General features: G+C 40.5%; 2 protein-coding genes, 3 long non-coding RNA genes and 1 pseudogene across 23 annotated transcripts in view; all 6 read left to right on the top strand.

Annotated features, from left to right (window-relative positions):
- LOC134210832 (protein alan shepard) overlaps positions 1 to 18,059 on the top strand; it is an 879,934-nt gene extending 861,875 nt beyond the window's left edge. For 12 of the 14 annotated variants that reach the window (XM_062687153.1, XM_062687151.1, XM_062687149.1 and 9 more), the window contains 4 exons: positions 3,656 to 3,797; positions 14,988 to 15,358; positions 15,451 to 15,624; positions 15,687 to 18,059. In XM_062687153.1, coding sequence (XP_062543137.1) covers positions 3,656 to 3,797; positions 14,988 to 15,358; positions 15,451 to 15,624; positions 15,687 to 15,827 — 828 coding nt within the window. In that variant the 3' untranslated portion in view covers positions 15,828 to 18,059. The remainder of the gene's footprint in view (positions 1 to 3,655; positions 3,798 to 14,987; positions 15,359 to 15,450; positions 15,625 to 15,686) is intronic. The other 2 variants (XM_062687157.1, XM_062687155.1) reach the window with 1 other exon arrangement.
- A 38,823-nt stretch (positions 18,060 to 56,882) lies between these two features.
- Positions 56,883 to 83,996, top strand: LOC134210830 (large proline-rich protein BAG6). Of its 6 annotated transcripts, none has more exons than XM_062687143.1 (11): positions 56,883 to 57,239; positions 57,444 to 57,515; positions 61,695 to 62,039; positions 62,107 to 62,748; positions 77,608 to 77,775; positions 77,873 to 78,299; positions 78,365 to 78,547; positions 81,218 to 81,602; positions 81,660 to 81,822; positions 81,886 to 82,257; positions 83,251 to 83,996. In XM_062687143.1, the coding sequence occupies exons 2-11, from the start codon at positions 57,453 to 57,455 to the stop codon at positions 83,599 to 83,601; spliced, it is 3,099 nt and encodes a 1,032-aa protein (XP_062543127.1). In that variant the 5' UTR covers positions 56,883 to 57,239; positions 57,444 to 57,452; the 3' UTR covers positions 83,602 to 83,996. The 6 variants fall into 6 exon arrangements, with proteins under 6 accessions (XP_062543127.1, XP_062543128.1, XP_062543126.1 ...); XM_062687144.1 differs by having other exon boundaries at positions 77,608 to 77,802; positions 78,365 to 78,496; XM_062687142.1 differs by having other exon boundaries at positions 77,608 to 77,802.
- Positions 83,997 to 97,436: 13,440 nt separating this feature from the next.
- LOC134215086 (uncharacterized) lies at positions 97,437 to 98,185 on the top strand. Its single transcript, XR_009980023.1, has 3 exons — positions 97,437 to 97,527; positions 97,596 to 97,665; positions 97,716 to 98,185. It is a non-coding gene; the product is annotated as an uncharacterized LOC134215086 (long non-coding RNA).
- An 8,550-nt stretch (positions 98,186 to 106,735) lies between these two features.
- On the top strand, positions 106,736 to 107,492 carry LOC134215087 (uncharacterized). Its single transcript, XR_009980024.1, has 3 exons — positions 106,736 to 106,972; positions 107,041 to 107,110; positions 107,161 to 107,492. It is a non-coding gene; the product is annotated as an uncharacterized LOC134215087 (long non-coding RNA).
- Positions 107,493 to 112,087: 4,595 nt separating this feature from the next.
- Positions 112,088 to 113,905, top strand: LOC134209234 (dihydrolipoyl dehydrogenase, mitochondrial-like; annotated as a pseudogene).
- Positions 113,906 to 123,042: 9,137 nt separating this feature from the next.
- LOC134215085 (uncharacterized) lies at positions 123,043 to 123,827 on the top strand. The gene is made up of 3 exons (XR_009980022.1): positions 123,043 to 123,231; positions 123,291 to 123,363; positions 123,439 to 123,827. It is a non-coding gene; the product is annotated as an uncharacterized LOC134215085 (long non-coding RNA).
- The last annotated feature ends 20,352 nt before the right edge of the window (positions 123,828 to 144,179 follow it).

Raw genomic sequence — 144,179 nt, 5'->3', positions numbered from 1 at the left:
ATGACCTGTTCGGCCAAACGACATTTTCGGCAGTATGATTCGCACGACCAAACGGCTTTTTCTGCCAAATGATCTGTCGGTTAAACTACATTGTCGGCCGTAGGTCCAATTCGGCCAAATGACCCTTTCTGCCGTATGACCATTTCGGCCAAATGACCCGCCTGATCAAACGACACTTTTGGCCCTTTGGCCCTTTCTGCCAAACAAGCATTCCGGTTAAACAGCATTTTCGACCGTATGACCCATCTCACCAAATAACATTTTCTATCAAACGATCATTTCGGCCAAAGTTTTCGATCAAATGACTTGTTTTGGCCAAACGGCGTTTTCGGCCAAATGACTTGTTCCACCGAACAACAGTGCAACTTTCGGCTAAATGACTTTTTATAAGATGGGTTTCGATCAAATGACATATTCGGCCAAACGACTCTTCCCCGAAAAGAATTGGATTTTATAATAAATTCTTATCGAATTATGTTTTAGAAATTCATTAACAGAATAAGAAATATTCAGAAGTTGCACAAAAACAAGAATTGCCTTTCATTAGGGAACAATACATGCAAAAAAAAGCGTTCATGAATTCGCGAACTAACAAGTTCACGGTGTATTTTTTCGTGAACAACAGCCACGGATTCGGGAACACAGTCACGTTTTCGGGAACGTTCTGGAAAACGTGACTGGTGTTTCCGAATCCATGAATTAAATCACGGTGTATTTTTGCTGGTTCACGAATTCGGGAACGCTTTTTTTGCGTGTAATCCATCTTTTTTATTATTTAGGAGTTTATCTAAAATACTATAAGTTACATTCTTTTTAATTTATTTAAAAAACAAGCTTCAAGTTTTTTCTATGATTTTCTCCAAAACACTTTTTCTAACGAAAATATTTAAAAGCAACTTCTGACTACTGTTAAGTTCATTCACAGTAGAAGTCATCTAATAAATCCTTCTGAATCAAAGTTTCTCTGTTATTCCTCCTTGAATAAGCCTCCATAAAATCATACGAATGCATAGACGATATGGAATGCTTTTTCAGGTTTCAGCATTCTAAAAGTTGACTAAATAATCTTTAATATACAAAGATTCGTAATACCAAATAGGGCCAAGGTTGTGGACAAAATACAAGAGGGTGCCCATAATCGAAACTCTTCCCGTCCTGTTTTCAACCTATTTGAAATTTCAATATTTCTCTGGAAATCTCAACATAAAGGGAAACTACTCATAATATGGATAGGGTGAAACGTCCTATCGTTGTGGTATGCCCTAATGTTGCGGTAGTGTTAAAGTAGTCCATTCTGGATATAATACCAATGAAAACAATTGTGGGTACGCTAAAACTCTTCGGATTAACGACTAGAACAGCTTTTGTTTGACAAAATTCCGTTCAAAATGATGAAAAATCAACATTTCTCGTTAAAAATTTTAATCCTTTGAGCCTATTATTGCGGTAGTGCTAATGTCCTATTGTTGCGGTATCGCTCACCATAAGAATTACATGCAATACCGCAACAATAGGACTGACCTTCAAAAAATATCGCAACGATAGGCAACTGCGTCCTATTATTGCGGTAGTTTGTTTTTATTGTGATAAAAACAAAAAAACATAAGTACAGCACAATTGACGTAATATTTACGAAACTATAGTTAACGAGCATCCTATTCAACTACTACAATGTTGAAATTTACCAACAGGTAATTTTTGAAGAATTTTTGTAATCATGTCTGTTTTGACACGGTGCTTAACCCCTCCATAATAGGTCGTTTTACCCTATATCGGTATTCATATGCAATAGCAGTGCAGTGTAGCACAGTTCCCCTTTTCTTCAGCATCTCCCACATCGCCAACTTGTATCCACCTTTCGTCAGGGCGAGAATTCCTCCGTTTCCTTCAACTTGTTCCCTCCGCTAACAACTCTGTACATATGTAAAGCATTCACAAGTTGTCAAATGCGCAAATCACTTGCAAGCTCGTTGTACGTCACCAAATCTTCTAACGCCGACGATCGGTTTTCCGCGCAGGAAAATTTGATCGTGCTGTACAAATCGCGGCCAACACTAATCCCTTGCATCAGTCTACTAACCTCCTGTGTACTACATCTAGACGTTTGAGGAAAGACCAACCCAGTGACATTTATTTCAATTTTCGAGAAACAGAATAGGAATATCCCAAACCCAACTCAATCAGTAGTGTATAGATGACTTTGTTTATGTTGTGTTCTTAAAATCTGTTACTTTCGAATTAAAAAATAATAATCCATCGTAGTTTAGGTAGTAAGGGTTATGTTTCCAATAAAAGTTCATCGCTCTGTATTAGCTTATGTGTATAAAATTATTGGAATACAATTATCCGAGTATTGCATTGGAGGGAGTTCAGGTAGTCTCTATAGAGTTTTCTTTTTCAAACTGTGTGTATATAAATTAGAACCGACGAATAGTGGTAGGCAGTTTGAAGTTTTTTTATTCAGTCTGTTCTGGACGGTTTAGGTTCACATCGCTAACGAATAGTTTCGAAATGTATTAACCAACCAAAATCAATATCTAACTTCTGCTAAATTAGCCAGTTTCTAATTACCTACATAGTGTTAACCCCTCAGTTGAGCGCTAAGCAAGTAATGTATACAGTAAATACTTTGTAAAAGTGTGTTCTACTACCATATCACTATTATTGTAACTACCGCTAGCAGTTACTACCATTATAATAATAAAAAAATACAATAGTGCGCCGGCCGAATCCAATTTATACATAATTATACTCAGTAAGATAAGTACAGGGCTAGCTCAGTTTTTCTGTCTCTTCCTCTTAGGTCACGCGTAAACTCAAGTTAGGGATCATGAGGCATGCAAGGCGTGAATCCAGTCGACTTGGTAGCGCTGCAACAATAATTTATGATTACGAATGAATGTTAATTTAAATTCATTGTTTTTTGTCCTTAATGGCACTGCGCTACCACATCCACTGCGTTCTCATCATTATCGTTTTATTATATGCTAGGAGATCCTTCAGGTAGACCAACATGTCATGTGCTATTTGATTTATGATCCAAACTAATTGCGTTGCTCCCTAGCCAGGACCAGAATAAGGAACAACAATCGTATTCCATAACACTTCTCATCATGTACTCTGCGTTCCATGTCTCGCTTCATGTTTCTCTATGTCCGTAAATATCTGTTTTACTCGAAACCGCAAGAAGATTAAACGTCACCATCGAATGACACACGGCACGTACCCTGTGGAAGTATATTTACCTAATGGTCGTTGCCGCTTTGAAGTTTTGCCTTCCAAAGGATTCTTCCATTGTTTCAATTTTTATAATCCCGAAAAATTCGAACCACCCCTCTTGCAACCACATTTCACGCTAGGCTCTTTTAACCGTTCGTCATACTTCTAAAAAGCCCCCCCAGTCCGTATAAACTTTTAAACAAGTTCTTTCGGAAAATACTGCTCGGTCAGGACCAATCCCCCCAACCACCATAGAAAAGCGCTAGCCATCGAAAGCTCGCAGAAGGTGTACTAACTTATTTTTATCGTTCTTCTCTTTCGCAAATTATTGTTTCTCACCCATTTTAAAATACAACCGACATATGAAAAACACATTGCAATGAAACAATCCGAAACCATGATGATGATGATAATGATGATAACGGCCGTTCTGCAGCAACAAGAACAGGATCCAACCAATTTGTACATTGCGAATCTACCACTTACCTATAAGGAAACGGATGTAGAAAACTTACTTTCCAAATACGGCCAGGTGATCTCGACAAGAATCCTACGGGACCAGAATGCACAGTCCAAGGGTAAGTAGATTATTGATTTTTATTTTATTTTATTTTATTTTATGATCTTATCAAATCAGTCGATTATCAGGGTATATAGTTAGAGTATATGTTATAGACAATCATTCTTACAAGGTTAGGATTTATCAAAATTAAATTATCCGACGAGCCGGCGCTCAATTTTCAAAACAATTTCTACAAAAATTGCGTGAGAATCCTATTGAAATTTTTGAACGAGTACTGAAGAATGAATGAATTCCTGAGGCAAATATCGAAGGAACGCTGGAATGGAAGAATTTCCAAAGAAATTACTGCAACAATTTCCGGATAACTTTTTGATGAAATCCTTGAAGAAATGTCCAATAGAATTCCAATAGAATTCAAAAATTTGTGATTCCTAGAAGTTTCTTTAAAGTTTCTCCAATTATAGTTCTGACTGATGACGCCAGTTTATCAATGCAATAAAAACATCTGGATCCGCCCATATTATTTTGTATTTCATCACAAACTGAAAATCGACTCCGACAACACGAACTATGGGCGTGTTATGGGATATCATGGTTTCCAAAACAGTGCGTTTATCGATAAATCATCGTCGTTAATTTAACGCCAATCTCTAAAAGGATAGTGCTTCGTTTACAATAAAGTGAGCATTGATTCATGGTTACCAAGCGTTTGTTGATTCAATGCATATTATGGAGTTAAGGTAAATTAAGAAAGGGTCCAAAATTGTCTGCCCTCACCTCACATTTTTGCTCGCACAAATGTAAATTTATGGGAGATTAGCAAGCCTGGAAACATTTTTTTCGTATATGCTGCAAGTGAGTAAAGGTGGAAAACTGCTTTTCATTTTTGCCTGTCGTTTGCTATTGGAGTTATGTGCCTCTGAAAGCGCTATGTAGTCCAACGCGGTTCACCTTAACTGTAACACGCACTGCAGACAATTGATCTGCCCGTGTTAATATTGAAAACCACAAGGCTTAACCTTGCAACGCCTATGCATGATCACTCCTAGAATGTTGTCAATTCCTAAAATGAAGGATGTGGTTACTGGATTGATCCAGAGCATTCAATTTATTAGGTTGGACATTATTTAGAATATCACCTTGGCAGATTCGGAACACCCGTAAACGTGATACTTGAAAAAACGTGAAGTAAGTTAATTCAAAATCTTTCTTACTTGCCGAGTAGTGTTAAATGGGCTTCAATCAAATACAGTATTTTTTACTCTATGCTCAGCTCGCAACACCACAATTCGCTGTATTGAAATACTTTTTTTAAATAGGGTAATTGTACCAGTTTTGGCCATGTTGCAAATTTTACCAGTTTCTAGCATAACTTCGAAAATAAAGCAGCTTTCGATGATTTTATTAGGGTAACGGTACCAATAGCGGAGGTATTAGTAGCAGAGCTTAAAATATTCATCTTCATGAAGCAACTTCAGTCCGAATATTGACAAACATCGCATGAATATTCAAAACATAGAATGACATAGTCAGACGACTACTCCACGAACTCATTCATTCGACTGTCACTGAGTGTGTTTACTATGTGCAGAAAAAAACATAATTAGCATTGTTTATGTTGATGTTTACCGTCGAAAGTGCCTCGCGGATGAAAATCGGATTCAGTTCTATGTGATACATTACTTTACTCATTTGAAACATGCTCAGATTTCAGATAATTTATCAATTTGTAAAATGTGCATAAATATTCAATGACTAATATTCAACTGAATATTGACTGTCCAGAGCCGACTATGAATGTGTCGGAAGTGAACTGACAAATGAAGAAAAATGGACTTCACCAAAATTTTCGATTATTTTACACTCTGATTAGTAGATCCACAAAAGAAAATTATTTTTTTAAATTGATAAGGCCGATACAAATATTAAATTTATTTTATGTCCGACAGCTCTTGGAAAACACGAGGGGGGGGGGGAATAAAAAAATAACAAGGAAACGAAAATAAAGTCCAAATTTTTAATGAGAAATGATAGCAAAGAATGTTTAGAGAAAGCAAAGAATTTGAACATTTGTAATATATTTATGCAGTAATGAACTTAGCAGAAGCTTTAAATAATTTAGAAAAATACTGGAACTTATTTCCGCAGAAATTTTAGTTTTTCTTTTTGAGAAGTTTTGTTGATAGACTCTAAACTGTTGAATCCATAACACCAACATTTTTAAAGTACGGCTAAAATTATAGGCTTATGTTTAAGTTAAGTATGAAGCTCAAATTGGTTGTACTGGGGCAATGGTCAGCTGTACTTTTGAAATCAGAGATGTGTTGTCTGAGCATGGATGTTTTATGAAGGTTCGTAATTGAAGACTTTTCGGACTATACGGAATAGATAGGTGAAGTGCTACTTGTTAGCGGCATAGATACGGCTCTACGGATAAACCCGTAGAGAGAATGCAATGGACGTTGAACTTACTCATGCAAGAAATATGCGTGGATCAGCTGCGGGGGTTTCTGTATAGTCGTAAGGAGGCCATTTCGGCTCATGCACGGCGATTGCTGCCTGGGCGCTTCCCAATCCTTACACGATCTGAGACGTCTTTTTTTTCGATTTTGTTTATTTGGTAGGCTCAGATCTGAGATGTCTTATCAGGTGTCTGGTTGCAGATTTTGGTTTATCTTACTCCAAGGTATGATACACTGAAAACATCCTTGCTTTTTAAGAGATACAGCTCCACTTGTTTTATGAAAAATTAAAAAAAAAATCCAAACAAGTTAAAAAATAAATCTCTATTACTTGACTAATCAAAGTTACACAATTCATAGGCTAAACGACACTAGAATTGGTTTTTTTATCAGCACCCATGTACATGTGGCATTCATTAGGTGGGATCCAATTCACACACCCACTCTTGTGTTCCTAGCACCTGTTAGGGTACATGGGGACAACGTTAAGGATCTCCATCCTTGGCTTGAGCCCAAGTCTGATTCCCATCGACTTTGTTTATTTCTCTGTTAGGGTTTTACCGCCAGGCGATTCTGGTTTGCCCGGCTACCGTGGAGTTGGAGTTTGTTGAGTGAGAACATAGTACCAGGTCATTCAGTTTACTCTACTTGGTAGAGCGCTGTGGCGTTGTAGAGCAGTACCATCATCTCGTTCGATTGCTCTATGGAGGTAGACTGGTAGAGAGGTCCACGATTTGGTCGACTACGATGTGAAATATCACAAGACGTATAATACATGCACCCTTGTCTTGCTCTTGTGCTCACTCACGATTCCGTGGTCAATCAGTACCAAATGGAGGGACTCTTGGAATTAAATGACCTGCTCCAGCATGATGCAAAGCGTGACAGAATAGTTCTCACATGGTCGTCCGAAGCGAAATCCTACCTACTGCCGTCGGAGAATTGCCAACCTTTCCCTATATCTGAATTAGGAGAGGCTGTCAGAACTTGAAGAAGTTGTTGTAAGTTGTCGAGCCAACGTTCCAGCTGATCAACTGGATCGATGAGTGACTGACATGTCGCGTCTTTATCTATCATCTACGGATTTGTCCTTGCTCCATTCAGGCGTCGTGAAATATCGAAGAGGAAATGAATATCGCCGGTTGTTGCGGGTTTCCTACCATCGTCGGCCGGGAAGTCCTCCTGCACACGCTTCTCATGTCTGCAGGCAGCAGCATTTGACTTACTTACCAGACCCGCTTTTAGTTGGCAGTACTAGTAGTATTTAGCTCATCTGGAAATGGATCAGCTGAAAACGGAGACGATGCCTTCTTAAGTCCGTAATAAACGCAACGCTGACATCGCTTTTGACTATCATCTTCTAATTGGCGACAACGCATTGCTTGGATTCAGCGGTGTCAGGGGAAGCTCGGGCGACGAATCAAAATAGACCGTCCAGAAGATCCAGCTGTGAAGAAATCGTTCGTTGAAGATCTTAGAACTCGGGTAGTGGATGTTCTGGAAGGTGGCAGCGTAGAAGATAAGTGGGCAGTGAAGAATGCTTTTATCGAAATCGGCGAGAAAAACTTGGGTGAGCTGCTCACTCAGCGAAAAGAATGGATTACAGATGTAACCTGACGGAAGATTGAGGAGCGTAGAGAAGCAAACGGTGAGGAAAGTGAAGAATCAGAGAAGTAAAGTAGAGTCCGTCAACGGTATGTATTCCTGTAAGTGGGAGTCGGGCGCTACTGCAGACAGGACAGGCGGGCATGGGTGGACTTCCTGACCGTGACCGATGAAGAAAGGATGAGTGCAGCAACCGGAGGTTATTGCCTCAATTGCTCTTTGACTTGGACAGCTGAAGTGTTGGTTCGAGAACTTCGAATAGCGTCTTCAAGTCTCAGCCAGTGTTCTTCGAAAACCACCCAGTATTGGGTAGTTTTTGTATTGGCTAATGATCACAAAACGCTATATTAAAGCTTGTCCACGTTAAATTTCAGACACTTAGGTACTGTCCAATTGATTTGTCGCCATTTTTATCAATTTGGGCGTGTTTAAAACATCTGAAAGCAGCACATAAAGCAGAAAGATTCAGCTGTCATGTAAATTGATCGTCTCAGTGGTTCGTGAATATTTTCAAAAATTGCCTGATGAGATTAGTGTTTCAAATTTAACGTGGATAGGCTTTAGTACTGCGACGCTCATTTATGCTGAGTGGGTTCAAAGGGCTGACCGTTTGCTTTTTTGCGGCGTCTAACCATCAAAGTCAGCAGGTCCAGGTGGTTGAGTGTCAACGGGAACAGCCCTCCAAACTTTGCAGTAGCCGGACGATCGAAGGATTTAAATATCTTGACAATCTGATATCAGAATATAGCGAAATTGGGGTCGACATGGAACCACGAGCTGGGGATAACTTTGCGAGTTATCGAAATATTTGGAAACCCAACCGGATTGATCCACGCACCAAAGTTCAAGTGTACCACTCGATCTTGAATCGTGTTGAGTATATAGACAAAGATAATGCAGATGATGTTTATAATTTACAATTCGAACGACCATTCAGTTGGATAGCGTGTGCCGAGCAACATAAAGGCCATCAAATACCTATAACAATATGTAGATGTTTGAGAGCATTGGTGGAAATGGGTAGAACACATATTGCAAGGGAGCTTAGACGGAATTTGTAAGCAAGAGTCCCCTGAATATGCGTGACCTGATAGGATATATAATATTTATGCCGATAGATATATACGCTGTTATTTTCATTTGAAATACTCTTGGTGACAAAAGTATGGTCTATAAATGACATATTTCATACCAAGATAAAAACAGTTATGCACATGTTCAAAATAAAAATAAAAAAATCGCCGAAGAAAATTTTTTTCGCCCCCTCAATATTTTTGGAAAGTTGAAGGGGGGAGGGGGAAATAAAATAAATTTAATATTTGTATCGGCCTAATTATGGGAAATCTATAGCTTTAATATCTTAGTCAATAGATACACTAATAAATTTGCTAACAAAAATGAGATAGATGTCATTTAAGGTCACTCCTGACGGAATCCAAGTTTCAAAGTGCTCGCGATTTCGGGGGCACAACACTCGATATGGAAGCAACGCACAACTGTCATTTTTATCATTTCACGCATGCTGCGACGCAGCAAAGCTAAATCAACAATAATGACAGTTGTGTGCCGCCTCCGTATCGAGTGGTGTGCCCCCGAAAACGCGAGCACTTTGAAACTTGGATTCCGTCAGGAGTGACCTTAACATCAACAATTACCAAATATTGCTTGCACCACTATAGGTACACTGTTCCTTTAGCGGCGGTAAAATTTAATTTTGGTTCCCATAGTGGTGCTATCCATTGGTTTCTTATGAGGCTCGCCACTATTGGTACAGTTGCACCACTATAGGTGCAAGGGAGTCAATTTTGTTAAGGAAAATCATTGTTTTCAATAGTTTTTCAAGCGAAATCTTAAGATAAGTTGCATTTAACAGGATTTTTAAAGCACGACGCATCAACTGAAACCATCGTAAAATGTATAAATATGATAAATCTTATCAAAACCCCACTACCTCCACTATTGGTGCTACCTCCACTAAGGGTACGGTTACCCTAGCTATAACAGGAGATATCTAAACCAACATTTGAAACGGGCGTAACAGCCAAAATCAGAAGGAATTAATTTTGGCTGTTACGCCCTTTGTTTGTCTAGATATATCCCAGCTTCTCCGCTGTTGAAACCGATCGATAGTTTTTTTTTGGAAAATATGCATTGTTCATGGTTGGCCAAAATAGGCACTTAGGAGGCCAAAACAGGTACACTTACCCTACCTATTTTTCCGAGGTTGAGTTTCCAATGACATTGCCTTCAGTTGCATATTCTTACTAACCTACTCAGATAAATATTTTCAAAGAAGGAAACTGGCACCAACACTTGTGGAGACGCATGGTGATTGTTCCCTTGGACATTAATTTGGGAAAAGTTAGAATACCGCTTATATAGGGCCGTATAATTCTAATTTCTAATCAGGACATATTGGCTAAAAAATGAACCAATATATCAATGCAAAACACAGATTAGATACAGATAGATTCGTACTACAATCTGTTAGGAAATTATTTTGAAAGTCTAGTGTAACGCATAGTTTGACGTTAAGAAATATTTTTCTGGAAACCTGCAAAAAATTGTGAAACTTGAGAGTCTTATTTTTACCTATAATGAACGTACGCTTCAATTTGTTCGTAACACAACCGAATGCAACCACATATTCCAGGTCGTTCGTTCCTGTGCTGCCAATCTTCTGTCTCCCTGCATATCGGCCCACAGTGGGACCAATTCCAAAAAAGCCGGTCAAATAAAGTGGTCTGACAGGTCACATAATGGGATATTTTATTGAATAGATGGTTCATCTTCTCGGCATCACCAACCCGTAAGCTGTAGAGTTCGACTACCGGAGCGAGAGGTGGAGCACCAGTCGTTGCAAGCATGCTATAGTTCCAAAGACAACGTGCTGGCACCAGGTGGTGCCCCATCAAGTATCAATGGCTGGCTGGAAAATTAGAAGGGATAAAATAAAATCTCTCCCGAAATTATCCATTGCAACTAGACATGACATACACCCTTATTCTTGTTTACGTACAAACGCGCTTTCAAACGGAAGTTGATGCGCATTCTCGTTTACGCCAGCAAAATCAAATGGGAAATCGATTCGAACGAACTGCATTCGTTCGGAAGTTTCGTTCGTCCGTAAACAAGAATAGGGGTGATAACAGTTTATCCTACTTTCTATATCAATATTTTCAAAATCTCAGAGCGCAGGAGCCTGTAAGAACTCATGATCACGTAAAATTTGCTTACCATAAGTATGCGTGAGATAATAACAAATGGTGCTTGAGGGCCGTACACGTATTACGAAAGCACTTACGAGGGGGGGGGGTCTGTCGTTGTCTTACGCATCATATAAATAAAAAAATCATTTGTATGAAAGAAATCTTGATTGAGGGGTTGAAAAATCCAGAAAAAAATGCTTATGTAATAAGTGTGCATTGTGGCAAATGAGAAGTAGAACGAGTAGTGAAAACATATTGTGCGTTGCTGTACTTATCAGAATGGATTGGAGAACGAAAGGACCACCGTCAATAAAACCGAAAAAAAAAACTGAACGGGCGGAGGGTGTCGAGGGTGAGACAGAGAATTCGCACCACTACTGGATACATGTGATACATACTGGACGTTGTGTACAGAGCTAGTTTTATCCGTGGCTGTAAGCCTGGAGACTTTAGCTGGCTAAGCAAACCGTAGGAAGTCTTACTTGCAGCCTCAACATGTTCAAAAGGCACGAAAGTCTCTTCCACTGCTCTGCGATCTACATCAATGATGTCGATGTCTATTGTTCATGGTTCTGGGTTTTCGCACACCAGATCTACGTTTTGGATGTTGAATAGCAGATTAGAGAGCGCATCGTCCTGCTTCAATCCATCTAACGTCACGAACGAATCGGATGTCTCACCAGATATTCTGACGCTCGGTTGGAATCCATCCAGCGCCGCACTAATAAGCCTAAAAAGCTTTACCGGAAAGCCATGTCCTTGCAATATATGTCACAGTTCGTTTCATTTCACTGAGTCGTACGCTACCTTTGTTGATCGTTCTTCTCGAAAACCGCTTTGATATTCGCCGACAAACGAACGCAGCCAGCTAACAGAATACGTGAGATTACCTTGTAGGCGGTATTGAGCCGGTAAGTCCTCTGGGAAAGGCGGAATCCTGACGGAGCTACAAAAAGTTGACTGACCGGCTGAACGAAAAAATCCACCAAGTGATTGAAATGATTTGGGAGGGAGAAGAAATTAGGGCACAGACTCGATTATGCTAACTATCGAGGTATGTACAACACTTTTTTAGCTTTCGAACAGCCTTTCTCACTTCGTCTAGCGTTGGTGTCCATCAACCTCAATACTGTTTCTGTTTGTGCTCTCTGCCCTATTGTCCATTCAAACATAACTCGAAGTGCTTCTTCCACCTAGCAGCCACTAACAGATTTCCAGAGCGGTCATTAATCACGACGGTGCGCTTTTCTTGCGCATGTTGTTGATCGTTTTGTAGAATTTTCGCGCGTCGTTTCTGGCAAAGCGTTGACACTCCACATAAAACCAGCCTTTCAGTTGACTCGTGTGGTACCAAGTACCTCTGTGGCTGTTGTATTGACCGTCTCGTGAACTTGTTGCCACAATGCGTTCAAATGTTATCCAGTTGGGTGTCCTTCGATTCCTTCGTCATGCTCTGCATCGCCCCCGCCTGCCAATCGCTGAATATTTAGCTGCCTGGTTCTCTCATGCCTAAAACCGGTTATGCTGGACAGCCTTAGGTGAAGCTTAAATACCATCAGATTGTGGTCGAGTAAATATTTGGAGCTCGGATCCTCACATCTATGACATCTGATTTGAGAAAACGTATTGCGGTATCTCCAGGTGTGCCATTCCTCTGGGTGCGGCAAAATTGACTAGCCTCAGGCCGTTATCGGTAGTTGCGTGGAGGCTCTCCTTTCCAATGACTGGGCGGAAAAACACTTACCTTCCGACCTGTGCATTGGGGTCGCCGACGATGAATTTCAAGTCGTGTTTTGGGCATTCGCCGTAGGTCTTTTCTTTACGCTCATAGAACTCATCTTTCACATCATCGAGTTTGTCGTTAGGTGGTGCGTATGCAATGATCAAGCTGTAGTTGAAGAACTTGCTCAACGGAAACGCACAGTATTTCCACATGTGGTATTACGGTTGGCAATCGGCCAAATTGAAACCTGTCACGCTCTTCCCACTCTAAAAAGTGGAATTTCTCCTAACCACGAATCATCTCAGTACTATTCCTATTCGCCGATTTTTTGAAAAATCGTTACTTTTGGGGTTAATTTCTTGATCAACCACTCGTTTAGGGCCCTCTTCGTTAATAATGCATCCCAGATGCAGAGTTGATCATTTCTCACACTTCCCCTTCAAATGTGTGTAGAGCTCTTACCAGTAAAAAGAAGTGTATTTATTCATACTCGAGAACGTGTATATACGTGCGTGTAAATCAAGCTGGAAGAAACATGATCTTGGGAGCGTGTGTTTCACTCTTTGAACAAGTCTGAATGTATGCCAATCCACATTTTCCTATTAAGAAACAATTGAATTGAAGTAAGTTTGGTGTAAAGAATGGCTATTTGGTCACCTGAAAAATCTCACTGTCCGGTCCTGGGGGACAGCTACCGGATATAGAAATTGATGCTACCCCACAGTTACATTATACATCTGAAAAATCATGAATGTTATTTAAAATATGGCTAATATTGACCATCTCCACATGATCAGAATGCGTCAACCTATTTTAGCATTTTTGTACAAACCGTCTAAAGTTGACAACATGAGAATCTGATATTCCATGCAGGTAAAGGACTTTTCAACAGTTTCTTTTTGTACTACATAAGATGGTAGAGGGTCCTCTGCAAGTGTCGTTTTGAGAAGTGTCCGGTTTTAGGAGGCGTCCGGCGCTGAGGGATCTCCCCATACTCAGCAATGTGACCAGATCTATAACAGCCCGCGCTCATCTATCAAGCTGAAGCTTTTCTAATCCCTGATCATATCGGATTTCATGTTCGGCGATATATGGCATGTCGATCAGAATGTAAACTCTTTAGCAGGGTTCGGATTTCTCACTCACTCACGCGACAACTGATCACTCCACAATGCATTTTATCCGGATAAATTACAGTGCGATAAACTCCGGCACAAGCGATGGTGCGAAAAATTGTTATTATCCTTCTTCCATGTTTCGCGAAAATCAAATGCTGCTTACTTTGCCTCTCCAAGCAGATTGAATCTGACGATGCGCCACGATAAGCAAAAGGTTCAATACAGCAGTTTTTCCCTTTGCTTTCAATCAATTCATGTGGTGGCGTGGTTTTAGTGGGCGCTCTGAACATTTTAAAATTGTTTTGGGTACGAATCCCGTTGCGATCCATGAAAAATCACACTCCGCTAAATGGATTAATCGCAGGTTTTCATTCATATGAGTGAGAATTCCGAAGCCTGCTCTTTAAATAGATTGACTGTCGCTAAACTGCTCTGTATGCTACGTCTATGGATTAAACCGGTACGATCAAGTGAGTCACCTAAAGTCACCTTATTAGATGTCCTTTACAATACTTCTATACGTATCGCTCCTGTATTTTTCCGAAAAACCTGATGATAGCTTAGTCTCCTACGATACTTTACGAGAGGCTTATTCGGTCCCGAAGTCGACGTTTGCGGAATGTTACGTTATGCTACGCTAGTTAGCTGTTCGTTCGAAGTGTGGCAAACTGGAATTCGTTACCACCCGTTGTAAAACGTTCTTCATCGGAAGCAAGTTTATAGAGCGGCTACATTAATTTTTGGAACCGCCCTAACTACATTTTTTCAATAAGCAGTACACTGGTTAATGACAATAATTTTAGACAGGTTTTGTATATTGTCCATCGCCATGTGGATTCCTATGCTGATTTGGAGATGGATATTCCCTATGCTGACGAAGTGTCGTCCTTTCTCTATAGACTTCAGCAGAAATCTTTAGCAACTTCCAGAATGGCTTAACATGCTCTGGGAGAGCTCTGATCTCTTCGAAAAAATCTTTATTTCTGATGTTTATCATTCTGGAGTGGATGATTTTTGTTATACGATCTAACTAGTTCAGATAATTATCAAAATACAGAACTTTTTTTTTAAATTATTAAACCTTCTAACAAAATCATTTAATGTCTGTTATTTTAATTTTACCCACAGGAGTCGGCTTTGCCCGGATGGAATCGCGGGAAAAGTGCGAACAGATCATTCAGATCTTCAACGGTACCCAGCTGCAAGGTGCCAAGGAACCTTTGCTGGTCAAATTCGCCGACGGTGGTTCCAAAAAGAAGAATCCTTTCAAGAGTCCGGATCCGAACGCCCGGACCTGGCGTGACGGAGCTGAGGGCATCCCTGTAACGTACGACCCGAACCTACAGCAGAACGGCATCGGAGTGAACGTTGGAGCCCATATCAGTGTGCCGTACGGGCGGTTCAGTGCTCCCCAGGTGGGCAGCTACGCCGTGCCCGGCTCCCAGTGGGTACCGAGCGGGTACATGATGACCCAACCGATTGCGCCAGTTGACGATCAGGTTAGTTCCGGCAGGATATGCAATGATTGCACGCGATGTTTTATTTTCAACATGCATTAATACCTTTTATGATGTTTCGTTTTTGTTCACAGCAGTACGTACAGATGCAGGCCCCACATCTTAGCGTTGGCACACCCTACAAGACCGATGCTGTAACGAATGTACAGCCGAGGGGCGTGTCGATGATCATGTCCAGTGATAATCCAGCGGCTGGTGTTCCTTATGGCATGATGCCACAGCTCACCACACTACAGATCGGTTCATCGGTAAGTAGCTCAGAAATGTGATTTCGGGTAACACAATTCCTAATTCCCATCAACGATAACAGTACATCAGCCCAACGTACCCGTATTACGCGCCCACGCCGTCGATCATCCACACGATGCAGATGGGCGATTCGGAGCAGGTCAGCACGGCGGCTTCACCAGACGAAGCGTACACCACACAGTATCAGCATGGTCCTAAGTAGAGTCCCGCCGGATCGGGTGCTATTCGCCAGATCTAGAACGGCAATAATCATCACAAAAACAACAGCCGCCAGTTGAAGAAGCAGGAGAAGAGAAGGAGGAGTAGTTTCCATTTATCATGATCATCGTCGGCGTCTCAAAATTTGCCGCCTCAGTCGAACGAAGAAAAACATAGAAAAATCATAGAAGCAAGCTCAGCTGGTTACAACAACCAAACCAACGGTTATGGTTCTAAGTCAGGGTAGTAGGAAAGTTGAGGGATTTATGAAGCGAAAAATCATCGGAACAATTGATAGCAATGCCAAACAGATACAGTTCGAAAGTGAACCTTGAACAGAAAGGTTCCGCTGCAGCAATTGACACATGTAATGGGATTATGGGACATTCGGGGATTCAAACTCCCAAAGCAGCGTTAACGTGGGAGTTAACAAAGACACAATCACACACTCACAGACATGCGTACACACAGAAGCGTAACCGATACCTCATCTGAGACGAGATAAACATAACGCCGTTTTTACATAAGACTTGAAGAGAACAATTCAGAGAATTCCACGATAACGAAAAAAGGCACACACACTTCGATGCATGAGAAGAACGATAGAAGACGTGTGTTTTAGGGACACAGATGCGACGGAATTCGACCTGCCCTGCAGGATTGCGTGTGTGTGTGTTGAAAGTTCCATGTTTATGTATTTGTTTTTGTTCGAAATCATGAGCGAACAGTTTAGACTACCAAACAACTAACATTACCACCACCATCGAGGTTTTTGCCGAGAGCGAAAATCTACTCGTTACTATGACTGTTTGTTATTTTTTATTATTATTTTCTCACATTTTCCCGAAACGTTAGGAAATAAATTTGGTTCAATGAAAACATCGCTAAAATGATGAAGATTCTTTGAAACAATTCAAAGAAATCGCTCAAGAAGGGAATATCCGATTCAGCATCCTGAGTATGTGCGTTCCGCTGTGCACAAACTGAAAAGGAGTCTGCTGCGTAGAATTTTCCCAACGTATTGTGTTTAACATACAATCAACAAATCCTTTATTTTGTTTTGTTAAGTTTTTACAGTTGTTTTTTACCACTTCCTATTTTCTTCGAAATAAAAAGTACTTTATTTATTACACCTTCTCTCTGCCGCAGTAGAGAGTAACGTCTGTTCTGAGAAGTAGGAGAACGCTCGAAATTAGAAAGTGAGAATAGTACTGACACGATCAACATTATTACCGAAACCGACGATGAGAGCGAGAAACCAAATAGAAAGTCGAAATAGGAAATTTTCTCGAACATGGCCTGCGCCATTGTCGTGATTAATAGGCGAAAAACAAAGATGATTCCAAGCTTTGTTCAGATTGATTAGGAAAAGAAGACTAATGAAATGAAGAGGATGCTAGTGAAGGTAAAACAGAGAGAGAAAGAGTCGCTTTTTTCCTTAGGGTAAATTTTAATTTATTTTTGTTGGTTAAGACAGAGAACAGCTTTGGGGATAGGAAGACGAATGTCTAAACGTTATAAGAAAATGTGCAAGGGAATGTCGAGCCACTGTGCTAGAAAAATGGAACGAAAGCGAAATGCAAAAGAATGCTAGCTCATAGTTTTAGTTTTTAGTTCTTAGATAGACCGATTTAAAAATTTACAATTTTGAAGAAAACTGAGAACACCCAGACACGATACATTTGTTGATCGACAAGTGCATTGCCGAGTGCACCGGAAATCACTAGGAGGATGATTAAGCTACATAGGTGATGTGGAACGGAAGTGAAAGTAGTGATGAGATAGGAAGTTTTATAAAATTGATGATTCTTTTCTATGATTTTTTTGTTTTGACTTAGTTATAATTTTTCGTAACTTTAAGTAACCAGATACTGGACTATTTGCATGAGAAGTGAGAATCAAGCCAACGTGCTGATGGTTAGAGGTCGAAGATGAGGAACTGAATGACAGAAGTATGAAAGGGTGAGTCAGCGAGAGAGAAAGAGGTAGAATATCTATTTTTGCAATGAAACCTAAATGCAAAATGGCAATGAAAGTAAGTAGAAAGGTCGAAAAGGGAGGAGAATTTGATTTTTTTTTGTTTTGTAGTAGAATCTTATCGGTAAGAACGAAGGAAATTTGCTGAAAACGATTGAATAAAGGGTGAGGCTCGCACATTGTTTCGAGGGTGTTGTAAGAGAAATCAACATCTCGGGCACTGGCGAAGCAAAGCAATTCAAGCAAAAAAAAGTCAAAATTGCAGTTAATTTATTTTCAATTAGATATAGATAGGTTTGGTCTCTTTGCTTTTTGTTTCCTTCCTTACTTCTTCACTGTAACTGGGGCATACTGAAAACGATTAATGGTGATAACAGCGAGATCAAACCACAGAAAGAAAGTGTCCCCAAGAATCAATTAGATGCGATGAGAAAAGCGGTCAGTGAATTTTCTTTTGTATTTGTATTCCTTTTTTCGGTGATTCGGTGAAGACTGTAGATGCTGATAAAATTGTGATTTGATGAGCGAAACCATTAGTGAAATGCAAGCACCGGAAATATTTTCGTCGATCATCATCATCATCGCTGATACGTAAGTAGATAATGGCATTATTTTTTATTGCTTTTCATCTGGGTGGATTGTATGTAATTTAGCAAAAGATTACTAAATGATGGGACTATGGTGATTCTATTTCTAATACCTCTTGTTTTCGACATGACACAAAAAAGCCTAATTAATGCCCGAGCAAAGCCTGATATCATAAATAGAGCAAATTCAACTAATTTCGACATCAAATTGAAATCATGATTTGTTTTCAAATTCTAATTCTCGTGATTGATTACATCTTTTGATTTGTTTTATTTCTTTCATAAACGGTTAAAACAACAAAACGTATACCGTGATCTGCCCTAATTCCAGGCATCGCCTAATACCGTGGTTTTCATCAAAAATCAGAGCCTGGCTATCATGGACATTGTATTATTTGGTGAAATGTGAAATCCAAGAGAGGTCCATTTGTTGGTTTGCCGTTGGTCAGGTTTCATTGTCCGAGTCTTTGGAGATACACCTCCGAGAGGTACAATAGCCGTGATGAGCAGACTTTCCGCAATGTGCTGTTCACCATGTGGCTATCCACCAGTGGCATGACGAAGAATGTTTGGGGAGTTGGGATTCAAATCCATGTCCATCTGCTTGAGAAGCGAACGTGTAGCTAGAACAAAGATAAGAAATGGTAAAATTGAAATTCCAAATTCATTCCAATCAGCGCCGTAGCATGGCCAGGTTGGTCCCCGCCAACGACGCCAGCATTGAGCAGGCGCCAAAATCACGGATTACTCTATAACAAATAGCACATTTTAAATATGTAGATATTATTTAATAACTAAACCACCTATGGGTCGGCCCAAAGGGATATGATAGAGAAATGTTGAGTAATCTTGAGCAAACAAAGAAAATTAAATTAAATTAAATTTCCTTTTTTTTTCCACATGAACTTCCACAATACGGATTTGTCTTAGTTTTGATTATTCCTACTCTGATTCGAAATCGGGTTCAAGGAACCATTTGAATAAAATAAAAAAGTGTAATATTAAAAATGTTACTTGGAAATCTTCAAATTTGATACTTATTGTATCGATCGGATAAATTAATTTATTTTGGTCACTACATGGCCCCGATAACTTCCGGAACCAGTGAGGATTAAATAGCGATGGAAAGATTCAGCTTTTCCATGTAGATTCCTTCAATAACTACACCCGTAATCAACCAATTGATCAAGGACCGAAGGACTTAACATTCACATTTTTGTTTGGATATTTGTTCAATTTATAATTTCAGCTTTGCTGCGTCGCAGCATGCGTGAAATAATGAAAATGACAGTTGTGCGTTACTTCCGTATCGATTGGCGTGCCCTTGAAAACGTGAGTATTTTAAAATTTGGATTCCGTGAGGGCTTAAGCAAGTAAACCCCACATTTGGCTGAAGATGGATCGAAGTGTGCCGTGCTGACGAGCAAGCATGTTTTTCCGGTTTTTCCGCTCTGTTTTTGCTTCCGTCAATTTTGCACAAATTTGATTTCAATGTGATTGTAATGAATCTAAACAGTGTAGAAATGTGTCGGGTCCTGTTCGGTGCATCTGTTGCAGACGTGGAGTCTCAGTCCCTTGGATAAGGATGGATTTGGTGAGATTGCTTCAATTTGGCTGTATACTGAATTCATGTCAAATACTCATGATACGCTGGACAGGAAAATCCGGAAGTTTGTTCATGGATCCATAATCCAATTGATAATGGAAGCATTGACAGACAGGGCTTTGATTCTACTTAACTCTTTCTTTCACACGGCAGCTTAAGAACTCTATCAAATTGTTGATTCAACAATAAAAGCTATATTTTGCATACATTTATGGTTACATTAGACTGCTTATATAATCCATTTTGGGTAAAAATAGTCAAACTATTGAAAACAATTGATTTACAATTACAGTCAAACCTCCATGAGTCGATATTGAAGGGACCATCGACTCATGGAAATATCGAGATGTGGAAGAGAATTTCTTTGGAAAGCTGTTTCAAGGGACCATCACAGTAACCCGGAAAATATTTTTTAATATGGCATAATTTGCTTCCATGAGTCGATATCGAGTCATAGAACATCGACTCATGGAGGTTTGACTGTAAAAACTTTTTTTTCGTTTTCGCCAATTTTGGCTTTTTCAAATAACTTTTGTTCTAGTGTTTTTTTCAAATGTGACCGAAATTCTGACATAACTTTTACTGCTCCTCCAGCAATTTTTATTTTCTACCTATTTTGCTGTATAACCAGTACAGCAAATTAATATTTGTTTGTTTTTTTCCTATTTAATGTTTGAATTAAACCAAAATCATTCAGATGTATGTTATTATATTCGCGCACTTCGTTTTTTGCTAAAAATTTATGAATGGAGCATTAGACATGAAAAAGATTCGATTTTCTAAAAAAAAACAAATCGGATGTGCGTGGAACGATGAAAGCCTGACTTATCCCCAGTAACATTTTGGTATTATGCAGGTCTTATATCACTCTTGTAGAGTAAATTATGGTCTTCAATAGACGAATCCAAGTAAAAATAAGAAGAAGACACACGACGGTGTTAACTTCGACAAATCCTACAGGGCAGCATATAGAGATCATTTTAAAATACTTATAATAAATTCTAGACAAAATGTAATTAAAATCTGATTGATGTACGGTACGGAAAAAGTTCTGAATTACATATCTGGAAGCTTATCTCAATTTTTTGAATATTTTCCAAAAATGTATCTATCATACAGTTCGGAACTTTTTCCGTACCATACATCAATCAGATTTTAATTAAATTTTGTCTAGAATTTATTATAAGCATTTTAAAATGATCTCCCTATGCTGTCCTGTAGGATCTGTCAAAGTTAACACCGTCGTTTGTCTTCTTCTTATTTTTACTTGGATTCGTCTATAGCATTATAAGTCTTAAAATGCTACTTGGGATGTTCCGTTAATGTAGAAATTTCGGCTTCTCAAGTCCGAGTGCGCGTCCGACTTTGCTGTGCCAAGGGACGAAGCAAAAGCAACATCTTTGAGTACGAAATTTTTCACCTGCATCACATAAAATACTCAATTAAATGTTTTTAGGATTCATTTTTAATTTATTTACCTTGTAGGGTAGGACGGGGCAAGATGAGCACAGTAAGGATGCTGCTCAATACCATCTCAGCAAGCATGCTTTTCTACGACAGTTCTTTGTAGTTGCAACTCGTCTACCATCTAGACTAGAACGCAAAGTTAAAAAAGAACGATAATTCCAATAAATGTGACAACTAAAACTCTGTTTTTGACTGGTTTAAATATACCACGGGGCAAGATGAGCATCGCTACGGGGCAAGAAGGGCACCCTTCTAAAAATCATTTTTTCCAACTAATTAGAGCACCACATTTGAAAAAAAATAATAATAGCTTTTATTGCGCATTGGTTATATTAAAACATTAAACCTTTTTTTTTGGGATCGATAAATAACTTATTTTTCATTCTTACAATCAACATCAATCAAGTTCAAAATTTCAGTAGTTTTGATAATCTACGTTATTCATCAGATTCAGCGCATAGTAAATCATACATGAAGGTTGTGCAGAAGAGTTTTAGTATTTTGTGGTGGCATGGTCAAACATTTGACTGTCAATATTTTAAATGGATCTAAAATATTCTTAAATTTTTAAATATGTGTACTAGGTCAAGATTTTCACTAAAAAATATGTATGCTTTTAATAACTTTATTTTCTAATGCTGATTATAAGAAACTCCAAGTTTTCACCAACTTTTGTTAAATTATCTGTATTTTGGATTCATTTTATTTTTATAATATTTTTTAGTGCCAAACCGTTTGTTGTACTATAGTTTAACAGTGTGCTGGATTATTTAGAGGAAAAAGGGTAGAATAGCGGTAAAATTAAGGGGTGCGAATCTTGCCCCGGGTGGTGATTTTGCCCCGTCCTCCCCTAATTACAATAGAAGCGCGCTTTTTAAAAAAAAAATCACAGAGGGATTGCTTTTCACCTTGTCCTCCTCCATTTGCAAAGAACAAATGTGTTTTTGCTAGATTTTCGTATACAAGATTTACAATATCTTTAATTCTAGCAATGTTTATTTTACTGAATATTTACTTCCCTTTATTTTGCTGGATCACAAAATCAAATTTTGGTGTGTGCGTATACTGTAAAAATAGATTTAAAATACATTGTACCTTACCAGATTTGCTGCACCCTTAATTTATTCGACGCCTAATTAGGTCCCTTTGGCGGGTCAGTACTTGAAATATCAAAAAGTATGCCCAATCAATAAATTTAAACAAAAATTATGCATCCCAAGATAAACACCCATATCGTGATCGTCTTCATCTATATCAGCCTCCGTTGAATTGCGCCGGAGCGCGCCCATTTATTTTGTACTGTCCAACAGTCGTACAACTTGCCCACAGACGGTCCGACTTTTCTCCAACCGAACCAATTTTCCTAGAGGAGGAGTCAAAGTTGGATACCTTCGCTGGCCCCAGGGGGTACCTCGGACAAAAATTCGTAGTGGCGGATGTATTACAATTCCAATTAAAAAATTTTGATAAAGTTTTGATACCTGTGTAATTTTGTATTCCAAAACATTGTCTTGCACATAATATTCATGGCGAGCAGTAAATCAAACCCAATTAAATCCTGCCCTGCCCGAATGTTCATTTTAAAAATCTTCAATGCAATCAAACTGATCGAAACAAAATGTTGAATAATATGTTAAGAATATGCTTATGCTCAAATCTAAAGTCTAAAGGTTCGGAAGCCTCCATTTTAGAGGCATGGAGATTTTTTTTCCGACAAGCTTAGTTGCATCGTTGCAGGGGGGTTGGCATCCTTCTACGCTTCTTGGAAGCCTCAGTTCAAAAGGCTCATAGCACTCCTTTAAAAAGTTTTGAATTCTCTTTTCAAGAGGCCCAGAAGCATTCTTCCATGAGATTCGAAAGCCTCATTTAAAGTGGCTCGGAAGCTTAATTTCAAAAGGCTCGGAAGCCTCCGTTCAAAAGGCCTGGAAGCTTTTTTTTGAAGAGGCCCGAAAGCATCCTTTCAAGAGTCCTGGATACCTCCTTTTAAGAGGATTGATAACCTTCTTTCAAGAGACTCGGACATGTTCTCTGAATTCTTCTTTCCAGATACTCAAAACCATCCTTTCAAGATACTCAGAAGTCTCCATATGGCCCGTTTACATATTCGCTAGTTCTAGCGGACAATGCACTATCCGACAATACTAGTGCGATATTAGCATAATGTAAACAGGAATTGTCTTGGCTAATAAGCGTTACCATTATGCTGATTTCGCGCTAGTATTATCGGATAGTGCATTGTCCGCTAGAACTAGCTCATATGTAAACGGGCCGTTATGGTTCGTTTACATATTCACTAATTCTAGCGGACAATGCACTATCCGACAATACTAGCGCGATATTAGCATAATGTAAACACTATTAGCAGATGACAATTCCTCTTTATGGCCCGTTTACATATGAGCTAGTTCTAGCGGACAATGCACTATCCGGCAATACTAGCACGAAATTAGCATAATGTAAACGCTTATTAGCTAGGACAATTCCTGTTTACATGATGCTGATATCGTGCTAGTATTGTCGGACAGTGCATTGTCCGCTAGAACTAGCTCATATGTAAACGGGCCATTACATTGTGCCAATATCGCGCTAGTATTGTCCGATAGTGCATTGTCCGCTAGAACTAGCTAATATGTAAACGGGTCATTAAAGAGGCTCGGGAGGCTCCTTCAAAGAAGCTTGGAAGCCTCCCTTGAAGAGGCTCGAAATTCTTTCGAGAGCGTCAGAAGCATCCTTTGATGTTGAGGAGCCTTTTTTAGGTGGTTTGGAAGGTGCTATTCAAGAGACTTAGAAGCCTCCTTTCAAGAGGCAGAGAAGCCACCTCTCAAGAGGCTTGAAAGACTCGTCAAAAGGCGTCCTTTTAGAAGCCTCCTTTTAAGTGACTCGGAAGCCTCCCTTCAAGAGGCTTGGAAGCCTCTAAATGTCATAAAAGTCCTGTAGAAATCTTGATGTATAAAGTTAAAGTTTCACAAAACAATGGAAATATCTAAAAAAAAACACCTAGGGGGAAAGACGGCTTTGGCAGGTTTTGTTCTATTATTGGCAGGGGGTTTTTTGTCGACCAAATTTTATGAAATTTGGCCACAATATTCTTCGATATGCAAAGAATGTTTAGGCCAAATTTGAGCCTAGTCAGTCATAAAAAACCCCCCTGCCAATAATAGAACAAAACCTGCCAAAGCCGTCATTCCCCCTAAATAAACATTGAAAAATTGTTGTGTGCGTGACGGAGCGTGTATGGAACCCCTTAGGGCCCTTAGTCACAGAACCGACGCCAAAAAATTATCCGTACCCTGCAAGCTGTGAAAAAATTGTCCAGGAAATAAAGATCTGTCAGTTTATCAAAATCTATAGCCCATGCAGAGGTTTGCAGAAAAGCTAGATAAGATTACAAGTACTATAATGTGGAAATAAAATTTTCTGATGAGTTTGAATTATTTTTAGTATCAAACGGTCGCGATTCGCGGAAGAAACAGTTCATATCTGCCAGGAATATGGAGAAACGACTGGAATAAGTTCTGGCAGAATGTCATATTCATGGACGAGAAAAAAATTTAACTTTTTCGGACCCCAACGGACTATTTAAGGTAACTATGGAGCAAACCAAACTATACTGTGAAGCATAGTGGTAATCATGTTATGGTTTGGAGGGCTTTTAGTGCAAACGGCATCAAAAACCTAACGTTTATTAATACTTCTAAAGATCCATTCATTTATTTGGCCTTTTTGAAGGATAACTTGAAAGCAATCGCCATTAAATTGAGTTATAGATTTTTAATTTGTCCAAAACATTTTTTCAATCTCGTCAAAGAGTGGCTGCTGTACAATGTCAAATCAACGCTCCCGCATACTCCCCAATCTCCAGACATCAACCCTTTGAACATAAAGCTCGAGATCACAAAATACAGAACTTAAGCCCATTGAAGTAGGTTCTCGACATTTCCAAATTATCTCCCCAGAACAGGGATTGAATCCTAAAGAGTGTGTGTGTGTCATCCTCTATCCCTCACCCAGCTGGGGGTGTTGGTCAAGTAGTACTACGAATAATTTGATCATATCTCATGCTCCGTAATGGTGCCCTTTTAGTTATGAAGACTAGTGCTGTAAAAAGGAATCACTGCTGAAGCAAGAAGGGTGTCTTCAGAGAGTGTAGGGGATGGGGATGCACTAGCTAGCCATAACAGGTACAGCAAAACTTCACAAGGACGCCCTTATTCGTACTGACTACTCAGGGAGTAGAAGGTCGAGAAGAGCCACCGCTGCCAACTAAAGCTTGAACCGGATACCTGGGACTCCCACAATATCCGCAGCAATAGTAGCAAACGATGCCCTGTACGTATTTAGTTGGCAATATATGAGGTAACAAAAATATAATAGATACAAATGAAGTATCAAAAATATAATACAATTAACTCTTTAATTCCCAAGATCGCCTTTAGATGGATGTTTTTAGTTTTTAAATAATTAAAAATCATAATTCATTTTGTTGACATTGAAGTCAATCAAAGTGTATTTCAAAGTAACTTTAAGAAGCTTTATTAAAAATAACATAGTAGTTTTTATCTAATGTGTTTCATAAGTTGGTTTTATTTTTATATTTTAGTATTTAAATTTGTATTATTTTGATGAGTGAAATATTTGTGGTTAGTTCTCTACCACAATAAATCCGTTATCATAAAGAGCTTAAAAGATACATAATTTTTTTAATATGATAGAAATTATGTCCAAGTCTGAAAAACTATAGCAACACAATTCTAAAAGTTTAAAATCTGAATTTGACAAAATGGAAGTAAAAATGGTTTTGAGCGAATACGGACATTTGGGACTTAGAGGGTTAAAGGAAACAATTGGAACTTTCTCACCAGATTCAAGTGCTTTTTTCTTCTCCATCAACCAGCTCTGCAATTCAGCAGGATACGCGAACAACGACGACCACAGAAACGATTTTTCCGGCGATTTTCAGTGGATGGTACAAGTTAAGGAGTTCGTTTGAGGGGTTTTTCCTTTTTGTCATTTATTGGATAGAGGTCACATTGTAGGCGGTGTGGAATCAGCATGTCAGTTTGAAAATTGTTTCTTCTTCCGGACGCGAAATATTATTCTCATGTATCACTTAGAGCGACAAAAAACCACAGAACAAAAAGCGAGCGAGAAATAAAAACCGTATCAGTTAAATCTCTCTACATAATACTTTTTCACTTAAATTTAAATTAGCAAGTTGAATAAAACGCAAAAAAAATGACGGGAGCAAAAATTTTCCGATACACTCCCGACCGCGGCACACTACGATTCATACAGGGATTGAATCCTAAAGAGAAAGAATAAGTCTCTCACTTATCATCTCTGTATACAAAAGATATTTTAGTTACTAGATAAAGATTGTCGCTTCGGTTCCCTTTGTTCTGCTGTCCGAAACATGTGTGGTACATACCTGTCAAATCGTATGGATTTTCCTTCTTTGACATTTAGCTCCCCTATCCTCGCCAGCAAAAGATGTTCCGGACAGCGACGACAGCGACAATCTTTATCTAGTAACTAAAATATCTTTTCTGTATACATATACGATATGTAGCATACCGCGAGAAACTTTTTTCGCCAGCTGTCATGATAGAGAACTGATTCGGGAGGCTATACCCCATGATAAATTTCTTTTAGAAAGCTCCACATGTGGAGAGCATTGGCTCTGATGATGCATTTCAACTTATTCTACACAGCTGTGCAGTAACGAAAGGAGCAAAAACAAAGCGAGAATCACCATTTTTCTGTAGGTGCTGCCTATCCGAATCTGTTTTTTCGCACTTGTGTACAGGTTTGATAAATTTGTTATCATGCCTTGTTATGATTCGGAACAGTTTTTGCCTTTCTTTTATCGTTGTTCGTTATCTATTGAGAGCGATTTCTGCAAACCCTGCCCCGGAATTATCCAAAAAAACTGGCAAAATCAATGGAAAGGCGTCTTCAGAGCGTAATTGTGGTGAAGAATAAGAATACGAAAGGTTAATAAAAAGTTTTGGTCACTTTAAACTGTGTTTTAAACATTGGACTGGCAATTTTTTGGCGTTGATTATGTATCTTTTCTTTGTTAATGAACCTAATGAAAATATTGGACTGTTTGTTTGTTGAATTCAATACTGAAAAGACATAAGCGCGTGTCGTTCTTCTTCTTCTTCTTCTTCTTATTGGCATTACATCCCCACACTGGGACAGAGCCGCCTCGCAGCTTAGTGTTCATTAAGCACTTCCACAGTTATTAACTGCGAGGTTTCTAAGCCAAGTTACCATTTTTGCATTCGTATATCATGAGGCTAGCACGATGATACTTTCATGCCCAGGGAAGTCGAGACAATTTCCAATCCGAAAATTGCCTAGACTGGCACCGGGAATCGAACCCAGTCACCCTCAGCATGGTCTTGCTTTGTAGCCGTGCGTCTTACCGCAAGGCTAAGGAGGGCGTGTGTCGTATTTTCTCCTAAAATGAATGTGGCGTATGTTTTAATTAATTGAAAATGTTTTATGAATGGTTTCAAATCCGAGCCATTATTGTACGGACATTTTTTCACACAGTGTAGTCGTTATGGCTCGTTATGGTTTCGAACCAATAATCACAAATGCCAAACATGTCAGCTTTTACGAACATTCGGTCTTACTTATAGTCGATTGTTCAGCATAAGTGGGTAGGTAGATGATCTACCATTGTTTCACCCCATGTGCGCGTTATGATTCTCTCAATTCGTGCTCTTGAAAAATTGCTAGAAAAAACACGTGGTTTCCAAAATGGCCAATTTGTGGCTTTGTTGTACAGTATCCGTTCGATAATTGCAACATGCTTACTTTTCAGTTAACGAACGTCGTTCGATAACTGCAACGCATTCTAGATATCAAACGATTGTCAATCGATGTCAGATCTATGGTCAGATGCAATACAAGCGCATCTAAATGATGAAGCTCGTTGTTTGAGATCCAGTTGTGAGCCCACCAGGCCCGAATTGTATACCGCAGCCGTTGAATGTTCTCCACTGATACACACCATGTTTCGCTAGCATGTAACAGCACAGGTTCCACGTTATAGTTGAAAATTCTTATACTGGTACGTTCACCTATCTGCCTTCTTCTTCTTCTTCTTATTGGCATTACATCCCCACACTGGGACAGAGCCGCCTCGCAGCTTAGTGTTCATTAAGCATTTCCACAGTTATTAAACTGCGAGGTTTCTAAGCCAGGTTACCATTTTTGCATTCGTATATCATGAGGCTAGCACGATGATACTTTTATGCCCAGGGAAGTCTAGACAATTTCCAATCCGAAAATTGCCTAGACCGCACCGGGAATCGAACCCAGCCACCCTCAGCATGGTCTTGCTTTGTAGCCGCGCGTTTTATCGCACGGCTAAGGAGGGCCCCTATCTGCCTGTTTTCCAGATATTTCTTAAGTTCTCAAAGACAGCCCTTGCTTTCTTGATCCATGCGCCTATGCCGATCTTGGTATCACCGTCTGACACCATTTAGCTATCAAGATATTGAAACCTTTCAACATTCTCCACTGGTTGCCCAGCTACTGTAAAACTGGAAGGGGTCGCCGTGTTAACACCCAACGATTTGCTTTTGTTGACGTTGATGACTAAGCATGCCGCAGACTAGCACTCGGCAAGGTGGTTGAGCTTACTCTGCATATCAGAACGCCGTTGAGCGAGAAGTGCAACGTCATCAGCCAATTCGGAGTTGTTTAGGTGCTCCATGGTTATTGGCTGCCATAGCAGTCCGCGGTTTGGTTCACGGTCAATCGTACCTACCAAAATCTCGTCGAGACTTTTTAAGACATGTTTAGGGCTGAGCAACGTCTGTTGCTGAAAACGCAATATATCCGAACGAATGAACCATCTGCCCAAAACGTCAGGCCCATATAAGGGTTGCTGACGTTTAATCATCTTTCTCTTTCAAGCGCGTAGGCAGAATAGAATTTGTTTTCATCGAGAAACGTTTCCCGATGAAAACAAATCCTATCCTGCATTTGCGCTTGAAAGAGAAAGATGATTAAACGTCAGCAAGCTCTATTATCAACTTCAAAGGTTGAGTCAAGTGCCCTGTTCCATCCGACATTCAATATCCAATTGATAAAATTCCATCCGACATCCAATATCCAATTGCTCAGATTTCTGTCAAAGTGACGTTCCATTGCGTTTTAGCCGGAAAATAAATATTTAAGGAGGAAGTAAAACAGGCAACCAACCACCACGTGTTTCAAGTGAGTGTTTGTACTGCCGCTCGGTGTTGCACTACCACAGTTATAATTTTGCGGCAGACAAAAAGAGACAAGCGACACACTGCCGATGGTGGTTCGATCGAAAACCTCTTTTCATTGTCCAATTGTTTCTTGAGCCTTAACTGAGCTCATGACTGTGCGGATTTTGTAAAAAATGCAGAAAAACTGAGGAACATGTCATCTAAACCAGTCAAAATTTCACGGAGAAAACATTTTAATCTTTTATATTCGTATCATCATAATTGGTATTGTCCCAAACTACAAGGTAATTATCTTTTTATTTATTGTAATATTATTTTAATGATTTAATCATGTTTCATTTTTGTTTAAATTTATTTGCTTTTAGCCAAATTTTCAACCCGCATCTAAGAACACGCACCATTCGCTCTCAAACCCTTGCAAAGATCTACCACGACAACAAACACAGTCGAACAGTTGAGTAGCCGCAGCAGGAGCTGCCACTAACACAAGTGAAACTTCTGATAAATGAACAGCAAAATTGTGCCTTTCACAATTTGTTTCTCTCTCATTTTTATTCTCTCTTTCTCTCTAAAGCACGTCTGAAACGATTCGTTTTGTTTTTTCGCACGCACGCAATTTGAGGAGAAAAAAAATGCAATGTCATCAAATATAAATCGCGAAAAATTCTAAATGTCACAAACAATGAGAAATGTGAAATAATAAAGCTACAAGCTGATGGAGAAAAATAAATTCAAGTATAATAAAAGATACAACATTCAACAACTCAAACATTTTTCTACACAAATATTTTTGAAAGTCCCCTTTTGTCGAATTGTTACAATGCGAGCACGAGCATGAAGCGAATGCAAGCTAAAAGTTAAGAAGCAAACATTGCGAAGAGGAAACCAGAAACTGAGACAAATATCATTGTAAATGAGGACAGTCGTTATTTTCATCTGGTCGAAGAGAAAAAAAAACTATGAACAAAGAGAAATCTATATAGGGAATATTGAACAAAAGAAAAGAAATCACTCATAAAACACAAATCTAAAAATGGAAACAAATAAGTCAACAGCAGCAGCAACAACAACAAAAACAACAGTAACAAAACAAACAAATCAAGATGCTATATTTTCAAGAAATCGATGTCAACAAATTCGCGACGATCGGGACCCGAGAATAAAATCGCCTTCAAAGAGTCTACGATAAGCGTACTAAAACCAAACACACTAGCGTTCAAAACGAAACACAGCCTTATCGCATACTCTTTGGCCACCGGGTCTCGAAACTGCGAATTTGAGCTGTTCATTAGGTTTTATACGTAATAAGGAAAACCATTGGGGGAAGGCACTCGGCAAACGTGTGCAACTATGAGGAAAAAACGCGAATAAAATGCGCAACCATATGGATGCGAGACTTTGAAAACCAAGGTTCCCAGTTTAGTACACTGGGGGTGTATATTTTCCTCCCTGTCCCACCCGAAGCGCGAGCTCTGTTTTTTTTATTTCCAGTTTATCCTATACAGCATTGTAGAAGGTCATCCCGCTGAGCGATTGAATCGGTTTTAGTACAATAGTAACATGGGATTATACTGAAGGGGGAAGCAAATGGTACCTTCTCTGTCTCTCGATACTTCGCGGTGTTTGTTTTCAGATGGACTGCCAGTGTGTACTAATAGTAATAATCAAGCGATTTATCGATTATTTATTGCATATATACACAATATAGGACGATTATAATTTTAGAACATAATGAATTAAAAGAAAACGGAAAAGAGGAAAACCGCTATGTGATAGTATTTCCAAACTGTGATACGAATATTATTTTTTGTTTGTTTATTCGACGGAAAAGAGAAAGTCATCAATATTGTATTGTATAGCTTATTTATCAACAAGGAAAACGGAAGAGAAATATTCATAAGGTGTACTAAACCACTTAACCAACGCTCTAGTCCACGAATCACACTCACATACACACTTATCTCGTTTTTTGCTAGCTACTCTTGGATACTTGTTTGAGAATGATTGTAATATATCTACTTATTGGATGCAAAGCGGGCGAAAAGATTTTTTCATAGGTGTGTCGTATCGCTCACTGTTCTCTCGATTTTCAGGGACAATTTTTAAACGTAAGTAACGTAATATTCAAATTATATATCAAACTAAAGGAATTTTAGTGCACACTGGTTGTCAAGACGAAGAATGTTATTCGCTTCATTCATTAGTACATGTCTCTGCTATGCGTATTGAAATCGATTCAATGTTCGAATAAAATCTCACCTCTCACTTTTTAGGGAGCAACCATCTTCGTACCCAATCCTTCAGTAATGAAAAGATCGCCAAACGTTAAACTGACAAACTTATACTTTTGTCTAAATGTCATTGATTTATAAACTGTACTAAAATCACTGCTGAATCTATTCGAGAAGAAAAATGAAAGAAACCATTTCACACAAACTATAAACTAGCGAAAAATGAAAAGACAACTTGAGAATCTTCCATCTTCGAAAACACTTAACGAGAACACTATTAAGAAAAGTATACAATAAATAACTTTATTAAAAATAAATGTAAAATGAGAAAGTTATGAGGAAAAGAACAAAACTGACTGAACATATATTAAAATGAAAAAAAAAACTGCAAGTAAAGACGCGAAACGTGGGTAACCTTACAGAATAAATACACGAAAAACACACACATACAGACAAATACGTACACACATACACAAACACGCGCACACAGACTAATTGTTGATGTTGTATAAAATGAAAAATGTCTGACGGTGCAGCAAACCCCTCTGGTCATCACTAATATTTTAAGCTATATTTTCTTATTTATTGAAAAAAGCAAAGAGGTAAATTTAAAAACAAAACCCAATCAGATTAGTGATGGAAAGCGCAGAGAGACAACAAATCAGACTATTTTTACTTATACATTTAGTACGGAGGAATCGATCATCCGAAAAAATACAAAGGAAAAATATGCAAATAAAAAAATACAAAGAAACGACTGTACTCTTATACACTCACACAAACAACTGCATACATTCACAACCATGCGAAAGAGGAGAAGATTATTCTTTAAACCAAACCGAGAAGAAATGGTTCATCCCATTAAATTTACAACTACCGCTGATGAAGTTTTTAGTTGACGATGCAGTGAAACAGTTAGAAACCAAAACGGTTGAACGAATCGAATTCCATGTGAGTGGAAACGGAGACAAAGCAAACTTGAACCTACTCACGAACAAATAAAAAGATGTAAATCAAAAAAAAAAACAACCATTATAGAGAGCGGCACGGTTTCGCACGTGACTTTTTTTGGAACCATTTACCTTTTATCCCAGTAAAGGAAAGTTACGAATATGAACGAAACAAAGATAAACTAAGGACAAAAAAAAACAAAACACAAAAAGGAAAACAAAACTTGCGCAATAATCCTAATCTTTTGATGAGTCACGTTTCGCGATGCACGTGATCGCAATTTTCTGGCTCAATTCTTAGATTCTTTTTGCGATTACATATAGATTATTGAGTAGAAACTCCTTTGAACGCAAAACATGAACTAGGAAGCCACTGTTTATTCTAGGTCTTGGAAAAAATGGGGAAGAAAAAGTGTTGCGCTATTTTTGCAAGCAAAATTAAATTGTTTTTGTCTGACACAGCTTCTTCATGTTTAAATTGATCAAAAACAAAAAAAAATGTTTTTGCAAGTTGATAAGTTTAAGCGAAAAAAAAAACTGTAGGTGAAATGAAAAAAAGTAGAAAAAGAAAGTAGCAGTAGAATAGGATGAGAAATGAAAAGAAAAATGCAGAGGATTAAGTAGCTGAAATAAAACAGTAGCTTTAGGCTTAAGGAAAAACAACTAGTTATTAAGGGAAACCCAAAAAAGCAGACACTAAAAACACAATGGAAAACGTAAGTGCGGTGCGAGAAGGAAATAGGAATAAAAAATGAAATGATTTTTGATAGTTTGTAAGGAGATATTTAGGATAAAAAATTGTTTAGACTAGGGAAGCTGAAAGAAAACAAAAACCCAACTGAATTGTGTTCCGTTGTTGAGACTTTTATTTCCTATAAACTTCTAAGCAAACTAAACGACAAACAACAGTTGATTCCTGAGCTAACCTTACCTAGAGAACGCATTGAATGGGTGGAAAAGAAAAATCCATCTAGCGATCATCTTCCATTAATTAATGTCTTTTGATCGCAACATATAAAACGGTATTTCTCATAGGTTTTCCTACGTTTCAAAATCGCAAGCGGGGCTTCCACCTTCGTTTTGATCGTTATATTGTTATAAGTTTTCCTCATTGTGAGCACAAATAAATATACCACGACACACGTTTGGAACTAAGAAACTATTTACATTTTCTTTTGTTTATTCCCTCTTTCTGGTTTTGTTCGATAAAAGAAGAAATAGTTTAAATTGAACGCGATTAAACGAAACTAAAAAAAATGAAAACAATGCCCACGATTGATCGCCTAGTGAACACAAAAAGTAAAAAAAAAATAATACAAAAAAATGGAGAATCAGTTGGGACGGATTGAATTTTAGGGTTAATGATGTTAAATGAAACCATAGCATTAAAAATGATGAAAAAACTAGATGAAAAAAAGATTTTTTAGGGTTAAGTGATGAGAGAAAAAAGAGAAAAAATTGAAAAAAAAACGAAGAAGCTAAGAAGAAAAAAAAATGACGAAGAAGAATGTGTAGCGGAGAGTAGAAATAAAAAAGTGTAGTAAAATATGATGCGCAAAAAAATGGTCGAAAATGAACAAGCAGAGAAAGAAACGCAAGAAAACTACTTTTAAGAAGAATCACACGGAAAAGAGAAAAATGAAAAAAAACTCTTTAGTTTCTAAGTGACATGAAAAAATGAAAGAAGAAAACACCTAGCTTTTAAGTGAAACAGAAAAACTGGAAGAAAAATGCAAGAAAATAAAATCCGATGAAAAAACTTACGAAATTGATATCTTTGGTGTATATCACAGTGTCCCATGCAGTAAGTTATGGAAAAAGCTATCCACAATGAAAATAGAATTTGTTTTATTAACAGTAAATGATAGCATATTACGCTTAGAGCATCAGTGAATTGGTTGTAAATCTTTTCGTAAATCAGTGTCGTAAAATGTAAAATGGCATGTCATTTGACTAACTCGCCTAAAAAATTTTTAAAAGCCTGATTCACTTCATTTGATATGGGTTTACGAGGGTTTACGCTAGAGTAGTTCTATGTTTTTGTCCAAGGGTTACCTGTTACCTTGAATGAAAATTTTCAATTTCGAGTCTGTTTTTCCCATTAAAAAAACTGGAGTTGTCGTTCGATGATAATGAAGATTGAAAAACGTTCACGTAAATAGTGATCCATATTATGTTTTAGAAAAGTGTTGCCTATGCTCACTACATTCCAATAATATTGGTAAAATTTTCAGATTTTATTAGATGGATTCAGTGATACAAATTGACGCTAGTTAGTTTTATTTTCAAATGTAATAAATGAAAATATGACCAATTATTTTGCACATATTTCAGTAGTCTTATGTTCAATTTGCTATTATCAGGCCTCATAGCCTATTTAGATTACGCCATTTACTTACTTGATTCTTGATGGGCTACAGCTCTTCGATGAACCTAATCCTTCTCCAATGGACTCGATCCTGGGCCAATCGCTTCCAGTCGCCTTGAACGTTGAGCGCCCTCAGGTTCTCTTCAACTGCAAAAAGCCGTCGTGTACACGGCCTTCCACGAATCCTAACGGACTCTTCCAGGTTCTCTACTAAATATTATCTCCGCCTGACGTTCTTCCGGCACAAAAAAAAACATTATGTCCAGCCTCCGTAGTCTGCCGTTTTGTATAAACTTAACAATATCCAGCCCTTTATACACCTGGTACAACTCGTGATTCATGCGACATCGCCAGATACCGTTCTCCTGTTTACCGCCGAGTATTGTCCGCAGCACCTTACGCTCAAACCATCCGAAAGCTCTCCGATCAGCTTCCTTTAACGTCCATGTCTCATGGCCGGAAGAATCAGAGTAGTATACAGCGCGAATTTTGTCTTCGTTTGCAGACTACCCTATAGCCCTATTTGCAGCTTTTTCACCATCCAGCACCATTTCGCTACAACCACCACTAATGAACCCACGTTCATTGCCAGCGACCATGTACTTCGTTTTGCTGGTATTGATCGTGAGTCCAATCCTCGATTTCTCCCTCTTAACAGGCACAAAACCCACGGCACGGCGATCAATCCCGATAATATCGATATTTTCCGCAGAGCCCAGAAGTATATGCGACCTAGTGATACCGCTTATATGGTACCGCTTCTTTGCACACCAGCTCTCCTAATCGCTCCCACGAGTGAAATATTGAATAGTAGATTCGACAGTGCATCACCCTGCTTCAATCCATCTACACTCAGAAATAAAATAAATCCGCAAAGGGTTTAAAATTAACCTTTTTAATTATTTTTTGATTTTATACCTTGCATAGTATAAAAAGTATACTATGCAACATTATGGTTTATACTGAACCGGAATAGTGCAAAAATATTTTTGTTTGCATACTGCGTTTTGGAAAATTTTGTTCTTTTCCATTTACTTGGATTTTTCAGTCAAGAAATCACACGCGGCATCGATATTTTATTTTCAATTCATCTAATAGTGAAAATCCTCTGAACAAAATAAATAAATTGAGGTAAGGGCTTGCTGTACGGTTTGATGTGAAACAAAAGGGTATTTATTACGATTTATTATTCTTTATTAAAAATCCAGGACGACGACTACATCCATCGGTCACTCGCGGAATGCAGATCATCCGTTCGAAAATATTAGTCATCATTAGGTTTATGTCGACAGCCATCTCTCAAGCGTATGGGAGGCAGAGTAGCACCGGCTCAAGACAAGATGCACTATTCACTTGCAGCTCAAATACGAACCCGGTTCCGTACCTCCAGCTAGTCCCCCGGCGGAACAGTGCCAACATCAACGACAACGCCTTTCCCGAAAAAAAAGGAATATCAAGGCGCAGGCCATAATCGAGTTCGACACCTTCTTTGCGACTCATGGTGGTACCAAATCGCATTCTTCAATCTGCATAGCAGAGTCCTGTTCTTGATTATCGATCAGCATTAATTTCTGGTTTTCAATAAAAATAATGCATGAGTATTTTTTTATTTTGATTTGTATTTCAGTTTTACATAAAGAAAAGTAAAACCTCTAGTAAACCAATAAAAACAAACAAACATAACCTAGAAACTTCAACCAAAACTAAAATAACCTAAGCAATCATAAAGCTGACTTATACTAAAGAACGATTTTCTTAAATTTATACTATCCTGGTATTGTTGGACCGAATACGAGTTCGGGGTCAACCAGGCGAATAGCCGTTTAGAATGACTTTTAAGCTATTTAGTATAAATTTATTTCTGAGTGTAAGGTAACAAATGATGTCGATATTTCATCCGCTTGATTTCGATCCGTCCAACGTTATACGAAATAGCCGTATCATTCTCGCCGGAAAACCATAATTTGCATAATTTGCCATAACTCATTCCGTGACACTGATGATGTGTCTGCAAGTTATACTTCCGGAATATATCAAGGATTTACCTCAGGGTATACATTTGATCCGTCGTTGATCGGCCCTCGCGAAAACCTGCCTGGTATTCACCGACGAAGGACTCTTCAAGCGGTCTCAATCTGATTTTGCACGCCGAATTAATTCCTCGGTAATTGGCGCACTCCAGTCTGTGCCCTTTCTTAAAGAGAAGGCAAATGAGGCCGTTCAACCGGCTAGCAGGCAATTCCTCGTCTTGCCATATTTTCGATATTATAGAACTTCATAAAACTGCTCACTGCCATGTTTGTCAGCTCTTTAATTAGTTTTTTTTAACCTTATCTAGTTTAAGCGACTCCACGTCTTGTCCATCGTCGCTAATATTTTTTCTCTTCACCAATGCACCGTCACTTCCACTATTCAACAAAGTTTCAAAGTGTTGTTCTCATAAAACTTCCGCATATCATTCTGCTCCATTCTTACCTGCGCCTCACAAATTACTTGTTCTTCGTCCTCTTTTTATCTTCCTGCGGTGGGTTCGGTTTTCGCCAGATCTCCATTCTGAGCGATGCCCGGCTATCGCTTTAACCTGTTGCCAGGTTAGATTTCGGTCGACTTCTTTTATTTCTTTATTGAGGCTTCGCCGCCATGAGCCTCTGGGTCTGCCTCTGCTGCGATGTCCCGCTGGGTTCCAGTCTAATGCTTGCTTACAGATTTCGTTTCCGCCCCTACGTAGAGTGTGGCCGACAAAGCCCCACTTCCGATCCCAAATTTCTGTTGCTATCGGCCTCTGGTGACAACGACGATGGATCGTTGTTTGAGATCCAGTTGTGAGGCCACCAGGCCCGAGTTATATACCGCAGGCATCTGTTAATGAACACCTGCAGCCGTTGAGTGTTCTCCACTGATACACACCATGTTTCGCTAGCGTATAACAGCACAGATTTCACATTAGAGTTGAAAATTCGTATTTTGGTGCGTTCACTTATCTGCCTGTTTTTCCAGATATTTCTTAAACTCGCAAAGGCAGCCCTTGCTTTCTTGATCCGTGCGCCTATGTCGATCTTGGTACCGCCGTCTGACGCCATTTGGCTACCAAGATATTGGAAGCTTTCAACATTCTCCACTGGTTGCTCGGCTACTGTGAAACTGGAAGGAGTCACCGTGTTTACATCCAACGATTTGGTTTTGTTGACGATGATGACTAAACCTGCCGAGGAGGAGCGATCGGCAAGGTCGTTGAGCTTACTCTGCATATCAGAGCGCCGTTGCGCGAGTAGTGCAACGTCATCCGCCAATTCGAAGTCGTTTAGGTGCTCTATGGTTATAGGCTGCCATAACAGCTCACGGTTTGGTTCACGGTCAATCGCATCTACCAGAATCTCATCGATTACGATGAGGAACAATAACAGTGATAGAATACATCCTTGCCTCACATCAGCTACGACCCGGATAGGGTCGGACAAGACCTCATTGTGCAGCACTCTACACGAAAAGGCCTCGTACTGTGCTTCGATGAGGCCGATGATTTTCTCAGGAACCCCCCTTGCGTCTCAGGGCGCCCCACATATTTTCGTGATTGAGACGGTCGAAAGCTTTTTCGTAGTCAATGAATACCAAGTAAAGGGACTCTTGGAATTCGTTGACCTGCTCCAGAATGATGCGGAGCGTGACAATATGGTCCACACAGGATCTTCCGGCACGGAATCCGGCCTGCTGCCGCCGGAGAGTCGCATCGATCTTCTCCTGAATCCGGCTTGGATAATTTTGCATAGAACTTTGAGAACGGTACACAGCAACATAATGCCTCGCCAGTTAACGCCTACAGCCAGGTCACCCTTTTGGGCACCTTCACTAAGATACCTTGCATCCAGTCGACCGGGAAAGTTGCGGTGTCCCAGATATTACGAAATAAACGATGCAGTAGTTGAGCGGATGTCATGGGGTCAGCTTTGAGCATCTCGGCTGATATGCGGTCGACCCCTGGGGCTTTATTCGATTTCATGCTTTGGATGGCTGTTTGAATCTCTAGCAGTGATGGAGCTTCGGTATTGACACGTGTTATACGTCGGATCCTAGGCAGATCATGCCGAGGTGGTGATGGCCTGGTTGGCACTCGAAAAGTTGTTCGAAGTGCTCGAACCAGCGTTTCAGCTGGTCAGTTGGGTCGGTCAATAACTGATCATTCGCGTCTTTCACAGGCATCGTTGCATTCATCTTCGCCCCGCTTAAGCGTCGTGAGATATCGTAGAGGAGGCGAATGTCCCCGGTTGCGGCGGCTCTCTCTTCTTCGTCGGCCAGAGAGTCTGCCCACGCTCGCTTGTCCCGTCGACATGAGCGTTTTACTTCCTTCTCAAGAGCCGTGTATCGTTGACGGGCTAAGACTTTGGCTCCTCTGGGTTTTGATCGCTCTATCGCGGCTTTGGCTTCTCTTCGCTCCTCTATCTTCCTCCAGGTCTCATCGGTGATCCATTGTTTTCTCTGGGTGCGTAGTTCGCCCAGATTGTTCTCGCTGGTGGCGATGAAGGCATTCTTGATGGCGATCCATTGGTCTTCCACGCTGCCACCTTCCGGAATATCTGCAGCACGCGTCTCCAGTTCTTCAACGAAGGACCGTTTCACCGTGGCATCTTCCAGTCGGCGTGTGTTGAATCGTCGTCCAACTCTTTCCTCCTGCCGACGAATCCGCGCAATGCGCAGGCGTATTTCGCCGATGAGGAGGTGATGATCAGACGCGATATCGGCACTACGTTTATTCCGTACATCAAGAAGGCTCCGTTTCCATTTTCGGCTGATGCAGATGTGGTCGATTTGATTTTCTGTAAAGCCGTCACGGGAGACCCACGTGACCTTGTGAAACGGTCGATGAGGGAAGAGCGATCCCCCGATCACCATGTCGTTATTACCACAAAATTCTGCGAACAGCTCTCCGTTTTCGCTCATTTCTGCCATGGCGTCCCATAATGCCCTCATGGTTCGAGTTGTCGAATCCGATCTTCGCATTGAAGTCGCCCAAACAGATCTTGATATAACCCTTCGAAATTCTATCTACGACGGCATTGAGTTGACTGTAGAAGTTCTCTTTGTCTTGCAGATCGGCAGCGTCGGTTGGGGCATAACATTGAATTATAGTAAAGTTTCGGACCCGTGTTTTAAATCTAGCAACGATTATCCTTTCACTTATGGGTTCCCACTTCATAAGCGCAGAGTGTGCCTGAGCGCTTAGTAGGAAGCCAACTCCGCGATGCCGGGAGCGTGTTCACCTCGTAAACCAGAGTATAGCAGAACTTGTCCCGATGGCGTTCTGTGTTCTCCAAAGGGCCAACGGACTTCACTCAGTCCCAGGATCTCAAGCTTCATGCGGCGTGCCTCATTGGCAAGTTGTGCCAATTTACCCTGCTGGGCTAGGGTTAAAACGTTCCATGTTCCTATTCGTGTCCGTTGTTTCGCGCTAAGAGTCGTCGCCGTAAAATCAGTCCGTATTCTTTCATTATCGGATTCTCGAACAAATTGATGTTTCGGGAACAGTAGGTTGTTGGCCCAAGGTTCCCTATCCACCGGGATGGGGCTGCCATCTTAGGGATAGCTTCCGGGAATAGCATTTCATACTCAGCCGCTGGATGCCAGAACAGACGCTGTTGGAGCCGCACCTCCTTGGTGGACAGACGCTCGACCAGTCGGGTCAAATCCGTTTAAAGTCCCACCCAACACCAGGACTAGGCTAGTGCGCTTTGTGCGGCACACGGTCGCTTTGATAGGGCCTGCTTGGGGACACATGCAGCTTTTTATAGAAGTTCAACAGAGCCCACTGTCGAACCCCACCACATCCTAGGCAGACCCCACAGTACGCACCCTCTCACTCTAGCTGATGTCAGAAGGACAACAGTGCCCAGGCTGCACTACCAGCTAAGTACGCAACCCTTAGCAGGTGGTAGATTGTTATCGGCAGTACCATGGAAGCGTGAGTATTGGACCTTGTGAGGACCAGAGCTATGTTAGGCGCCCTTCCCGGATGTCAACTCACCAATTCGCAGCCCAAAAATTCGTAGAGGATTGTTGATAATTCTCTGATTTTGATCCAGGATTGATGATCCAGAGCCCGTTAAGCTCTATTCATGATTGCATGACAAAGATCAGCGGATGCCTTTTGTATAGAATTAGAACATGTAGACAAGAAATGCTTAGAGGATTGTTGATAATTTTCTGATTTTGATGCAGGATTGATGATACAGAGCCTGGAAAGCTTTAGCCATGGTTGCATGACAATCAGCGGATGCCTTTTGTATAGAGTTAGAACATATAAACAAGAAATGCGAACAGGTTGTTGATAATTTTCTGGTTTTGATGCAGAATTGATGTTCCAGAGCCCGGTAAGCTCTATCCATGACTGTATGACAAAGATCAGCGGATGCTTTTTATATAGAGTTAGAACATATAAACAAGAAATGCGAAGAGGATTGTTGATAATTTTCTGATTTTGATGCAGGATTGATGTTCCAGAGCCTGGTAAGCTCTATTAATGATTGCATGACAAATATCTGCGATTGCCTTTTGTATAGAGTTAGAACATGTAGACAGGAAATGCGTAGAGGATTGTTGATAATTCTCTGATTTTGATCCAGGATTGATGATCCAGAGCCCGTTAAGCTCTATTCATGATTGCATGACAAAGATCGGCGGATGCCTTTTGTATAGAGTTAGAACATGTAGGCAAGAAATGCGTAGAGGATTGTTGATAATTTTCTGATTTTGATGCAGGATTGATGTTCCAGAGCCTGGTAAGCTTTAGCCATGGTTGCATGACAATCAGCGGATGCCTTTTGTATAGAGTTAGAACATATAAACAAGAAATGCGAAGAGGATTGTTGATAATTTTCTGATTTTGATGCAGGATTGATGTTCCAGAGCCTGGTAAGCTCTATCCATGATTGCATGAAAAAGATCAGCGGATGCCGTTTGTATAGAGTTAGAACATGTAGAAAGGAATGCGAACAGGTTGTTGATAGTTTTCTGATTTTGATGCAGGATTGATGTTCCAGAGCCCGGTAAGCTCTATCCATGACTGTATGACAAAGATCAGCGGATGCTTTTTATATAGAGTTAGAACATATAAACAAGAAATGCGAAGAGGATTGTTGATAATTTTCTTATTTTGATGCAGGATTGATGTTCCAGAGCCTGGTAAGCTCTATTCATGATTGCATGACAAATATCTGCGATTGCCTTTTGTATAGAGTTAGAACATGTAGACAAGAAATGCGTAGAGGATTGTTGATAATTTTCTGATTTTGATGCAGGATTGATGTTCCAGAGCCTGGTAAGCTCTATCCATGATTGCATGACAAAGATCAGCGGATGCCGTTTGTATAGAGTTAGAACATGTAGAAAGGAATGCGTAGAGGATTGTTGATAATTTTCTGATTTTGATGCAGAATTTATGTTTCAGAGCCTGGTAAGCTCTATTCATGATTGCATGACAAAGATCAGCGGATGCCTTTTGTATAGAATTAGAACATGTAGACAAGAAATGCTTAGAGGATTGTTGATAATTTTCTGATTTTGATGCAGGATTGATGTTCCAGAGCCTGGAAAGCTTTAGCCATGGTTGCATGACAATCAGCGGATGCCTTTTGTATAGAGTTAGAACATATAAACAAGAAATGCGAACAGGTTGTTGATAATTTTCTGGTTTTGATGCAGAATTGATGTTTCAGAGCCTGGTAAGCTCTATTCATGATTGCATGACAAAGATCAGTGGATGCCGTTTGTATAGAGTTAGAACTTGTAGACAAGAAATGCATAGAGGATTGTTGATAGTTTTCTGATTTTGATCCAGGATTGATGTTCCAGAGCCTGGTAAGCTCTATCCATGATTACATGACAAAGATCAGCGGATGCCTTTTGTATAGATTTCCCGAGTAAAACATTTCAAGTTTTATAACGCTCTTGAAGACCATAATTTACTCTCCAAGAGTTTTATAAAACCAGCATAAAACTAAAATGTTTCTAGGGTTAGAACATGTAGACAAGAAATGCGTAGAGGATTGTTGATAATTTTCTGATTTTGATGCAGGATTGATGATGCAGTGCCTGGTAAGCTTTATCCATGGTTGCATGACAATCAGCGGATGCTTTTTATATAGGGTTAGAACATGTAGACAAGAAATGCGTAGAGGATTGTTGATAATTTTCTGATTTTGATGCAGGATTGATGATGCAGTGCCTGGTAAGCTTTATCCATGGTTGCATGACAATCAGCGGATACCTTTTGTATAGAGCTAGAACATATAAACAGTAAATGCTTAGAGGATTGTTGATAATTTTCTGGTTTTAATGCAAAGTTTGATGTTCCAGAGCCTGGTGAGCTCTATCCATGATTGCATGACAAAAAATCAGCGGATGCCTTTAGAATATGTAGATAAGAAATGCGGAGATGATTGTCTCTGATATTGATGCAGGAATGTAATGCTATACTAAACATATTTTTCTGACCCATGATTAATGTTCTTTAACTTGGAAAACTCAATTCGGAAATTCTGATACAAGATCAGCTCTTGAGGAAGTGGACAAGAACGATCTGACAAATTTTGTTCTAAACCTCTTCTATTATTGATGTTTGATAACGTTCATGGTAAGTCTCGTTTCATATTATTTGGGTTTATTATTGTTATACTAATAATATTTTTATTTCCAGGGTAATTTCATAATATTCGTATCATTCTTTCAATAAGTTAATTTTTTTTCGCTAAATAAATGGTTCAATGACTGATTAGTTTTACTCATAATGATGTTAAAAATATAAAAAAATAAATCAGAGTAGACAAGGAGGAGGATGTAGGAAATGAGAAAATGATCTTAACAATATAATCATGTCAATTTATTCGTCAATTAAAAATATTAGTTAGAATACGTCAAGTTATACTATCATACATTTGTCACGCAAATTATTAGAGTGTAAGCACAAAAGATTGGGTTACTCTACTGACTGAACTGCGTTCTCTCTAGACAACGGGAGATTGAGCGGTGAGCGAAGAAAAAGAGAGTCGCTGGTAGAACGTGAAACAAGGAGAGTGGCTCAGTTTTGTGACGATTGATGTCGATAATGGATGTGCAGAAGAACTAAGTAATTGAAAAAAAATAAGTCCGGAAAAAAAGAATAAAAATAAAAATAGTTTGAAGTGAAGTGTTTTGTGGTTGTGTTTTATTGAAAACAGAAACCGAATACCCGACACTGTCCTGGATCGCCTCTGTGCAGTGCCTACCACTTATCGTTCTGTTGTGCTCACCGCTCCATGGATCGATCGTTGTCTCTAACGTTGATTGCATTTATCAGTTCGTCGAGCGCCCATCCACCAGAACATGGTCTATCTGGTTCCAAGTTTCATCAATTGGGTGTCTCCAGCAAGCACTTTCGGATGTTCTTTCGATGGCAGCAGCGAAATTTACTACCCGTAAGCCGTTGTCATTGGTAGTGGAGTGAAAGCTCTCCCTACCGATTATGGGACGGAAAAAGTCCTCTCTATTGTCCTCAATAACAATTTTCACGTCATGCTTTGGGCACTCTCCATAGACTTTATCAAGACATTCATAAAACGTGTCCTTTATGTACATCGTCGGATTTATCGTTTGTCGGTGCGTAAACGTTGATTAGCCTGTTATTGAAGAATTTGCCCCGTATCCTCAACACACAGATTCGTTCGCTAATGGGTTTCCACCTCACCACTCGCTCCATCTGCTTGCCCATCACTACGAAACCAACTCCATGCTCTGCTTTTTCGCTGCCGCTGTGATAGATGTTATATTTGAATGCAGTGTTGGTAGTGGGGTCCACAGCTCTGAATTCACGTTCTGCGGATCTAGGCCATCGGACTTCTTGAACGTCACTCCAACCTTCTGCCAGAAGGCTCACTCGTCCAGGTTCCTGTAGGGTCCTGACATTCCAGGTACCGAGTTTCCAATCATAGTCCTTATTTCTTTCCCGGTCAGTTGCCAAAAAATAACGTTCTCTTTTTCTTCTATCTCCATTTTTCGTGGTTTTTGAGAGGCTTCAGTAAGCTACCTTACCGGGGTCGCGTTACCTACATCGCGCTAGCGGGGCTGCTGTAAATATTCAACTATGATGAGGAATCACTCGACACGGGAGGGAACTTAACACTTTCACTGCCACGGGATGACTGAGGCTTCTGATCGTGGCTTGAATTGGCACTTTGATGTTGCATGAAGAAGAAGAAGCAGAAAGATGATAATCGAAAAAATCTCCACGGGGAACCATGCGAAGTAGTTTTTAAAACTCTTCTCAAAAATTCTAAAAGCAATTTAATTAAAAACGGTAAGCAGTACGGGATTGGACTTTTTTTATACTTTACTGGACTGGACTTATACCTGGACTGAAACTGAACGAAGACCGGAAGATTTGAAGTGTTATACAAATACCCACTCAATGGGAGATGTTATCATATACTAACAAAAATCCACACATTTTTATTGGCAAAAATCTAAAGAAAATTACAAGTAAATTTTATGTTTGCGTTAATAACCACCCGCTATAGTGTAAAGGCTACCTTACATGCTTAGATTGGATCAGAGTCTATTATATATAGAGTTGCGCAAAGAGTGAAGCCAAATCTACCTATTGAACTGTCAAACCGTCTACCTATCGAGCAAAGTAAACAAATGCTTGTTGGTGAGGCGGAAGTATTGTTATCGCCTAATGATTATTATGGCGAATTAAAACGCATGAATTGAAATGTATTAGATTTGATCTAGAAACAGCTTCAAAAACATCAATACATTCCCAAATAAAGTAGCAACAAGAACCTCACGTGTTTGCACTCTGTAGGTGACTAGGTTATAGAATTAAAAGCTTTAAGTGAACGCTCCCGTGAAGTCACTTGAAGGGTTGAACAAAAGTGAAAGTTGGAAACAGAATAACAAGAGCATCATTCAGAATAAGTGTAAGAAGATCCTCTTTGCGTAACTCTATATAATAGACTCTGGATTGGATAATCTAAAAGTCGGTAAAAATTAACGATAATCGAACTAATACTAAGGACACACCTGTGGTATTTGTACCATGGTACAAGGTGACAAGAAAATAATTCCAAGACTATCTTTGATGAAGACAATAATAGATATGACACTCATTTCAAGATTTTTGTACCATGGTACTTGTACCACCAGTGTGTCATTAGTATAAAGTGCACGTACCTAAAATTTAGGTAATCATCGATTACCTAAATGTAGGTAATGGCGGTGAACAAGAATTATCGTTATAAATTACCGATAAAAGTCGTTAGTTTTTACCGAAAAATAGGTTTTATTTTTTGTTTTGGTTTTGCGGAAACGATAAAAACTACCGCTTTGTCGGTATTTTTATCCGAAAATTAGGTTAATATCCATTATTTTATTTTGGAGAAAAAAATGAAAATGATATTTAATTTCCAGATTAAATTTTATTGTATTCAAAAAGGAAACATATTTGACAAATGGAAGTCTAACCAAATTAATATTTCAGTTTGCGTTAGTAATTGCATTTACCACTGATAAAAAAATGACTGGCAATACAATGCAAGTGACGGAGCATTGTATACATATTCCCGACTCAAAAAATTGCGAAAAAAACAAAAGTTTTTTCGAAACTGCGAATCAGGAATCTTTTGAAATATTCGATGCAATTGACGACGCTTTAGACATTGCCGCTTGTGCAATAGCTATCCAGAAAACCTTGGTGGTTCCATGTACGGGGAAAGTTCATAGGATTTCTGAAATGGAAAATGTTTCTGAATATTACGTTCAAAAATTGGCTTTGAGAATTAGACTCGCACCTTAATTTTCATTCAAGCTCGGGAGCGAGCTTGGGAGCTAGATTGGATGGAAATCAGGAGCTGGAGGAGAGACCTCATCATCTAGAAGGGACGGAACGAGCGGATATGGCGATATGAAAAGGCTTGTCGGATTCATTAATGGCAACAACTTGACAATTATTCAGGCGGGAATGCTTCCACAGTTTTTTCTCTGAAGGACGTCTCGGAGAAAAAAAATTGTAACAACATCCGAAAGAATCCGGAAAGTTTTCACATGAAATCACAAAAAAAATATATTGCCTGATTTTCTAAAAATTGCACGCGGCGAACCCTTCATGAAAGGTACCGCCGCGCTTTCTGCACCCCGTTTACTTGATTCTTATGGGTGAATAGCATTGCGGTGTATCGTTTGGCGCGGCCGTACCTTTCGACAGTCATTCGCCGCGTGAAGTTTTGTGCAAGTACCCACTTGGGAACACTACAAACGCCGCGCAGTGTATCATATCCAGAAAATCTGACAATCCAGTTTTCCGCGAGCGGTAATGGCCGCCAGCTTTCCTGCGGGTTAGTCTCTGATTTGACGTTTCTGATCAATGTGGTATATAAGAAGGCTTGAATTCACTGAATCAGCACCTTCTTATGTGCAACATTGGTCAAAATTCTCGGAGCGGTGGGTGCGGTTGACCTCCAGAAACGTCAAATCAGAGACTGACCCGCAGGCAAGCTGGCGGCCATTACCGCTCGCGGAAATCTGGATATTGTCAGCCCTGCTTAAGGTTTATTTTTTTTCCAGGAAGTTTAAAAAATACTCAACACGCTTACCTGGAGCTACCCAGAATTATGTCAAAGTGACCCAAATTCAGCAAAACCGTGGTTAGGGTAAATGATATATTTTGGACATGTACATATTTTGGACAAACCTGAGCTCCTTCGATCAATTTTAGATAATGTGTAGGAAATTTTTTATCGAAAGTATGATCATTGCATACTTTTACCTCAACTCTAGCGGCTCCTGATAAGAATTCACAAATCAACTATTATTTATCTTTAAAATTATCTAAAATGTAAAGCTATCTACCAAAGTGCCTGCTGGACGCCAGTATGCAGGAGAACATGCATTATAGGACTCTTCGTAACATGCACCTGAAACACGTTTAAATTGGTTCAAACGGCAATCTTGAGGTCCTGCGGCCAAAGTTTAATTGTAATTGAGATACTAACATATTCCAATCGCTTAACATGAACTTGAGATGGATAAAAAAGGAGTGACCAAAATGAAGTTATGTTTTTATGCATCAGACATTTATTGGTCACCCCATGTACAGTATATGGATGAACCATTAATTACCAACTTTCAAGCTGTTTTCAATGATATCGATAAGATTGCGAAACAATGTTAATTTCTGGTTTAATCTATGTCAGTTAAGCAAATAAATGCATTTAAATGAATGTGGATACGTGTAGGTAGGTCATACCATTGAGATCTGTAGGTGGCCATTTTTAAATTAGGAGAAAATGACTCTGTCCAAAATATATGCATTTTCCATGTCGAAATTATATACTTGATGTCCAAAAAGAAAATATTTCAGTTCGCAGTATATCCACCGACGAACCGACGTGTCACTTAATGGAAAATAATTCAAATTTGCTGCACACGACGCCATGATGAAAAATCATCGAACACTACCGCCACCCCCATAATGGCTCGCGAAGTTTTCATAGCTCAGCCTCCACCCAACGTGTATTAACATTGCAGCGGAGTTGTGTCTTAGCTCATTTGACAGAAGCGATCGCCCGCAAAAGCGAATGACCGTTAAAAAGCGTGAGACAGTCAGAGAGCGCCAGTGACACGTCGGTTCGTCGGTGGTATATCACAGTTTACACCTAGTAAACGTAATTTACTCAAAAATTGGGCAATGGAGACGCAAGACTAATCATAAGTCATGTATTTGGATGAACTTAGTGGTTTTCAATTGTTTTATACTATTCAATCTCGATATATTTTCTAATGAATGTCCTGCGCTTGTCCAAGATACATCATTTACCCTACTCTAATTTGGGTTCGGGTACCTAAACTCAAATCTGGGTAACAGTACAAGCGAAAAAATCAAGGATCTTAAGGCTCAAGGCTCCATCACAATGTTTTGAAAATTAATGACTCTATCGCTTGTTTGTAATAGTGATGGAATTGGTACGGAAAAGTGCAGCAGCGATAAATAAATTCTGTTTACAACTGGGGTGGGTGGAAATGGGGTGTTAAAAATATACCAGCTGATGCATAATGTTGCCAGAATTGACGAAATGCTTATTTTATATCATAATACATGTTCATGGTGTATCAAATATATTGGTATTTATCGGTTTAAAAAAATTTATACACCACTTGGAATGTAACAGAAGCTTACATAACATGTTTAAATATTTATTTCTGGTTTATTTGTTCAATCCGATAAACAAAAATGATTTTTTCCAATAAATAAATCTGGCAACGATGAAGAGATGATTATTTTCTTGTGTATGCGCACCTTTGTTTGCGTGTTGGCTGACGTATACGTTGTATTGTTCAGATTGAATGAAGTTGCATCGCGTAGATTTTGTACTCACCATTTCACTTATTGCGCTAGTGAATTTGAGTCTTCCGCATTTTATTGCATTAACAATACGGTCGTCAAATTTGTCTCTCACTTCGATTTTTGGAAAGCAGTTTTTAACAGTTTTTGGACGTGAAGTGAATTAATTGGTAGTCAAGGTTGAAGAAAAATGTGAAACTCAGTTAGTGAATATGTTTTAGGAGTGATAAAATCAAGGAAACAGTGGGAAAAGATCAAGTAAGAAATCAAGTGTGTGTGTATGTGTTTGCTCCGAACGTTCGGAATTAGTATGCGTTCGATAAAAATGTGAATGTCGTCCTAGGAAAAAAGCAGTTTTCGCCGCTTTTCCACCAATTTCTCAGTGATTGTTAATTTGGATGAGTGAAAAATTTATACGGAAATGTAATGAATATGAAATTATGGAGGTAAGTCGGCAAATAGCCCCACAATATTGAATTTAGTTCAAAACTTTATTAGTATTAGTGAGGATTCGAATAAAATCATCGTCATTATCGGATTGATTACGGTTTATAGAGCCTTAACGATCATTCAGTAATTTGCGTTCGATCATTTAGTAGTTAGTCAATAACACATTCCAGAAGCTGAATTTCAAAATATGTTGTATGGTGGACTTCTAGTGCGAAGGTTTTTCTATAACTTTGCTTAATGGTTTGTTGATTGAATTCCACTAGTAACGGAGTTATAGCTATAGTTTCAGTAACTTAGACTAAATGATAACAAAATTCCAATCATTTAGTTTGAGTTACTGCAACTAGCGCTCTAACTTCGTTAATAGTTGAATTCTAATAACGAACCATTAGGCAAAGTTGTAGAAAAACCTTTGAACTAGAAGTCCACCATACAACCTATTTTGAAATTCATTCTCTGGAATGTGTTATTGACAAACTACTAAATGATCGAACGCAAATTACTGGATGATCGCTAACATCCTTGGAAAAAATCTGGGTATCCGGTACCCAGCTCTTTTCGCTCCAGAATATTGTTATTGTATAAAAAAATGTTAAAAAATTAAGTTCCCCCCAAGGTATATCATTTGCCGGCTGTGCCGACAATGTTCCGCCTTGATAAATTTAACCATTCTTACCTTATTTTTGCTGCATACAACGAAAAATTCCAACATTTTTTTCCGGAATGCAACGTCGGCGCCATGTTGCTGTATCCGATAATGTTTAAGGTGCCCGCCAGAGTAAACGCGACGTGCGATGCGACGCGACGCGACAGTGCAATTTGACAGCCTGTTGATATTGTCAGATTTTCTGGATATGATACACTGCGCGGCGTTTGTAGTGTTCCCAAGTGGGTACTTGCACAAAACTTCACGCGGCGAATGACTGTCGAAAGGTACGGCCGCGCCAAACGATACACCGCAATGCTATTCACCCATAAGAACATGGGCGTAGCCAGGATTTCGAGAAGGGGGGGGCCAACTTTTTTCTAAATCGTAGTTTTATAGCAGTTTTATAAAAACACACACATTAACACATGAAACCAAATCCAAACCAAATCTAAACAATAATGATTAAAACAATAATGGATTTAAAAATGCGTGATTCATTGCTCATCAGATATTTTTAAATAAAGTGAGAAAAATATTAACGAACTTCCCGAATAGAATGATAGTATACATCTATAGTATTCAGAAAGAATATAAAATCGGCTATAACAATTATTATAAAAATCCTGCATTCTTCCATAAGTCTTGTCTTATGCATTCTTCCATAAGTTTAAGAAAACTAGAACAATACATCTGAATTTCTAAACAAATCCTCTCTGAAATAATATTTATTATAAAATAGGCAGAAAAATCAATATGCAAGCTTTCTCCAGGAATTCCTTCGACAATTGCTCCTGGCATTCTATCCGAAATTCTATAAGGGATTTTTTAGGAATGCCTCCAGCAACTTATTCGGCGTCTTCAGGAATGCCACCATAAATTTTGCCGGGAATTGATCCGAAAATTCCACCATTATATACTCCAAGAAAATCTTCACGAACTTCTTTATAAGTTCTGCAGAATTCTCTGCAATAATTCAAATAATTTCGCGCTGTTTCCCATAATTTTTAAGAATAAGAATATTCCGTGGAAATTCCACAGAATTGCCAGTAAACATTCCTGAGAATTTCACGAAAAATCTTCGAATTCCTTGTGTAAATTCCATAAAATTTTCCGTGAATTGTATCGAATAATTTCTTGTGAAAATTTCAAAGAATTTCTCCAAGAAATTTATACAGAAATTATACCGAAAATGAAATCAACAATGGAATTTTCGGAGGAATTCCTAGATTAATTCGCAATGAAATCCTGAAAGAATTCCGGTGGAAACTTCAAGATTTCCACTGGGATATCCTCCAGGAGTTTCTCCGAAAATTCCTTCTGGAATTCTTCCAGGAGTTCCACCGGCATTTCCAATTTCTCTAGGATTTCCTTCGAGAAATAATTCCGGTAGTTCTATCGGCAGTTCCTCTGAAAATTCTTCCGGGAATTTCGGAAATTCTTTCGGAATTTTTGGGCCCTCCTTAGCCGTGCGGTAAGATGCGCGGCTACAAAGCAAGACCATGCTGAGGGTGGCTGGGTTCGATTCCCGGTGCCGGTCTAGACAATTTTTGGATTGGAAATTGTCTCGACTTCCCTGGGCATAAAAGTATCATCGTGTTAGCCTCATGATATACGAATGCAGAAATGGTAACTTGGCTTAGAAACCTCGCAGTTAATAACTGTGGAAGTGCTTAATGAACACTAAGCTGCGAGGCGGCAATGTCCCAGTGGGGGATGTAATGCCAACGAAGAAGAAGAAGAATTTCGGCAGAATTGGAATTTATTTAGGCTTCTTCAGGAATTTATATAAATTTTCCACCAGAAGCTCCTCCGAGAATTTCTCTGCGAGCTCCTCAGGGAATTCTCCGGGAGGTCCTCTGATGATGATGATGATGGTCCAGCTACAAACCCCAACAAAGGTTTCAGTTAGACGAGATTTGTCTATAAGATGAATTCTCTTGTTTTCCTTTGAAAATTCTCCCGGGAGTTTCTTCAGAAATTCTTCCAGAAAATTCCTTCGAGAGTTCCTCCGGGAATTCCACCAGCAATTCATCCGAGGTTTCTCCGGAAATGCCTCCGGGAGTTCCACCAGAAGCTATTCCAGGAAATTATTCAGGAAATCATTTAGGCTTTCTTCAGAAATTAAGCTGGAAATTCCTCCAGAAGTTCTTCCGATAGTTTCTCTGGGAGCTCATCCGGGAGGTTCTCTAGGAATTCTTCTATGAGTTCCTCCTGAAATTCCTCCGGGAGTTCTTACGGGAGCTCCTCCGGCAGTTCATTCGGGAATTCCTCCGGGAGATCCACCAGCAGTTTCTACGAGAATCCCTCCGGGAGTTTCACCGGCAGTTTCTCCAGGTGTTTCTCTGAAAAGGAACTCCCGGAGGAACTCCCAGAGTAGTTTCCGGAGGAACTCCCGGGGGATTTTCTATAGGAATTTCCGGAGAAATTATCAGAGGAATTCTCGGATGAACTGACGGTGGAACTTCTGGAGGAATTTATTGAAGAACTACAGGAAGAATTTCCGGAGGAAATCCTGGAGGAACTCTCGTAAGAATTCTAGGATGAACTCCCAAAGGAACTTCCGTAAGAATTCCAGGAGGAACTCCTGGAAGAATTCTTAAAAGAACCTCCCGGAGGAATTCCCGTAAGAACTCCCAGAGAAATTCTCCGAGGAACTTCTGAAGGAATTTGTAGATAAATGCCTAAAGAAATGCTAAATGAATTCTTGGAGAAAGCCTGATTGAATTCCCGAAGGAACTACTGGAGGAACTCCAGAGGAACATCCGGTGGAATACCCTAGAGGAAGAGAAAACATATTTCTGAAGGAACTTCCAAATTCCCATTTCCCGTGAAGTTCCTGCCAAATATCGTCCAGGAATTCCCTGTGAAGTTCCTGGAGTTATTACCGGAGAATTTCTTGGAAAAAGAGTAATTTCCGGAGGAACTCCCGGGGGATTTTCTATAGGAATTTCCGGAGAAATTATCAGAGGAATTCTCGGAGGAACTGCCGGTAGAACTTCTGGAGGAATTTATTGAAGAACTACAGGAAGAACTCCTGGAAGAACTCCCAGAGGAACTCCCACAAGCACTTCCGGAGGAATTCCCACATGGAAGTCCTGAAATAATTCTTAGAGAAGTTCCTAAAGGAATTTCCGAAAAAATATCTGAAGGAATTCCCAGAAAAATACCAGGAGGAATTAATGCAGAAATTCCCAGAGGAAATCCTGAAAGTATTCCCAGATGAATTGCTGAAGAAAATCCCTGCGGATTGTTCCGAAGAAATTTCTGGAAGAACTCTTGGCAGATATCCGAGTAAATTCCGAGTGAAGTCCGGAAGGAATTCTAGTACACTTCCGCGGAAAATCTCCCGGGAAAATTCCTGAAGGAATTCCTGGAGAAGTACCTGAAGAAACTCCCGAAAAAATACCTGTAAGAATTTCTGGGGAAATACTTGGACGAATTCCAGGAGAAATTTATGAAGATATTTCTAGATAATTTCTTGAAGGATATTCTGAAGTAATTGCGAAAAGAATTCCAGATTGGAATGCTAGATGATTTCGCTATTGAATGTTTGAAGGTATTCCCGGAAAATTTCCTGGAAGTAATCCCGGAGGAATTAAAGGAAGAGCTCCGAGAGGAATGCCCGGAGAAGGTCCTAGAAGAATTTCCGAAGGAATTTCTTATAGATTTACAAGTGAAATTATGGAACTAAATCGGAGGATTTCCGTCATAAATTTTAGAAGAAACTTCTGGTAGAATTTTGGGAAGAAATTCGGTATGTATTCTTGACGGAACTCTCGAATGCATGCCTGAAGGAAATGCCGGATTTTTCCTGAAGAGAGAATAACCGAACAAATATCTAGAAGTAAATCTTGGAGAGAAGAAAAGAAATCTTCAAGGAATTTCCTCGTGAATTTCCTAAAGAAAAAATAGAAAAAAAAATTCTAGATGAGGAGGAATTACAATTACATGAGAAGGATTTTCGAACGATTTTCAGAAAAATTTGTGGATAACTTTCCGGAGGAATTCAGAAGTTCCCAGGGGAGCTTCTAGAAGGATTTCAAGGAGAATTTTTGAGTCCGAAATGTTTCGAGTTGTTTTGAGCTTTCATATATTATGGATCCTGGATGCCCTAATAAGTTTTGGGAATCTTTTGAACTTCAACCACCTATTTCTGTATATGATTGGATCGTAAAGTGCACATGTTTAAGGGAATTCATTTCAGTACCCGTGCAATCTTTCCACAATTTAGGGGGGCGACGGCCTGCCCCCCCTTGGCTACGCCCATGCATAAGAATCAAGTAAACGGGGTGCAGAAAGCGCGGCGGTACCTTTCATGAAGGGTTCGCCGCGTGCAATTTTTAGAAAATCAGGCAATAATGATTGTTATTCTTTTACGTGAGTCGCGTCGCGTCGCATCGCTCGTCGCGTTTACTCTGGCTTGCCCCTAAGTCCCCAGTTACCCAGATTTCGGGTTCGTCTGACTCAGATCCATTTTGTTGACATACCCAGATTTTGACAACCGCTAATATCGAAAAAATCCGGGTAAAATCGACCCGGTCACTGGGTTGTTTCAGATTAGCGTGAACCCTGGGTACTTTTTTTCTTCCGTGTATACACGCATGAGGTTCGGTTTTTTTGCAACACATCCATTCAATGACAACCGCTCCGATCAGGGTGGCCAGACCTATCGATTTCTCGGTAGTCCTACCGATTTTCGACTCACCTACCGATTCACAGACGAAAGGTCGAAAGCTACAGATTTTTTTAAAATTCCTATCCAGAACTACCTATTTTCAACTGGCCAAACAAAATCACGAACAACATAGTAATCTTTCTTATAAACGATGATTTTAGCTAATTCCCAGGCAATTTAATATCAGAACAGCATGTCGCATATACCTTAATTTTGTCTTATCTGTTATGATAACATTTTGCATCAAATCCATATCCAAGTAAGATAAGGTCTGGACCAGATAGGACCAAAGTGTTCAATAATTATCTAGTCACTTGCGACATTACATTATACTGCACTTTACGTAATAAACGTAGCGTAGAAACAAGTGTAATATTTCTCAACCAAACCCAAATGTAATGATACAACTATTCTTGAATTAAGGAGAAGAGATTTTACGGTTTATTCTACAGTGGTTCCAAATTGCTTCCTTTCATGAGTAACGAAGTTCATAAAATATTCTTTTTTGCAAGTATTAACGATTATTAATAAAACAGCTGACGGCTTTCTATCGTCAAAAAGGCATATTCTAGTCTGCATATTTGGGATCACATTTGATAGAGATCTCCTTTCGTCGGTAACGTACAATGCTACCAAGCTAACCATGTTATGCGGCTAGATTTGAATAATGGTCCGGTCTGAAGTTCTTCAATATTTTTTTAATTCTATCATGAACTTGAACATGTAAGTTTGGAATAGGATATTAGCATTTCTATATCATTGTAAACTTTTTGAATGCTTAGGGTAAATCAGCAGTCATTCAGGTTGTTTTGCGATATTTATTTTGAATCTGAGAATTTTTGAACATTTCAGTCTTTTTAGATTCATTTTATATCAATTGAGATACTTGAAGTACTTGAAGCTGTCATACCGCTTAGTTCTATTTTCTGCGGATTTGAACCTCAAATGAATCGGAAGATTTATTTGGTTGCAAATGCTGGTGTTCAAAAAAGTTCCTCACATGTAAAGGGGATTGGTCTGATTGTCAACCAATCCACTTTACAAATGTAGAATTTTTCTGAACAGCAACATAGATTATAATTATATTGAAATTGGTCTTATACATAAAAGGAACACTGCTGGTAAACCACGAACTTTGTAATTTAATTTAGGTTCAGATTCAAACTATAGAAGAGTATTAGGAAATTTTATATTAATCTGAACTTAAACGATACTGATTTTATTTCTGATATGGAAACTGATTTCTGATATGAAAAACTGAAAAAAAAAACATTGGAAAGTACATATAAACAATAAACTATGGCTCTCAAGGATGAACTTTTCAATCGTAAGGTTTACATATTTTATAATACGCCTCAAATATACATTTTCATATGATTTGGTACTTTTTTCCGGCCTACCGATAACTACCGATTTATCAAAATATAATCTGGCCACCCTGGCTCCGATGATGACAGCAGATGAAAGATGATGACAGCTGACGTGACAACAAAGAAGAAAACTGCAAACCCCCGTGAAAAAGCAGCAGCAGCTAGCCAGAATTTTCATTGGTTTACTTTTTCGGTATAATTTCGCGGAAAATCGCCCGAATCATTGCGGAAAAGTGGTCAACAGCAGCCGCCGGAGAGCATTTTGTCGTTGGGAGTGTTTGCCAAATCAGGATACAGCACTAGCTAAGGAAAATCTAGAATTTTCTGGTACCTTACCCACTCGACTGTGGAATGGTCGTCATCGAAGTAGGTGATCGATATTAGTGCTGATTGGAACGAAAATAGACGGTGTTTGCAAATTTCCGTAAACATTGCGAAATTGCAGGAAGGATATTGTTGAAACTCAAAAACAACGGCGTAAAAGGTAATTCCATTATATTTAAAATCAAAACGCCTAATTAGATGCTTGATATTGGAATGCAGTGGGATTGCGTGAAAAATTTGATAGGTTAGAAAATTGTCACGAAAGGGGAGGAAAGATGGCGCTTGTGATTGTATGTGTTTTTCATGGAAAACAACATCCTTATAAATTACACTCTTCGCAAGTTTAATAATAATTTAATTTTAGATCGCCAAAATGATAAACCTCAAAGTAAAGACGTTGGATTCGCAAAATCATGACTTCAGTGTGGAAGATGATGTAAGTATATTGCATTCTTAGGACTAAAGAGCCCCGCACATAGCATACGTTTGCGTTGCGTTTGACAGTTTTCCCATGGGAAATGTGTCAAACGCAACGCAAACGTATCCTATGTGCGGGGCTCTTAACTTCTTTACCTCCGCTTAGCTTAAACTTTGTTTAAGCATATGGGTACGCACCCTTCACGGAGAAAAAAACATGGTAAATACAACCATACTTGGGTTTATTTCAACCAATTTTTTAGGTTGATTTATGCCTAAACAAAAATCCAGTTTGATTTAAACTTACAACATAGTTGAAACAAACTAAAAGAGCACTTCGAAATTTTTTCACAGCTCTAGGCAAATTCAACCAACATTTTGTTGAAACAACCAAAATGTTGGTTGTTTCGATTTGACAGGTGTTTAAACTAACCAAATCGCTGGTTGTTTTCAGCTAAAATCTTAGCTGAAAACAAATAAATCTTGCTTTGAAACAACAAACATTTTTGTTTGAGCTTACCAATTTGTTTGTTTGTTGTTACCCATAGAAAGCCCACACCACCTCCCACCCTTACCCATCCTCTTCGTTATATATATTTTCTAACAATAAAAACAGAATTTAGCATTTTCAAAATTTATTTAACGCCGTAATTACTTTGACAACATAAATACTGGAATCATCAAACATAATCGTATATATGTTTACTACTCCACCGGCTAGCCATCATCTGAATTTGAAAAAAAATAATATGCGTTAAATTCTAAACTAAACTTAAACACCTTTGCTCAGTTGATATTTACAAACCTCATCATCTCAGTCATCCATACAGGGGTATCCCGTTTCGGAGTTTCGACTTAACAGCCAAAATTAAGAACTAAGTATCCGTTCGATGGTGTCGATGAACTCCATCGGGCATCATTTCCGCGCTCTTTAACCCTGAGGATAATCATGCGTATTATTTGGCAAAATACAATCAAATTATATTTACTCATACTTTTATAACAATTCTGACGAATCCTGCAGACCAAAAGTTTAATAAATAACTCGCGGGTTTAAAAAAGGTTGCGATTGTAATCAATAAAAAGTTGACAATCAAAGCGCGAAATTAGAATCTGCTTGCTAACTGACAGCAGGTGCAAACAAACCATTTTTTTAATTTGTTTTGAACTGATTCTAAGGTTGATATATGAACAAATAAAAATGTTGTTTATTTTAACCAACCATCTACGTTGATTCAACCCAAAGCCACAATTTAAATTCACTATGATCCGTTTTCTGATAGCAAACGTAATTTTGTTTGAATCAAACTAATGTATGTTAGAAAGGAACTGATTTCTTAGTTTGAATCAAACAATATTTATTTTAAATCAAGGTCGTTATGATTTTTGAAACTAAGTCCAAAAGAACTTTGCATTGGCCATGTCTGCGGACTTGAATCAAACAAATGCTAACTTAAGAACAACTAAAATTGTGGGTTGAATTTCAAACATGTTTTTGGTTGTTTCAAACTGGCAGCATTTCTGTCCGTGTTTAAAAAACAAGCGGAGGTGAAGATATCAACCTTCAGCGGAGAAACTGTGATTTCAAAACAAACCATGATAGTACATAGTCTGCTAGTTTTGTTTTGAATTCTCCACTTTTTATTCATGTTTTACCTCTAGTATACTACTATCACGCCGGATATTTTTATAAGGGAACATCCATAAATTACTTAACGCTTAGAGGGGGAGGGGTTGCCTTAAGGGCTGCAGATATTTCATACATAATATCTTCATAGAGAAAAAGAGGGTTTAAAATAGTTCATTTTTGCGTTACGTAATTAATGCTCCTCCCGAAACGATAGATGAATATGTATATGTACTTTTTGTAGGGTTACGGGTGGTATTCTCGGCAGGTTTCATTTTTTAATTCATAAAATTTCGTGCAACTAGTTGAAATTGAACTCAAAGATGCCTGTGCAAACTTAGAGGGGTGTAGCCGAAACGCAATAGAGTGCCGGGAATACCTGTCGATACCCTACTTTATAAGCATACTAGCTTTATGTACCCGGCCTTGCTCGGAATTGCCAGTTTGATTCGCAGTTTTTTTTTTCACAATCGGAAAATGAATAAACCAATTGGTCAACAGGATAATTGCGTTATCTTATCGATACTTCATCATTTGATCAAAAGAAGGCAGATTTCATTTGAAAACACTGATTTTTTTGGAAAAGGGAGCGAACCCATAATCGCCATATTCCGGGCAAACGTCTATTTCTAAAGAAGGACAAACATCCACCGATGCCTTATTCCGAGCAAACGTCTATTTTAAAGAAGGGATCACATTCACCATCCAGAAGGAAACACATTAATCATTGCTTTTTACGTTGGGCAAACCATGATTTCGATAAATGGTTGAATTGATCGATAACTAAACAATACAATAATGGGTTCAGAAGTTAGGCTGGAGCACACACACAAACATACAAACATTGAGTTTTATATATCTCGGCAACTTATTCAAAACGACGTATGTGATTTTGTAAACAAAGATGCATACGTCGATTTGTCAAATATGATGACACTCCCACGCAAACCAATACAACGAACATGTAGCCGAAACCTCCCCTACCTGTATGTGGCGATAGTTTGCGTGGGAGTGCTATCAGATTGCAGAAATCAACGTTTAAATTTTTGTTTACAAAATCACATACGTCACATACGTTGAATAAGTATCCGAGATATATAGATAGCTAATAGCTATATGTATCCGGCTTTGCTAGGGACTGAAAAGTAAATTATAGAATTAAAATGTCCAATGCTGTAGCACGAAACCCACAGAGGTAGATCTACCGCTCATAGAATTGAACTTTTGTATCAATATATTTTTATATCTTTGTTTGGCCCTACCTTTTCAATAAACATCTTCCAAAAATAGAGAATAAGTGTACCAAATCTGGTTGGAATTTATCCTGGGAGTTACACTGAATTGCTCATTTTTAAAGACAACCCCTTCCCCATAACTTTCCTTTTCCAAAATGACCTCCCACCTTCTTTGTTATCTTCTCCTTAGAATAGAAAATGTGCACCAAATTTGGCTGAAATTGGTCCTGGGAGTTGGGTGTTACACTGAATTGCTCTTTTTCTAAAGACAACCCTTCCCCTTACCCTCCCTTTTCCCAATGATCATCCCACCCCTTTGTTATTTTCTCCTTAGGATAGAGAATGTGTGTACCAAATTTGGATGAAAGCGGTCCAGGGGTTCAAAAGAAACACTGAATTGCCTGTTTTCTGAACAATACCCTCCCCCAGACCCTCCCTCTTTCCCAAATTACACTTCCATGTGATCGACTTCTCTTAGTGAATATGTGTACAATATTTGGTTGATATGGGTACTGGAAGTTGGGAGTAACACTGAATTTCTCGTTTTATAAAGACAACCCTCCCCCATACCTCCCTCTTTTTACAATGACCGCCCCACCCCATTTGTTATCTTTTCTTTAGGGTAGAGAATGTGTGTATCAAATTTGGTTGAAATCGGTGCAGGGGCTCAGAATTTACTCTAAATTACCCGTTTTCTGAACAATACCCTCCCTCCAGACCCCTCCCCTTTCCCAAAATCTCTCATATGATTGTTTCCTTATAGTGAATATGTGTACAAAATTTGGTTGAAATCGGTCCTGGGAGATGAAAGTTACACATAATTGTTCGTTTTCTAAACAAAACCCTCCCCTTTCCTAATGACCCTCCCACCCCTTTGTTAACTTCCCCTGAGGATAGAGAACGTGTGTACCAAATTTGGGTGGATTCGGCCTAGTGGTTCAGAAGTAGTTAGCGAACATACATACATAGATTGGTTTTTATATATATATATCAAAATATCAATATCAATATCAATATCAATATCATACATAAATCATAATCATAATCATATCATATGACAAACTTTGAATTAGTTGTATTATTTATTTATTTGAAATGTATTATTATAATACATGATAGATAAATTGATGAATTAAATCACAGTTGAAACAAATAAATCGTCGTCAAACAACAAATTGAACTAGTTTAGTCATTTTAAAGATCTGCACTTTCGAAAGATGAAAATGTTGGTTTTTGTTTAACTTACAGCGGCAAGAAATCCCAGCTTGCTACTGTAGCGATCAAAACTTTTTTACCGCACATATATTCAGAAGATCATTTATCCTATTTATTTCAGATTACCGTGCGTCAATTCAAGGAACAGATCGCCGAAAAAATCAACGTTTCGGTGGACATGCAACGTTTGATTTATTGTGGCCGTGTACTGAGTGACGACAAACCACTGAAAGAATACGATGTCAACGGAAAGGTAGTCCATCTGGTGCAGAGAGCGCCACCATCTGCGCGGGGCAGTAGCACTAGCGGTTCAAACTTGGGCGATGATAGTAATCGAGGCTCGGCTAATAGACGTTCTCGTAGCAGCGATAATGCTGGCCGGCCGCAGATGTTCCGCGGTCTGGACGATTTCAACACCATGTATTTTGGTTCAATGACTTCAATTCCACTGAACGTTAATGCAACGGTAACTATTAGTTTATTGTAAATGAATGAATTCGTGGTAATTAATGATTTTATGTTTTCAATTGTAGACTCCTCCGCAAATCCCTTCCGTGAGCCCTTCGTCGACGCTTTGCATGAATCGGATAACTGTTGCTCGACACATGCTTCAGTGTGTTGACAACATCATTAGTTATTTGGAGGCTCCGGAACGAGGACTCAACAATACGTCGATGGACATTCTTTCGCAACAGACAATGGAGAGTACCGTTTTCGAAGTCGGCATCAGTGCCGTTGGAGACGTTGACATCCCGCACAATCAGATGCAAAATTTTGTCCAGGCTTTCCAAGGTGCGGTTTCGGCTGCTTTCCGTCAAAATGGGATATCCAATGTTACCGTGCAGCAGCAGGATACGCTCAACCCTTCGGTGCAGGTTTTTGGTACTATTCCCGATTCGGCGATCATCACACCGCCCAATACCAGTGCTACGGCCACTCCGGCGCAGGAAAGTTCCGGAGCATCATCGGGTAGCTCTTCCACTTCTTCTAGCACATCTGAATCTAGCGCCGATTCCAGACGGCAAGCTCGACCAGGTTCGTCGCGCAACCAAACCACAAGCACACAAACGCTTGCGGAGGTAGTGAATCAGATGCGACGGGTGCAACGACGGATGGAACCATTTTTACAGCAATATTTTGACATTCTGCAGAATGATCCTACCTTCGAGGAATCGGTGAGTCTGATAAAGATATGTTGTGACCGGATTAAACCGATTCACAGACAAGAGGGGTTAGACAAAATCGTAGATATAGGCTTATTGCGGATTCCACATTTACTTCTCGCGCTTAGGGTCATAGGGGCGAAACTGCAATGATCAATTTCGTTTCATCGAAATATTCTTTTCAGCAAATTTCAACAGTTTATTTTAGATTTTATTGTTAAGGACACTTAGTAGTGGTATTCGATGGCCGCAGGACGGCATGGTGAGGTAAATACCAGGTGATGATATCTGCCTGATCCTTACTAACATCAACTTCTTCGCAGTGACCAAGAACTTCGTACTCGTTCATAAACTCCTGATATTGTTTCTTCAAATCCGGGTGCTGCGAAAGCTTTCGCTCCAGTGCATGAAATCTTCGTAGTGCCAACGGCCTGGAATCTCCCAACTCACTGACACACTCCTTTAGAGGCAGCTCTACGATGTAACGACCAGAAGCATCTCTACGATGAGTCGTCTGGAAATGCCTTTCACATTCCTCTTCTTCACTGTCACGCTGATCGGCATCAGCGATATCTTCAACTTCCCAGAAGCGTTGAATAGACTGGCTCAAATTGTCCATCGTGACTGTGTGCGAATAAACGACTCCATCAGAAAACGCACCTTCTTCAAACACTCCACCAACAACCCAACCAAATTGAGTTTCGCGCAGGATGGGACAATGCAATCTCTCCGGGCAGCAACAATTTGAAAAACCGTTCGTTACCCAGGAGCATATCTACCTTGCTTGGATGAAAAAACTTTGGATCGGCTAGCTGAACACCAGCGGGAAGCTCCAATGCACTGATATTAATAACCGATGATGGGAGATCTGCTGTCACTTGGTCAGTTACCAGACATTTGACTTTAGCGTGGAAATCCCTGTACCTCGACGAAACATGAATCACACCGCAACTCGATGACTGGGTCTTCGTTTTGTTCACCCCGAACATCGTGACATTCGACGAATCCAGCTTAGAGCCCAATTTATCAGCTACGGCTCGTGTAACCAAATAGACTTGGGATCCACTTATAGGCTTATAGGTCTTGTCCAATAAATCAACCACACCGCCGTGAGTAACAACACTTGTTGCGTGTTGGTAGCCACGCTTGAACACGTAGCCGGCGTCGATTCCGATGGTGAATCTTCTTGCTCAGAGGTGGCTTCGAGGACGGCTTGCTTGACTGATCTGTAACTGGCTTGCATTTTTCTTCGGCGTGTAGTAGACTATGATGCCGACGTTTGCACCTTTGGCAGCATCTGTCCGACGAGCATTCGGCACTTCGATGACCTTTTCGCAAGCAATTAAAGCACACATTTCGCTCTCTTACCTTGACAAATCTTTGCGGAATCGAGAGCGCCTTGAACGCAGCGCAATGATAATTAGCGTGTGAATTTCCGCAAAAATCACACTACTTCATTTCCGTCTCAATTGATGAAACGGTTGCATGGACTTTCTGTGCCGGCTTATTGGCTGCAGGCACCGACTTAACGGACATCGAGGATGACTTCGGGTTGCATGCTTCGACTCTCTCCAAGATGAACGTTTGCTCCTTCAGGAACGTCAGCATCTCATCGTAATCAGGGAGCTCACCGTGTTTTATAGTGGACTCCCACATGTGGCGTATATCGTTGTGCAATGCTGCAGCCAACAGATGGATGACGAAATCCTCTCCTACTCCCTCGAACTCTCGCTCCAGAAACTTAAGGCCTGACGATTATTTTCGAACCTCTCTTCCAATATTTGCCACGCATGAGCGTAATTGCCCTCGTTGATCGTCCTGGCGTCGATAAGACGCGCTGCACTACCAACCAGAGCCTTATCCAGATGGTATAACTTAACAGTCGGCTGATCTGGACCCTTGTCCACGAGATCTTTGAACATAGCCTTGAACTTTGGCCAGCTCTCATAACGGCCATCGAATGTGGGAACCGGCATACGAAGCGGTTGATGCACGACAATCGGTGCTTGCTGGTTTTGATTACCACGCCCTACGTTTGTGGCAGCATCAATGACCGCCGTAGCTGCTTTAATCTTGTTGAGCTGCTCCTCCAACAAAATGGAAACAGTGTCGTGAAGAATATCGAACTCCTCGTACTGTGGCACATGCTGTTCGTATTCATCGTCCACTACTACATCCATGATTTTATCATGTGCGTCATTGTAGTCCTTATACGCTGCTTCCAATTTCGTCATATATAGGGTGTTCAATAAGTTCGAATACACTTTAAAAAAATGTTTAAAAATTGAGATTAAATTATTTCTTTGTCCGGTTGCATTTCATTGGAAGTATTGTTTATAAGGAACGTTTGTAACATTTATTTTGGAATGACTTCTATTTTGTACTCCTTCACGAGCTTCAAACGTTTCTGAAACCCATCGCAAGCGGCACGCACGGTCTGCATGGGCATTTCGTTCCAGATTTTGAGAATTACGTCTTGAACTGATCAAAGTTACTGACCTTGTATTCGTTTATTTATTTATCATCAGACTAAGGCCGAAGTGGCCTGTGCTGCACATAAAGACTTCTCCATTCAGCTCGGTTCAAGGCTGCACTTCGCCAACCACGCAGTCTGCGGAGGGTCCGCAAGTCGTCCTCCACCTGATCGATCCACCTTGCCCGCTGTGCACCTCGCCTTCTTGTTCCCGTCGGATCGTTGTCGAGAACCATTTTCACCGGATTACTGTCCGACATTCTGGCTACGTGCCCGGCCCACCGCAGTCTTCCGATTTTCGCGGTGTGAACGATGGATGGTTCTCCCAACAGCTGATGCAATTCGTGGTTCATTCGCCTCCTCCACGTACCGTCCGCCATCTGCACCCCACCATAGATGGTACGCAACACTTTCCTTTCGAAAACTCCCAGTGCGCGTTGGTCCTCCACGAGCATCGTCCAGGTCTCGTGTCCGTAGAGAACTACCGGTCTTATAAGCGTTTTGTAGATAGTCAGTTTGGTACGGCGGCGAACTCTATTCGATCGGAGCGTCTTGCGGAGTCCAAAGTACGTACGATTTCCAGCCACTATGCGTCTCCGAATTTCTCTGCTGGTATCGTTATCAGCGGTCACCAGTGAGCCCAAGTACACAAATTCTTCAACCACCTCAATTTCGTCACCACCGATAGAAACTCGTGGTGGGTGGCTCACATTGACCTCTCTTGAGCCTCTTCCTATCATGTACTTCGTCTTCGACGTGTTGATGACTAGTCCAATCCGTTTAGCTTCGCTTTTCAGTCTGATGTAGGCTTCCTCCATCCTCTCAAAGTTACGTGCCATGATATCAATGTCGTCGGCGAAACCAAATAACTGGACGGACTTCGTGAAAATCGTACCACTCGTGTCAATCCCTGCCCTTCGTATTACTCCCTCCAAAGCGATGTTGAATAACAGACACGAAAGACCATCACCTTGCCGTAACCCTCTACGGGTTTCGAAGGGACTCGAGAATGCCCCTGAAACTCGAACTACGCACATCACCCGATCCATCGTCGCCTTGATCAACCGGAAATCCGTTTTCGTGCATTAGCTGCCATAGCTGGTCCCGATCGATTGTATCATATGCGGCTTTGAAGTCGATAAATAGATGATGTGTGGGCACGTTGTATTCGCGGCATTTCTGCAATACCTGACGTATGGCGAACACCTGGTCTGTGGTAGAGCGTTCACCCATAAATCCCGCCTGGTACTGCCCCACGAACTCTCTTGCAATTGGTGTTAGTCGACGGCATAAAATTTGGGAGAGTACCTTGTAGGCGGCGTTCAGCAATGTGATTGCGCGGTAGTTGCTACAATCCAGCTTATCGCCCTTTTTGGGACACACGACACCTTCCATCCACTCCTGCGGCAGAACCTCATCCTCCCACACCTTGGTAATCACCCAGTGCAGCGCTTTAGCCAGTGCTTCACCACCGTGTTTAAACAGCTCTCCTGGTAGTTTGTCAGCTCCAGGGCTTTGTTGTTTTCAGCCGGCCGATCTCCTCCTGGATTTCCTGGAGATTCGGAGCCGGAAGTCGCATGTCCTGCGCGCGTGCTCCTAGGTTCATTGCCATACCGCCACCGTTGTCTGCCATATCGCCATTCAGGTGCTCTTCGTAGTGCTGCAGCCACCTTTGGATCACCTCACGCTCGTTTGTAAGAAGGTTCCCGTTTTTGTTCTTACACATATCGGGCTGTGGCATGTGGCCTTTACGTGAACGGTTCAACTTCTCATAGAACTTTCGTGCGTTATTAGCGCGGTACAGTTCCTCCGTCTCTTCACGGTCTCGATCTTCCTGCTGGCGCTTTTTCCTCCGGAAAATCGAGTTTTGTCTGTTCCGCGCCCGTTTGTATCGTGCCTCGTTCGCCCTCGTGCGGTGTTGCAGCAATCTCGCCCATGCTGCATTCTTCTCCTCAACTAACTGCTCACATTCGCCGTCATACCAGTCGTTTCTCTGATCCGGAGCCACCGTGCCTAGTGCAGCGGTTGCGGTGCTTCCAATGGCGGATCGAATATCTCTCCAGCCATCTTCAAGAGATGCTGCGCCTAGCTGCTCTTCCGTTGGGAGTGCCACTTCCAGCTGCTGCGCGTAGTCTTGGGCTAGTCTACCGTCTTGTAGTCGCCCAATGTTAAGCCGCGGCGGACGACTCCGACGCGTGTTGATCACCGTCGAGAGTTTTGAGCGCAGACATACTGCGACGAGGTAGTGGTCGGATTCAATATTCGCACTGCGGTAAGTGCGTACGTTCGTGATGTCGGAGAAGAATTTACCGTCGATTAGAACGTGGTCGATTTGGTTTTCCGTTACTTGATTAGGTGATTTCCATGTGGCCTTGTGGATATTCTTACGGGGAAGAAAGTGCTTCGGACTACCATTCCGCGGGAGGCTGCAAAGTTTATGCATCGTTGGCCGTTGTCGTTCGATACGGTATGCAGACTATCCGGTCCGATGACCGGTCTATACATTTCCTCCTTCCTACCTGAGCGTTCATGTCACCGATGACGATTTTGACGTCCCGCAGTGGGCATCCATCGTATGTCTGCTCCAGCTGCGCATAGAACGCTTCTTTCTCGTCGTCGGATCTCCCTTCGTGTGGGCAGTGCACGTTGATGATGCTATAGTTGAAGAAACGGCCTTTTATCCTCAGCTTGCACATCCTTGCGTTGATTGGCTGCCACCCAATCACGCGTTGGCGCATCTTTCCCAGCACTATGAAGCCGGTTCCCAGCTCGTTGGTGGTGCCACAGCTTTGGTAGAAGACCTTGTATTCGTACAGCTTTTAAATAATAAAGTACCAAAGAAAACAGCTAAGAGGGTTCATATCCGGGAAGCTGGGTGGTCGCAATCTTTTGTCCAAAAAGTCGATAAAATTGTCCCCATATTAGGCTAAAATCGCAATTTTCGTGCATAAAGGGTTATCGTCCTATAGGAATACGTAGGGCTCATCGCCGTCTTATCACCGGGCCACTGGGGCATCAATCGTCCACAAAACCTCAGTTTTGAAGTACGCCGCAATGATTTTGAACTTCAAAAACGGCTATTTATGATGTCCCAATCCATTTTCAACGCGCGTTATAAACAAACAAGTGACATAATGTCGACACCACACACATCCGATAGCTCATATATACCGCTAACGCTGCCACCAATACTAATACAGAATATGTACATTGGGCTTACAAACACAATGATCAAACATTTGTATTCGAACTTATTGAACACCCTGTAGACCTTTACCTCAGCTTCCGTTAGCTGAACCACTTCATCTCCATTTGGGCGGATAGTATTGAGAATGCGAGACACCTTACCTTTCGCTGCGCCACGACGGCGGACGAGTCGTTGGATATTCTCCATGGCAGTTAACTTTTCCGCCAATTTCAGTTTTCTCTTTTGCTTCTTACTGCCCAAGTGCAGAACTAGCTCCAGAGTCTCCGGCTTTTTGCTGCTTCGAAACACTTTCTTTCGGCATGCCACTGTAGACACTACATCAAGCCAAGCCTTATGCTCGACGGTGGTTGGGAACACAGCCAAGTCTATGTTCACGCAACCGGTCACTTGCTGATCCAAGTGGCCAAACCAGATCACTAGCTTCGAAGCAACTATCTTCACTTATTTCGGGTTTCCTTACCCCACGTGTTAAGCACTTAATTACTAGCTTAATTCACTTCTCTTATGGTTTTACCATCATCACTTTTCAAAATGGCGACCGCACACCGATATTTAAACTTCACAACATGGCGGCGTCACTCTAGTACTGTAATTCCTCGATGGCGGCCACCTTGCTCACACCATTATCGTTTGAATTTTCCGACTTTTTCGGAATACACTTTGAGTTTTTCACTTTTCGGTTCTTCTTCCGGCTCCGGAACAGGAGATACTACATTATGCACGATCCGGTTCGACTGGACCAAAATTATGTTCGAGAGTGGACTGTATTTAAAAAACTCGACATAGGCGGACCGACTATTGTCGGACTATATTCCGAGGAGTCGCAGGGGTCACTGTATCGCTGGCTTCATCTATTGCGAAATCACTTCATTCAAATTCGCGAGTGATTTTGCCGCGATTTTATTAGCGCGCTTTCTCTCGCGTTTAACGATCGTTCTGTACAAGGCTATTACTAATTGAAGCGCCATTAGGCCAATGATAATATTGAGTTTAATATCATGGCTCAGATGGAAATCTGTATGGACCTCTTGTGTGTTTATAATCGTGAGGTCATGATCTTGTTCCTGATTCACTTTTGGGGATGATTTCTGATTTCCCATTTCTTCTTCTTCAGGACAGCAAAAATGTCACAATATCGTTCTTATTAAATGTGCGCTTCGTAAATTTCCTTTGCTCTTTGATCACGTGCACTACGGTTTGCGATGATAAATAACTGGATTAAAGCTTAAATCCATTTTTTTTTTTGATAACTTATATCACTTCTGTAAACGTCCGGATTTTGATGCAGCACGATTTCAGTGTTCATTCCCTTGGATTCACTGTGTGCATTTTTCGCTATTTCACACATAAATTTGTCTATCTCACAAAATATGGTACATAATTCACTTTAGCTGTTTCGCGAACATCGCGTATGGTAATGGCTAAAACTTCACTGTACTTAAGGTACAGGTACCGGCCAGTTGACGCGGTCTGCCATGTAAAATAAAGACTATGATGTTTTGGTGGTTCTCACCAGCCTGAAGCTTTATTCATTGTTTCGACTTAAGCTAGCCTTAGTAACTAATGAGGAGTCTGAAGTCCTATGTAAATTACAACCAATCACCGATCGAGAGAGAGTGAGAATAGGCATAGAAAGAGACCACCCATTTGGCTCTGCCACTCCGCAGGCAGCTTGAGAACGAGCATTGCCTGGAAACAGTCATTAAGTAACATTCTGTAAAATGACACTTTCCAACTGAAAGTGCTTATGCATTGAAACGGCCATCGAATCGACGGGTTGCTGCTTATGCAATGCAACGGCCATAGACTCGATGGGTTGCTAACTGATAGGGTCTAGAATTTGACCCAGCATGGAACAACGTGCGAGTTCTGTTGAACTCAGGCATGGTTCGATGACATGTGTGAAGCACATGCCACACTACACTACACATTTCGAACATACTACAAACAACTGTTTCGGTATGAATAAAAGAGCCAAAGCCATTGTCGTGACTTCAGGAGGGCAGACGTCCTTCCGCTAACAAAATCGTTTCAAAACTGCTTCATTCATGCCAGGTGCTCATTGCATACACGCTCAAGTAGAAATACCCAATTTAGCACATTAAGAATAACATTCGAAGCCCATTTTTTTGTTCCATTTCATACATTACATTCTCTACACGGATAAAGAAGTCCTTTTGCTTAGTTAAAACAATATATTTACACTAATTACATTATCTTTGTTATCGAATTCACTTCAAGCTTATTATATGTAACAAGTCTAAACCGTCTAAACGAGTTGAAGGCACGGCGTACAGTGATGGTGTCTTCCTTCTCGGGTGGAAAAAACCATCGCGTATTCTTCTTTGGTGCGCTCCTTGCGCGCTCATTTCGTGCTGCTGCGTTGTGGTTGCGTTGAAGGATGCATCCTTCGTGCAGCTGCGTGTTGTTAGACAAATGTCGTTTTCGGTTTTAAACCTGGGTCAGGTTCGACCCCGACTCTGAATAACCGAACGAAAAACGAATCGGGATCGAGTCAGTATGATGGTATTAGTGAGAACTCAAGCCCTATCATCTGTTTTGTTTTCAATTCGCACTTTTATCAGCTGGCAGAAACAGACATCTCGCTTAACAATTGATTAGGGCCTATAATGAAAAGTAAACAAATTCAATTTCAACACCCTGCGATAGCATCCTCTAAAAGCTAGCTATAGTATAAAAATGTTCCGCCTCTTCAATTAAATTACTTTGAAAAAACTAATTTTTGATTGGGCCTACAACGTGTTATTTTCAAAATATGTGTAGGTCCACCCTAAAAAACGGCCAAGCCACTCGTTTTTTTCTGTCTGGGATAAGCCTTCTCCATCTTCGGGCCGATAACGGAAATTTTTTCCGAACCGTCATCGGCCCGACCTCGGAGAGAAAAAATTTCCCCTCCCGAAAAGCCTTATCCCGTGTTTACTTTCGAAAAATGCCGTAAACAAAGGGTCTATGAATGACAAGCAAATGCAGAATGACTTATCAAGAAGGCCTATTCCGGAGAAAAAAATGAAAATAGACTTAAAATTTTATTTTAACGATTTCGACACATTTTTGCATGTTTTCGATGCAATTAAGGTCTGAGGGAAGAGTTTTCCGTTAAAAAAGCACGTGGTAGCACTCTCTGAGAGAGGAAATTGCCCAATTCAACCCGCCAGAATGACGCTGTCAGTGTCGTCAAAATTATTTCATCATTATGCAGTTTACAATTGCTTGAGAATTTGCCGTAAACGGAGAACAAAAGGAATTGGCAACAATGGGGAAGAAATTTATCACTCATGCAGTGGTTCGGCGAGAGAACAGCAGCAGCGCCGACCAATCACGCAATAGACCTGTGCAGGAGTTCATCAAATTCACTCACCCGATGGATTTTGACATTTGAGCGGGTCGTCTTCTCGAACAAAAGTTCATTTTGCGTTCATTATGCGACCCGCTCAAACGTCATAATTTCTTGGGGGAGTTCATTTTGCGTTAGTCTATGAGGAAATCAAAATAAACAAACTCCAGCTGGTTTTGAAAAATGAAAACATGAGCCGTTTCTAGAACAACATTAGAAAATATCGTGGGAGGATTTCTGTACAAGGTTTCCACACAAGCTTTGAAAAGTATTTGGGTGATAACAGTGGTGCTGGTGTAAGTAAGACAAATAATACAAATAAGACAAATGAGACAAATAAGACAAATAAGACAAATAAGAAAAAAGACAAATAAGACAAATAAGACAAATAAGAAAAATAAGACAAATTAAACAAATGATACAAATAAGATAGATAAGACTAAGAAGAAAAATAATAAGGGGTCGTACACTTATTACGTAAGCAATTTTTCTGGGTTTTTCGAGCCTCCCTCCCCCCATGTAAGATTTTTTTCATACAAATGATTTTTTATAGACATTTTAGTACGAAAATAGCGCTCTACCGCGAGAGAGCTTCCCTCAGACCTTAAGGTTATGGATGGATAGATAGTGTTGATTATGTGCTTTTAGGAGTTTTAGCTGCCCAAACTATCATAAACCTGGGAAATAGGAATAGAAATTGTGATGCATTTTTTTCGAACGGCATTTTCTCAATGTTTACGTTTTGGCTGTAGGCCCTTTTCAAATGTTACGCGAGACATATTTTATCTATTGAATTTTGTTATTAGTGTTATTTTTTTCTTGTTTAATGAATTATGGGGGAAATCAGACGTTTCTTCTGTTAATTGTTTAATGACTAAAATGACTATTAATCCATCAATAAATTAATGTGATTAGGAGCTTGTGATGAATGGCGACGGCAATGTGGATTCCCGTGAAAGAATTTATGCCAATCCGTGTTTCCCGATAAACTATTATGCTGATTCTATATGGTTTTTTGGGTAACTGTGATTGTGTTACAGTAGGAACAGAACAAGGAAATATGGGAACACTTTGTAAAAAATCCAATACAAAATTTATTTAGATTTGGTGCCTTTTATTTTAAATCAAAGAATCAAATCGTACAAGAGTTGAACAGCATTCTTTTTTGCTATTTGCATTCTTTCTGCTATTTTTCTCCTCAGAGGGGACCCTTTGGGATAAATTGCGATTTCGTCAGAACTGCAAAAACCAAATATACAAAAGAGGCAAATAATGTTTCACTACAAAATTTAAACAGGAGATTCAACATAATAAATATCAATGGGAATAAATATGTCTTTGTCGGTTTTTTAACGAATTACAATTAAAAACCTTTCTTCCACTCAAAAATTATGCACAATTCGTATGAAAACTGTTCCTAAATTTGTTGAAGGCAACATAGTTGCTAAAGCCTTATAAATGGTTAATGCCAGGGTTAATACATTATGTGTATATTCTTCAAATCCGTAACCTTGAACAAATTATGCACAGAACTGCAATAATGAATAAAATAATGGTAAGAACATTTTGGTATAAATAACTTCATAGCGGCAGATACTCTGGTACGCTATTTTCCCATTGATAGAGCAATTATACCTAAAGTATATGTACGAATACACAACGTAATAGTGAATAAATAGCAGCTACCTTCTCGTCACTGCATTTTATAAATCACATTTTCAACAAAATGTTCAACCCTCATTTTGTTTATAATAGAGCTACCATTTGAAGTAATCAGCGAAAAATATGTCGATATCTGAATCCGATTCACCATCAGAGAAACTTGAAGACAGCAACAAAATTTATAAATTTAACAAATGAAACAAACAAAATCAAATACCCTTCCGTGTCTTTTACGTTTTCATTTTCCTTTAGCGTAAACATAAACACCAGTTTGACAGTTTATGTTCGAATGTATTGGTGAATCTATGTTGGATCTCGATAAATCGGCAGAGCGAACCTCATTCATTTTGGGTCGGATCTGGTGCGGATCGCGATCCAACCTGAACGAATAACCGAACGTTTTGACAGCTGTTAGAGCGGATCCGGTGCCAGCAATAACCGAAAACGACACTAAATACATAATCGAAAAATATGCACAGATTTTTTATAGGTGGCATGTGACATGAGGCAGGCAAATGAAATGCTGCGATGGTTGCGCGTTATATTTTACTTTACGATACCGAGACGCCACATATTAGTGCTGTCCAATGAGCAGCTCGAAGTTGTTCCCGTCCTGCTCGTTCTTTTTTGTCAACAAATGGGCATGAGCAGGACAGGGAGAAACTTCGAGCTACTTCGAGCTCTCATTGGACAGCACTATAGTCCAACAAGTACACTTGCCTAAAGACACAGTGTCATTCCAATCGAGCAAGAGACCTGTCCTGTCATTCCAAAAATGTTACATGCGAACATTTGGTGAGGGCCATTTTAAAGACATGTTATAATTATTATTTTGTTATTTTTTGATGATTTTGGGTCGATTAGCCCTCAACAAATGAAGTTTACTTGTTCATAGTGAATTCACAACCCGATTTGGGTTGGTGAACGCGATGCAAATTCAATATTTTTAAATCATTAAAAAAATTTAGACCAATTTGAAAAGTTTATTCAGCACCAGCAGTGTTGCGCATTCGTTAGCATTGCACGGTTTGGTGTCGATGTAGGAAAGGACATCGTTTTGTTGCCTACATCGGAGGAAAAGCGTCTTTCATATCGATTGGGGTTTTGGCTTTTATGAAGAATTTTTCGTCAAATCCAATATCTAAAATATTTAAGAACTATTCGTATACCATGAGGACAACTTAGCATAGGCGTAACTAGAGTCTCGGTCTAGGGGGGGCCATGGCACCAGCTGGTGGGGTGTAATTTTCAAAGGCGATTTAAAGCACTGTGCGCATGGATTGCAATAGAAATTGTTTGACTAAGTTTATCGCTCATTCGTCCTAGAAGTAACATAAAAAAATCGCGAATAATACAATTGATTTCCAATGATGCTATGATTGCTTCAAAACGCTGTGTCTGTGTCAACTTGTCTTCTCCATGTTACTAAATGTGGATAAGTGTGTAATCTAAGATTCAAGAATCTTCTTCGAATTATTTATAAATGAAATTCGATATGAGTATATTTCTGAAAGTTTTCAAGCATTTCCATGATTACTTAATGCATAAAGATCTCGATTTTTTTGAAACTTAAAATTTTTGGAACTCTTTAGATGTGGAATAAATTCCACGAAATTTTGTCATAATCAATATAAGTATTCATGCAATTCCAAAATGTATGCTATGTGCTGCAATTGTTAAGTACCTATGAACACAAATTTGGAATCCTAAAGTGTTTTTTATGAGTCATAAATTCCATTAGTCACAAAATTATGAGTCATAAATCAAATTCCAGAATAACATAGGGTTTTTTGTAGTTACTGACGTTAGGAAGAGGCTTTATTATGGTTTTCTGAATAGGTGAGAGATTTCTCTGCAAAAATCAAAGAGACTTGAGAAGCAACCAAATCGATCTGAATTGTGCTGCAAAAGAAATGTTTTCTGATACGAACTGGTTTCTAAATCTAATTTTTTTTTTATCCTAAAAAACAAATTCTAACTAAAGCAGGCACAAAAGAGTTTTCCGATGATCCTTATGAAATCGACAAAAAAATAAATGGAACAATATCTTTTGAGGATTATAAAAATATTTCTTTAATGCAATCTCTGTTGTGAGTACGAAGGTTGCCTAAGTTTTGTCCTAATACTTTCAATGGAATGCGTTGTTGGTTTTTCTGTCATTGTAACAAAAAATCTTAAGTTTTATAATTTTATATTTTTCTGTGCCAGAATTATATAGCGAGAGCAAAAAGCTCCATAGGAATTTGATCAACTGTTTTGCGGCATACCTTGCGATTAACTCGAAGATTTTTGAAAGAATGGTCGTTCGAAATTTCATTGACCGGATTTGTGTACATGTGCTCATTTTGATGTAGTTGCTTCAGTCTTTTTTTGAAGCGGATGGTAGTTTAATACAACAGAAATATTTATATCTTAATACAATTATGTTTTTTTGCGACCAGGATACTAGTCAAACAAATGCAGAACAAATTTATTATTTTAAGCTAGCAACTGAATTAGAAGCGGCATTGATTTTAGCTTAAAAATCGAGAATATGTTCCCGGGGGTTCAACTTAAATACTTCCATGCTTTGCTGAACAAACGGTCATAGATGTGATAACGTAACAAAAAATATGTTTATAGAATTCATAATCAAAATTAGGAAATATGTAGGAAATATGTAAATGAAATAAAAACTGACTAAGTTGGAATTACTTTTCAAAATTTTCTGGAAGGGGGGGGGCACAAGTAGGTCTGGGGGGGGGGGCAGGCCCCCCCCCGCCCCCCCCTATATACGCCAATGCAACTTAGACGGTAGAGGGGTATGAAGAATGTCCATAGTTCAGACAAATTAATGAAAAAATGCATGAGCAGATATGTACGGCACGCTGATGGAGGGAAACACACATCTACCTAAAACTGTTTGACTTCTTTCCACGTGGTATGAACAGCTTTTCCTAAAGAAAATAAAAATATAATAAATAATAATTGAGGAACGTTTAGATTATAAACCTAATAGTAGAGACCCATCTTTTATGTATGACATGCTAATTGTGAATGTGTATTAGCCGTCTAATCATTCCTAATATACTTCAATTTTCTGTTTAACGTATAACAATTAAGGATCGTGTCATTCTACGAAATAACTTGAATTAAAATTAAAAGATACCGTTCCATTGAATAGATAGATAGATTTCTTATCTCAAGCTCTATCTGGTAAAAGGGCGAATGTCGCAAGAGAGAATTCTCTTCGTCGGCTTCCCCTCTTTTAAATAAAAGTGACAAGCAGAGGATTTCTTTGCAGTTTATCACCTCAGATTGCAAGTTCGCATTGTTTTCTATCGTTCTGAGGTGATAAACCACACAGAAATTCGCTGCTTGTCACTTTTATTTTAAAGAGGGGAAGTCGATGAAGAGAATCCTCTCTTGCGACATTCGCCCTTATTCCAGATAGAGCTTGATCTGTCATATTGAAAAGCATAACGATTCTCATGGTGATATTTATTTATTTATTTTTTCTGAACTGAAAGTGTATCTGAACTTTAAATATTCCTCGGGTACTTATTCAAAAGGACGTATGTGATTTTGTAAACAAAGATTCCAAGGGCCCATTCACAAATTACATAACGCTTTAGGGGGTGGGAGGGTGTCTGTCCGAGCGTTACGGCCCATGCAAATTTTAGAACCCTTCCATACAAAACACGTTACGAGGGGGTGGGAGGGGGTTGAAAATGATATATTTTAGCGTTATGTAATTTGTGAATGAACCCCAACGTCGATTTGTCCAATCTGATGGCTCTCCCACGCAAACCGACACCACAGACAGGTAGCCGAAAGCTTCCCATACCAGTCTGTGGTGATGGTTTGTGTGTAAGTGTTATCAGATTGGACAAATTGACGTTTGAATCTTTGTTCACAAAATCACATACGTCCTTTTGAATAAGTACCCGAGATTCGTGAAAATCGAACACGATCTATAACGCTCCTTATTTTACTTTTTAGAAAAAGCTGATTTTTTTTAAATTCTGGATGATTGTATTCAAAAGACGCGATGTCGGGCACAATCAAAGTTGAATAAATTCCATAACCGGTATCAGAGATAACGCACCGCAATTGAGAAAACCCCCAACCCCAATAATGCAGAATCGTTGTCATTACCGATAGCTTAATTCAGTATCTAATTATACTTTTCAGGATACTGCTGGCCGTGAAAGTGCTCAGCGCGTTTTTGACCGCATATCCGAGGCCCTCCATTACATGTCCCACGCGCAGCATGCGATAAGCGATCTGATGCTGGACCTGCAAACTACTGCGCCGCGCCATTTGTGCTGTCGGCCGATTCTTATCGAGCAGTCAGCTTTCGTAAGTTCTGGCATTGCTGCTGTTCCTGTGAGTTAGAGAACAAGCTAAACATACCCATGCGCACTTCAGTTTACTAATGGTCTTTATTCCCCAACAGAACAACATCAATCTCGCTAATCTGCTGCGGGCAACCAACAACAATAATAACACTGATATGGGCAACAACAATATCAACGCTCAAATTATCAATGTAGCAATTCCTACAATGTCTGGTTCGACACCTAGCGGTCCGATTCATATTCCATTACTAGAACACGTTGGGCATCCACAGAGACCTGCAGGGGACTCCGGGCCGACCTCAGGAACTGGTTCTACTCCGCCAACAACAGCAAGTGGACCGAACACTGGGTCAATGCCACCACCGAATCAACAGCAACAACAACAACAAGGTCAGTCCACTAGACATTCTGTTAACAACCTTCCGGACGATGTCGTCACTCGTGTCTATATCCCACTGTACGACCCGTCGACCGTAGCTCGTATGCAGAATATGATACAATCGATGGGAGCACCGCCGTCAAGAGGTTAGGGAATCCGACGTAGTTCCGTTTCTATTAGTTTGCTAATTTTATTCCACACCACTGTATAGACGGTTCTGCTACGAGAGCTGCCAATCCTCGAAGCAGCAACACTTCTGCTGGTGGCAACAATGCGGCGACGAATGACAGCCAACAACCACAGCAGACTACTTCACCTTCAACCGGCAACTCCCGGACGACCAGTGAGTCCGACTCGCATAGCTCGAGTTCCTCCCCTGAACGATTATTGGACTGTATGTCTTTCGGTTTCGGTTCTTTCAATTTTGTGTGATTTAATGTGTTTTGTGCGTTTGTTTTGTGCTTACTATCATTTGCTTTAATTTTCAACTGTTTAGTTTTTTATGCCATTTATGGAATAAGTACTCAGCGATTTAAGTGTACATTATGCAAATGCACACTTTGTAAACAAAGCATGGGGAAATAAGTGAAATGCTTGTATTTGCAGAAATTGATATCAGAAAAAAAAATCGATATTCAATTTCGGACAAAAGCCAAAAACAGCTCGTGGTATTGAACGATTGGCCAAATTTGTACTATCAAATAATTTTACAAATAACATTACATCAAGAATCTCGTACAAACCTACAGAATTATTTCTGAACATTGTCATAGAATTTCCTACTCGGTACTTCGTACCTTTATAATTCACAGTACTCAAAGTCATCACATTATAATCTATCGGCACGGTGTTGAACTTAACCTGTAGATTAAAAAAACACTTTAATAAAGATAAAAAAAATCTATCGGCACCTGCTGCAGTGGCTGGAGAAGCGCTGGGAAGTGTTTTCGTAATCGAATATCACTCATCGAATACATACACGGTACACTTATACGGGGCTACCCCAAATAACATAATTCCATTTGGCATAATGCCGTTTGGCATAAGTCCGTTTGGCATAATGCCATTTGGCATAACGAGTTGAATAGGCAGGGGCCATTTGGCATAACGACCGTTTGGCATAATAAAGAAAAAGAGTCATAATGATTTTAGGGCCATTTGGCATAAATATTAAAAGAATTATAAGAACTCTAGGAAGAAGCTCAATTTACATCTGTATTATTGCCTTTTTCTGGGCATATGTGTATTTTTAAGAGTGATTTACTTAAGAGTTGTCCTTAGTCTTCAAACTTAGACTAAAGAATATTGGTATGTTTTCCGTGGTTCGCCGTGCTGCTTCTGATCGTGCTTATGAATTGCTTCGTGGCTTTCTTTTGCCTTATTCCGGGTAAATGCGTACTTTTAAAGAAGGAGTCATCTACTCTTTTGCTTCATCCCGGGCAAATGCGTACTTTGCTAGAAGGAGTCATCTACTCTTTTGCTTCATCCCAGGCAAATGCGTATTTCGAAAGGAGTCATCTACTCTTTTGGCTTCATCCTGGGCAAATGCGTACTTTTTGCATTATTCCGGGCAAATGCGTACTTGTAAAAGAAATAGTCATCTACTCATTTGCCTTATTTCGGGCAAATGCATACTTTTAAAGAAGGAGTCATCTACTCTTTTGTATTATTCCGGTCAAATGCGTACTTTTAAAGAAGGAGTCATCTACTCTTTTGCATTATTCCGGGCAAATGCGTACTTTTAAAGAAGGAGTCATCTACTCTTTTGCTCCATCCCGGGCAAACGCGTATTTAAAAAAAAATGAATCATTTACTCTTTTTGCTTATTCCGGGTAAATACAAAGGAGCCATCAATTCTTTTGCTTCATCCCGGGCAAATGCGTACTTTTAAAGAAGAAGTCATCTTCTTTTTTGCTTCATCCCGGGCAAATGCATACTCGCTTTCGTAAGCAATGCCTTTTGCTGCAAATTTCTCAACAACTAGGACCGCTCCCAGGTAACAACCACTTGGAACTGGTGGCGCTCCGCGCTTTCTATCAAACAGAAGTGGAATATATCGCCAGAAGTCTTTAATCTTCCTGAAATCAGCAGAAGAAGTCAATGTTTACGTTTGCGACTTTCGCCCTTATGAAACAGCAATGTCGATATATTTCTACGATTAACCTTTTTTGTGCCAAATGGTAGTTTTGCTAAACGGCCCGTTGTATTTAATTCATTTTTCAAGGGTTATGCCAAATGGCCTCGAGGTACCAAACAAATTATGCCAAATGGCCTTTAGACATTTAAATCGTTATGCCAAATGGCATTATGCCAAACGGTCTTATGCCAAACGGCATTATGCCAAATGGCATTATGCCATATGGGCTTCCCCCCACTTATACTATGTGCGCACTAGGGCCTTGTAACATGTTATTCGGCTATCTTGATGAGCTTTCTTTTGTCGATAATTTGAATAACATTCAGACCGTAGTGCGAACATAGTATTAGTGTACGAGAAAGACTAAAAACACTGCTGAATCACTGGCATAAGACGAGTTTAGCACAATTCCATTTAATTCCACCACTTCGTATTACTTTTACAAATACGTATTTCGACCTCAACTGTAAGGTCGTCTTCAGTGTCTCGTACTTGACTCGACTTACGAGACACATAAGAACACCTTACAGTTGAGGTCGAAATACGTATTTGTAAAAGTAATACGAAGTGGTGGAATTAAATGGAATTGTGCTAAACTCGTCTCATGACAGTGAAAACATTCCACTAAAAAAAAGAGCTAAATAATTTTCTTGAAAATGAAAAAACACTGCTGAATGTTATCCTCATAATTTATTTGCATTCAATTCTAAATACCTAAGCACGAATTTCAAGGAGCTGCTAACACTCTGCATTAAACTTTTTTGTGTCCTTTGGAAATAATTATTTCCAAAGGACACATGCAATTGAATAGACACAAATTATTAAACAGAATACACCAAATACATTGCAATACAGTTTCAATTGTACTATTTACATAACGATTATTGCTAAAGAGAATATCTAAGCATGTATCTCTTTTCGTTACAGCCAACAATGCCCAAATGCAGGTAGCACGATTAATTCAGGCCGTCGTCAATGCTGCTCCGATTCATGCCGATATTCACGTACAAATAAACGCTGGGGGAAATTCTCCGGGATCTTCGGCACCCAGCACCCCGGGTACGGGAAGCACTACAACCAGCAACAGCAGCGGCGGTCCACAGGCTAACCCCACGATGACGAACAACACTTCAACCAACACCAATAGTGGAAGCAATGACAATGGGTCTCAATCGCGTTTTGCCACAGTAACCCTTCCGACAACCTCAACTCAAACGCGTTCCACTTCAAGGCCACACGTGCATAGCATCCCGCCAGCGCACATCCGAAATGTGCGTCCCATCCCGGCCAACATATTATCGTCCTTCGATAGGTCAGACCAAAATCAAACCGTAGCTTGCAAGTGAACTTAATGTTTCCTCCGTTACAGGTTTTTGTCGTGCAATAGTCATCACATTCGTGATATCACAGACCGTGCTGCTACCGACTCGGCTACCCCGCGAAATGCTCCTACTGTCAGCAACGCCAGTAGCAATAACAGCAGCAACGGATCCACACCCACGCCAGCTGCTAGCTGCTACCGCTCCCCTAGTGTAAGTACTTTAATCAGCGACCGATTAGTTACGAAATTACAGTCATCTTTTGCTCCCACACAGCCCATGGATGTAGATGATATTGAATCCACAACGGCACCAGAACTGGTGTCAGATATTGCTGAAATTTCGATATCCATCGAACCACCTATTGTCAATTTGGACCAGTGTACAGCAATTGTAATCTCCGCCGCTCCTGTATCAAACCAAACATCCAACATTTCGCAAGCCACCACTCCTGTTGCCATGGATAACAGCGAAGATGTTACAATGACGATTCCCGTAGCCTTTGTTGAACCTCAGGTGCCACCTCCATTATTAAACGACAATGACGAACTTCCTGCGGTGATTATCGGATCAGAACCGTGGCACTCACATTTGCCATCCACGTGGATACCCGTAATTACACGGGATATAACTCGACAACGACGACAGGTATGTGCCACAAAGCAGATCACACATATGAAACATTTTAATCTAGATGAGTTTAAGGGTTTAATAGAGCCAAAAAGGGTGGATCGTATTTTTATTCTATAAGAACAAATGAATCATTTGTTTGAGAAACTGCATATATCCCACGAAGAGGCTTATTTTCAAAAAATCAGTATCTCTAAAACACTCACTACACGAAAGTATAGGTTTTCCTCTTTCACGTAAGTGCATTTTTAAAATGTTCTATCGGGGGTCATTTTTCCATACATTTTAGGGGGGTTAAATCGGCTATCATTTGAGATTTCTATGGAATTTGCACCAAAAATAGTGAAAAAAATAAAAATTGTTCTAGATCCCCCGATAGAACATTTTAGTTTACCCACTATATGAAAGAGGAGATCATCTACTTTCATGTGGTGGGTGTTTCAGAGATACTGATTTTTGAAAAATAATGTTTCCCCATAGACACACCGTGATCCATTTTACACAATATCGAGAAAACAACAAAAAACTGGTTTAAACAAATTGGCACCGAATCTTTGGATTTCTTCGTCGCAGATCAATAGTTTTCTGCAAAATTCAACACCCTGGGGCACTTCCAGTGCGAAAACTGTAAGCAGTACTTCATAATTGCTCTTCAAAGTGCGTGTACATATGTAGTTTCTCAAACAAACGAAACAAATTTCATACATTCCTGAACAATTTTTTTCTTCGTGTTTTTTGCCAGAATAAATATTTTTGGACGAGTATTCAGAATATATGGAAATTTCTTTTCGGCCAAAAATGTTACATATGCAGTTTCTCAAACAAACGTTTCAAATCTGGACCAAAAAATGAAAATAACTATTGTAACTATTGTACCTACAGTAACATTTTTATAATTGTGTTATGAAAAAAATGGTAGATGATTGCTAAGAATAAGATTACATTTTTTTTTCCTGTTAATTGTGTGTATAGAACCAAAGCATAAATATATATTTTCCATTTTCCATCCAGAACCCCCAGGGCCCGTACTCAGACGCGTACATCTCTGGCATGTCGTCCAAACGGCGAAAGCTAATAGCAGAAACCAAACCATCATCAGACGTTCCTTCTTTAATCACGGATGGCATAAGGCACGCTTTCCGCGCAACCGGGATCAATCCGGCCAGTTCAGGCGGTAGCAATTCAAACATGGGATCAGCCAACCTCGCTGTGGACGAGCTTGCCCGCTCGATATCGGATGACACGGCCCTGCAGAGCTCCTACTGTGAAACCATGAAGGCTAGCATACGGGAACGATTGTCCAAGGATCCAGATTATGACGCAAAAAGGTTCCCCAATTGTTCCAAATATTTTGAAAAATAGTTATTCGACGGTGCGTTAGAGAAAAATAAGAGCTTTTGATGCTGACGTTTGTGTTGATAGTGGAACGAAAGAAATGCTGTGAACTGTTGTATAAAAATGAGTGAAAGAGTGAATGCTGTCTTGTTTTACAATTTTCATGCTTATAATCGATATGGACGTATATTTAGAGTTTAGCTGTTTCAGATTACTGTACGGTAGAATATCCAAGAACAGATAATCACTAATAAATGAGTCTGTGTTAACAACACCAGATATGGCAGGTTTGAATCCTCTAAATACACATTAAAACTATTTGGCACTTTTGGCAAAACAAAATGTTAATTTATAAAAATTGTTTATTTGCTTTGTGTATATTGCGTTATAAAAAGCAAATACATATTAAAATGAACAATAAATGTGTACGGAAACAATTTATTATTGAGAAAGTCGTGGCAATACCTAATAGATACCTGTGCACAACCGTTATATACATAACTGTCCTATGTACATTAGAATCCAATGAAATGTGGGACAAATGTCTGTTTTGAAAATCTTCATCCTCTATTATACTACACATTCAGTCCCATATTTGTCCCATATAAATAGGAAATTCGGCAGAGGTGGAACTTTTATGCGGCGACGACAAAGCAGAAGGTTGGCTTTATGTTTGGAAAGCAGATAGTTATTCAGCGGAATTCGATCAGCCACCGAATGTGCGTGTTCTGAGTAAAGGTTCTTCAACATCGGCTTGATCAGTATCTGAGGCATCGCCATGTAACGAGCACGAGACGTGGGTAGGAAGAATGAAAGATTTACATATTAGGAACAACTTATTGCCATTTCCATACAACACCACAATAGAGGCAATAAACCATAGATGAAGATTATCGCTGCGGTTCCCTTTGTTCTCTTTCCAAAGAAGAACAAAATTCCACTAATAGGGGGTCCACCATTGGGGATTTACCCTATCACGAGGTTTTATATTTTTTGTCATTTTATCTTCAAGAGATTGTTCCAAAATTGTGTTTATCTCTTTACTGTGGATCCACAGGAGGGTACTAAATATATATTGCTGGTAAAATCTGGAAATTTAAGGGATTTTGGAGTCAAATAGGCATCAAAGTGCATTTTATGTGAATCTCTAATGTATTCTATGAATAATAATAATATTTACAGATAATTGTTAAATTTATTGTCCTAAAGTGTTGAACAGATATTGATAAATGTTTGCGAAGCAATGACTAACGAAGTAAATCATTTTTCTTTGTTTTGTGATCTATTGTGTAAAAAACGATTTTTAATCACTAATTAATGATTTGAGTGTATTACTTCTACGTGAAGTTAAACGATTTACAATGATATGGAAATGCTAATATCATCTTCAAAACTTAGACGTACATGTTCATGATAGAATTAGAGGCGAAAGTATAGAATTGATAGTTCCGTTAGGATACGGCAGGCATGAAGAAAGGTTTTAATAGAAGTCGATTTGAAAGCGAGCGATTTGAACCTTCAAATCTCAGAGCCAATTAATTGAATTTCCGTTGGATTTGATTCCTCATAGAGGTGTGCGCTGGCGTCACTTTTGCATCGGCACGCCACTGTTTAAAATCGGTCAATACCTTGGCCTTAATACTACAAAGGACTCTTTTTTTTGTAAATTCCATGCAGTTGGTGCAGAAAATCCCAATAATTTCCTTCTAAATTCCAAAAATTATTTCCCGGGATAATTCCAAATTTTAGCGGACATTCAATTATTTATAATATAATAATTCCCATATTTTAGAATGATTTTCCTCGATTTTTTAATTCCCTTTGCAAATTTCTCAAGGAAATTTAAAAAATTCTATGAACATTCCAAAGAATAATTCCGAATAATTTTCCGTGATAATTATGAAGAGTTTTTAGTTTTGGTGGATTTATAAATTATAAAAAATGAAAATTATAAAGACTTTCCTACAGAAATTGCAAAGATTTTTATTATGGAAACTCAAAGAGTTTTGGTGGGAAATTCAAATAATGTCTCGTGGAAAATTTTCAGCTATTTCACTGGCAATTCCAAAGATTTTGCATTAGAAATCCCGTAGATTTTTCCATGGGTATTTCGAAGAATTTTGCTTAAATAACCAAAAAATTCCCCGCAAAAATTTTTGGAGAATTTTCCGGAAAATTTCCGATGAAAATTCTGGAGGGTTTATCGCGGAAATTATGGAGAACTCCTCTTGAAAATTCTAAAGGATGTCTTTTGGAAATGTCAAAGACTTTTTCTCAGACATTCCAAAAAGCTTCATTTTTTTCAAAGGATTTTCAGTTGAAGTACCTACGAAATAACTTTCCGTAGAAATTCTAAAGAACTACCTGATTTTCAGGAAACGTGTCGTCCGATTTTTGCGGTTTTCTCCCAGCAGCTCATGCAACTCGTGGTTCGTTCGTTTCCTCCACGTACCATCCGCCATCTGCATCCCACCATAGATGGTACGCAGCACTTTCCTTTCGAAAACTCCAAGTGCGCGTTGGTCCTCCGCGAGCATCGTCCAGGTCTCATGTCCGTAGAGGAATACCGGTCTAATGAGCGTTTTGTAGATTGTCAGTTTGGTATGGCGGCGAACTATTCGACGCTCCGTCTTGCGGAGTCCAAAGTACGTACGATTTCCAATCACTATGCGTCTCCGATTTGCTGGTATCATTTTCGGCAATCACCAGTGAGCCAAAGCACACAATTCTTCTACCACCTCGATTTCGTCACAACCGATAGAAACTCACGGTGGGTGGCTCACATTGTCTTCTCTTGAACCTCTTGCTATCATGTAGAGTAGAGTGGGCAAGAGTACGCACTTAGTTTTCAATCGATCATGTGGCCCTTATGAAGCAAGCTTCTGCATATCAAATCAGTGTCGATGATTCATATACTCTTCCTTTATGTTACCCAGTGGAAAAAATATTGAAATTATTGAGATTCGTTTTAGTAGAACCCTTATTGCAAGACAAGTGAAAAACGCACTCTTACCCCACCGGTGGGGTAAAAGTGCGCATCGGGTGGGGTAAGAGTACGCATTTATCCAATCTTGTGCTTCAAGTATATATTGACACAAATAAGAGTTAATAACATTTAATTGATGTTTAATGAGCATATATTAGGGAATGTTTAAAGATTACGTAACTCTTAAAGGGGGAGGGGGTCCTAAAAATGTGCACTTTCATACGAAAAAACATTGTTTTTTTATATATACAAAAACTACAGAGGTAAAAATATATATCAGGTTACGCGTGGCGTATACAAATGCATTTTCCTTCAAGAAAGTCCACCAATCACGTAACGTAAAATTTAACTATTTCATCACCCCTCCCCCCTATCTTACACTATTTGTATGAATCCTCTAAAAAATATATGGATCCTCACACATTTCGCAACCCCTCCCAGCTAAACGTTGCGTAATTTATGAATGTTTCTTTTGATTAAATGAAATTATCTTTTAGATGAAATTGTGTTTTCGTACTATGTTTTGTTGTACAACAAGTCCTAATACAATTTCATTATTTCGCTTCAGTGCTTTGTTCGCTAAGTCCTTTCTAACACCGAATTACTTCAACTTATCCTAAAAACTTGTGATAATTTCAAATTCTGTCTCTTTTTTCTTAGTTGTGGATCTTTACGCTTTGGAAGAAGTCTTATTTTGGCCAGAGATACGGGTTTGACATCATAACTTGAAGATTCATATGCGTACTCTTGCCCCACCGGTTCCTGCGTACTTTTACCCCACAGTCCCAAAAATTATTCAAGTAATGGTTTTGACTTCTTGGAAAACCAACCGGATTGGTGTTCTGTACCATAAAATACTCTATACAATAGGTTATCGAAATGGTATAATGTTCACCTGATTGAACGTATATATGGTAATGAAATACTAGTTGCGGAAATCCAATTATTTTTAGCAAAATGAACAAAAAGTTCTCTAACTCCATATCTCCCTTGTTGTTTATTCAAATCGTTTACAATTACACATGATAATAGTTGGCCAGAATACCTGTCAAAGTGATGCAGTGTTGCTAGTTTATCTTTTTTTATTACTTCAAAAAATCGAAAACGTACTCTTACCCCACGCGCACTCTTGCCCCACTCTACTCTACTTCGTCTTCGACGTGTTGATGACTAGTCCGATCCGCTTAGCTTCCCTCTTCAGTCTGATGTAGGCTTCCTCTATCTTGATATGGAAATGCTAATATCATCTTCCAAATTCGGACGTACATGTTCATGATAGCATCAATTCTATACTTTCGCCTCTAATGCTATCATGAACATGTACGTCCGAATTTGGAAGATGATATTAGCATTTCCATATCATTGTAAATCGTTTAACTTCACGTAGAAGTAACACACACGAAATCATTAATTTAGTGTACTACCCTTGGTGGGGGCATCCATCAATTAAGCTGTTATTGGTCGACGGTACAGCAGCAGTGCCTTTCTCTGCTTTGTTCTCTCCGAGGCAGCCAAGTTGGTTGCGACGAGACGGACGCAATGTGAAAACAGAACTGTGCAATAAAAATCCTATTCGACTAAATGCTGATGTCATATTAGAAATTTGGAGACAGTACTCGTCGATAGCAAACCCTTCCGCACGCGATGGCATATGAGCAAGTCAAACCACCTTCCTTTTGCCAGTGGAGATATATCAGCTTCCACACTGATATTCTTCCCCCTTCATACGGGAGCTTGGCAGAAGGAAGGTCGTGCGATATATGCCATCACAAATATTGCCCTCCGCTCGCTTTCAAATCGACTTCTATAAAAAACATTCTTCATGCCTGCCGTATCCTAACGGAACTATCAATTCTATACTTTCGCCTCTAATGCTATCATGAACATGTACGTCCGAATTTGGAAGATGATATTAGCATTTCCATATCATTGTAAATCGTTTAACTTCACGTAGAAGTAACACACACGAAATCATTAATTTAGTTCCTCTATCTTCTCAAAGTCATGTGCCATAATATCAATGTCGTCGGCGATGCGATGCGATGTTGAATAGCAGACTAAAAAAGACCACCAACCCGATCCATCGTCGCTTTGATCAACCGTGTCAGTTTATCCGGAAATCCGTGTTCGTGAATTAGCTTCCATCCAGCTTTTTACGCAGGTCATGCTATAAATTTTGAATTACCCCTTTTGACGTTTGAGGTGTCCACTATAAATGCTGTTATAATTTTAGTAATTCGATCGAAGTATTTTTTGGTATGTTGAAAAATTTTGATTACGCTTGGAAACGGTGGAAACGTCAACATATTTACCTAATGTTTTCACAATCGATTTCACTTTTTAAGTTTTTTTTTCAAATTTTCTTTCTTTTAGGTAATTCAAGAACTGCTGGCGGTTGACCGTATGATTAAACACGCCTGGAGGGAACGATACCATTCATTTTATATGCCAGGATAAAAAATGATTGATTTTTTAGTTCTTACGGTCAATAGAAGTGCGCCTGAAATATTGAAACATGTACTGTTTCCACCCGCTATTCTCAGCAAAATTTGTTTCACTCACATCTTGCCAAATTGATAATTTTCTCGACCATCGATTCCTGTCGTCTGTGATTAGAATTCCTCCGTTTCAGCAAGGTGTATCAATCTACTGTATACCACCTAACTCGATGCACTTTGACTTCTGGGCATCGTTCGATGTCACTGGCTTTGCGGGACATAGATGGCCAGTGGGTGTGATTCCTCCAAACGGTTATTTTCTGAAAATGCCACTTATCTTTAGATCCGGCATCAATTTCTGAAAATGGAGTGCTGACTCATATACACATCGCGGTGTAAGGCACAGAGACGATTTTCTAGGTTCCGGAGTTCGAAAAAACGAGGAATATTCTCCTAATGATAGAATACTTCTTGATGTTTTCTTACGTAAACGGGACCACATCCATGCTTGGTTAATCTAAATCTTCCGAGAACGAAGTTGAACGTTTTTCTGTGAATGTAGTATATGATGCCGTCCAGCACCTTTGCTGAAAGTTAAACCTGATTACCGGTTTCCGTACAGCGGAACGCGGAGGACGTGGTTACCAAAGATAAATATGGTCAACTTGCCTTCTGCTCAAATGAGTTAAACAAAGGTGTTCAATTTGCGTTCAAGTGTAACGATTCGTTCAATTAATTTGCCTAAACTAGACTGAGAATAAGACAGTTCAAGAAAATTGAGCAAATATAACTTGAAACGCACGATTGAGCAATTTAATTGAAAGAAAGTTGAACACTTTCATCTTTTGTCAAGCTAATTCAATTCAGCAGAAAGCATCAACTCATTTGCCTAATCGAAATCCAACGACACGAATCATTCGAAGAAAGACCAATATGGATGTATGTAAGTTCTTTTCGATCAGAAGTCTAGCAAGAGCTCGCTAGGAGTTACAGATTTAATTCTAGTGGATTTTCTGCTATGTATTCTCCAACAAGTAGAGTGTACTATCAAAGAATCAATGAGACGTAACATTGGTAAAGTAAGAATAAATCATTCCCTGTGTCGCATCGGACCGAGTCAGACGCATTTAGTTTGGATCTCTCACGCGAACTCGATCAAGTGCTTTTTTAAGTTGCCAAATAAACGGCACCGAAGTTTCGCAAGGTGAATTCCTGGCGACCAGAAGGAAGCGGGCTGTAATTGGTAAATTACCAACCGGTAATCATTACAGCGCCGTGAATATCAGCATTCCATCCCTGTACGACGACGTTCGTAGGCACCTACAAAGGCAGAAACAAAACGGCTAAGTACCTATTCGCTTTGTATTGTTTGCATGCGGTGGAGTTGGGTACACTTTTTTCTCGATAGAAAGAATCGGACAGTGCAGAAAGAGTGGGCATTAGCCTGGTCCAAAAAAATATTTTTTTCTTAAATAAATTTATTTAAGTTTTTTTTTATCTTTGATACATGGACGAAGTGAGTTGAGGCGAAACGCCTCCCAAAGACAATGTCGTTCGCACGCGATTTTACCAGGCCACATCACCTGGTCCCTGGGTTGTTTACTTTCGGCAGAAAGTGAAAAGTATTGATTTTTTGGGAATCGAACGTGATTTGACGCGTCGTTTTCCGAAAACTGATTTTCATCAGATCAATCGGAACAAACTACGTGTAACCGCAGCTACATTCCAGGATGCAAATGCTATCGCAAAAGACCAGAACTATAATGTGGAATATTTGGTTTATGTTCCCTCGCGGGAGGTTGAGATTGAAGGCGTAATTAACGCAGCGAGCCTGACTTGCAAGGATGTACTTGCAGGAAAAGGCCGTTTAAAAAATGCCCTGCAATCTACCGTGGATATTCTGGACTGCAAGGAATTGCATTCAGCAGCCATGGTAGATGGTAAAAAAGTATATTCGGAGTCAGGTTCGCTACGAGTAACGTTTGCCGGTTCGATACTCCCAAAATATGTAGATATCGAAAATATGTTGTTTCCGGTGCGTCTTTTTGTACCCAGAGTTTTCAATTGTACCAACAGCAAACTGGGGCACACTGCCGAGTTTTGCGACAACAAGCCCCGTTGTGGCAAATGTTTTGAAAAGCATAGGGAGGAGTCCTGCCAACAACAAGTTACAAAGTGCGCTTATTGTGGCATGGACCCTCCCCATGGTTTGCAAGAATGCCCGGTGTACAAAAAGCGCACCCAAAAAGTGAAGCGCTCGTTGGTACAGCGCTCTAAGCAGTCGTATGCAGAAATGGTGAAGTCGCAAGACACATCCGCAACTGCCAACGCAACGGCTGCTATTTCAGCTGCCGTTCAAGTAAGTGATTTTTATGATGTCATTTCCATAGACGAATCGGACTCTGACGTAGCCGATATGGATGATTCTGCGGAGGTACACGTACCCGAAAAGAGGAAGAAACTGTCTTCCCCGGGATTGCGCCGTAAGAAAACAAAAATCATCCCTAGAAGCTTGCCTAAATCTGATGGTAATGGGGGATTATTTAAAATTCCGAAGCAACCTGTCTATACTGCTCCTTTTGACCCATGTTGCAGTAAGACATTCCCGCCATTGCCTAAAACTGATGTTACAAAGAAACATCAGTCAAGGAATATCTCTGAGCAGAAAACTGCTACTCGCACTTCCAAGAAAAGAATCTCGTCCAAGCGAGGATTGATATCCTTTAAGGACCTTGTGGACCGTATTTTGAACTTATTCAATATTCCGAATTCATTGAGGCCAATCATTGACCTCTTTATTCCAACAGTTGAAAGTTATCTGAAGCAATTGACTGTTTCATGGCCCCTTCTTGCAGGACTTGTATCTTTCGATGGATAATACGGCCATACAAGATACAATCACTGTGCTGCAGTGGAACTGTCACAGTCTGAAACATAAATTGGACGTGTTTAAGTTTTTAATTCGCAACTCCGATTGCGATATATTTGCACTCTGTGAAACATGGCTTTCTTCTGAAGATGAAATCAACTTCCACGATTTTAACATTATTCGCCAAGATCGGAATGATCATTATGGTGGCGTTCTTTTGGGAATCAAAAAATGTCACACTTTCTACAGAATTCCCATTCCGACTGTTAATGGTTTAGAGATCGTCGCTTGCCAAGTAAATGTAAAGAATAAAGACCTTTGCATAGCTTCAGTGTATATACCCCCAAATGCCTCACTTAATCGTCGGCATCTTTGGAGCGCAGTCTCTCTTTTATCATCCCCAGTTTTAATACTGGGTGATATGAATGCACATGGAACTGCATGGGGCGAAACTAGAGACGATAACAGAGCGCCTATTTTCTATGATTTGTGCGACGATTTCAACTTGAATATTTTGAACACAGGCGAAGTAACTCGAATAGGACCTCAAGGTCAGGAAAGTCGAATAGATCTGTCTTTATGCTCTAATTCACTATCATTAGATTGCACGTGGAAGGTAATCCAAGATCCCCATGGTAGTGACCACATGCCGATAGTCACCACAATCAAAAGCGGCTATCAACGATCAGTGCCAGTTAATGTTCCTTCGACCTCACGAAAACATTGACTGGCAAAATTTGCATCGGCGGTAAAAATTGGTATGGAATCAACTGATATTCTTCCTCCACTGGATGAGTATCGATTCCTTACCGAATTGATTCATAAAAGCGCACTAGAAGCTCAGAAACGACGCGTTCCAAGTACATCTGTCATAAGAAGACCAGCCACTCCTGGATGGGATGATGAATGTACTAAGTTGTATTCCGAGAAATCTGATGCCTTCAAGGCTTTCCGTAAACACGGAAGGTCTGAGCTTTTCGAAGAGTATTTGAGGCTTGAAAGAAAGCTCAAAAATATTCTAAAGGCTAAAAAACGTAGCTACTGGCGACGTTTTGTTGAGGGACTATCACGAGAAACCTCAATGACAACACTTTGGAAAACGGCCCGCAACATGCGGAACCGCATTTCCACCAATGAGAGTGAAGAATACTCCAATCGATGGATATTCAACTTCGCAAAAAAGGTCTGCCCAGATTCCGTACCAGCAGAATCGCTATTTCGAGAATCAGTCACTGATCCCGGTTCTTTGGGTGGACCATTCTCAATGCTGGAACTTTCTATGTCTCTTCTTTCATCAAACAACTCTTCTCCGGGATGCGATAATATCAAATTCAATCTTCTTAAAAACCTCCCAGATATCGCTAAAGACGATTACTTGACCTGTACAACTGTTTCATGGAGTACAACATTGTGCCCCCAGAATGGCGCCAGGTCAAAGTAATAGCTATTCAAAAGCCTGGGAAACCAGCGTCTAATCACAATTCATACCGACCGATCGCCATGCTATCGTGCATGAGGAAATTATTGGAGAAAATGATCCTTTCAAGAATTGACCATTGGGTCGAGCAAAATGCATTACTGTCAAATACTCAATTCGGTTTTCGAAAAGGTAAAGGAACAAATGACTGTCTAGCGTTGCTCTCTTCAGATATACAGCTGGCCTATGCGCACAAGGAGCAACTGGCTTCAGTTTTCTTGGATATTAAGGGCGCTTTTGATTCTGTTTCCATAGAAGTACTGTCGGAAAATTTGCACAGTAGTGGATTACCCGTTATTTTGAATAATTTCTTGTACAATTTGTTGTCAGTAAAACATATGAACTTTACTCTCGGCACTCTGACAACTTCCAGAAATAGCTACATGGGCCTTCCCAAGGTTCATGTTTAAGTCCTTGCTTTACAATTTCTATGTTAAAGATATTGACAATTGTTTGGAAGGACAATGCACGCTTAGACAACTTGCAGATGATGCCGTGATCTCCTAAGAGGTTCATGTGCAAATGTCCTGCAAAGACCATTGCAAAACTCCCTAAATAACCTGACTGTTTGGGCCAGACATTTAGGGATCGAGTTCTCTCCGCAAAAACTCAATTGGTAGTGTTTACTAAGAAGCGGTACCCAGCTCAACTGAAACTAAAGCTGTTGAAAGATGACATAAACCAATCTTTATCTTCTAAATACCTTGGGGTCTGGTTTGATTCCAAGTGTACCTGGAAAACCCATATTGATTATTTGTTAGAGAAATGCCGAAAAAGGATCAATTTTCTCCGTTCTATCTCTGGAACTTGGTGGGGCGCTCACCCGGAAGACCTCATCAAACTATATAAAACGACTATTCTCTCTGTTTTAGAGTATGGCTCTTTCTGCTTCCTCTCAGCAGCTGATTGCCACCTGATCAAATTGGAACGAATTCAATATCGCTGTTTGCGTATTGCTCTTGGCTGTATGCATTCAACGCATAACATGAGCCTGGAGGTGCTTGCTGAGTCACTCCTTTAAAGCACCGTTACTGGGAGCTCTCACTTAGAATACTGATCAAATGTGGAACAAGTAACACACTTGTATTAGAAAACTTCGATAATATGCTTGAACTGGCTCATCGTTCAAGATACCTGCGAGTCTATCTCAACTACATATCGACAGATCTCTGTCTTCCATGTTATAATCCACCTCGAGTTCTCTTCGTCAACGACAGTTCCTCAATTGAATACGATCTGTCCATGGAACACGCTATTCGAGGAATACCAGATCACCTTCGCCAAATATCTATTCCCTACCTTTTTTCTAAAAAATATGAACATGTCAATTGCAATAACAGATATTTCACTGGTGGTTCTCGCATTAACGCATCCAATGGCTTCGGTGTTTTCAACGTAAAAACAACCACTTTCCCAAAACTTCACGAACCGTGTTCGGTTTATGTTGCTGAGCTGGCAGCAATTAATTTCGCTTTGGGGATAATTTCCGATCAGCCCGTAGACCATTATTTCATTTTCTCGGATAGTCTTAGTTCTATCGAGGCACTCCGGTCGATGAAACCTGTTAAGCACGCATCTTACTTTCTTACAACTATAAGAGAGCAGATGCGTGATTTGGTCGAAAGATCATTCAAGATTACCTTTGTATGGGTCCCATCCCATTGCCTAATCTATGGCAATGAGAAGGCGGACTCGCTAGCAAAGGTGGGCGCACAGGAAGGTGAAGTTTATGATAGACAAATCTCGAATAACGAGTTTTTCCCATTAGTCCGTCAGAGTACTCTTCAAAATTGTCAAATGATTTGGTCACACAATGAACTTGGACGGTGGCTATTTTCCATAGTTCCTAAAGTTTCTGCGCGAGCGTGGTTCAGAGGTGAGGACTTAAGTCGAGGCTTCATTCGCACGATGTCGAGGCTTATGTCCAATCACTATTCACTAAACACACATCTCTACAGAATAAACCTGGTCGATAGCAACCTATGTAGGTGCGGAGCCGGTTACGATGACATCGATCACGTAGTTTGGTATTGCTCGGAAAATGACGCCTCCAGAGAGCAACTATTGGATACCCTTGTGGCCCGAGGTAAACAACCCTTCCGGGATATAAGAGGTGTTTTGGGAGATCGCGATGTGATATATATGCAGGCCATCTATGCCTTCCTTTGCTTGGCTGACATCAAAGTTTAATGCCTATATTCTTCTCTTTCTCAGTTTTTTTCTTGTCCGATTCTGTTTCTCTGTACCATGTACCCCGAAGCTCTGGCCATCCGGAAGATGCTCCCTGACGAACCAAAATCGAGCACGACGCCACGCAAAATCGTTTTCAACGTTCAACGTCAAAAGCCCGGATGAGCAGCTGAAATAACCTAAACCCAAATCCCTACCCCGTCCGTCCTGTATTAAGTTTTTTAACCTTGAGTCGCCACGAGTATTATGGTCTATGTCCCCTCCCAACTAACTGTTAAGATAAGATGATATACCATGTAAAAATATCATACTTGAGAATTGCGGCTCCGCAAAGTGTCACACACGACTGAGCCTACCAAATAAATGAACTGGTAAAAAAAAAAAGTAAGAATAAACAGGATTCCTCAGGTGTCCAGGTGATTGACTTGAATGAAACTGACAAATAACGAAGAATATACGCTACATCTCGATAAGTTTGTTCTTGCGGCTTCCCAACATCTGTAATTCGACTACAGAAAATCTAAAAGGTAGAATTATTATTACGTTTATTATTAATTCAAATACCAATGCATTATGTGCATTTCGAACATCTTGACAGATTGCAAAACATACTTCAGTTCAACGGTGACTATGATGCTGAGCGAAAAAAAAGTTCACAGCATCTGTCATGTTTGAATCACCCCTTTCCAGATTTATGGCTAGCGTAAAAAGCTGAATAGCTGGTCCCTATCGATTGTATCATATGCGGCTTTGAAGTCGATGAATAGATTATACGTGGGAACGTTGTATACGCGACATTTCTGCAGTATTTGGCGAATGGCGAACACCTGGTCCGCGGTAGAGCGTTCGCCCATAAAACCCGCCTGGTACTGCCCCACGAACTATCTTGCATTTGGTGCTAGTCGACGGCATAAAATTTGAGAGAGTACCTTGTAGGCGGCGTTCAGCAATGTGATTGCGCGGTAGTTGCTACAACCCAGCTTATCGCCCTTTTTGTAGATGGGACACACGACACCTTCCATCCACTCCTGCGGTAGAACCTCATCCTCCCAAACCTTGGTAACCACCCAGTGCAGCGCTCTAGCCAGTGCCTCACCACCGTGTTTAAATAGCTCTCCTGGTAGTTGGTTCAACTCCAGGGGCTTTGTTGTTTTTCAGCAGGCCAATCTCCTCCTGGATTTGCTGGAGATCCAGAGCCAGTAAAATTATGTGCTGCGCGCGTTCTCCCAGGTTCATAACCATACCGTGTAACAGTAGCCGTTTTCGTTATTTATTTATTTAACAGTTATTTGTTTTCTTGTTATTATTGTTTTGCTTAAGCATTCTAAATAAATGTAAATATTATATAAAAAATCTTAAAAGTAGTAAATTACATGAACATAGAAACGCGAAGCACAATTAAACAAAATAAATTACCACACAACGCACAATACTTGGAAATTGCATACAACTTTCGAAGCGTAAATAGGTATCCCGCTACGCAAGGTTGATGCGCGAAGCGATTCGAAAATCACTATTCGTGCTCTCGTTGCCTGGATAGAGAACACTGAAAGGCAACTATTGAATTCTTAGACACGATAACGGAATGAGATGAGTAAACTAATTTCGATTCGAAAGCAAAAGGAGATAGCTACAATTGATATCTCTCGAATATAGTAAGCGGAGACCATTGGGTTCCCGTTTCTTAAAACCATACCGTGACAGTTTAATCTGAGGGATTTCAGAAATAGTCTCGTCCAAGATGAATACACCACTAGGTGTTCCAATCTGCCAAATTCACGATTCAGCCATCTTGGATTTTAGTATGGGAGAGCCAGCCGGTTTGTTGTCGTTTTGCACTGAAAATGAATTTTTCACCCCCGCCTTCTTCTCTTCCACAAACTAAGCACATTGCAACACCTAGCTGTGTATTCATCTTGGTCTCGTCCACTTTGTCCCAGACCGTGGTAGAAGAAGGATCGCGAAGTTGTGTAGTTTCCGTGGTGTAATTGTTGTAAGTTTATTAAAACGTGAAGTGTTCTTAAGTTAGTAGTAATTATTTCTAAATGTTTCCCCGTAAAGACCCTAGCTAGATATCGAAGTTTGTGCGGTAAAAGTTGTGCGTGTTGAACTGTTGTGTCAGAGTTCAAAGGTAAATTACTTTAATTGTGTGTCATCATATGTGCTAATTGTGTCGTCTAGCCTAGCGCAAGCTACGGCTTTTTCATTCAGAGCCAACCCAAAAATACCGCACAAAGCGCAGACGAAAAGCTAGCCGCCGCACCACCCTCCGTCGCGCATCCAGTCTACGCTCTGGAAGCAAAGTTTCCCGGCGGTTTGAGGCCGGAAGGGAGTCGCGAACGCCCTCAACGCACTCCAGGCGACTATTCCGTTCATCGTTCGCCCAGCCAGTAAGTTCACGGCACGAGAAAACCACCAAAATCTCGTGCGTGAACGTGAAACTCGGTTGTAGCTCAACGAGTCATCGCTGGTGGCAGCCATCGCCGTCGTCGTCGTAGGAAGCGCAAAAGGGAGCTTGAAAGCGTAAGCCCCGAAAGACCGTGAGTAGAGAGCCTTGCATGCAAGCACCTTAGCACAGACACACAATATTAGCTAGAGTAGGCAAAAAACCGCACACGTTAGGTAGCCAGATGTGAACAGGGGAAATTAAGGCGGCCGGTCGGAATGACCGTTGTAAATACCTAGGTTAAGTAATCCGTTAAATAAACGTCGTTGATTATGTCTTTGTTTCTGTAAAAACATGTATTAGTGATAGTTAAGAAAGCTTAAGTGTGTTTCACGTTCGAGTAGTTTTAGTTTGTCCGTGTAATGTCTGGTTTATCCGGCTTCCAAAGTGGAATGAGGGTGAAGAGGTTGGGGAATTTCTGCCAGTGATGATAACGAACTTAGGTCGTGTTGATGGAATTCGGTTATCTGGTGGAATTTGCGAGCTATGCTAGATAGGTGTCGATTGTCTGCGTTTCCAGGTCATTCGGGTCGGAATTAGAATGCTTGCTTGTTCCCGTTCATCTCCGAGAATTTAGTAGCTGACTTTCGGTCAGTATCTAGCCGGGCATCGTAGAAAACGACAGGTGGTCCTCTTCGGAGGTGGCGCATAAGCCATTTTGTTTGCAAGGAGTCGGGGAACAAGCCGCGGAATGCTAGCCGCCATTTTGGCCGCTACATAATTGGCGCCGCAACGTAAAAAATGTGTGCATTTTAGTTAAATTCGGAGATTTATTGTGTGTGTAGTATGTTCAGAATATTTAGCGTGTTTCGATAAATGTTACAAATCACAAAAATTATGAAAATTAAATATTGATAAGTTTCTTTTCGGATATATGTGAATTCATTGAATGAAGGCTAATTTGTGTGAATTTATTAGGATTTTTTTGAGTAAATCTTTGTTTTTGTGTCTTATTAATTAATTAATTTATTAAAGTATTTATTTATTTATTTATTTATTAAATTATTGAAATATTTATTTATTTATTTATTAAATTATTTATTTATTTTTTTCTACATTCATTTTCAATTTATTCTATCTATTCTTATTTATTCTAAACCCTAAGTAATTGTGAAACTAGTATTTCTCAGTGGTAAATTCAATTGTATAATCTGTGTCAGTTCGTAAATTTAGATACATAATGTCTTCCAAATTTCCTTCTGCGTCTCATTTGCTGAACGATGAAGTGGACTATGAGCTGAAACTTAGAAATCATGGGGAAGAGTGCAGTAAAGTTTGGAGTCCAAACAAAGGACTTTGAGAAGACTTTTGCATCAGGATAATCAAGAGGGTAGAGAATATCGCTCGATGTATTCTATCGACCAAGAATATGATCTAATATCAGGTAGGGTTAATACAATAACGAATTCACTGTCTCAAAATTTTGACGTGAAGTTGGTCTGCCGTCTTAAACACTACCATTTGCGAGCACAGCGTAGTATCGCTAAAACGGCTGAGGCAAAGGCAATGAAAGATACTTTGGTAAAACATATTTTTGACTTAGTGACTATGTACAATTCGAAAAGTTCGTCGGTACCGTCAGGAGGCCTAGAAGAAGGCGATTTCTCACAAGAAGACGAGGAGTGTGATAACGGTAAGCAAAAAGGTGGAAATTTGTTAACGAACGAGAAGGCAAAAAATACATCTAATAAGGCAGGTTCAGGGCAAGAATATCTGAAAGGCATAGAAACACCAAAAGAAATGAAGAAAGATACTGTTGGTTCTCAAACTAATTTGGAAATTAAAGTTCAGCATCTAGAAGCTCAGATGAATGAAATAAAGTCTATGCTACAACAAGTATTAACGAAACAACTGCAGGAGGGGCAGAATCAACTACAAGCTCAATTAACTGCACACGCGACCAGAACGGGTACTATTCCTAAAACGGTAGTTTCACAGGTAACGTTACCTTCTCAGATGGTTGCTGTTCCAGAGCAGCTAGACAGCACGCCTCATAATATAAACACATTAATGGGAAACTCACGTAACACATGTGCAATGAGGCCGGCGGTTGGCGATGAGCAATTTGCTCATGAGAATGCCGCACATAATAACTTTCAATTTCGTCAAGGGTGTCAAAATGTGCCACCGACAGAACTGCCAAGAAACCTGAATTTTGCTGGAAGGGACTATCCGCTGATTCAACCAACTGAACATTCTCAATTCGGGTTACAGGGGTCGGTTGGAAATAGGAATGTTGGTCGGACAGGACATATTTCTAGACAGATGCAACAACCTGAGTGGGACAACGATGACGGAAGCGAGAGCAGTGGGTACTATCGTTCGCAAAACATTAATTCGCACAGGACAATCAATAGGGATTATCGCATGCAGTACGACAGGAAGATCGAAAAGTGGAACATCTTCTTTTCAGGGTCACCGAGATCACCCACTTTAGAGGATTTCATTTATAAAGTTAAAGTTTTAGCAAGCATGACCGGTATTCCTAGAGATAGTTTGATCAGTCACATTCATTTGTTGTTACGCGACGAGGCATCCAACTGGTTCTTTACCTATTATGAAGCTAATTGGGACTGGAATCAGCTCGAGACCAGGATAAGATATAGGTTTGGGAACCCAAACCAGGACCAGGGGAATAGGCAACAAATCTACGAACGAAAGCAGCTCAAAGGTGAGACGTTTATAGCCTTCGTAACTGACATCGAGCGACTGAACAAGCTGTTGACGAAACCGCTAACACCACAACGAAAGTTCGAAATAATTTGGGAGAACATGCGCCAACATTATAGATCGAAGTTAGCGTGTTTCCAAGTGGACAATCTGGAGGAGCTGATACAGTTAAATTATCGTATTGATGCCAGTGATCCAGGTCTGCACCCGGTGGGACCAAGACATGGAGTGCACAATATCGATTTAAATTCGGAAGGCGAACCGTCCGAGGACGAAGAAGTCAACGTACTGTCGAGGAGATACCAAAGAGGTCAAGGTGTTCCTAGAAACCTGGACAGGCCGGGGCCTAGAGTAGAGGAAACGACGAGAACGCTACTTTGTTGGAATTGTCGGAAAAACGGTCACTTCTGGAGAGAATGCAGAGAAGTCAAGACTGTCTTCTGTTACGTATGTGGCAATCCAGGGAAAATTTCGACTACCTGTGATAGCCATCCTAGACGGGATACACCGCGTAATGGAGAAACGCCACGAAATTCGGGAAACTGAGTTCGGAGTGCATATTCGGGAACGTTAGCATTCCTCAGCAATCCTCAGTTCCCACCTCATCCAAACCGTTTTCAGACCCTTTCGAAAATCTCCTAGAAGTAAAGATCAGAACTAGCCAGTGTCCGCTAGTTAAAGTTAGCATATTCGATGTAGAGACTGATGCACTCCTTGACTCGGGTGCCGGTATCAGTGTGGCGAACTCCACTGAATTAATTGACAATCAAGGACTTAAACTCTTACCGTCACCGATTAAGATCTGCACGGCAGACAAAACGCAATATTCTTGTACGGGCTACGTAAACGTACCGGTGAGATTCAAAGGAATTACCAAGGTAATATCTCTGGTAGTAGTTCCGGAGATGCAACCAATGTCAACTGAGCAGTCGAGCGCACAATGTTTTCATTTCTTTCTACATACAATAGAAGCACTTCCGGTGCTAGAGAAGCCTGACCCAGACCAGTCTTTGGATATTCCGGGGTTAGAACTTCCAGAACCATCCCGAGCCACGCCAGAGTCAATCGAGATAGAACACGAATTGACGACAGATGAACGACGAAGATTAACAGAAGTAGTAAAAGAATTTCCATGTACTACTGAGGATAAGTTGGGACGCACGACGTTAATACAACACGAAATTGTACTGCGGGATGAGACGAAGCCTAGAAGACAAGCGTTGTATCGCTGCTCTCCATCCATTCAAGCGGAAATGGATAAAGAGATCGAGCGTTACAAAAGTTAGATGCAATTGAAGGGTGCACGAGCGAGTGGGCGAACCCTCTGGTCGCGGTTCGCAAATCGAATGGGATGAGCAGAGTATGTTTAGATTCAAGACGCATCAATGCGATTACTAAAAAAGATTCATACCCGATGAGAGATATGAAAGGGATATTCCATCGTCTCCGCAGCGCAAGATACTTTTCGGTGATAGATTTGAAGGATGCTTATTTTCAAATCCCGCTCAAGGAGGAGTGTCGGGATTTCACGGCCTTTAGAACTTCGAAAGGGTTATTTAGATTCAAAGTGTGCCCTTTTGGCCTCACCAATGCGCCATTCACCATGTGCCGCCTCATGGACAAGGTGATTGGTTTTGATTTGGAGCCACACGTGTTCGTATACTTAGACGACATTGTGGTGGCCACGAAGACGTTATCCGAACACTTCCGGCTTCTAAGGATCGTGGCAAATCGTTTAAAACAAGCTAGCCTAACCATCTCATTAGACAAATCCCGATTCTGCAGAAAGCAGGTGAACTATTTAGGATATTTATTAACCAACGAAGGTATTGCAATAGATAATACACGCATCGAACCTATTTTGAACTACGCTCGGCGTAAAATGCGTAAAAGATATTCGTCGGCTGCTGGGATTAGCTGGATTTTATCAGCGGTTTATCCAGCAGTACAGTAGAATTGTCGCGCCAATCTCCGATCTTTTGAGGAAAGGACAGAAGAAATTTCTGTGGACGGAGGCGGCAGAAGAATCATTTCAGGAACTGAAAGCTGTTTTAGTATCGGCACCTATTTTGGCCAACCCGGACTTTCAATTGCCATTCGTAATCGAGTCGGATGCGTCCGATAATGCGGTAGGTGCTGCACTTATACAGCACTTAGATGGAGAGCCACGAGTCATTGCTTATTTTAGCAAGAAATTGAGCAGCACGCAAAAGAAATACGCGAGTGTTGAGAAGGAATGTTTGGGTGTTCTGCTAGCGATCGAACATTTTCGACATTTCGTGGAGGGAAGCAGATTTAAGGTCGTGACAGATGCAAGGAGTTTGCTTTGGCTGTTCACGATCGGAGTCGATTCAGGCAACTCCAAACTTCTTCGGTGGGCACTTAAAATTCAGTCCTACGACATTGAATTGGAGTATCGGAAAGGTAAGCAGAACATTGTAGCGGATTGCCTTTCTCGATCAATGGACTCGTTGTCGCTAATGTCACTCGACCCAGATTATCAGGACTTGATGGAACAAATACGTAAAACTCCTCAAGACTACAGCGAGTTCAAAGTCATTGATGAACAAGTCTACAAGTTCGTGAAAAGTGAAGACAGACTAGAAGATACACGATTCTGCTGGAAGCGATATCCACGGAAAGATGAACGAGAGCCTATCATACGGGAAGTACATGGTGAAGCACATATGGGTTTCGTGAAGACACTAGCATCTGTGAGACAGCGGTATTTCTGGCCATTAATGAGCTCACAAATTAAAAAATATTGTCAAGAATGTGTAGCGTGTCAAACCAGCAAAGCAACTAACGTTAATACGACGGCACCGTTGACAGTCCAACGTAAAATTGCAGAATTTCCTTGGCAATTTATAACCATGGACTATGTTGGACCCTTACCAGCGTCCGGTAAGGCAAGAAATACGTGTCTGTTGGTAATTACCGACGTCTGTAGTAAGTTCATTTTAATACAACCTTTTAGGCAAGCCACAGCGGACTCTTTAATACCATTCGTGGAGAACATGGTTTTCTTACTGTTTGGCGTTCCTGAGGTCGTTTTAACCGACAATGGGTCACAATTTGTGTCCAAGCCTTTTCAAGAACTCCTAGCAAGGTATCATGTGACGCATTGGAAAACTCCGAGCTACCATCCACAAATCAATGATTCCGAGCGAGTCAATCGCGTTTTAACAACTGCCATTAGAGCAACCATAAAACAAGATCACAAAGATTGGTCGAACAACATTCAGGTCATTGCTAAGGCCATCAGAAACTCGGTTCACGAAGCTACTAAATATACTCCGTACTTCGTAGTTTTCGGGCGGAATATGGTATCCGACGGTAGGGAATACAGGCATATAAGAGACACTTCAGAAAGCAGCGGAAGTTTAAAAACTGATGACAGGGAAAAGCTATATGCAGAAATACGCGAAAATATTAAAAAAGCTTTTGAGAAACACTCAAAGTATTATAATTTGAGGTCCAACGCAAACTGCCCTAAATATGCGACAGGTGAAAAAGTTTTGAAACGGAACACAGAGCTGTCAGACAAAGGTAGAGGGTACTGTGCCAAGCTTGCACCGAAATATGTCCCTGCCATTGTGAAGCGTGTGATTGGAGATCATTGTTATGAACTAGAGGATGAAAAAGGGAAAAGGATAGGTGTTTTCAACTGTAAATTTATTAAAAAGTTGACTCAGCCCTCCTCTAATTAAAGTTTTTTCTTCAGGCTATGCAACCTTAATTCAAGGCTACATGAAACGTCCAATGACGTCTAAAAATACAATCAATGGCACAAGTTAGACGGCTCAATGATGGTGAAAATAACACATAAGTTCGTGAGCTATGTATCCTCTAATTGTGGAAACTATGCACCCTAAGGGTTGCACAAAATCAACTTCGTTGCATTTAGCGTTCACCTGCTCAACATTGAGTCGAGTTACCAGTGCAAAGCTATGAATACTCAGTAATGAGTGGACAAAGCAACAATGTTGCACAAAACCATAGCCAGCCATTCATAAGGTGCTCCTCGGATTTCCGAGTCGAGCAGTCCCACAACAACATGATTCACTACTGGTGATAAACCTTATGAATGAGCTTCGGTCTGTTGCACTTCATGAATCTGTAACAATATCTCCAACACAGCTATGAACCTCCATTGAGCAACAAGAGAATCACAAAATCCTGACGAGGAAACGTCTCTAGCAAGTCTATCGACGAAGGAATAGGAAGAATTATTGACCTACCTAGCCTGAATTTCCTCTAATGTAAATAGATTAGTTTACTAGCTCCTATACTTAGGTTAACGTCTAGGAGTAGGATTAGTGTCTCTATTTATCTCTAGATTTACGTGTTTCTGTCGATGATGTTACTTCTTCGTAGTCTCGTCGATAGTAGTTGTAAATAGTAGTGAATCAAGTCCTTTGTTCATTTAAAGTCAGGTAAATAGCGTTGTAAACAGTTGTCATGTCAGGATAAGTTGCAGGTTGACCTATCGCCTATCGTCTGGTGACGTCAACGACGCAGCTGTATATAATTAGTCCATGCTCAGTCTCTAAGTTGCTCTCAAAAGATAGGTTCATTGTCCGACAGATCATCTATTTTCCCACGATATTCCAATCCAATAAGAATCCGATTTGTCTTGCCTCATCGTTTGCATGCGGCTTCGCCATCATAGGATAGTGATAGTGAATGGCAATCCAACGCTGCAGCACCTACAGGGAACAAAACCACAAAGCACTCAATTCAGGAATAAATACAAAAATCAAATACTCCCCCCGTAAATAATTCCTTTCGAGAATCCGGCTCAACGACATTATCTCGTTCATCAACGGCATGATAAGAATGTCCATTTTTTGGTTCGTGAGGAAGCACAATTTGCGAACTGCAAGGCACATAGATTCAACACTAAATGAGGGTTTGACAGTTCTAATCAGAATCTAGATCCGGTCGTTTGACAGTTCGATGGCTGCGTACGTGTTAGGTGAATTTAGTACTTGGGTGTGAAGTCTGTATAACAGTTGAGGGGTTTTAGTTCTATTTTGACTTTTTGAATTTCGGGTGACCAGAGCAAGTTTCTGGTGTAGAAATTCATTCAAGTTTAGGTTTAGGCTACGTTTTGTTAGAGAAATGGACTGTTTGCCTGAAGTATATCTTCGGGGTGAGCCAGATCTCTACAAAATAGATTTTGCGGTAAATTTAGAGGAGATTTCCATGCTCAACGTAATGATTGGGGTCGTTATCAAATCTAAATGAGCCTGTATTTCGGGATTTTGACATTTTATGAATCGTATTTTTCCAGATTCAATTGAATCTGCCAAAAGTACTCTTGGAATAAGTTGGTTTGTGGGTTTCAGAATGGCAAGGATTAAGCGCACCTAACACATCTGCTGTATCGAACTGGTCATCGTTTTTGTATTTATTGTTTTTGTATTTCAAGTCTTGTACATAGCAATTCACATTCCGAACAGAAATAGTCAAAGAGCGAAATTGTTTGTCAATATAGCTAGAGATTATGATGATTCGCTGGAGACCGGAGTCGTTCGACGCTGATGGTCAGTGGCAGATACGATCTGTAATGGATTCGTAAGCTGAAAACAGGGAAGGAGTCAACTATTTGTTGATGATGAAATCATATGACCCCGAATATGTCTATCTCTAAGCAAATAATGTCAAATAATTTGGCAGTGTAGATAATAATCGTAAGAAATACCCTTACGAAAATTTAGTTGAATGAATTCAACTAAATTTTCGTAACCTTAGTGTAGAGTGATGTAACAGTAGCCGTTTTCGTTATTTATTTATTTAACAGTTATTTGTTTTCTTGTTATTATTGTTTTGCTTAAGCATTCTAAATAAATGTAAATATTATATAAAAAATCTTAAAAGTAGTAAATTACATGAACATAGAAACGCGAAGCACAATTAAACAAAATAAATTACCACACAACGCACAATACTTGGAAATTGCATACAACTTTCGAAGCGCAAATAGGTATCCCGCTACGCAAGGTTGATGCGCGAAGCGATTCGAAAATCACTATTCGTGCTCTCGTTCTGGATAGAGAACACTGAAAGGCAACTATTGAATTCTTCGACACGATAACGGAATGAGATGAGTAAACTAATTTCGATTCGAAAGCAAAAGGAGATAGCTACAATTGATATCTCTCGAATATAGTAAGCGGAGACCATTGGGTTCCCGTTTCTTAAAACCATACCGTGACAGTTTAATCTGAGGGATTTCAGAAATAGTCTCGTCCACTTTGTCCCAGACCGTGGTAGAAGAAGGATCGCGAAGTTGTGTAGTTTCCGTGGTGTAATTGTTGTAAGTTTATTAAAACGTGAAGTGTTCTTAAGTTAGTAGTAATTATTTCTAAATGTTTCCCCGTAAAGACCCTAGCTAGATATCGAAGTTTGTGCGGTAAAAGTTGTGCGTGTTGAACTGTTGTGTCAGAGTTCAAAGGTAAATTACTTTAATTGTGTGTCATCATATGTGCTAATTGTGTCGTCTAGCCTAGCGCAAGCTACGGCTTTTTCATTCAGAGCCAACCCAAAAATACCGCACAAAGCGCAGACGAAAAGCTAGCCGCCGCACCACCCTCCGTCGCGCATCCAGTCTACGCTCTGGAAGCAAAGTTTCCCGGCGGTTTGAGGCCGGAAGGAGTCGCGAACGCCCTCAACGCACTCCAGGCGACTATTCCGTTCATCGTTCGCCCAGCCAGTAAGTTCACGGCACGAGAAAACCACCAAAATCTCGTGCGTGAACGTGAAACTCGGTTGTAGCTCAACGAGTCATCGCTGGTGGCAGCCATCGCCGTCATCGTCGTAGAAAGCGCAAATAAGAGCTTGAAAGCGTAAGCCCCGAAAGACCGTGAGTAGAGAGCCTTGCATGCAAGCACCTTAGCACAGACACACAATATTAGCTAGAGTAGGCAAAAAACCGCACACGTTAGGTAGCCAGATGTGAACAGGGGAAATTAAGGCGGCCGGTCGGAATGACCGTTGTAAATACCTAGGTTAAGTAATCCGTTAAATAAACGTCGTTGATTATGTCTTTGTTTCTGTAAAAACATGTATTAGTGATAGTTAAGAAAGCTTAAGTGTGTTTCACGTTCGAGTAGTTTTAGTTTGTCCGTGTAATGTCTGGTTTATCCGGCTTCCAAAGTGGAATGAGGGTGAAGAGGTTGGGGAATTTCTGCCAGTGATGATAACGAACTTAGGTCGTGTTGATGGAATTCGGTTATCTGGTGGAATTTGCGAGCTATGCTAGATAGGTGTCGATTGTCTGCGTTTCCAGGTCATTCGGGTCGGAATTAGAATGCTTGCTTGTTCCCGTTCATCTCCGAGAATTTAGTAGCTGACTTTCGGTCAGTATCTAGCCGGGCATCGTAGAAAACGACAGGTGGTCCTCTTCGGAGGTGGCGCATAAGCCATTTTGTTTGCAAGGAATCGGGGAACAAGCCGCGGAATGCTAGCCGCCATTTTGGCCGGTACAACCGCCATCTTCGTCTACTACATCGCCATTTAGGTGCTCTTCGTAGTGCTGCCGCGACCTTTGGATCACCTCACGCTCGTTTGTAAGAGGTTTCCGTTTATGTTCTTACACATATCGGGCTGTGGCACGTGGCCCTTAAGTGAAAACTTGTTTGCTCCGTCTCTTCACGGTCTCGATCTTCCTACCGGCGCCTTTTCCTCCAAAAATCGAGTTTTGTTTGTTCCGCGCCCGTTTGTATCGTGTCTCGTTCGCCCTCGTGCGGTGTTGCAGCAGTCTCGCCCATGCCGCATTCTTCTCAACAATGGCGGATCGAATATCTCTACGGCCATCTTCAAGAGACACTCTTCCGTTGGAAGTGCCACTTCTAGCTTCTGCGCGTAGTCTTGAGCTAGTCTACAGTCTTGTAGCCGCCCAATGTATAGCCGCGGCGGACGACTCCGACGCGTGTTGTACACCGTCGAGAGTTTTGAGCGCAGATATACTGCAACAATGTAGTGGACGGATTCAATATTCGCACTGCGGTAAGTGTACGTTCGTGATGTCGGAGAAGAATTTACCGTCGATTAGAATGTAGTCAATTTGGTTTTCCGTTTCTTGATTAGTTGATTTCAATGTGGCCTTGTGGATATTCTTGCGGGGGAAGAAAGTGCTTCGGACTACCATTCCGCGGGAGGCTGCAAAGTTGATGCATCGTTGGCCGTCGTTGGCTGAGCTTTCATTTCACCGATGTCGATTTTGACGTCCCGTAGTGGGCATTCATCGTATGTCTGCTCCAGCTGTGCATAGAGTGCTTTTTTCTCGTCGTCGGGTCTCTCTTCGTGTGGGCAGTGCACGTTGATGATGCTATACACCAGATTCTGTTTTACACGGATTTTTTTTACACGGCCGTGTAAAAAAAATCCCATACAAAATTTTTGAAAAGTTGCTCCCAGAGTCTATTATATATAGAGTTACGCAAAGAGTGAAGCCAAATCTACCTATTGAACTGTCAAACCGTCTACCTATCGAGCAAAGTAAACAAATGCTTGTTGGTAAGGCGGAAGTATTGTTATCGCCTAATGATTATTATGGCGAATTAAAACGCATGAATTGAAATGTATTAGATTTGTTCTAGAAACAGCTTCAAAAAACTTCAATAAACCCCCCAATAAAGTAGCAACAAGAAACTCACGTGTTTGCACTCTGTGGGTGACTTGGTTATCGAATAAAAAGCTTTAGCAGTGAACACTCCCGTGAAGACACTTTAAGGGTTGAACAAAAATGAAAGTTGCAAACAGAATAACAAGAAGATCGTTCAGAATAAGTGTAAGAAGATCCTCTTTGCGCAACTCTATATAATAGACTCTGGTTGCTCCATTTTGCATGATTCGTCGAGAAATAATAAAACTTTTTTTACACGGATTTTCGAATTTTGAACTGAAAACTTTTTTTACACGGAACGCATCCCCCGTGTAAAAAAAGAATCGGGTGTAATCGGGCGGGGATGTAATTCATCGTAGATTATCCTGTCGCAACCTGCGAAGCCTAGTGACTTGTAGTTCCATATTCTAAGCATTCAATCGTGATCCTTTATTCGTCGCCTAGGTCGTTGCGGATTGTATCAAGTCGTATTATCTTCTATGTCGTTCGTAATAGTTGTTTTTAAAGGCGGCTTATTGGGCCTGCGCAAACCTCATGTCTCGTCAGAGGGCCGTCGTGTCAGGGCTGTTTAGCGTCCCACCTAACACCAGGAATTGGGCTTGTGCGCTTTGAGCGGCACACGGTCGCTTTGGCGAAGCCTACTTGCGGATACATGCAGCTTTTTATAGAGGTTTAACAGGGCCCACTGTCAAACCCCACCACATCCTAGGCAAGCCCTAAAAATCGCAGATGGCCTGGGGAGGGATGGTCATAGCCCCTGCTGCACAGAATACATGAAAAATTCACATTCACACTTGAATGCTTATTTGACCCCAAAATCCCCGAATTTTCAAAATTTCACCAGCAAAATATGTTAGTGCCCTTTTGTGAATCTACAGTGAAGAGATAAGCACAACTTTATGCTTTGCTTCCGTATTAAATGATGGCTTTTGAAAATGTCCTTTAAAATTTTCCAGATTCCGTGAGGAGTGTCCTTAAAGGTAAGTATATATAGTAGAATCTATAGATGAGCCTATATATTCCACTATCTATACTATCATTGAATTACTTGGACAATTCTCTTTTTGATAAGCCCTTGATATCTTTTGTAAGTTGTTTGTAAAGTACGTTATTATTTTTTCCTCCTTTGAAATCGGCTTTCCCCAGTATGCACTCTAATATTCATGCAATTGGCGTGCACAGAGAAGTTTTCAATTAGGTAATGGCTGTGGAAATGCTAATAGGACAACATGGGCCGATTTCTTCCATTTCTTCCCCTCCCGCTTAGTCACTAAACCATGGGTAAGCAGCGCTTAAGAGTTAAGCAGAGGTGAATAAATTGACCCAAAATTGATAAGTAGGGTAACCGTACCCTTAGTAAAGGTAGCACCATTAATGGAGGTAGTAGTGTTTTAATGAGATTTTTCATAATTATTACTTCACGATGGTTTCAGTTGATGCGTCGTGCTTTAAATATCCTGTCAAATACAACTTATCCTAAGATTTCGCCCGAAAAACTATTGAAAACAATGATTTTACTTAATAAATTTAACTTCCTTGTACCTATAGTTGTGCAACTGTACCAATAATGGTGAGTCTCATAAGAAATCAATGGATAGCACCACTATGGGAACCAACATTATTTTTTACCGCCACTAAAGGAACAGTGTACCCATTAGTGGTGCAAGCAATATTTGGTAGTTGTTGATGTTAAATGACACCAATTTCATTTTTGTTACCAAATTTATTAGTTTATCTATTGGCTAAGGTATTAAAACTTTAAATTTCCCATAATTATCAATTTGAAAAAAATATTTGCTTTTGTTGATTTACTAATACCTCCACTATTTGTACCGTTACCCTAGTTAAGCTCAAGTTGAAATGTAGAGCCATTGAAGAAGGAGCAAATTTCTGGCTGCAGAGATGTAGCAACCCGGCTTATGATGTACCTACATCGGCCTCTAAAATCCTAAGGAAATAATAGTAACAGAACTTTTCAACATTTCTACGCCGAAGAATTCCCTTCGATGGCATCTATTTGTTCCTATTTTAATGAAATTATTCAATTTGCATTCCTGTTCTGGTTGCTTCAAGTTCCAACAACGATTAAAATTCCGTTGAATTCCTGCCATATCAGTCCGCGAAAATGCAAATGTTAATTGAGCCACACTTCAGTTTGGAAAATCTATGACGTCGTCCCAATCTAGATTTTTTCCCATCGTTACACACATTCCAGAAAGCCGTCTGGTGGATGCTGTCTGTGCCGGTCGGTTGTGAGAGCCAAAGGATGGATGGTACGATTCATTGTTGCCCCCAATCATGTGATTTTTGCGCATCCACTTGAGGTTGGTGGTGGTGTTGTTGTTGTTCGCCGTCGCGAAAATATGTGAATATTTCGGGTATAAGATGTATTCCAGCCGATTAAATTTTGAATTGAATAAAAGCGCATAAAGTAAAAACTTAAAGTTTCTACAAAGAAACTAATGTTAATGTCTTTCAAAGCTTTACTTTTAAAAAAATCAAATACTCTATGGCATTGTACAACCAAAGTTTGTTTTATAATATAGTGATTCCTTTAGAACAATTTTTAATACTGATCTCAGAGTGGAATCCAATATTATCTATTGTATTTATTCAGACTTAAGTCGCAATGGCCTCTATGGTACAAAAAAGTTGTCTGTCCTCCACTGGGTAATAGCTGCACGTCGCCAACCACGCAGTCTACGGAGGAGCGGCAAATCATCTTCTTCCTAATCAATCCATCGTGCCGCTCTGCACCTCACTTCTTTGTAGTCGTGAAGTCGTAAGAAGTCGCAAGAACCAATCATGGATGGTTCCCCAACAGGTAATGCAACTCATGGTTCATGCGCCTTCTCCATAGATTTTTCCGTCCCTGACGTCTGTTTTTAAGGGCTATCATAAATTAAAATTGCTGTAAAAAACACATTTCTTGATCCGGATGGATCCCAATTTTTTATTCATACTGGATTTGGGTAAATTCTCAGTACGATTCTGGAATTATTCCATAATCCGTTCGGGTCAGTTGTCCCCGGAAATAGTGGCCATATACAAATTTAAGTCAAAAGAGATCGTAACATCTCAAGCTTCGAATCCACAAAACAATGATAAAAATGATATTTTCATTCGAGCTGAATCCGGTCACATCGGCTATAATCTGGGGCACCTCCGGAATGGCTATTTCCTAAATCGAGTCAAAATTGGTCGTGCGACACCTCTAATTTCATGATTTCACAAAACGTTTATGGGAATAACATTTTCAGGGTTCCTGGGCCACTCGGGTTTAATCCGGCAACACTCCGTGGGACCTCCGAAAGGACCATTTCAATACAGGCACGGCAAAGGCTCACAACAGCGTCTGTTCTCCATGTTAGGGGCGGCTGATCATCGTCTGAGTGCCAGCGAGAGACTCAGTGAATCTGGCTGCCAAGGGCAATGCCGCTGCTGGTTTGCGCAATCATGGGGCCATTCTGGGAGCGTTGTATAGTCGGTTCTACTCGGCGACACATCGATGCTGATCTGGTGATAATCGGATCCGTTCCCTGGATGAAGACTGTCTGCATTGAGATGAACGACACTCACGGTGGAACCTGCCTGAATGTGAGCTGCATTCCATCGAAGGCCTTGATAAACAACCCCCATTACTACCACATGGGCCTCTCGGGTGATTTGGCCGCGCGTGGTATCGTAGTGGAAAATGTCCGCCTTGATCTGGATCTGCTTATGGGCCAGAAAACACAGGCCGTCACGAATACGGTTATGGCAAAAAAGGCCGACGGCAGCGAGGAGGTTTTAAACACGAAGAACATCATGATAGCGACCGGATCGGAAGTTACCCCATTCCCGGGCATTGAGATCGACGAAGAATAAATTATTTCATCTAACGGGGCTCTCAAGCTGAAGGCGCTGCCAAAACGCATGGGGTCGATCGAAGCCGGTGTTATTGGTTTTGGGATCTGGAATTGGGAAGTGATTGCAATTGAGCTCTTGAGCTCGATCGGTGGTGCAGGCATCGATCATGAAGTTTCCATGACCTTCCAGAAGATTCTTATGAAGCAGGGTTTCAAATTCTGGCTCGGAATTCGACGTTCTTTTGGTCTCTGTTGGTCGTCGCCCGTACACTAAGAGACTTGGTCTGGAGAAATTTGGCATCGTCAAGGATGATCGACGCCGTGCTCCGATGAACAATGTATTCCAGACGATTGTTCCAAGCATCTATGCAATCGGTGACTGTATTCATGGCCCTATGCTGGCACACAAAGTAGAGGATGAGGGTATTGTATGCGTGGAAGATATTCTAGGAGGACATGTGCAGTTTGATTACAACTGCGTACCAAGTGTCGTTTATACGCAGCCGAAAGTCGCATGGGTTGACAAGATCGAGGAAGAACTGAAGAACGAAGGAGTTGCGTCAAAGAACTTGCGAAAAGCAGACAGACCACGTGCTGGGTGTGCATATTATTGGACCGGCGCCTGGTGAGCTGATCAATGAATCTGTCTTGGCCATGGAATACGGAGCGTCAGCTGAGGATCGGCTCGAGTTTGTCATTCCACCCCACGTGTGCGGAAACGCTACGAAAGGTCCAACCGGCAGCCACTTTTGGCAAGGCGATCAACTTCCAATAGATCATACACGGAAAAAAATACGGTAGAATCAATCGGATTCTGCTTCAAATGAACAATATTTTTGCATTGATTTATGAATAACAATATTTATTGTTGATACAACCACAAAATACCATACGCGATAGTTGATTCAACTCTCAAATATATTTGTTTCAATCATGCTTTCCAGCTGTCACTGTCGAATAATACAAAACAACAATATTCATGGTTGTTTTTACATTCGAAAATGTTGTGAAACTACTTTAACGACAATATAATGGCAACAACAAAAGAGGATCCTTCTGAATGTGGCCGATATGATTGGTATATCATATTGGTATATATATATTTTTGGAAAATGACCACGATAAGCCACATGGGGGGAAGGGGGTATTGCTCTCGAACCACGTGGTTTTTTTACACGAAAAACTTTTGGTGAATAACAATAGTGGTGTAAAAATACAAATCATTATAATTTAATGATTTAATCATTAAACGCAAAGCGCATCTTAGGGCCGATGCCCACGTAGCGTCTTTTCAACTCAGCGTCGCAGCATGCGTGAAAGAATAAAAATGACAGTTGTGTGTTGCTTCCGTATCGAATGGTGTGCCCTTGAAAACGCGAGTTCTTTGAAAATTGGATTCCGTCAGGAGTGACCTCAAAACTCCGAAAAAACATCCATGTGAATTCTGTCTGAAAATTTAAAACAGTCCCATGGGAAATACATATAATTTTCGGTGGAAAAAAATGTTCATTTTTTCATATTTTTTTTACATTCTAATAAATTTCTTCGACAAGTTCTTCCGTATCTTTATCAGAAATGCTTCTTCATTTCTAAAAGAAGTTTTGCGGATATTTTAAGGAGTGCATTCAAGATGTTCAGTCTCCAGTTAGCCTTGCAAGCAAAAGCGTAGGATTACCAATACGGTGATGACGAGTTCGATTCTCGTTCCTGTCTAGGATGTTTTCGGGTGGGAAACATTCTCGACACCCTAGGTATAGTGTATCCATCGTACTTGTTACACAAGATATATAATCGTGCAATGGCTGGCATATAAATGCTTTCAATTTAAAACTGAGGATATACTAATAGCTTAGCTTAGCTTAGCTTAGACTGACTGTACATATCAATGGTTGCTATTCCGTATAACTGAGGAAATACTAATAGAATATACTAAGTTGTAAAACAGACCAACTTCCAGTTGGAATATGGAGCCATAGAAGAAGAAGAAAACTTCTAAATTTTTCAAGAAAAAATCTTCTAAATTTCCAAGAGATATTAAACTGCCAATACCACATGAAACACTTTGATATTTCCGTTGATTTTTTGTTTTTGGATTTTTTTTTAATTTGGAATTTTGAAAAGAAAATTTTTTAGAATACTTTTTTACGCTCTTTGTGAATTCTATTACTTTTTTTCAATTTTCCAAGTATTTTTTTATTCGAGGCATTATTTAGAATTTCCACGGAAGAGTCTATGGATTATCTTCAAAAAAATCTTTGGATTTTCAAAGAATAAATCTTTAGAATTCTAAAGGTTTATGTTTTTTGAATTTGCACCATAAATTCTTCCAAAATTTCATCGGGAATTCATTCTTCTTCGGGAAGTCATTTTGATTTCTTGGTAGGTTCAGCTAAACATTGCTTTACCATGCAAAGATGCACAGGAAATGATTTAAAAATCGGAAAATCTTTAAAATTTTGATTTCATTTTTTAAGGAATTCCTTCTGGAAATGCTTCAAAAGTACAACCTTTACAAGTACTACAAAAGTACAATTTTTTCGTTATTTCCACTTGTAAAAACATCGGAATTTCCTCGGGAAATTTATTATTGGTGTTGTTTTTTTAGATTTTCTACTGCAAAATCTTAGGAATTTCCATCGGAAATATTTTTTTCTTTAAAAAAAAAACTGCTGAAAATTTCTAAGAATTTGCTTTGGAAAACGAGAAAAGTTTCCATTGGAAATTTAGAAGAATTTCCTTTGAAGATTCATTAAAGTTGCCCAGGATTTTGAAAAAAAAAATCTTCAGAGATTCTGTAAAAAAAGTAAGCTGGAATTTTTTTCTAATTTATACTGGAAATTCTTCGAAATTTGATGTTTATTGGAATTTTCATCGTAAATATGCATTTCGGATCCTTCCACGGATTCTTCTAGTTCTTCAAAATTTCTACCGAACATTTGTCGGAACTCTTCCACAAAATGTCGTTGAAATTCTAAAGATTTTTCCGTGGAGTCTCCGAAGAATTTCTTGTCAATATTCCGAAGGGTTTCCCTTGCAACTCCAGAATAATTATTCTTGAAAATTAGGAAGATCTTAGAATTTAAAATTAATCCAAGCAATAAATGTAGGCAATAATTTAGGCTTGAGAAGCCTAGTTTTTATGATATTGAATAATTAGGATAATTGATCGAAAAATTTAATAATGCACCTAAATGTTCTAAATGCACAAAATTCTAGTAGTGCGTATGAAAAAGGTTATGACATAGAGAAGCTTGCATTTAAAAAATCAACATGAAATTCATAAAAAAAAAGTCTTAGAACTAAGGAGATTCCCGCGATATGAAAAAAAGGGGCAGTGCTCCAGAAAAAAACACTCCAATTCCTAAAACAAACTAGGTTTAAAAAAAAGTGTTATAATAACGATTGAAATTGAATTCCAAAACAAATCTCAACCCTTTCAGGACGGATGGGTCATATATGCCCATCGTTTTAGATTGTCTATAAAATCACAAAAGAGAGCTAGGCCACCATTTTCTTCAGTAAAATTGTTCATTTAGATATTGGCTTTACAGAAAAAATATGGGAGCTCAAATTTGACTGACCCTGAAAACTCAGATATCCGAAACCTTGTGAAGATTTCGATTCTAAGAGCATGCAAATGAAGTTGAAATGTTTGAATCATTGGGTTCTGCCAAATGACCACGATAAACCACATGGAGGGTGGGGTTGAAAATCTTAAAAAATATGACCACGTGGTTTCTGGATGGCCCCTAGCCAAGGAACCCCTAAAGTATCTTTCTCATCATTGCATTGTGAAATCATGAAGTTTGAAGTGTTACATGACGTGCTTTGACTCAATTTAGAAAATGCTAGGCCCCCCCACCCCGATCCTCTCTTGACTGTGGCTGATGTGACCAAATTGAACCCAAGTGGCCCAGGAACCCCCATCATTGTTTTATGAAGTTATAAAATTTTAGGTGTCACATGACCTCATTTTATTTAAGGTACCCCGGGGCAAGTGGGACCTAAAAAAACGCTAGTTTAACAAAATTGTTAACGCATACTTAGAAAACAGGGTATTTCAGGACATTAACCACGGATACATCATAATATGCTTCCGTTGTTGAAGTGTAGACGTGTTGTAAGCCATTTATTTTGTTACAATAAATATTGGTAATGACAGAAATAAATTTACCTGTGGGACCCACTTACCTCTTCAAACGGGGCAAGTGGGACCTGCTTTATACTGGCGAACGAAACTAATTCGAAGAATGTAGATATAATGTTCATGTAATTTCTGAGTCGTCGTATTTCAGATCATGGATGGAGGTTTATTGCTTGTCAGACTTTTGTTTTTGCAAAAAGAAAGGGATTACAATGTTAGCGGACATAAAAACAAGACAACAGCCGGTTTACTGTTTAATTGGCCGTTGACTGGCTTTCCATTTGCTATTAGCTTACTTTCTTACCAAATGTGTTAGATCGAAAGGATAAGCAAATCTTTATTCACCTTTCAAATGAATGTTTCTCTACTTAGAACACAAATTATTACATAAATTAGAACTTTAAAAGGAACGTTTTTATTCAGGCGATGCACAGTGTTGTAAACTTGTAATAGAACGAAATGGCCAATTTATGTCTTAAGCACTTTATTTATCTGAAAATCTTTAAATCTGATGCGAAGTTTAAAAATAACAAAACACAAGACAAAACCTGTTGATCTATTGTAAAATAGAATATTTGCACTGTAACGGAAAATTCCGCATAGTTATAATCATTGCTCTTTTCCATGAGGGAGATAATTTTCAGAAAGTAAAATACACATTTGGTAAATCAACTGTACACCACTTCTAAACAACGAAACTAAAGATATCAACTGCATTTGATTCAGATCCATATGATATAACCCAACAAACAACGACAAGCTACTAATAAGCATCTAGGTTGAATTATTGTTTATTTGTGATTTTCGTAGCTGAATAAAATGAATGCTAAATAATTCGCTAGACAGATTTCATTTCAGCATCTAATCTAACTAATATTCGACATGGCCTATTTATTTGTTTACTACCTTTATTTGAAGTCGAACTAACGTTTTCGTTTTATCACATTTCAGCATATTGGGGAAGTTTAACAATATGCTGAACTAATGATTTTTAAAGTTCTCTGTTCGACTATGATGTGATGCTCTGAAAGGGTGGTCGAATTGAGTTTGAATAGTAAGTTAATAAGCAAGCATTAGACATCCTTCTTAACCGTTGTCCTTCTTAACCATTGGATTTCACATTTATCTGATCTATCGCACAGTGGAAAAAAACATTATGCTTTTCAGTTTGAAAGAAAATCTGGATTCTAGATTTGGAAAATTTTATTTATAGGAAAATAATGAATTATTTTCAAGACATGCTTTTTATATTCGTGATTTATTAAGCTGTCGGAACAAACAAAACTGCTGGAGCAATGAAAAAAATCATGCATTCATGCGCAACTAAATTTACTAAAAGCCGGACATAACACCGTTGAATAACGTCGGAAAATTATTGAATCTTTGATGTGTGGATTCCCAATATTATCGCATGAATGTTGATGAAATTGGAATAATCTTAGCATTTGACATTTTTGGATTTTATTTTATCGTTTATCGACATTATTTTTACGTATTTTTCCTAGTGTGCGATGGTTATGACTGGCTGAACAATGGTCGAAATAAAAATCTTGTACAGTTATTAACAAACTGTAGTTTGACAGATAGACTTATTGAATAAGAGTCCAATTATGATTTATATTCAGCAATAAGTTTATTTATGTTATGCATTGAGTGAGCCATATCTAACAAATCAAGGATGGCGCGGATGACAACGTTACCGGCAGATGATCAAATGACAGCAGTTCGAGACCCGATTTAGGAAAGTTTTCAAATGATCATATGAAAATAGCAATTGCTTTAAAATACGTTCATTGGAGAATGTTTGTTGGGAAGAGTGTCGAAGTTATTTTTTACTACGCAACAATCTAAAAACAGGTAAAATGACTATCGAAAATGTTGTTCAAGTATGTCCCACTTGCCCCATCTTCTTATATATAAAAATGAAATGGTCTGTGTTCGTATCCGCATAACTCGGAAACGGCTGGATGGATTTTTTTCATTTCTTCAGAAGAAACATTCGTTATAGTTTCCGACGGGTTTATATGATATTTCCTTATGCGAAAATCGCGGGTAAGATGGAGTAAATCGTGAAAAACTAAAATTAAGAATCGTATGAAAATTTCGCATGGGAAGTTCACAACGCGCGTTTTCGCCTACTATGCAGGACAACGTCTGCCGGGTCCACTAGTATATGTTAAATCTCAAGGGCAAGTGAAAATTGCAGATTTTGGCTTTAATCAAAACTTTTTAATCGTTTTCGATGTCACACAATTATTTAATTGCCCAAATATTAACTTTCCACATCAATGATGAATTCAGAAACTACTATTTTGTTGGAAATCCATTGAATTCAAATAAAAGTAATAGCTTTTGCCAGTAGTTTAAAGTCATGATTAAACAATACCATTAGTATGGTTCGTCTCGTACCTACCGGATCGGAAGCGAACACCATCTTGGAGGGTTGCTGTCCGGCATTCTTGCAACCAAAAGTTCGGATTTTACTTAAATTTGTTCCTAACCGAACCAATTGGTTCACTATTGGTTCACATTGAGTTCCAAGCTCCATAACCGAACTTTAAAGTTCACTTCTGCGCTTCCACCATACTAAAAATTACTTAAAATTCGAACTGATTAAGCCAAAACATCCCACATTATCCGTACTTTTGGTTGCTTGGGAACCTTCTGGCTTTAGCTACACCCAACCAGCGGTTGTTAGATTTTCCAACAATTCTGCATAAGAACTACCAACACCTGTATAAGAACTGGGCATATGCGAAATTCCTAGATTCTTATACAAATATTGTATAAGAATCTAACAGCTTTTCTTACATTTTTTATATAAGAATCTAACAATTTCGCATATGCCCAGTTCTTATACAGGTTTTGGTAGCTTCTTATACAGAATTGTTAGAAAATCTTCGTAGGTCGTAGGTCGAAGGTAGGTCGAAGTCTATTGTAACACTGCTTCCCAGGCGTGCCCTGTCGCGCACGGTTCCGCCCACAAGCATGTACTTTGTCTTCGGTGCATTCACCACCAGTCCAATTTTTGTTGCTTCACGTTTCAGGTGGGTGTACAGTTCTGCCACCTTTGCAAATGTTCGGCCCCGGCTGTTACATCTGGCTCTCCGCATGACACGTTCTAGCGCAATGTTGAATAACAGGCACGAAAGTCCATCACCTTGTCTTAGTCCCCGGCGCGATTCGAACGAACTGGAGTGTTCGCCCGAAATCTTTACACAGTTTTGCACACCATCCACCGTTGCTTTGATCAGTCTGATAAGCTTCCCAGGGAAGCTGTTCTCGTCCATAATTTTTCATAGCTCCACGCGGTCTATACTGTCGTATGCCGCCTTGATATCAACAAACAGATGGTGCGTTGGGACCTGGTATTCACGGCATTTTTGAAGGATTTGCCGTACAGTAAAGATCTAGTCCGTTGTCGAGCGGCCTCAACGAAGCCGGCTTTATAACTTCCCACGAACTTATTTACTAATGGTGACAGACGACAGAAGATGATCTGGGATATCACTTTGTAGGCGGCATTAAGAATGGTGATCGCTCGAAAGATCGCACACTCCAGCTTGTCACCTTTCTTATAGATGGGGCATATAACCCCTTCCTTCCACTCCTCCGGTAGCTGTTCAGTTTCCCAGATTCTGACTATCAGTTTCTGCAGGCAAGTGGCCAGCTTTTCCGGGCCCATCTTGATGATCTCAGCTCCGATACCATCCTTACCAGCTGCTTTATTGGTCTTCAGCTGTTGGATCGCATCCTTAACTTCCCTCAAGGTGGGGGCTGGTTGGTTTCCATCATCCGCTGAACTGACGTAGTCATTTCCTCTGCTGCCTGTACTCTCAGCGCCATTTAAATGTTCATCGTAATGCTGCTTCCACCTTTCGATCACCACACGTTCGTCCGTCAAGATGCTCCCATCCTTATCCCTGCACATTTCGGCTCGCGGCATGAAGCCTTTGCGGGATGCGTTGAGCTTCTGATAGAACTTGCGTGTTTCTTGAGAACGGCACAGCTGTTCCATCTAATCGCACTCCGCTTCTTCCAGGCGGCGTATCTTCTCCTGAAAAAGGCTGGTCTGCTATCTCCGCTTCTGTCTAAAACATTCCACGTTCAGCCGGGAATCTTGCTGCAGCGCGTCCGCCCGCGCTGCATCCTTCTCCTCCAGAATCTGTCAGCACTCTTCGTCGAACCAATCGTTCCTTCGACTTCGTCCCACATACCCGACGTTGTTCTCCGCTGCGTCGTTAATGGCTGCTTTAACTGTATTCCAGTATCCGCCAAATGTTGAACGGTTAATTTTGTCGCCTATTGTTGAACTCCCATAAGAAATGCACGTGCGTTCAACATTAGGCGAAGAAATTAGCCGTTCAACATTTGGCGAATTACCCTAGTCCTCAAGAGGGGCCCCATCGAGCTCATCCTCTTCCGACAACGCTGCCTCTAGATGCTGCGCGTATGAAGTGGCGACATCAGGTTGCCTCAGTCTAGGTCGTACCGCGGTGGCCGTCGGTACCGAACATTGTTGATGATATGTCCTGACGTCGATAATGTCGGAGAAGTGCCGTCAATCAATCAGAACGTGGTCGATTTGTGATTCTGTCTGCAGTGGTGATCTCCAGGTGTACCGATACGAAAGGATGTGTTGGAAGTAGGTGCTGCGAATGGCCATATTCTTGGAGGCAGCGAAATCAATTAGTCGCAGGCAGTGATGAACTTATTATTAAAATAAAAAAAACACTAAAATAAAGATTCAAAAAAAATTAGTCGCAGGCCGTTTTCGTTTGTCAGCCGGTGAGCGCTGAACTTCCCAATAGTCGGTCTAAACTCCTCCTCTTGGCCAACCTGAGCGTTCAAATCTCCTATGATGATTTTGACGTCGTGGCTTGGGCAGCTGTCGTACTCACGTTCCAGCTGCGCGTAGAATGCGTCCTTATCATCATCAGTGCTTCCGGAGTGTGGGCTATGGACGTTGATTATGCTGAAGTTGAAGAACCGGCCTTTGATCCGCAATCTGCACATTCTCTCGTTGACCTGCCACCACCCGATCACGCGCCTTTGCACATCGCCCATCACTATGAAAGCTGTTCCCAGCGCGTGTGTGTTGCCGCAGCTCTGGTAGATGGTATGATTACCTCTGAACGTTCTCACCACCGAGTTTTCAATCGCTAGTCCCTTTTCATCGCAGTGGTCTTCACCGATGATTCCGGTCTGTACCAAGATGAATACACCACTAGGTGTTCCAATCTGCCAAATTCACGATTCAGCCATCTTGGATTTTAGTATGGGAAAGCCAGCCGGTTTGTTTATGTTTTGCACCGAACATGAATTGTTCACCCCCGCCTTCTTCTCTTCCATAAATTGGACAGGTTGAAACACCTGTAGCTGTGTATTCATCTTGGTCTGTACTTTCTTAGGGTCTGTCCCAATTGGATAATTAAACTGAAATTAAACTTAAAAGTGACATTTCAATAATTATCAAATAACCCTGCTCGCAGAGCAAGATTACTTTTGACAGATATCGAATCATTTGTAACCGTTCGGTTCCAATATGGACTTGTTGGCTCCACCACAAGTGAATTTCCGTCACCCATCCCTCCCATTTTGAGTTCGGGCCAAATACGCACAGCCCTGTTCCATTTGAGCTTGCCTATAGAGGGTGCTCAATGCAACAGGATGGGCAAACTTAAATCATAAAACATAATTATGCTATGAAGGGCTATAAAAGAAGTGGAAAATGTGGAATCGTTCTCTTTCGTAACTGTGATCCAAGAACGAAATAGTAGTGCGCGCGTGTTTAAGTTGTAAAAGGTTTATTGTTTGAATAATTGTTGGTGAAGTTCTTTTTAATTTTGTGTTGTTTCATTTCTTATGATAGGATCTGTTCGATGTTATCCGTTAAAATAATTATTGTTACATTGTAAATAGTACGGAATTGTGTTAGTTGAAAATCATTTAGAACGGTTAGTAGTGTTAGTGGGTAAAACGTAGCCTAAATTAATGTAATGCCTTAAAATTATAGTTAAACCCCCATTCAACACACCACGAAGAAATAACGACAGTGACAAACAAATATAAACCAATTATAGAAAAAGGTAAATATCGTACGAACAGAACAGAATTTAGAGGTTAGGAAGTGACGTCGCAGGGTGCTAATCCGTTGTGTCCAGGTCCACGACAAAGGGACCTTTTTCTGTTGTGTTTATTCACAGTTTTCGACAGTGCAGTGCCGCGGTGGAAGTGCCCGTTGATCCGGCCTTGATCCCGCTATTTTGGATGCCGGAGATTTTCGGTCCGAAACAGTGCCGCCATTGTTTTAGGCACGCGGGATCATCATTCGCCGCAGGTTGGCCGCCATCTTCTCGCCCAACGCCGCTTACCCGAGCCAGCACTCGTCTCGTCCGTGGATCGTATTTCCGGACGAAATCAGCCCTGCGACCTGCTCCACACCGGCCAGAACCCTTCAAGTCCGCCACTCCAAACACCAAAACACCTACAAGCATGCAAGTACCCTTAATGTGACGTCACCAATAAATTGTAAAATTGTTAACCTCAGGTGTAGCTAACTTTAAGAAAGAGCAGCCCTGAATTCAAAAGGTCTTTTCACCATTTATGTTCACGTTGTCCTCCCGGGTCCACAAAGGGACCACCAAGCCTCGTCTTTCTTGGATCACTGTGTGAATAGGTAACCCCCCCCCCCTTTATATTAGCTTTGCCCATCCTACAGCATTAGCGCCTTTTATGATGGCTCTGTTTATAGTTCCCTCCTGCGAAGAACCGAATCATCCTCACCTTGAGAAGAGGGGTGATTGAAGTAGCGTAACGACCCGGTAGAATACCCTCCCGTGAGCTAGCAAGTTTCACATTTTCCATCGATGTCCTGTTGGAATTGCTGGGTAGCACCAGCCATTCTTATAACGGGGTGATTTTCTGATTTTCGAACTGTCACTTTTAAGTTTAATTCTCCAAATGAGACAGACCCTTAGGATTGGTACGCAAGAAGGGTTAGTCCCACACTACGGTACACTGCGGTAGCTTGGCAACTGCTACGCGGGTACTGAGTCAGTGCATAATGCATTACTCCTTGTAAAAAAATCAATATGATCTAATCGGCCAGACGTCTTTTTTGACCAAATTACCTGTTTGGCCACTTTCAGCAAAACGACCCTTTCCGCCAGACGACCATTACGGCCAAACGACATCTCCGACCTAACGATTTTTTTCTGCTAAACGATATTTTCGGGAAAATGACATTTTCGGTCATATGATCTGTTCGGTCAATCGACATTTCCTATCGTTACGGCCAAACGGCATTCTTTTGCCAAATAACCAGTTTGGCCATGTGTCCCTTCCGGTCGTATATCGCTTTGGGCAAAAACACTCCATAGCACACGAACGCATGGGAAAACTGTCAAACCGCAAACGTATTGCTTTTAACGTCGATAACCACAAGGCAACGAAGTCCATAGTACTCATTCGCTACAATAACGTGATTGATTTAGAGGCCTTCCGGATCTTAAAATTCCGCAATCGAAATAACTTTTTCCACGTTAAATTACAGCCTTTCGTTGAACTCAATTAGAAGGTATAAAAACAAAACTGCTATTCCATTCCCAGTCAAACGGCGCGCATGCCACGCAGCGTGTTGTCTTGCCACACGGCAAACGAACCGGATCAAATCACAGCATCCAGCCAGTTCGAATGCCCTGCGAAGAGGCAGGTTTCGTTGTTGGACGAACGAAATTTTAGGCGCCATGTCATTCCGGTCGGTATGCAAATTAATTATCTCTGACGGGTTAACATACGAGACTGCATAATATAATCACCCGTTGATATATGTGCCAAAGTGTACAAATTTCATCTGTGACAGCGAAAAGTGTAGAAGTAGGTACGTACTCGGAAACGATGCGATGTAGGGTCGCAGTGTCGCTCATTACGTACGGGCTTGCAGGACACATGTTCCCAAAGGCCAAAGAAGGCAAAGATACGGGCTACGGCTCGACCAACACATGATTTATGGCGACATTACACGCGTGATTCGCACGATCCAAACTGTCGTGTTTTACGATGTGTAATTTTGGTAGTCGCTTTCGACCCGACTCAAGTCCGGTAGCATTTTCGGAAGATGTCACGCAGCGCCTGGGATTGGCTCTTGTGGATCTGGCTGATGGTTGATTTACGCGAAGGTGGTAGGAAGAAACGCTCCATAGGACGTCGGTGGCGCCGTCTCACGTGAGTCAGGCCCAAAATATTTCGACTTGATACGTCCTTTATTTGTCACCTGATTCCATCTCAATAATAATAGCATATCATTGGTTCTCAATTAGTGATCCAATTAAAAATGTCTGATAAAGGGAAATTATTAGAAAGAAATGAGCCGATTCGAATCTTGTTATAATTTGGGCTAATAATCTTCGCAACTGATAATGCAATGAGAAACACTTGTGTTATGTTTATAATCTATCTGTTATAAACCGAGTCCACGTTTCCTTCTTTTCATTTGTGTTGCATGCATGACAAAGACACGCATTCTTTTGGAAAATCCTGACGAGAACTTTACTAATTAAATCTAGAAGCATGCATTAAACACTGTGTACATTTAGTTCAAAACGTGATCAAAATTATAATGACCTTGAAAATTTGATTTTGACCTTCGGCAAAGTTTTTCGTCTAAATATTTTATGAATATGAATATTTTTTAATCCTCATAAAACTGACAACTTTTTCCATTCGTGACTTATAAAATCTGGTGTTTTCCCAAAGTTAAAAAGAGTAGTGATCACCTTAACCTTTTAGCACAAAAAGTTGTATGCGATTGTGACTTCGCATACTACTGAATAAAATCAATATCAAATAAATAAGCCAAATTGAAAAAAAAATATAAAAATTCCATGAAAGCAGCCAGGTTGGAAACTGCTGTAGTAGGGTTTATTTTCGTGCAAGAAAAAAAAAGTTGTCACATCCAAAAATACACCTTTAAAGCAGTCACATCTAAAATTAAACTGGAGCGTTCGCATCGGGGGAGTTAAAATTAAATTACAAAATATTCGAGAAATGCAAACAATTCAATAAATTAGCCCGGCTATGGAATCTGAACCGAGCGGCAACATATGACCTGACACTGTTCTGGTTGGAATACGAGGCTATATACAAATACGGGACATTGAAGTGAAGGAAAAAATGTCTCCATTAGCCGGGTGAGAGTTGAGGAAATACTCTTGAAGGCAGGAAGCGCTACGAGATCGACAATAAATTAATTTTGTTTTTTCCCACGCGAACAACTTATTTTGGCATTTTCATTGGTTTGTTTCTTCTGGGATTGTTTACCACTCACTTGGGAATATAAATAAATTTTATTTCAAAGATGAGCCCAGACTCGTCATATAGTAGATCGAGTAATATGAACATATTTGGTAATCTTGACTACTAAGCAGCAGAAGGTACAGGATGCGCTGTAAAATTGGGAATAGAGGATATTTACAGTAAATTGCATCGTAATTTTGCAATTTTGCATTGCAAAAATAAGTCTCTTGAGCGATTGTCATGAAATAGTCAGGGAACGAAAACAATATAAAAGCACTCTATTTCACTATTTCACTCTATTTCTTCAATATATCCAAAAGCCCGAAACAAATTAATATGGACTCCTCCACTTTTTTATCATTGCAAATAAAGCTGGTGTTGGGTGAAACTCCAAATAGACCTGACAATCTCCTAAGTTTTATAAAAAAAAAGCTGTTGGGAATTTTTATTGTATTTCCACTTAAAATTCTTTGGAGATTCCAGAAGAGAGGAATTTTAACGAAAAATTCATTGGAGTTTTCAACAAAAAAATCTTTGATATTACCATAGGAAATTCTTTAGAATAACCACGTGATATTTGTCGAAATTATTACGGAAAGTTCAATCAAAGTTAATGAATTATTGGAAGTGGCTGGTTTTCTACCCGCCGCTGCCATCATCCAGGCGCTATAGTATATGCGCAAACAACCAGCATGAGTTAACCGCCAGAAATTTGTATGGCAAAAGGCATCTAAGGATTTATCAAAAGCAGGAACTTTTCACGAAAAACGATTTTGTACCAGTTGTGTAGGAAGGTGTCCGCTACTACGCCTACCAAATATTTTTTCGATTAAAGTGATTATTGTGTGCCTAGTGTGCCGCTGTAAACACGCTCAAAGTAGGCGATGCATTTTGAAAAATCGAACCTTAAGATGCCTTTCGCCATACTGATTTTAGACGGGCGATTCAAATATGACGTCCACTACTTTTTGGGATTTCTAGATCCCCTTCCCCCCTCTGTCACGCTTTTTTGTATACCTAGTGCATGTACTGTCACAAAATCTTAGACCCCCTCTCCCCCCCTAAAACCTGTGACATCATTTTTGAACGACCCCAAAGTTAACTCCTAGTGCGTCGCTGTAAGCACGCTCAAAGTGGGTGATTCATTGCCTATGTTCCGGGTATTAAGCCACCCGGAGTGGAAATTAATTACTACCGCCATCGGTGACAATGGGTCTAGGGGGCGAGAATGGGTCATCGCTCTCACCGGCAGCCTGGAGGACGGATAGCAAAATCGTTCAAAAAGGTTTTAGTTTTCTTGCCCTCAGATACATTCAATCTATTCTACTAGCATTCTAAGTACTTCAAACTGTGACCCATTCTCACCCCCATTTGACCCATTGTCACCCCCGACGACGGTACCGGTGAATCATGCAATGAACGCCCTTGGCATTTACACTTCTTTAATATCCTTATGTTGACACAAACATTGCTTGTGCACCATCAGTGGGGTGACAATGGGTCAAATCGGGGTGAGAATGGGTCACTGTTTCAACTACTTAGAATGCCCCTGTCATAAGACGAGTTTATACAATCCCATTGAATTCCACCACTTAATTGTATCTTGACAGATACGTATTTCGACCTCAACAGTAAGGCCGTCTTCAGTGTCTCGTACTTGACTCGACTGAAGACGGCCTTACTGTTGAGGTCGAAATACGTATCTGTCAAGATACAATTAAGTGGTGGAATTCAATGGGATTGTATAAACTCGTCTTATGACAGGTGAAAACATTCCACTAAAAAGCTCAAAATAATTTTCTTACTTAGAATGCTTGTAGAATAGATTGAATATGTCTGAGGGCAAGAAGACTAAAATATAAGAGACCTATTTGAACGATTTTATTATTCTCACCCCCCAGACCCATTGTTACCCCCGATGGCGGTATGCCTTTGTTTGTAACATCCCTAGTGCAACCATTGAAAAAATAGCTGGATACTGTTATCATAATTGTGGGCTATATCAAATCTGGAGCTCTCAACACACGTATGTTCAAAGAACTCTGCAAAAATCGAATAGGGAGCGGGACCATTTGGGCAGCACCCCTATTCCCGTCCGCAACGTTAATAACTCGACCGCGTTCCAACCAAATGGCTTGATTTTCTGTACATCACTAAATATCGTCAGAAACTAACCATGTACTAAGAAACAAGTAATTTGGTTGTAATGCGCTCGAGTAGTGAACGTTGTGGACGGGAATAGGGGGTGCTGCCCAAATGATTCTCTACCCTACATGTCACGAGGGTCATCAGCGATTTTGAATCGCGTTTTAGAATAGGGCACTGCACGGACTGCTTTGTCTCTTTCTTGCTGCAAAGAAATTAGAAAACAACAAGGCCAGTAAACGTAAAAAGTTATGAAGAACGAAAGAGAAAGAAATGTTTCCGTGCAGTGCCCTATTGAGGGGTGTTAAAAAAATCTTTAGGAGTCAGGGTAAAACTGATTTTCTTTGCTAATCTCAATAAGGGATGATCCATAAATTACGTAACGCTTAGAGTGGGAGGTGAGTTTGCTTCAAGTGTGACAATCCTTACAAAAAATTAGATTCTTCATACAAAAAGTGTGACATAGGGGGAGGGGCTCAAAATGGCCCATTTTTGCGTTACGTAGGTAATGGATCGCTTGCCTATCATAAATTCATCGAATTTGAAGCTACACGGCAGGAAAACTCATCTGATTCGATTCAGAGACAATTTGCAATCATTCATGCAGATCTTAAATTGGAAATTATGGCTCATATTGACTCACTTGATATTTTCTTGAGCTGGCTCAAGAAGATGGTTCAATAATTCGTAACGTTTGCTTCGTTTCGTTTCGTTACTTTGGACGTGGCTTGGCTAGTCTTCCCGATGAAATTCTGAATGAATTTTTGGACATGATTAATGGTTCCGCATCTCATGAGTTATTCGGTAAAAAAAAACCAAAGTTGCGTTGCAAGCTTCGAAGATTCTAATCTACATAACAAAATTTGGGGCCTGTGAACCGCCCGGCATTTATTCAGAAAAATATCATTTAAACTACTAAGCAAGTAGTACATAGATAAGAAGATAGATTCGATCATATTACCAGAGACATATAGTGTACGGAATTTTATATAGAACTAGCGAAAGAAACCCAGCTTTGCCCGGGTGGTGAAAATGTCATAATGAACTATTTGCAGCACCGCACTCTAGATCAATTTCGATGCGATTGTTTTGTTTTTCTCAACAGCTGACCAAAAAGTGTATTCTTATGATTTTTACCTTTCCTCGTTAAATTCACCACCTTTTCGTATGTACAAACATTACGGATCTCAAAACGAATCGATTAGTTAGAAAATCTTGCAAATCGGTCAACCCGTTGGTGAGTTAAATCGTCAGGAAGGACACCCAAACTCATTTTTATTATATAGAATAGTCAAGTTTTAATTTTTTTTATGATCAATTCTACAATGAGCGTCAAAATTGATTGAAATTTTATAATATTCCAATCAATTCAATTAGGCTGTCATAGAACATAGAAAAAGTTTTGTTTATTGAATTGAAGTTTAAACTGAACGACAACGTAATTGTTTCTAGCGGTCAAACAGTGGAAAACAATATTAGCTAGTAGGCCGTCTGCCGCATATGTTAACCATTTTTAAAACGCTTCAGAAATAGCATTTTTTTAATCATTACTAAAAATTTAAATGTAAATTGGTACATGGTATATCAAAAGTTACAGAACAAATCGCTTAAGGTGGCACATTCCGCTACCTATATGAAAATGAATTTTATCACATCTCCAGATAACGACCAAAGCAAGAAATATATTGAACATTGAGGCCGATTTGATATTAGCTTCATCAGACACGCAACCTACAAGCTGGTATGACTAACACAAGTACAAAAATCGCTCTGAAAGAAAAAAATAATATAAGAATGAGAAAAGATAATGAAATAAAATTACTTAAAACATATGTTTGTTCTTGATTTCAGTACAACATATTCAAAGGGTCGTGATCCACTTGACTAATAGTCAGGAGTCTCAATACTGTAAAGGTTGGGAACCACTGCTCTATGTGGAAGAAACTGCTATGCAAATGGCTATTTTATGAGACGCCCAAAAAATCTTAGCTCCTGCCACCATCGGCATGGACTAATTTAGGGGCTGTTCAAAAATAACGTTCATAGTTTGAGGGATGGAGGAGGGGGTCCAACACTTTGTGATAGTGCATACGGGGGAGGGGGGTTGAAAAACGTCTTAAAAAGTAGTGGACGGCCTATCATCACCCCTTATAGCAGGTAAGCCATAGAATGCCCATTATACCAAAGGTCAATCCATATACCTCGTGGACAATTTTGGAAGAAGGGGGGTACGGCAAATGTCCATGGTTCTCAAAATTTTTGAAATTTTGTTAAGAAATTATTTTGAGCTTTTCAGTGGAATGTCTTCACTTGTCATAAGACGAGTTTGTACCATCTTTACGTATCTGTCAAGGTACAATCAAGTGGTGGAATTAAATGGGATGGTACAAACTCGTCTTATGACAAGTGAATTTTTGAAAATTTATATGAGCAATTGTCCACACGGGGGGAGGAAATATTCAAAACTGACCAAACCCTGTCCACGTGGTATAATGCGATTTGCGACGTAATAATTTCGACGTATTAACCAAAACGACGTAAAAATCAGTCCGTAGAAACCTCGCTTTCGGCAGCTGGGTTAGGGGTGTTCGGGAATTTTCTTTCAAGCTTCCAAAGAACATGCTGAAGAAATATACATTAATTTATTTTTTAAAATGTTGTACAAGAACATAAAGTATAATAACAAATAATTGAAACTGCTTTTCAGGGTTTGCAGAAATCGCTCTCAATAGATAACGAATAACGATAAAAGAGAGGCAAAAACTGTTCCGAATCATAACAAGCCAAGATAACAAATTTATCAAACTTGTATACAAGTGCGAAAAAACAGAATCGGATAGGCAGCCCCCACAGAAAAATGATGATTCTCGCTTTGTTTTTGCTCATTTCGTGTTGGTTACTGCACAGCTGCGTAGAACAAGTTGAAATGCATCATCAGAGCCAGTGCTCCCTACATTTGGAGCTTTCTAAAAGAAATTTATCATGGGGTGTAGCCTCCCGAATCGGTTCTCTATCATGACAGCTTGGGAAAAAAGTCTCTCGCGATATGCTACATATCGTATATGTATACAGAGATGATAAGTGAGAGACTTGTGCATTCTCTTTAGGATTCAATCACTGCTGCTTTTAATATAAAAGTTTTTAGATTTAAGGCTTTCAAAAGTTTTTATTGTTTCTTAGGTTTGAGATTTTAATGTGTTGGGATTTTTCGTCAGATTTTTTTTATTTTTGTATACTACTAGACCTGTACGCTGATTTAATTATTGTCTACATTGTCGACTGATTTAATTATTGCATGACAGATCATTTTCTTCAGGCGCGCCATGGCCTTGTCGTGGCGGCAGCATGGCGGCGTCTTGTTATTTGCATTCATTTTCATAGATAATTTTTAGTCAGCGGCGGCGGCGTGGGTCGATGTGGGCTATCGGACTGGCCTGCCACACCGTACGAGTCAGTGAACGAGTTCTTCTTCTTCTTATTGGCATTACATCCCCACACTGGGACAGAGCCGCCTCGCAGCTTAGTGTTCATTAAGTACTTCCACAGTTATTAACTGCGAGGTTTCTAAGGTTTCTTAGGTTTCTGAACGTGGTACCTCTAGTGACTAACGATAAGCTTATCGCCGTTGCAAGAAAACTTAAGCTAAACAAGGCACCAGGGCCGGGTTGTATTCCTAACCTGGTCCTTAAGCACGCGATTCTTGCCGCTCCAGATATGTTTAGGAGCTGCCTGGTTTGGGAGCTGCCTGGACGAAGGAAACTTCCCAGATCGTTGGAAACGGCAGAAGTTGATGCTATTGCCTAAGCCTGGGGGAATCCCCGGGAGAGCCTTCGGCATACAAACCAATTTTCCTACTCGACACAACTGGTAAGTTGTTAGAGAGGGTGATCCTGAATGGATTGACGGACTATACAGAGTGTGCTGGTGGCTTATCAAGCAACCAGTATGGGTTCCGTAAAGGCCATTCTACCATCGAAGCAATTCGGTCGGTAACGGAAACGGCTAAGACAGCGCGTGATTTGAATAGGAGATGTATTAGGTACTGTGCATTAATTACACTAGATGTAAAGAATGCATTTAATAACGCTAGCTGGGCAGCTAGAGCTGATTTCCTGCATCGCTTTAGAGTCCCGGATTATCTGTGCAGAATTCTGAAAAGCTATTTTCAGAACAGGATATTGTTAGTCGACACCGACGCTGGTCAGCAGTCGATTGAAGTGTCAGCAGGTGTTCCACAGGGATCGATCCTCGGACCGGATATCATGTATGACGGAGTATTACGCTTAAATCTCCCGGCTGGTGTGAAAATAGAAGGCTTTGCGGATGATGTAATGCTAGAGGTCACAGGCGACACTCTCGACGAAGTTGAATTGAAAGCTTCGTACGCGATTAGCAGAGTCGAAGAATGGCTCAACTCAAAGAGGTTGGCGTTAGCACATCACAAGACTGAGGTTGTTGTGGTGCATAACCACCATGGGTTGCAGCAAGCGAGGATAAACGTAGGGACCTGCACAGTTAACTCCGTGAGGTCATTAAAGCATCTGGGCGTAATGATCGACGATAAGCTCAATTTTACGAGCCACGTCGATTATGTATGCCAAAGGGCTTCATTGACAATACAATCTTTATCGCGAATGATGTCCAACGGATCGGCGGTCCAAAGTCAGGCGCGTAGGCTCATAGCGGGTGTAGCATTGTCTATTATCCGATATGGCGTACCAGCATGATGATCCAAAGCACTACCCAAGCAACACCTCTTGTTTCTCAGTGAGTAACAACAACTGTATAGAGGCCGGGTGCAATGTTAAGAAATTAATCAGGGTACATCGGCTGATGTGTCTGCGCGTTGCAAACGCATACCGCACCATATCGCATAGGCGGTGTGCGTCGTTGCTGGGATGATGCCGATAGACATACTTCTGGAGGAAGATATGGAGTGCTTCAACGACAGGGACTCGGTGCAAGTGCAACATGTCAAGAGAGCAGCTTCGTTGCTCAAATAACAAAGAGCATGGGACACTGCACACACACACAGACTGATTCCGGAGGTATCGAATTGGATTAGTAGGGAGCATGGTCAGGTCAACTTCCACCTAACACAGGTTTTGTCTGAACATGGCTGCTTTAAAAAGTTCCTGCATAGGTTCAGGTTCGTAAATTCTGCGGAGTTCCCGGAATGTGTAGGTGAGGTAGAATCAGCAGAGCATGTGATGTTTGCATGTCCGCGATTCGATGTTGAACGCCATGCCATGCTACTTGTCACCGGCATGGATACAACCCCGGACAACCTCGTTGAGAGGATGTGTCGGGAAGAGGTTATATGGAATGCGGTGAACACAGCGTCTTAACAGATTATGTCGAAACTACAGCACTGGTGGCGTCTTGAACAAAATCAGCAGCTGCAGTAGAGACTACTGTGATGCAGTGAACACCATGCTCACCCCAACAACAAAAACGTTGCGGGTGGGCTGCGGGGACCTCCGTATGTAGATATAGAGGTCATTGGGTTCACGCGTGGCGTTTGTTGTCGGGGTGCTTGTCTCATACGCGAGTTTATGATACAGACACATAAGTTACTATCATAGCTTGCGATCGACGGGTGGTGAGGTTACCACCCTTGAAGTCGATGTTGCGTTTTAACGTCGATTGCGTTACACAGTAAAAAGTAATAAAAACTAATCAGCGCGTAAAAAATACAGACGCGGAAAATTACACTATTCTGAGCATACATGAATCTTTTTCATCAATTTCGTCCTAAATGTATGCAATTTGTATAGCATTATGCCACTTAATCGACTAAATAGTGACATAATGCAATACAAATTGCATACATTCAAGCAAAAATATCGTTGAAGATTACGCTCTTTTTGGCATTCCCTTTATGTGCATTACTTTCGTGTAAATTTCAACGTGAGCGTTCTCAATAGTCCTCCCCTGATGTATTGCTTAATTGCAGACCGGGGGATGGGACCGAAAGGGTTTTGGTTTTAGTGTGTCGGGTGATCCCATCTCCACACTACCTGAGTTAACCTCCGTAAGCGGCAGGTAAGTTCGAGTTCGTAAGCGGCAGGCAGAACACCAACAAGGAGCTTAAGCAGAGCCTGTTGGTGCTCCGGCAAGCTGTTCGTGTCGCAAGACAAGAACAGGACGCTTATATCAGGCGTGTAGCGGCAGCAGAGAAGGTAGCCAAAGGTACGCAGGCCCTCTCCTCCCCTAGCGGAGTTACTGCGGTGAAAGAGACGATCGCCCTTACGGCCAGTGAGGGCAAGAAAACGCCAAGTTCGAAGCGACCCAAACGCGCTACCATTAAGGTGAAGCGTCGCCTGGATGGTGCACCGGAGCCTGAAGGGCGTGTGCCCAAGAAGGCAAAAGACACTAGACAGGCTCAAGTTTCTGAGCCACAAGCTCGCCCCAGCCAGCCATCGGTACTCGCCGAAGGGGATGCGAATCCTTGGCAACTGGTCAGTAGGGTGCGGAAGTCAAACACCCCTCGACCTACGAAGAAGGTAAGAGACAGAGGCGAGGCCTTGTTGGTGAAAACCGACAAGGACAAATACGCCGATGTCCTGAAATCGCTGCGAGCGGCCGATAGCCTATCGGCCCTGGCCCAGGATGTGCGCAGCGTTAGACGTACCAAGAACGGTGAAATGATCTTGGTACTGAAGGCCTTGGGTGACGGCGCTCAGGTCAGGTCGTTGGGTGCGGAAGTGACCCTCCAGTGTAAGCAGCTGGATGAGGTCACGACCGCGAAAGACGTCGTCTCTGCCGTCAAAGAGCAGTGCGGCACAGAGGTTGAGCGGTCCTCTGTACGTCTAAGAGGGGGATTCTTTGGTACGCAGGTAGCCTATCTCAGACTACCGGTGGCTGACGCCAAAAAGGTCACTGAGAAAGGGAAGCTGAAGATCGGCTGGTCAGTATGCCCAGTAAGCGTGGTCCAGCCACCTTCAGTGGACAGGTGCTACCGGTGGTGCCTTGAGTCCGGGCACAAGTCTTATGACTGCAAGGGCCCAGACCGAAGCACGATGTGTCGTCGCTGCGGCGAGGAGGGACACAAAGCGCAAGAATACGACAACGCACCTAGGTGCCCTATCTGCGCCAGTAAGAAGCAGGCCCGAAACCATGCTATGGGCGGGCCTGCGTGTCCCTTCGGAGAATCCAATCGGAAAAAGCCGTGCAAGAAACACAGCTGAATCTGAATCACTGTGCACCTGCCCAGCAACTGCTGTGGCAGGCGGTCTCGGAGTCGAGGATCGATGTCGCCCTCCTGTCCGACCCGTACAACGTCCCTGACAATGGCAATTGGGTGGCGGACGGGTCTAGGTCGGCGGCAATCTGCACAACGGGAAGGTACCCCGTTCAAGAGGTTGTACACTCCTCCGCGGAGGGTGTCGCGATAGCCAAGATCAATGGGGTGTTCTATTGTAGCTGCTACGCCCCACCAAGGTGGCCAATGGAACAGTTCAACCAGATGATCGACAGGCTATCGGCCGACCTATTAGGTCGGAGCCCGTTCGTTATAGCGGGAGACTTTAATGCTTGGGCAGTGGAATGGGGCAGCCGCAATCAGAGGGGACAAGCGTGCACCAATCAGAGGGGACAAGCGTTACTCGAGGCTCTTGCAAAACTCGACGCAGTGCTTGTCAATGACGGAGCCAGTAGCACATTCCGTAGGAATGGGGCCGAGTCATGGATAGATGTAACGTTTGTCAGCCCCAGTCTGGTCTCGAACCTGGACTGGAGGGTAGACGAGGGCTACACCCATAGTGATCACCTAGCAATTCGCTTCAAGATCAACTATGGTGTGCAGCGTCCGAGGGCGGGTGATCCCTGTCAGGTCCGTGGGTGGAAGACCAATCACCTCGACAGCGAAGTTTTCACCGCGGCCCTGGGACTGGAGGCCAACACCGACAGTCTAAGCGGGGATGCGCTGGTAGCTGTCCTATCACGCGCGTGCGACGCTACTATGCCGAGGAAAGCCCTGCCAAGAAATGGCAGACGCCCGGTATACTGGTGGAGTGCCGAAATTGCAGCCCTACGATCAGCCTGCTTCAAGGCTAGACGTAGGACGCAACGAGCCCGCACCGAGGAGGAAAGAGCGGTCCGCCGGGAAGTGTTTCAAGCTGCGAGACTGGCCCTTAACAAGGCCATTAAGAGCAGCAAGAGAGCGTGCTTCGACAACTTGTGCGAGGGTGCCAATGCGAATCCGTGGGTTGACGCCCATAGGATCGTGATGGCCAAGACCAAAGGGGGCTCTTCACCCCCCGAACGGTCACCGGACCGGTTGGCGAGGATTATCGAAGTACTCTTCCCGTCCCGAGCCACAAGTCTCTGGCCTCCTCCTGCGCTGCAAGGCGCTGGGAGTGTGGCCGAAATGGTGGCTCCGGTGACGAACGAAGAGTTACTCGCAGTGGCTAACACCCTTGCGATGAACAAAACTCCAGGCCCCGATGGAGTTCCAAACAGTGCACTCAAGGCAACGATCATAGCGAACCCGAACATGTTCAGGCTAGCTATGCAGAGATGCCTGGATGAGTGTTGTTTCCCTGAGAGATGGAAAAGGCAGAAGTTGGTACTGCTGCCGAAGGCCGGGAAGCCTCCGGGTGACCCATCGGCGTACAGACCAAGTTGACTGATAGACACGACGGGTAAACTGCTCGAGAGGATCATCCTCAACAGGCTCACCCCGTACGCAGAGGGTACGGATGGCCTGTCGAGTAACCAGTTTGGTTTTCGGAAGGGTAAGTCCACGGTGGACGCTATCAATTCAGTCCTCAAGACTGCAGAGGTTGCGATCCAACGGAAAAGGCGAGGAATTCGATACTGTGCGTTGGTGACACTGGACGTGAAGAACGCATTCAACAGCGCAAGCTGGGATGCCATCGCGCTCTCGTGACACCGGCTTAGCCTGCCGGTGGGACTGTACCGGATCTTGGAAAGCTACTTCCAGAACCGTGTGCTGCTATACGAGACCGATGCCGGTCAGAAAAGTGTTCCTATTACCGCAGGAGTCCCGCAAGGGTCAATCCTGGGCCCGGTACTATGGAACCTGATGTATGACGGGGTTCTGAAGCTAAAGTTCCCTCCTGGTGTGAAGATCGTCGGCTTTGCTGACGATGTAACCCTAGAGGTCTACGGGGAGTCAATCCCCGAAGTAGAGCTAACCGCAGAACACGCGATCAGCACTGTGGCGGACTGGATGAGTGCGAGAGGCCTTGAGCTCGCTCAACATAAGACGGAGGTAATTATCGTCAGTAACCGTCAGTATCGTCAGTCGGCACAACATGCAGTTGTACACGTGGGAGACGTCGCAATCACTTCAAAGCGGAGTCTGAAGATTCTTGGGGTCATCATAGACGACAAGCTTACCTTCGGTAGCCATGTCGAATATGCGTGCAAGAAGGCTTCGACTGCTGTGGCGGCATTATCGAGGATGATGTCCAACAGCTCCAAGCCCAATCTCAATGCTTCGAAGATTTATGCTAGTTTTATACAGGTTTTATTACGGCACATAGGAATGCTTAAAGTTTTATTTTGGTTTTATTCAGTTGTCATTTAATTAGATCCGCAAGAGTACTTGAGAACTACGTTTTGAATTCCAATATAAAACCACAGCTCCTTAGGTTTTATAATGCTCCTGTGTTCCTCCTCAGAGCTAAAAAATGGAACTGACATAAAGCCAGCAGTTAAGTTATATGTTGGTTTTGATCAAGACTTATAAAAGCTGCCAAGCTTCGTAGAGTCCTGTATAAAACCCACATATAACCTTTACTCCTGAAGAAGACCTGCATAGGAATACGAAGCTTGAAACTACTACTATGGATAGAAACTAAATTTTCAGCACAAAGTGTTTGACCTACGGAAGTTTTCATTTCGCTTTCAGTCGAAAATGAAAAAAAAACATTAATTTTCCTTGTCGTGAATTATGTAGAACTGTTCCGATCTCCATCTCACTCACTGAAAATACATTCATCTTATCGGGAAGTAAAGAAATACGGCACCAATTTCTTCGCTTCTTTTTGTCAACATGCGAACTCCCTGCTGAAAAAAATCACAAATCAAATACCTTTCCATTGCTCTGCTTTCAATGGGATGAACATCAGAGCCATGAGTTGAAATCCAGGAGCAGTTTCCTTATATATTTAAGTCGTTGAAAAACTGTTTAAACAGCATTTGCTCATGAAAATATGTATTTAATCCATACATGTTTTGCCAATTTAACACAAGTAAAACACTTTTATGATAAAAAAATATACCATTTAACAATTGCCACTATATGCTTTTTAATTGAAATACTTATTTTAAAAGTACTTTCATTCGATGCCGAGGGCAGAAACAGTTTGTTTATGATTTTTTTATATCTGTCTACACTTTCATGTTGTCATTAACTTAACTACTACATATATAAAACTACCAAGCTTTAGGTTTAACCAAGATAAAACTTGCTAGTCGTAACATGGTCTTGAAAAGGCCAAAGATAAAACCTCTAGGTGTTTGAAATGCCCAGATAGGGCCAGTTCAGGAGTGATGGTTATATAGAGGCATTTTTATGCAATCAAAGTTTTATTCGAAAAATGTCGCTGATATGAAAAAAATAATGAATTTCATAATCGAAATATCATGCAAATTTATGTTTCACCTTTTAAACGGTAAAATTGGACATCCTAATAAGTTTTAGGAACAATGCTTTGATTATTTGATCAACCAAAGTGGTTATTCATTGAAATTATTTTTAAAGTAATTAACTATGGCAATCAATTAAACTTGAAAAATTCTAAATAATAACAAATTGACGAAGCGCATTGTTAAAATACTGATTATTTATCATGGTTTCACCATGAAAAATCCCTGGCATGCCTTCAAACATGCATAGAACACTCCAAGCCAGATATGAACTTTTATTGAACTGGCTGATAAATAATTTCTTATTTTTTGTTGTTGACATGTAATCCATGTATTGTAGGAAGAAAAGCATATTTTTCGAGTACAAACAATAAACAAATAGTCAACCTGAGAGATGACAACTGTTTCACTATGGGCTACTTTGTTGAAGTATCATAGTCATGAAGTGGTTGTATCATGGTTATATAGTAGTTCTCAAAACCACCAAGTCTGGAGGAGGTTTTATGTTGCATGTTTTATGTAAGACTTGAAGTATATTATAAAACCGTTGGTTCTGAACTGGAACGCATATTAGGTTTTAATGATTGCAATAAAACTGGGCCAACTGGCTGTAACATGGTTTTATAGAAATCTACAGGAGGTTGTGGAAACTGCGAGGACTGCATGGAAGGTTTTGAGAATAGGTTTTGAAGAACGCTATAAAACTCTGATACAACCTTAATTGTTACTTGGGAGGTGTGCGCCAGTAGACGTAGGCTACTGGCAGGCGTTGCCGCATCTATTTTTAGGTACGGCGGCCCGTCCTGGGCAAAAGCACTGGGGGTAACCAGTTACCTGCGGAAACTGGAGAGCACCTACCGCTTGATGTGTCTCAGGGTGATATCGGCCTACCGCACGGTATCGCACGACGCATCCTGCGTGATAGCGAGTAAGATGCCAGTCGGGCTGGTCATCCGGGAAGACGAGGAGTGTTTTGACCTACGTGACACCAGAGGAGCCCGCGAGCGTACCAGGGTGACTTCGGTTGCCAAATGGCAGCGCGAGTGGGATAACTCCTCGAAAGGTAGGTGGACCCACCGGCTGATTCCTAACATATCAAGCTGGGTGGGGAGACCCCATGGGGAGGTTCACTTCCATCTGACACAATTCCTGTCAGGCCATGGCTGTTTCCGATAGTACCACCACAGGTTTGGGCACGCGGAGGTCCCCGTCTGCCCTGACTGCCCAGGTGTTGACGAAACTGCAGAGCACATACTGTTCGTATGTCCTCGTTTCGAGGTCGAAAGAAGAGCAATGCTAGACGTTTGCGGCCGGGACACAACTCCGGATAATCTTATCCAGAGGATGTGTCAAGCGGTGGAGAAGTGGAACGCAGTCTCGACTGCAACCACTCGGATTGCCTGCAGCTTGCAGAGAATCTGGCGCGCCGAGCAACAATCGACAAGCATGACTAACTTGTGATTGGTTAGTTAGAGCGAAAGTGCCGAACGCGGAGAATGGTCTGCCCATGCAGAGGTAATGGCGCAGCGGGTGGCAACCGAGATCGTCACCTCGAAGCATGGCAGAAGTGTGAATGAATAGGTGTATGTATGGACTGCACACGCCGCGCTGGGAGTAGCGCAGGAATGTTGGTTCCTACGACTACTGATACCCCGCGGCGTGGCAGAGGAGTGTGGGTGAGCATCCAAGTCAGTCTCACATGGTACGAAAGGAATGAGTTGAGTTGAGTTGAGCTAGTCTCATATGGCATGAGCGAGGTGAGTCAGACTCACATGGTATGTCAGAAGTGGGAACCTAAGTGAAATGTCCCACAAGGGATGCCAGAGGGAGTGTTAGGTCGAATGACTAGAGAAGTATGTGTCAGCGCGAACTGAATGAAAGAGGTGAGCAGTCTCACATGGTATGATAAAGGTGGGCATACAAGTCAGTCCCACATGGCATGAGAAGGGTGGGCACAAAAGTTAGACCCGCACGGCATGATAGAGGTGAGCACATAAGTCAGACTCATAGGAGCGTTAGCGTATGTGCAAGCATGGAGTGTATGAGCGTGAATCAAGGGTTTGGGTGGGCATACAAATTAGACCCACATAGCATGAGAAGGGTGGGCACACAAGTCAGACCCACACGGCATGACAGAGGTGCAACAGAGTATGTAGGGTGTGTTTGAGGGTGCGATAGAGCGAGCACCCAAGTCAGACTCGCATGGGACGGGTGCCTGTGTGAGCGAGAACGTTTAGTACTGCCATCCCCCAGAAGTAGTACTGGGAGGTAGTTCCTGGGGGAAACGATGGTGGAGCCCAAGGGAGTTTAGTCGGTATTACCGGTATGGTCGAGTCCGACACTCCAGTACACTTCCGTGTGGTAGTTTGGCAACTACAATGCACGTGTACTGGGTTAGTGTGTAAATGCATTCTCCCTTGAAAAAAAAAACACGTTTACGTGTGCATTACTCCATTTGATGCTGGGTACCTTGCGTGAACGCGGCGTGCACGCAGCGTAAAAAACCGCTACGTGGACATCGGCCCTTAAACTCTCAGGTTGGACAGGAGGATGAGATGTAATGCCAATAAGAAGACGAATACTAGGCTGTAGGACAAAAGGTCGAAGGTCAAAAGGTCGAAGGTGAAATGGTCGAAAGGACAAAAGGTCGAAGGGTCGAAAGGTCGAAACAAAAAAACTGCGTCAAAAGGACGAAAGGTCTGTTTTTTCCTTGTTTCTTATTTTTTCTTCCTTTTTCCTTGCATTCTTTTTCTTCTTCCTTTTTCCTTCTTACTTCATATATTTCCTTCCTTTGATTCTTTTTCCTCCTTTCTTCTTTCTTACCTCTTTCTTCCTTCTTCCTGCCATATTTAATCTTATTTTTTTCTAATTTATTTCTTTTTTCTTTCTCTTCTTTCTTTGCTTCATCTTTCCACTTTTTTACTTCCTTCTTTCCTCCTTTTCACTTCTTTCTTTTCACCTTTTTGCCTTTCTCGTACAATTTCTTCCTTCTTTCCACCATTTTTCTTCCTTATTTCTTCCTTCTTTTTTCCTTCTTTATTCTTACTTGCTTACCTATTTTTACTTCTTTTTTTTCTTTTTTTCTTCTTGTTTTCTTCTTTTTTACTTCTTCTTCTTTTTTCCCTCCTCCTATCCGCCTTCTTTCTTCCTTATTTCTTCTCTCTTTCTTCTTACTCTCTCTCCCCTTTTTCCTTCCTTTTTGTTTCCTGATTATCTTCTTTCTTTCTTTTTACTTTCTTCCTCATTTTCCTTCTTTACTTCTTTACTACTCTTTACCTCACCTTAATTTACTTTTTTTATGCTTCTCTCTTCCTTTTTTCTTTTTTATTCCTTCTTTCATCCTTCTATCTTCCTTTCTTCTCCCTTTCTTCCGTTTTTCTTCTTTCTTTTTTCTTACTTTCTTTTTTTCCTTCTTTCTGTTTTCTTCCCTTCCTTTTCCCTTCTTTCTTTTTTCCTTCTTTCTTTTTTCTTCCTTTCTTCCTAATTTCTTTCTTTGTTCTTCTTTCTGCATTTCTTCCGTTTTTCTCCTTTCTTTCTTCCGTCTTCATTCCTTCTTTCCTCCTTCTTTCTTCCTCCTTTTTTCCTTCTTTTTTTCCTTCTTTCTTCCTACTTTCTTTCTTCTTTTTTTCCTTTCTTCCTTCTTTCCTCTCTCTTCCTTCTCTCTTTCTTCCTTTATTCTCCCTTCTTTCTTTCTTCTTCCTTCTTGTTTCCTGTTTTACTTCCTACTTTCTTTTTTCTTTCTTCATTCTTTTCTTCTTTTTTCCTTCTTTCTTCCTTCTTCCTTTCTTCCTTCTTTCATCCTTCTTTATTTCTTCTTTCTTCCTTATTTCTCTCTTCTTTGTTCCTCATTTCTTCCATCTGTCTTCTCTTTTCTTGTTACTTGCTTCCTCCTTCTTCTTTTCTTTGCTTCATTGTGTCATCTTTCTTCTATTTTCCTTTTTTCTTCCTTCTTCTATTTTTCCTTTTTCTTCCATCTTTCTCTCTTCCTTCTTCCTTCTTTTTTTCCTACTTCCATCTTCCTTCTTCTTTCTTTCTTTGTTCTTGATTCCTCGTCTGATCTTTTTCTTTCTTACTATATATAATTCCTCCTTTCTTCTTTCTTCCTTTTCATTTCTTATTAACATCTCACTTCTTAGTTCTCCGTTCCTCAGTTCTCACATCACTTCTTACTTCTTATTTCTTCATTTCCACTTCTCACTTCTCACTTTTCACTTCTCACTTCTCATTTATCTATGCTGACTACTTCCAACTGGCATCTCACTTGTCACTACTCACAACTCCCATCTCATTTCTTGTCTTTTTGTTCTTTCGACCATTTGTCCTTCGACCTCTTGACCTTCGACGTTATGACACATATTCGACCTTTTGACCCTTCGACCTTTTGTCCTTTCGACCTTTTGACCCTTCGACCTTTTGTCCTTTCAACCTTTGGAAATCGCTATTTATGTGAAAAAACAATTTGGTAAGATGGCCAATCAACTATTTTAATATAATCAACCCATCGCACACTGGAGCAGCCTTTGTCCAAACATGGAAAAAAAACCTATCAGTCATTGAAATGATTAAATGGACCATGGCTGTCTTCAGCGAAGTCTCAATATACATTAATCGTCAATTAATTAATATAACATTAATATACAATTAATTAAAATATTTTGGTCAATATTCACAATCTTTAGCGATATTCGCATAAAAGTCACATACGCCAAATCGGTCAAACAACGTTTTTAAAGTGGGATTTCTTCAGAGAAGTTTTATGTCGCTGAATATCGATGAACCTTGTTAAAAAATTAATTGCTTGTTAATTGCTGTGACATCATTATTGAATGAAAACCCAACAATT

Source organism: Armigeres subalbatus, chromosome 2 (assembly GCF_024139115.2).
Source record: "Armigeres subalbatus isolate Guangzhou_Male chromosome 2, GZ_Asu_2, whole genome shotgun sequence".
Classification (NCBI taxonomy): domain Eukaryota; kingdom Metazoa; phylum Arthropoda; class Insecta; order Diptera; family Culicidae; genus Armigeres; species Armigeres subalbatus.
The sequence above is the reverse complement of the archived record's forward strand: the minus strand, read 5'-3'. Positions and strand labels throughout refer to the sequence as shown.

Excerpts from the sequence above, each read along its gene's own strand:
- LOC134210830 (XM_062687142.1), top strand. The coding sequence starts at position 57,453 with ATGATAAACCTCAAAGTAAAGACGTTGGATTCGCAAAATCATGACTTC. Across the intron at positions 62,040-62,106 it reads CACTGAACGTTAATGCAACG|ACTCCTCCGCAAATCCCTTC; the intron begins GTAACTATTAGT and ends TTTCAATTGTAG. Across the intron at positions 78,300-78,364 it reads GGGAGCACCGCCGTCAAGAG|ACGGTTCTGCTACGAGAGCT; the intron begins GTTAGGGAATCC and ends ACCACTGTATAG.